This window comes from Diadema setosum, chromosome 2 (genome assembly GCF_964275005.1).
Source record: "Diadema setosum chromosome 2, eeDiaSeto1, whole genome shotgun sequence".
Lineage (NCBI taxonomy): Eukaryota > Metazoa > Echinodermata > Echinoidea > Diadematoida > Diadematidae > Diadema > Diadema setosum.
Genome location: NC_092686.1, coordinates 29,477,568 through 29,590,340, shown reverse-complemented (window position 1 = coordinate 29,590,340; position 112,773 = coordinate 29,477,568). Strand labels below are relative to the sequence as shown.

Here is a 112,773-nt window from a genome sequence, read left to right as displayed (position 1 = left end):
GTCTGGCGACTTTTTGTTGGTTTTGTGATGCAGGGTCACATATGAATAAGTGTCTTTATTTCTAGATTTCTGCCAAATTATATCACCACTGAACGTTTCTAGATGAAATAACAGCTTGATATTTTCAACCACAGTTAGTTTTCTATTTTTTATTTTTCAAATTTGGTGAGTCGGGTGCTATTCCCGAATTTAAAAACACACAAAAATATAAACTCTGATCCCGACATGAATGTGACATGCACACATACATTAACTCTACAAACCTTGACACAGATGATAAAACCATGACTCACAAGGAATGATAAAACCATGACTCACAAGGAAAAAAAAAAAATCTTCAGGCATACAGGGGAAGTTCACAGAATTCACCTAGCTTATACTTTCTTGTTACCATAGAACTACAAACCATGATGTAGATGATAAAACCATGACTTACAAACAAACAATATATGAATACATATGTGTATATCTTCAGCCATGAGGAAATTTCAGAAAATTGACTTAGTTTCTACTTTCTTGTTACAGAAGGCTAACATATTAGTCTAACCAATACAGACACATGAAATTAGGATAGATATTATAATATCCTTTCAAACACAATCACAATCTAAATACACAAATACATATACCGGTACATCATAATCAACTTCACACACTGATGTAAATTATCATCAACGGAATGCAGGTAAAACACAATTTCCTGACAACATATATGACGGAATGTAGAAAAAAAATGATAATTATTCTTCTGTTTCCATAGTTACAATTTCATCCAGTTCTACCATTGACTACTGGTATTGTGCTCTTGGCACACCTAAAAACAGTGAGAAAACAATCCACTTATGTTATTCCACAACTATAACATGCTTCATCTAGGATATGGACTAGTTCCTGAAAAAGCTCTTCAAATGCTGTTTCAATTTTTATGTAACCAAAATCAAATTATCATCTGCCCATGAGACAGTCTGTCTTAGAGGTCCCTGGAGTATGAGCAGTAATGTCCAAAATTTACCGCTAGCTGAATTGCTGCTGTTATCTTGGTTTCTACACTTCTACATGGCATTGACCTATTCTCTCTTTTAGATGTTCAATGTGCAAAGAATATTACACCACACTTTTAACAAAACAACACAAAGATGGATGAAGTATTACATTCTTGCAAATTGAACATCACCTGTCATTGCAGGATAAACCTTGTGCTGTTCATTGAATAGTCTGAATTTGGGTACACTTACATGAAAATTCGGGTGTACAATACAGAAAGACAATTTTCAAATTATTTTGATGGATAACTCATGAAAAAGATGTACACAATGTCAAGACTTCCTCTCAATGTGAAAACGTAAGTCTGCCCACACCTCTCCCAAATCATCAATTGCTTTCTTTTTTTCTTCACTACATGATCATCATCATCCAATGACACAGTTTGCAGTGGTCGATTTCAGAAGTACTTGATACAATTGCCAATCAACCTACAGACCATAACCTGTATAAGATACATCCACTTAATACACACCAAATTAGAGTAGGCCTACCATTCCATTTCGATCAGAATATGATTTGATCTCTTCAAAAACAGGTCATTTTCATTTTGCAAAAGAGAAATAACACATTTGCATTTTGTGAGGTGTTTTCAGAAATGGTAAGAGGAACCACTTCCTCATCTTCATTTCTTGATGTTCACATGCCAAATGTTAAGGATGAAGGGGGGTGAAATTGCCCCCCTCACTTGTTGTCAGCCACCAGCGAGGCAAAGATGCCATTCTCCTTGGCCAGAAGGGCCTCCGGTGTTCCGTATTCCGCCACCTTGCCTTCGTTCAGGACCAGGATGCGGTCCGAGTCCATAATGGTCGACACACGGTGCTGGAGGTAAGAGGAGTACAGAGACATTTACATGACAATGGTAAGGGCTATGAGGGATACATGCCGGGGGATACAACTAGCTATGTGTTTATGTTAAAGGTCCAGTTTACCTTTGGGAACAGTGATTTAAAACATTTTCATGATATGACATTTAATGCATGAGTGTAGGTCTGTTGTGCCACAAAATGTCCTTTCATATAAAATTTGTGCAATAAAGCCTAAAATATAAGGAGATACACATGTATCTGTATTTTTCTCAACAAACCATAACTGTACACGGTTTAGTCTGGAAACATTTTTATTACAAGTATTGTTCACGTTTTGTATATTTAACAATACTTAACATCGACTTTATGGATTCAAATTTTTACATTGGTTGTTTCTATCCCTAACTCACATTTTAGAACCATTTCAAAGCACTAATGCTGGGTTATTGTTTCATCTGCAAATGGCAAATTATGCCTTTAACACAAATGCACACACTGATTAATGACTTATGGTACCGTACAATCCAGTTTATGATATTGACAGTCGGGGTTTGACATCTTCAAACACATTTCATATTCGTTCGAGGCAAGATTCTTCACGTCATTTGATCAAACACAATGTGTAAACTGTCGGGCGATGCTCGAAGTCACAGTGAATATAATGAAAGCGCTTTTTTGATATACACCAGTAATGGTTCTGTATTGCACACCTGCCAACATTTCAAGATGAAATATCTTACTCGTGGATTGCAAAAATCTTATTTTATATGCAAACTGAAGTTAAAAATCTTACTTTCGGTCAAATCTTCAGAAAATACACATGAAAGGTATATCTAAATATTTTTTAAAATCTGTTTTCTCTGACAGAAAAATCTGATTTTGCTATTTTTAACGTAAAAATTCTTACTGAATCTGATAAAATCTTACTAGTTGGCAAGTATGGTATTGTGCTAGACATACAAGAAAGCATGAAATAAACTCACAGCTATAGTTAGCACTGTCCTATCGTGGAACGCTGTAGCCACTACCTGCTGAAGGATGCAATCCTGCCAATAAAGAAATGAGGAAGATGTTGCCATGGCGATTGCTTCTTTCACATCATAAACACCAGTTCACATGTGCTGCTGCAAGGAAATCTCTGCAAATCTGTAAATATCTCCTTATTCCAAGATCCTAACAACACTACGGGATTACATGATTTCCACTTACCTATTAAAAGTAAGAATCACTTTGAGAGAAGTCTACCATAATCAAGACTGCCACTATTATTAAATGAAAATCATCAGCAAAACTGGCAATTTTGGAGAAAAGTTTTTCCAGTTAATCAATAAACCTTCAGATGCTAGGAATTAGTGACAAAACATTTCATTGAAAAAAAAAAGAACGAAATTCAACATTTAGCTTGAAGGAGCTGCCCTTATGCTTGCAACTTCAATTTTTATGTGAATGTTCTAATTCCTCTTACTGCCTACTACTCTAATTTCAGACACTTAAACCATATGAACACAGTAGTCACATTGAGTTCAACTTGCTGACAAGACCAAATGCTGATACAGAAATCGAGCTCACTGTTTCAAAATCGATAGATGCTGTTGCTTCATCCATGACGAGAATTTTTGTCTTTCTCAGGAATGCTCGTCCCAGACAAAATAATTGCCGCTGACCCACGCTGAAATTCTCCCCGCCCTCAGAGACCTCAGAATCTATTCACACAGACAAAGAAGTAACAGACATGGGGCAAAAGAAAATATGAAAACAGAAATGCTCTCATCATGCCAATTTCTCTTTAAAGTGGAATATTCCTACTCAGAATAAATTATTTCGAGTTTTTGAGAAATCACTCAGACTGGCAGAACATCAATCCTTCCCTGATTGTTGTATGAGGGATGCAATATATGCCCGGCAGTAGCTTGGTTAAACCTTCATGAAAGCCATGTGCGGCAGACTTTTTAAACATTAGGAGCCATCATCGCACAGATCCTTCATATCCCCTTGAGCAGAATGAACACAGTTTATGACTGCAGACAGTATCGAGTACATGTATGTCATACAGGTGGAAAAGTCCAGTAAAAGACTGTCAGTACAAACTCTTCCTTGGCAGATTGCTGATCAGTTATCATAAAACCTTGTACACATACAGCATGTCAGTAGTCTCTACAGACTTCACAACACAGAAAATTTCAGGGTCCTGCATTTACATGTACCTCCACAAAATACTACAGACATAATCAATAGGCCTGAGTAAATCAAAAGAGTAACCAAGAGATTGTTTTCATCATTTTGAATTGATATGCCACTAACGTAATCAATATGCCTGTGTAGATTTTGTCACTTGATCTTTGACCCAATGGCCTAAACTTCTCTCACAGAATCTTTTTCTTGTAATACATGTACTGGTCTGCCTATAAAGTTTCATATGAAAAACCTTCATATCAGGTACTGCAGATCAATTAGGGGCTGACGGATGGAGGGATAGACAACCCCAAAACATGATGCATCTGGCAACACATAACGGCAGAGGGAAACATACAAAAATATTGATCAAAGAATGATACAAAGCAAAACTGGCAAGCCATACTTGAGGAAAGAATGTCATTACTCCCTAAATCATACCTCGTAACATAAGGCATGTGTTATAAATATGCCTGAAGGACATTTCAAAGTGACATTTCAGCTGACTGATCTGAGAACCCCCTTTAATACACAAGACACTGACAATTTAAATGAAAGATTCTGATTGGCTGTGAAGGAACTCTCATTTCCCTGTACTTTTTCCCTTTTTGCTTGCTGTTTTCGTTCCTTATCAACCTTGCAATCACCCATTGACTGTCTTTCACTCAGCAGGTTTGCAGATCAGAAACAGCAACTTTATAGATTCATAATCGATTAGCTCTGGACTGCTGAACTCACCTAAACCCTTTTCCAGACCAGTGACGACAGCCTTAAGCTGAGCTATCTCCAGCGCCTGCCATATCTCATCATCACTTTTCTCTCCAAGAGGGTCCAAATTAAATCTGTCCAGTGGAAACAAAAGCAGAGAAAAAAGACTCATTGGATCTTCATCTCATTAACCCATTAAGGATGGGCTGATTTTCCTACAACACACATTGCCAATAGACACCTGCCTGAGTATACTCGGGACTCATCCTCAACGGGTTTAAGCACAGACAGAGAGCATGTCAATAGTGTGTCAAACTGACACAGAGAATCAAGTGAGTTAAGGTTGAATTTGGATTATATGTGACCGTGCTTCAGAAAACGAACAAAAAGTCGCACACACTGATTTTGTGAGAGGACTGAAAATAGGTGAAATGGGTCAACCTAGCCGATCTTGACTTTCTCATATTTTCTGGAAGAGCAAGTCTTCCTCTACATTATGCTAAAATTTGGGATCATAAAACGGGCAGGAAAGTTAATTTTTTTAGCAGTTTATCTCAAACATTTTTTGATAGAATAGTGTGATTAGGTGTGTCTTTAGAGTCTCCTTTTCATTTCTTAAAAACCTTGTACACTCTTCACTTTCAACTGTAATAACTTTTGAAAGGAAAATGCTACTGCTTTGAAAGTTGGCATTAATTATGGACAGAATTTGGTAATAAGGCATGCTTAATTTCAAGTAAATCTGATAATCATTTCATTGTTGTTAATCCGGTGGTTTACATCCTGTTTTTTGTCCCATTCATTGCACAGCCAGCACGGCTTGGTAAAGATTAAGCGCTTGAATAGACTGTACTTCAGAGCCTCTTTTCTCAGTTCACACTTCTCCTTAGTGTGTGCTTTCTTTCCAATATTTAGATATGTTAGGAGAGTCTATCTGATTTGAGTTATGCATCATTTTAAAGCTTAGAGTCTGCTCTTTCAGGATATAATAATTCTTAACTAAAATTTCATGTCTGGCAACTTTCTTGTTTGTTTTGTGATGCAGGGTCACATATTATGACCTGAACATGCAACTCTGTATGTTTTATGCTGTACAGCCAGGAAGGACACAACATGAATGAATGGCACTTACTGCATACTACTTCTGTATGCCTGAAACGGCTAAACACTAAAAATTAATCTAAAAAAAAAAAAAATGGCAGAATGCTAAATATACTTTTCTATTAAACATTTAAAAGTAATATAAGTCTGATATTAAATGGCAAGACTTATTTCTACAAAGAGTAAAGCACACAGTCACTTTTCAACCTTCAATAACTCTCACGCAAATTTGCTTTGAAGAACATGCACTTTCTTGGTCCACAGACATACATGTCTAGACAAGCCATCAAAAGTACCCTCACCCCCTTCCCTCCATTAATTAGCGAGGTCAATGACCACTGGGAATGAAAGCAAGGCTAACCTAATGGTCCCAGTGAAGAGAACCGGGTCCTGGGGAATGATGGCCAGTCGTTTCCTCAGCTCCTTCAGGGGAAGCATTCCAATGTTGATGCCATCAATCAAGATGTTACCTTAGGAGAAAAAAAAAACACACAAAAGAAAAAGCTAAAAGATATTCAAATCTCATTACTACTGACCTCTGGTCCAACCAAAATTCAAATGTAATCTCAAGATACTTCGTATACCATAAATATATGTGACCCGCCACAACCAAAGGATTACGAAGTCACTGACAGCTGAGCTGACTAAAATCGAGTTTGAAATCAGATCATCAAAATGGGTCAAAACGTTTGGATTTCTGTTTTTGGCATAATTTTGCAGTCTAATGTATCATATATCATCTGCTCAAATTTCGAAGCCAAATGATCAAGGAAAGGCAAGAAATTAGCATTTTTCTGAGCAATGATTTTCCGACTTTCAACGGAACAGAAACATGTCTGAAGATTTGGATTTAGCGCCACAGCTAGACTCTGCCTGTAGCAACGAAGTAGTGATCTAATTGGTCAGTGCATGGCATCTTCGTTACTGTTTGGTTGTGCATAGAATGCTGGCGCTAAGCTTGAATGAACTTCAGAGGTTGCTAGGAGATACCTTCTATTGTCAAGAGCTGAACACTGCCTTGCCTCCCCTTGATCATTGAGAACATTGGAAGGAAAATTTTAAAGGCAGTTTTCTCGAAACGCTGATTCCTAACCCAGGGCTCGACACTAACGGTGGCCCGGTGGCCCGGGGCCACCAAAAACGCACGTCGGGCCACCAAAATTTCAGAAATGAAGAATTTGGTGGCCCGATTGGGCCACCAAAAAAGGTCGGATGTTTGCCTTTGGGCCACCAATAATAAAAGTTAGTGTAGAGCCCTGCCTAACCCACTCGACATGCTCTAATAAAATCATTGATATCTCCTCAACCGAATACTTTTATGAGTCATGTTATACAAAAATTAAAGTGGAAGAGTAAGGGAACTCACTTTCTGAAAATTGTCATCCCCTGACTTTCGGATCCTTTTGTTGTAGCAGGTCACATATTGACACATACTCCCGTTAGGGCCCTATTGTTTGTATGTATGTATTATATAAGTAATTGTGTACATATGTACATACACACATACTATAAGGACCCTAATACAGTAGATGCTCTTTTCATTGTAATAACTTTATTACTACACCTCTGCTGGTGGATACATATAGAGAGATATTGAACAAAATATAGCTTTGTTCTAGATTCATAAATGTGACTCATATCTAGTTTTTGAAGATTTTATTCTCTTTTGAAGCAGAATACACTTTCTATTTTTTAGGTAGTTGTTTTGCAGTGATAAGAATTGGAAAAGACAAAGGGAAATCATAGTCAAATACCAAAAACTGTTCAATATATAGCACACTGCATCACTCTGACCAACTACTGTAAAACACAATAATTTTGCAGCATGAAATTTTCGCGTATTGGAGATGACAGCCTTTTTTGCAGCACCAAACTTTCGCAAGTTGCCTCTTACATTCAATGCATATAGTGTAAACAAAAACTTTCACATACATTTTAATTTTGCGAAACTTGGCTCTCACGAAATTTGCGAAACTAATATGCACGCAAACATTCCTCGTCATACAATTTTCTATTCTAAAATTAGCATGTTGTCAATACGTCCTCACAACTCTCAGTCAAAGAGAATTATGGTCTATGGTCACCATCACTGTGTTGGTGTGAACAACCTTGCCTGTAATGACTCCGTCTATTGTTACACAAACCTTCCAGTGACTCACCTTCAAACATGTCGATGATTCTAAACAGAGTGAGGGTGAGTGATGACTTTCCACTGCCCGTCCTACCACAGATGCCGATCTGAGTTGCAAATTTTCACATAGATTTACTGTTATTCAAGCTTCAAATGATGACTCTGCTAGGATTACACTGTAAAAACTTTTTTTCAAATTTACATTAGAACACATAATTGCACCCATTTTCCCCTTTATATATCACACTACTGTAAAAGTGGAAATTTTCGTGGTGTGGAAACTTTCGCGCATTTTGCGCAAACCAGACGCCAGCGCAAAAGTAAAAACACATGAATATTTTTGCATGCCATATGTATGTTCCAGTAGTTAATGTTATGACTCCACAGAATTAAAAACACACGAAATTCATCTTACCCAGCCTAGTGCGAAAAATTACTTTACAGAATTTTACAGAATTACAGAGCTGTCACGGTCTTAACATGACTTCAAGATTTACAAGTTGCAATCATTGACATAAAATAATTACAATGGAGTGCTTGGATTTCAAACATAAGTGAGCAATGAGAGCAAATGACGTACCTACCTACACTTGCATCATTAAAATCTCATTCATATTTGTTCATAATCTGTATGATAAGGAGAAAACTGTACTGAGCTTGTTGCATATAAGGTGCATTGTTGTGTATTTTTCTCAATACTGTATTTCTTTACCCTAAAAATATGTTTGTTCAATGTTTTCACTGTCTGTCATACCCTACGAAAATGTCTATTCCATTAGACAATTGAAGATTAGAGAATGGGTAGCGAGAATCCTGCGATCTCATTGGTCGAGAGCTATGTGTTGATTTTGTACTGGCCGCACACTGAGTCACAGTGGTAAAAATGTTATCGCCCACGTGTAGTAAGAGTACGCACACAAGTGACAGAGGTTCGAGCACTAAGCAAGCGTTTGCACACTCAGTATGAAATGCCTATTGGCTAAAACATCATCAATCTAGTAAATACTTGATGCATGATTTTTGGGGTCTTGTCTATGGCAAGCCAATAGGAAATTCTTCCAGTAAATTTGTCATCGGGATAGAAAAATTGATTTTTGGCAAGAAAATTACCAATTCCATAACACAGATGACGCATATATATTTTCATGCATATAAGTCGGAATAAAGTGTGCATACGGTAACTATGGAATTTAGCCTAAACCCACTCGGCTTCGCCTCATGGTTAAGCATTCCATAGTTACCTTATGCACACAATTCCGACTGACGCATTCAGACCTGTACGTCATTTGTGTATTGATTGACTGATTTATACTGTGATCATATCTGCAATCTCTGTTTCATGGAAACCCACGCACAAATCTATCAATTAATTGTTTTTTTTTTTCTTTTCTTAAACACATCTAGCTTAAAATGAAAACCTCATACCACCGCGTTTGTTTGACTTCAATGTTTTCTCAGCACAGTCAACTTCATTACAGAGTGGAGTTTCCCTTCAACCTTTGCTTTGAGTTTTTGATTTGTTTGGGGGCGTTTTGTCAATATCTTACAAAATGTAGGAGAAAGATTTTAGACAAAGATATTTGTTCTGGTTTGTCTCACTTTACACACCCACCTTCTGGCCAGCCTTGAAGTGGACAGACACCTTGGAAAGGACCGCATCTAAGTCACTGGCATATCGAGCAGAGACGTTCTTGTAAATGATGTTGCCATCTTCTGGCCAATCTTCTCTTGGTATTACAGAACCTACCATTGGCAGCAGATACAAAGAGAGCATACATGCACAAAGATCAATATGGGCAACAATGGGTTATTCTTAAATGAAGTTAATGCAGAAAAATACAATTCCAAAGCAAAGATCATTGATCTCTGACCTTTGGCTTTGAGTGACGTTGTCAAATGACTAATCAGTACATCTACATCTCATTTAATATGATGCCACCGATAGGCTAGATGAAAGAAAATTCATCTATCTTTTTTTCGGTTAAATTAGTAAAATCAAGAAAGTGAGATATGGAATAATTGGACAGAACCCACCCCCCCCCCCTCCCAAACAAAAAAATCTATTATATCTGACACTCTTCAGGATATGAGTGTAATTAACAAAAGGGCAAAAGCTCATATGGCTTACCGTCACTCTCTTCAACATCCACCTCAGCATAATAGACAGCCCTCTCCACAGAATTCATGGCCATCTCCAAGTCTGCCACACCTCGAACCACAAAGTTCAGGGTGCTAGCAGTCTAGGGGCAGGAGGTTAAAGGGGTGGGGGAGGAGGAGGGAAGGGGTAAACGAGTTAAGTCATCACTGCCTGGAAACCAAATTCTGCTGGTTTGGTGATAATTCGTGCATTTTACGGTGATTTCTAACCTTTCATTGGTATTTTTACAACGCAAAATAAAATTGCTCTTTCATTTGAGTCTTATCCTAGTTAAAAGGATGGTATAGTTTGGTTAAGATGGAGAATTCCTATCTCACCTGTTTGTGAGATCATTAGAAACCACTTCAAAAATAATGAAGAGCATACAATTCTAAGAGGAATTAAAAAGTTCATTCGATGAAAATCAGAAATGGCTGATATATCCAAAAACAAAGTACAACAAAGTGATCATACACTATAATAAAGGTGGGTCCCACCTTTTAATTAGGATTGCTTTGTTTTTGGATATCTTAGCCATTTCATAACCAATTTTCATCAAATAAACTTTAAATTACCCTTAGAATCTAATGCTCTTTCATATTTCATAAAAGTTTTCTTATTATCTCACAAAAGAAAGTTGGAAACTTGAATCCCATGTCAACCAAAACTATACATCGTCCCTTCAAATACCATTGTATATTTAGCAACAAGTCTCTACAATGATCATTGAATTGGCACCACAATTTAGAAGATGAAAGTTCATGGTTCTGTCTGAAATAGACTAATTTTTGTATTTTTGTCCCTGATGTGTGTGTGTGTGTGTGAGTGTGAGAGAGTACATGTATGTTGTTTTTTTAAATAACTGGTCCTGTTCTTTTTTTTTTTTTTTTTTTTTACTGCCCAAACAAAGTTTTTTATTACTATTACTTCTTTATTTATTGATTTTTTTTTTTCAACAGTGATGTCGGACAGGTAGATTTAGCAATCTCTGAAAAGTTACTCCCTCAACAGTGATTTTATCTGCCTGGGACTGTTGAACCAGTGCCAAAGTTAAGCATTGGTTGATAACATGTTGACGATATTCACAGTCATTAAATAAAAGGAAATAACATCAAGCAGACTAGCAGTGTGAAAAAGTTGTGCACAGACATATTACCAGATGTATTTTCGACTTACCGACATGGCATATGTAATAGCAAGACCAACAAGACCGGGACCAAAGTTCATCGGATCAGCAGCTGCTGCTGCAAGGCTGGATATACCAGAGATGAACACAATCAGAGCTCCTATCGTGTCCTGTTGCAAATAACCCAGGCACAAGGAGAAGACGTAATGGAATTATGATAGACTTCTGGTTTGCAGACTTACTTGAAACAAAATCATAAAAACTGTGAATACCTTGTATTGCTCTGAATGAAACCTGCAAAGTACATCATGCAAAATGAGAATGGATATGTGACTTACAATAATGTCAGACCTTGAATTCTCATAGTCATAAGATCAATATTTTTGTTCTTTGTTTTTTACATTTAGCTACTGACTTCTCTGAAATCATAATGGTGATATACCCAAACAGTACCAGCTCAGACATACAGTTGTGGGAATAGTACAACTTAGCATTTTTAACTGACTTTGATGTTGCTGCTCTTGCAAATAACCAGGGTTTAATAGGTACCATATGAAGAGCTACCTCCAAAGTCATGGACTTATTCAAATCATAACCATGCCACTTGGGGTTCTCTGGGATCCATTTATCCTGTTTTCATTACAAAATCTAAAGAGACTTGAATGCTTAAAGTACCACCGTCCCATGCCATTGATGACTTTCTGGGAATAAATACACTGACAAAGTAGAAGTTGTCAGGGAATTTCAGTAAACATGTTTTAATAACTAAATAAAATAACTTGTTTAATACTAACAAAGTGAACTTCCAGACTTCAAAACACCTCACATTTACAGTATAATCCACAAATTTTGGTACAGAACAACTTGACACTCAAAATCATTCTCCAATAACCACTGTTCCATACTGTAAAACACAAATATTATTTTCGAGGCATGAATTTTTCCCGAATTGGAGCCGACGGCCTTTTTCGCGAGTTGCCTCTGACATTCAATGCTAAATAGTGTAGATAAGAACTTTCACTTGCATTTTAATTTTGCAAATCTTGGCTCTCGAGAAATTTGCGAAATCAAAATGTAAAAAAACATTCCTTAATTGTTTTACAGTATAAGCACTGAGCAGATTGTCCATGGTTTAACACTCACCAGTCTAACTCCAAGCCACCTCGTGCCGGTTTGCATGTAAATGAGTGCTGTATTGTTGGCTTCAATCTTGGGGAGAATCTCCCTCTGGAACCGATTGCTGAGACTGAGGCAACCAATTTTGTTGAAAGGAAAACAAACAGGAATGCACTGGCTCCGCAAAATATGCTCATTAAACAGTGTGTTTAATTTGTAACGAGGAAATGTCAACTGACGGTTCTATCAAGTAACATTATATATTTCCATTACCCATTTCCGTAAGTCTTACCAACATTTGTGCATTAATCAAAATTTACTCATACATGAACTACCAAAAACTGAATGTTAATATTCACTACAGAACCTGCGATCAAGTGGTTATTCAGCAATCACGAAAGGGACTTACTTGTTTCACTTCAAATACAGCAGTAGCTGAGTTCTAGTTCTAAGCTTAAGTACAATCAATCAACTGACAAGAAATACAAGGCATGCATGTGCCAAAATGTGTCTCACCACTTTGCATAGATGAAATTAATGTTTTTCTAACTCTCAGGAGTTCATTGACCCTGCCTATGACCTTTAACTTTGTTGTGAACTTCAACTCCCCAAGGGACATTTACCAGCCAAGTCTGGTCACAAATGGACATGGATCAAATGTTATGAGCCATAATCGAAACGCGCCGTAAAAACATAACATTGGGCCCTAAAAGTTTGTTGACCCCTGTCTGTGACCTTTGACCTTGTAATGAACTTCACCTCCCCAAGGGACATCTACCATCCAAATTTGGTCACAAATGGACAGATACATCAAAAGTTATGAGCCATAATTGAAATGCGCCCTTAAAAACTTAACATTGGGCTCTAAAGTTCATTGACCCCTTCCTCTGACCTTTGACCTTGAGGTGACCTTCATGTTTGGTGAAATGTGTAACTTTGTATGACCACTCTTCCCTCCAAGTTTGATTGAAATTAAAGTCCTCAGTAGAGAGTTATTCAAGTTTTTGTAGCGTTACGGACGGACAGACGACGGACAGACAGACACCACAGGTGATCCCTTAGTCTCGCCTTACCTCTGGTGGGCTCGACAAAAACTGAACACAGGTACAAAATACTGTCTGAAACATTCAGTGATGCTGTTTGAACATTTTAGTGTTCATATGTTGCTCAGGCAACACAATTTTATGTAAAGTAGCACAAAGGAAAAGAAAATACCCATTACTCTTACCCATAAGCTCTAATAGTTGAGAGACCTCCCAAGGTCTCAGAGAAGTAGGCAAATACCGGTGAACGAGTAATGCTTACCAGTCTCTGCATCTCTCTGGAAGAGTCAAAAAAACAAAAAACAAACATGCACTCCATGAGGCCAAAAAAAAAAGTGTTTGTTTGCCCTTAATTGTCAAAACCCAAGAGGGTCGGCAGGTCGTTTTTTTTTTTTTTTGTTTTTTTTTTTTTTTTATACCCTTTTTACCCATGTAATTTTGTAACTTTGGCAGGGCATCTCGTAATACACTCATCCTTCTGGCAATACGGTAGCTAACTGCGACCAGCAGCCCCATACGCATAGCGTAATGGGGCTGCGGACTGTAGCATTCAGGATCATGACAGGGTAGTATCGCGGACAAATATCAACTTAAAATCGAAAAATTTCTTCAATTTGAAGACTTACCACTAGAGTTGCAGTATTGACAACAGGGTTCGTGCAGCGTTTGGTTCTGCCAATAGTCCTTTTCTGTTTGAATTGATGATTTAATGTGACTCGGTCGAGAGGAACCTGGGAGAGCTACACAGAATTGACGGCCAGCTCATGCACACACATCACATGCGCACAAATTTCAAATCCATCGACTGGATAAGATGTCTGTGTGCGCATGCGCTGGCCGTCAATTCAGTGTAGCTCTCCCAGAAAAAACTGACAAAATAAAACTGGCAAAATATTCAAATGACACGTTTGTCACAAATGTGTTGAATGTTCACCTTCCTTGACTTAGGTTTAATTGGATGAATGAGAGAGCATGTATTCAGCAATTTTAGGACTTTAACTTGGCATTGAGTAATGTTCAAGGTAAGGAGAAAAAGTGCAATTTCTGTACAGTGTATTGAATAGTACATAAATTGTTCCCATTTTCATCTGGCCTTTGACCCTTGACCTTTGACCCTAAAATTCATAACAGAATCATTGTCAGGCAGAACATGCATAAATATGTACTAAGTTTCAAGATAACTTGAGCCACTTCCGAGATATGGAGAAAGAAGTACAGTTCAGCACTTTCACTTGATCTTTCACCTTTTGACCTTTGCCCTTTTTGGCAAAAAAAGAACACTCTTCCCAGAGAATCTTTATTGGGTTTTACATGCATGCACCAAGTTTACAAAGAAAATAATCCTGCAGGCATTGCATAAATATGAGGGATATAGTAAAATTTTGAAGTGTTACCCTTGACCTTTAACCCTGACCTTTGACCCCATGAGCCCTAAATTCCCTAGATAATCACTGCCAGTCAGTACATGCATATATACTATGTTCCATGAAGATACCTTGAACCATTTCCAAGATATGGAGATAAAAGTGAAATTTTAACATTTTTACTTGACCTTTGACCTTTGACCTCATAACCCCCAAACTTTCACCAGAGAATCTTAATTGGGTAATACATGCATACAGTCACATAAGTTTCAAGAAAAAATCTTCAGGCATTACACAGATATGGGGGAAATAGTGAAATTTTGAGCATTTGATCTTGAACTTTTGACCTTTTACCTTGAGCATGTGCACCCAAACGTTGATAGGCACAACTTCACCCCCGAATACACATACATGCCAAGTATCAAGAGGATACCTCAAAAGGTTTTTTAGTTTTACATTGTCCACAAAATTCATTACGGACGGACAGATGGACGGATGGACAGACGGACGGACCGAAGGATGGACAACCCGAAAGCATTATGCCTCCGGCACCACTCCGTGGCGGAGGCATAAAAATGGATTTCTGGCAAAAAGAAACAAACAAAAAAAACCACCAAAAAACAAAAAAAAAAAAAAACAAAACAAAACAAAAAAAAAACTATCCATTGTTCTATACAACACATAATTCACATGTCTTTGCAAATCTTGGCCTGGCACAAAATTCACCAAAGTTTCATTCATGCATAAATTTCTGGCTTTCTAGTATTATCTCCCAAATGTGACCGGCGACAACGGTTTCAGGCAAAAGTCGGGAATTTTGAAAATTCATTTTTTCACTGAATCACATTGCCCATTTCCTAAGCTTTCCATTTATATAAAATACTTGTATTCTTCGACACCATAAGTGGGCATAGAAAGAGAAATAAAATACACTTTTTAAGTTGTTAGCCTGACAAAATTGCGAGAAAACAGGCTTAGAAGATTCACCTCTTTCTCAAAGACAATGTCCAAGCGGCGATGCGGGGAGAATCACCCATCCATACGATGGTGCCAATTGATGTTAAGCTCCGCCTCTAGCAACCACATCGCCTTCTGATTGGCTCACTGAGAGAGTCAAATTTCCCGGGCACCTTCCTCGGAGCTCAGCGTATGGAGCCGAAAAACAATGCGTTTCGCTCGGGTTTGTTTTCCACTACGTCTTTCAAGATGGCGAATACGATAATTACACGTATGGTGTACATGCACATGTGTATGGTGCACGCATTACGCAATGGCATCCACACACCATGACCGTGTGCATGTAACACACTTACTAATCGCGTTTTCACTGTGGTTGATTTGTCTTTATCATTGGCGACCCTTTTGAAGGCGGAAAATTGCTAGTGCTGGCAAGGGTCACGCTTCCTGTTTGTTTTTCTTTGAGACATGCATATGTTGCTTTGTTCGGTGGTGCTAAATAAATTAAAATAAACAAACACGACTCGTTAGTTTTGTATGAACTTGACGTGTAATATTTGAATATAATTTGTCACAGGTGACCGCTCCTTTCCTCTCATCTACCTTCCATTGAGTCAGTCTGCTGTCATAATTTTTACTACATGTACAAGTAGGCAAATTTGAGAATATTTAGTTTTCTTTTCACACGATTATGTTATGCAACATGATTTTGGTTTCACTTCCGTTGTCGAACATTGCGGTAGAATAGTTTGGATAGAAAGCCAAACGAAGAGCACGCACTACAGAGCGAGCGTATATAAACCACTGTACCAAGAACAATGGCGCATGTAATCGTGCACGCGTGGACAAAGCATTCCCCAAACGCTGCAACTGGTGTCTCCGAAAGGCGAATTATGTAAATGTGTGCGATACACCAGCCAATCGCGTGCGAGACCCTGCGCCGTAGCAACGCTGGGGATATTGGCGCGGCGTTCGAACGAAGCTCGAAACTGACGAGTGCGATCCAACATAGGGTGCTTAAAATTCCATTTTCGATAGGAAAAACTTAGTCTTATGCAATGAAATTTAGTGTAGATGTAGAAAACATATCAAAGATTCGATTTCTGCAAAAAACCTAAATCGACAAAAATAATGGTCAAAATCTTTGTACCCCGCATAGGAGGGAATTTGCTCTTGCAACTTTTGCCTGAAACCGTTGTCGCGGGTCACAAATATTGAAGACACTGGAATATACAGTCCCTTTAACCAATGGTTAAAGTAACATATCTGACGTACCTCTTGAAGGTGCTGTCATTCTCATGGCTTTATTATAATGCCCAAATCAAAATATAGAATGACATACAAAGAATAGAGTCACATGATTTTTTACAAGGTATTGCAAATACAGTTAAACTCGCGTAAGTCAATCTTCTCGGGACTGAGCAAAACACATCGACTTAGGCGATTTTCGACTTGTGCGTAAGTCAAAAAAAATTGACTTACAGTTTCACCACAGGTACATTATATGTTTAATGTACATGTATGTTGTCTACTCTGGAGCCGAGAGCTGTAATGGAGCGGTGTGCCGCAGCACGGGTCGCCCAGCAGGGCCGCGGCTAACTTTGCATGGACAGTGCATTAGTATTGGCACAGGTCCGATTACTTTACACCCTTGTTAAACCTTGGGGAAGTGAATATGAACAATATTTGAGCAGTGATTGATTCCAGTTTACCATACCGTGGCTTGAAATGTGTGTAGAGGTGCAATTCTGATTTACCCGTGCCCGTAACTTTCCCCCTACTTTCCGCTTTGAAAACTCAGCAGCTTCATCCATTATACCACTCCACTGCACAGCGCTGCAAATGCCAAGCTACATGTACACTGCAAGCTCAATACTGTACATGTAAATGAACGCATGTGTACTGTACGAACGCTGTACGTATGTAGCGCGACAGGTGACAGGGCTGTACCAGCAGACCTCCAAATACGAAGAGAGTTAAACGATCCCATGCGATAGCTTTGAATTTTGATTTTAGATCATTTTTTTTGTCACCTCAAACTCATCTGACAAACAAAATAATGATGAGTAGAGAAAGAAATAAAGAAGAGAAAAATGAACACAAATAACAGATTCTGAAAGAAAGATGTTGAATCACTCAATCACTGAGCAGAGTAAACTCACCTGGCGGTCCTAATGAAGAGTTTCATGACAACAATGTAGATGATGGTCAGAGGCAGTACAGCCACCAGAAAGAACCAGGAGACGATGGCATTGACAATGATGCCTGAGATTGCCATTAAGATGAACCTCAGAATCTGGACTATCAGGGCACCCATACGCTGCTCAGAGCAAGAATGACAGGAAAGAACAGTGATGAAGGGGCGGATCCAGGAATTTCGTAAAGGGAGAGCGCTGACAAAGATGGTTTCTTTAAAAATAAAATAAAAGATAGAAGGGGGGCACGTGTTCACTTTTTCTTTGTTTTTAGTTGAACACAAAAAAAATAAAGGGAGGGCCCACACAACGCACCCCCCCCCCCCCCCCGATCTGCCACCAGTGATGGGTCATCAGTTGAAACAGACCGTGTTTATTACAGACACACACACACACACACAGACACACACAAAATATTAATAATGCAGCTTATGCAGTAACTTGACTTATTGCACTCTGATATAAAAGGCATCAGTGGTATTGCTCATCATTTCTCTTAGTATAGTATTGTGTTGCCAAGTTTAGGCCCTGTCACATCTTTCTGGGCAAGCTACGCTGTGAGTTAGCTCAGTCAGTAGCACATCTGCCTCACAATCCAAAGGACCTCGTTTGATTTCCCCTCTAGTAAGAGGCAAAACACTCTGTCCCTCGGATAAGACATAAAATGGAGGTTCCATGTGTGAGAGAGTCACAATTCACGCATTATTTATTCATTGCAAAGAGCAGGGTGTTAACCAGGTGAGGTGGTCCCGCCATACATCCAACTGGACCCCATGGAAGACCAGCTATTGCAGCTGAATATGAGCTATCTAGCCATCTTTCTGTTGGAAATGAAACAAGGAAAAGTAGAAATTACGCGGTGCGTAATATATGTCCCCGCCGGAAGTAGCATTTAGTAGCAAAATGTACAATATAGGTAAAAAGATCAAGGTCAAAGGTCAAAGAAGTCAAAGGTCAAAATTCTATGTAGAAGTTTTGAAGCCCTCACCTAGTGCCATCACATAAAGCAAACGGAATCGAAATCGGGTTAGAAATGGCGAAGGAGTAGCATTTTGTAGCCAATGTACAATATAGGTAAAAAATCAAGGTCAAAGGTCAAAGAAGTCAAAGGACAAAATTCTGTGTAGAAGTTTTGAAGCCCTCACCTAGTGCCATCACATAAAGCAAACGGAATCGAAATCGGGTTAGAAATGGCGAAGGAGTAGCATTTAATAGCAAAATGTACAATACAGGTCAAAAATCAAGGTCAGAGGTCAAAGAAGTCAAAGGTCAAAATTCTGTGTAGAAGTTTTGAAGCCCTCACCAAGTGCCATCACTTAAAGCAAACGGAATTGAAATCGGGTTACAAATGGCGAAGGAGTAGCATTTTGTAGCAAAATGTACAATTTAGGTCAAAAATCAAGGTCAAAGGTCAAAGAAGTCAAAGGTCAAAATTCTGTGTAGAAGTTTTGAAGCCCTCACCTAGTGCCATCATATAAAGCAAACGGAATCGAAATCGGGTTAGAAATGGCGAAGGAGTAGCATTTTGTAGCCAATGTACAATATAGGCAAAAAATCAAGATCAAAGGTCAAAGAAGTCAAAGGTCAAAATTCTGTGTAGAAGTTTTGAAGCCCTCACCTAGTGCCATCATATAAAGCAAACGGAATCAAAATCGGGTTAGAAATGGCGAAGGAGTAGCATTTTGAAGCAAAATGTACAATATAGGTCAAAGGTCAAGGTCAAAGGTCACAACTGAAATTCTTTATAGAAGTTTCAAAGCTCCCATGTAGTGCTATCATATAAAGCAAACAGAATCAAAATCGGGTTAGAAATGGCGAAGGAGTAGCATTTTGAACATTTTGATCACACACGGACGCACGGACGGACGGACGGACGGACACACGGACGCACGGACGGACACACGGACACACGGACACACACACGTACGGAGCCCGTTTCATAGTCCCCTGCTCGAACTCGTTCGGCGGGGACAACAAACAGACAAACGTGGGCTTGTCGGGTGAAAGGATTTCCAGCATGCAGGACAATGTCTGCAGGCAGAAGGACAAGGATTTGGTCAAGTTTCACATGCATCATACCTGCTGGATGCTTGCTACTTACACTGTACGTTCTACTTGTGTGTAATCCTTGTAAGCTGCAAGTATAGTATAGTCCACTCCACACCTGCAGAACTGACCGGTTACACAGATGTTGGCAGTATCAACACCGTTTCTTGCCAGTGAAACGCCTGCATTTATGCTGATAGAATGCCCGCAGATGACATGGGTGTCCAGTTTCTAGGCACAGATCCAAGGGCTACCTACGTACTGCAAGCGGGTTAACTGTCTGTATTTAAACTTGAGGCAGCCATGGGCCTCCTACTGGTGGTGTGTGTGGACCTCTGCTGGTAATCCCCTGTAATTTACCTGGAACAAGTTTTGAGCATGCTCAAAACTGGGATCTGGGAAAATTGGACTTGCTTGGGCATCTCCTGGCGACTATGGGCGAGATGTGCAGACCATCTGCAGGGACCTCTGGGTAGCAAAAATTGTGACCCGCAAGTCACAAGCAAGGCTTTGCCTGGAAAGGTGTGACAGGCCCTTGAGCATGGTCATAACTTGTTCCAGGTGAGTCACAGGGATTTCTCACCGAGGTCCATGCAGAACACCAGCAAAAGGCTCGTAGCGGCAACAGCCCGCAGACAACATAACTCCCACGCAGGTAATGCACAGTTGTAACGTAGGTACTGTGCAGTGCCCATACTGTATGTCGCTCGTAACAAGAACAAAGTAAAACGTACGTAGCATGCGTCCAGCAAGCAAGACGCAAGCGAAATTCGCCCAAATCCTTGTTCGCTTACAGAAAATTGTCCTGTGTGCTGGAAAATCCCTACATGCAACAAGTCGCGTAGCTTAATTGCCACAAAAGGTGTGACAGGGCCTTATCTAGTACCAAAGGAACCAGCATAGTAAGGTGCTTAATTATAACTCAGACAGTTATAACAGCAAGAGATATCAAACCATTATTGAGAGATTATCACTGACCTCGTCCAGGACTTGAATATCAGACGCAAATCTATTCAAGATTCGTCCAATGGGTGTGATGTCAAAGAACCTGGTGCCAGAAAATAATGCAGACAGTAAGTGAAGACAGGCATTCTCTCACTTTAGCTACGTACTCCACAATGATAATGTGCATCAACATAACACTGTTATACACATACAAAGTGTGTCATTATAAAAGTCTTTTAATCTTTTAATTTTAGGACAAAAAAACAATGGAGAGTTTCTTTTACAAAAGAGAAGACATGATGGGGAAAATATGGGTGCAAGTGACAGTCAAAGGAAGGAGAAAAAATGAAGAAAAGGAAAGAAAAAGAGGAAAAGAGAAGAGAAAAAAGGAACTGGAGAAGAAGCCTTATAAAAAAGTGTGTCATATACTACCTATCAGATTCACTGGAATTTATAACTGTTCATTATTCATCATGATATCAATATCAAGATAGGAGGAAGCCAGCTGTATGTTAAATGCATTGTGCTACTATTATTCCTCTCAGCATACAAATGTGTCTTTCTGACAAAATAAGGCATACAAGTGACTGATTAAAACTAGAAGTGTCGATACAGCTATTGGTATCATTGTGCTATAGCATTATTCTCCCAACAGGTCTATGGTACATCGTAACAATGTGAAATACAACTTTCACATGATAGACAAGAAATTGGCTTGTTGGAAAGTTTGATGGCACAACCCAAGTACGTGGTGAGTGGTCATTCCTCGACCCAAGTTTCACTTGACCTGTGACCTTGTACCCCTGTCAATAACTTTATCTACATGATCACGAAAAAACTTGGATAGATATATGTATATATACAAACTTGAATGTTATATACCAATCTTCATAACAACACTTTAAAAGATTGGAAGAAATGTGAAAATTTTTAGCACACAATACATGTAATTTATATTTTTGACAAGTTTAGTATCTCTCATTTCTTATTTTTCCTTTCTTTTCCTTTTGGTGTCCTTCTCCCCTGCGCTTAGAAGCATGGCATTAAGCATGCTACAAATACAATTTATTATCACTATTTTATAGGCATAAAGACAACGAAGCAGTGTTGTTTTGCCAAGTTTGTACTGTTTACAAAGGTTGCTTCCACAGATAATTCAGGGTATAAAAGTATACATCACTCTAAAAGTCTTCTGTCTAATCTCTTCCCCCCCCCCCCCCCCCCCCACATTTCTGTCATTCACAAATTGTTTTGCTGTGGAAACAGCCCTTTACACAAATTCTTCTGAACAACCCCAGAATTGTTCTGGCCATGGGTGAACTTAACAATACTCTACCCTTAGTTACCTTAAAGGAGCGTGGCTAATCCTCTCCAGCATGAGTTTGTGCATGGTGCGTGAAGCAAAAAGTAGCCCGATAATATTTATGGTGGTCCAAATTGTATCCAGCACAAAGTTCGCCGCATTTAAGCCAGCATAGCCACCAAGGTATTTGTCCACAATTTCCTGGGCCTCCTCCTGCACAGTGCACAATAATTTGGTGAAGGCAACAAAGGTATTTTAATGTTCCACATTCCTCATGATCCCCTAGGAAACTGTGGTGCCTAAAGATTACATAAGGTTTATGCCATAGCAGCTGAGGATTGATTTCCACTTAACCCGTTCCTTCCGCAATTCTTTGAGTGTCTTAAATGCCCCAAAACAAGATTCTTTTTGCCCGTTGACAGAGAATGGACAGGTTGGTAATCCGCCTGAGTGAAAGCAGTCAAGCGGTACATGTATCCCCTTTCCACGGTCAAGATGAACTACATGTGCCATCAAACAATGAAAATATCAATCGAGTGTAAGGTATGAATAGAGCGTGCACTGATGTGCTCACAGACTCTTTTGTTATACACAAAACTGGGTACTTGAATGGGATGATTGGGGTCAGCAAACACAGAAATGTACTTGAGCTCAGTTTCAATCGCTATGTACATGTTCATACGAGTTTTGATAGCAAAGCAGGCGTGAACTCAATCAGAAAAAAGGTGATATGTCATGATATACACATTTTTCCAACAGAAAGATAATATATGGTGATAGAGTGAACTCTTATCTTTTTATCAAACCCATTTTTCTGGGTATTACAACACAAAGAAACATGAATTTAGGTCTCAATTTAAAGTAGGCACTCTTATCTCCATCTTGCATATATCAGTTGCTCCCACTGGAACCTGGTATACCAGGTTCCCGTAAGGAACGAGTTTTAAAAAAAATAACAAGGAAAAGTAGAAATTACGCGGTACGTAATATATGTCCCCGCCGGAAGTAGCATTTTGTAACAAAATGTACAATATAGGTAAAAAAATCAAGGTCAAAGGTCGAAATTCTGTGTAGAAGTTTTGAAGCCCTCACCTAGTGCCATCACATAAAGCAAACAGAATCGAAATCGGGTTAGAAATGGCGAAGGAGTAGCATTTTGTAGCCAATGTACAATATACGTCAAAAATCAAGGTCAGAGGTCAAAGAAGTCAAAAGTCAAAATTCTGTGTAGAAGTTTTGAAGCCCTCACCTAGTGCCATCACATAAAGCAAACAGAAGTGAAATTGGGTTAGAAATGGCGAAGGAGTAGCATTTTGTAGCAAAATGTACAATACAGGTAAAAAATCAAAGTCAAAGGTCAAAGAAGTCAAAGGTCAAAATTCTGTGTGGAAGTTTTGAAGCCCTCACCTAGTGCCATCACATAAAGCAAACGGAATCGAAATCGGGTTAGAAATGGCGAAGGAGTAGCATTTTGTAGCCAATGTACAATATAGGTCAAAAATCAAGGTCAAAGGTCAAAGAAGTGAAAGGTCAAAATTCTGTGTAGCAGTTTTGAAGCCCTCACCTAGTGCCATCACATAAAGCAAACAGAATCGAAATCGGGTTAGAAATGGCGAAGGAGTAGCATTTTGTAGCCAATGTACAATATAGGTCAAAAATCAAGGTCAAAGGTCAAAGAAGTGAAAGGTCAAAATTCTGTGTGGAAGTTTTGAAGCCCTCACCTAGTGCCATCACACAAAGCAAACGGAATTGAAATCGGGTTAGAAATGGCGAAGGAGTAGCATTTTGAAGCAAAATGTACAATATAGGTCAAAGGTCAAGGTCAAAGGTCACAACTGAAATTCTGTGTAGAAGTTTCAAAGCTCCCATGTAGTGCTATCATATAAAGCAAACAGAATCAAAATTGGCTCATAAATGACAGAGAAGTAGCAAATTGAACATTTTGATCACACACGGACGCACAGACGGACGGACGGACGGACGGACGGACACACGGACACACACACGTACGGAGCCCGTTTCATAGTCCCCTGCTCGAACTCGTTCGGCGGGGACAATTAGCATTACCAAATCATGGTCTAGCTGTCCAACACAGTGAATCACCTGCTTACAAAACACGTTATCATGCATGGCGAACTATGCAATATGCCAAAGAGCAACATGATTGTATATACAGTTCGACCTCGATTATACGGCCTCCTTTTTTCCGGAAATCTCTATTATCCGGACACATTAACGCAGTGAAGGACTTTCATCCAAAAAATTGAGAAAAAAAAAGTGACTTTAACATCTTTTTATGGATCTATTTCACTAATTTCATAAGATGTGTATGATTGTAGGTTTCTCAATATCTAATAAGGTAAACCATGTATGATTTTCACATAAAAATGCAGGGTACGGTACCTGCCTAGCTGCCAGTGCATTGGGACGGCAGTTTGGACAGCAGCTATACATTAACATTGTGTCTCCCATATTTGGCCAATTCGCCGGTCCCGACATGGCCAGATAATCGAGGTCGAACTGTACAATGCACAATGGATAAATCTTATAAACTTGCTGTTTTGGTCATTACCTGCTGATTGCTGTTGTTTCTGTGCCAACTTTGGAGAGATCAAGCAAGGTCTTAGACACAAAGCGCAGGACAAATAAATGATTTTGCAGAGCTATCATGGCCATTGCAATACAAGAACCTACAAGTATCTGGTCTGCACACAGCACATTTGTAACATCACACAATGGTAGCGCTACCTCATGCAATATGTACTCAGCCACTGTATATTAAGCAATCTTTACGGCATATCTTAAAAAAACAAAAAAACAAAGAAACAAACTAGAAATGTCACTATGGCGACTAGCACGCCTCCGCCATACAGCATGATTCGCCTAATAGGTCTACAGTACATCCGCTGCACTATGCCACCTGGTCCGGCAGCGTATTGATCCAGATCCAGATCCAGATCCAGATCCAGATCCAGGCAATGTGCAATGACGGTTTCACATAATTGGCAAAATATTAGAATGACATGTTTGTCACAAATGTGTTCAATGTTCACTTTCTTGAACTAGGTTTAATTGGATGAATGGCTATATTTTCTATGAGAGCATGTGTTTGGGGATTTGAGGACTTTTACTTGACTTTCGACCCTTTTATAAGTTTATGCATCGAGTAATTTTCAAGATATGAAGAAAAACTGTAATTTCAGTATTAGATAGCAAATTGTTAGCATTCTAACATGGCCTTTTACCCTTGACCTTTGACATTATGACCCTTAAATTCCAAAGAGAATCACTGTCAGGCAGAACATGCATAGATATATATTCATGATGATACCTTGAGTCACTTCCTCGATATGGAGGAAAAGGTGAAATTCAGTACTTTTATTTGATCTTAGATCTCTTGACCGTTGACTTTTTGGGCAAAAAAAAAAAGAAAGAAACTTCCCAGAAAATCTCTATCGGGTAATTATACATATATACACCAAGTTAAAAAAAAAAATCCTGCAGGCATTGCATAGATATATGAGGGGAAAAAGTGATATTTAGAAGAGTTGACCTTGACCTTTGACCCTTGACCTTTGACCCCCATATTCCCTAAATAATCACTGTCAGTCATGACATGCATATGTATTATGTTCCATGAAGATACCCTTAACGACTTTAGAGGTATGAAGGGAAAAAAAGTGAAATTTTAACATTTTCACTTGACCTTTTATCCTTGACCTCTGATCCTTGACCTTTGACCTCTTGATGCAAAACTCTAACCAGAGAATCTTTATTCGGTAGCAAATGTATACAGTAAATTTCAAGAAAATACCATCAGTCATTGCATAGATATGGGGAAAATAGTGAAATTTTTAGCATGTGACCTTGACCTTTCACCTTGAGCACTTGCACCCAAAAGCACAACTTCACCCCCTCATACACATACATGCTAAGTTTTGTTACGATACCTCAGACGATTTTTCAGTTACGCTGCCACAAAATTTATGGACAGAAGGAAGGACGGACGGATGGACGGACACAAGGATGTACAACCCGAAAACATAATGCCTCTGGCTCCACTTCATGATGGAGGAATTAAAAAAGACAACAACTAATGTGACATACTTTTATTGAAATGTAGCTGTCCTGCACGCAGCATATTTTAACATCACATAATGGTAGCTCTACCTCATGCAATACTCGGCTATTGTATAGCAAACTTTATGGCATGTCTAACATAATACTAATGTGACACTATTTTTCATATTAGTTTTATTTGCAACTTTGACATAACAGCGTTCCACACACACAAGCAATAATTCTTCACATTAGACGATCAATTATTTTCAAAATCCTAAGGTGGAGCTTGTTATTGATAATAACACACACAGCCAAAAACGTTAGGAAATATGCAATATCAGGTAGAAATACAAATGAAAATTGTTGTCAAATTCAGTAGAGTGATTAAAGTTTTGGTCAGAATAAAATCATCCCTCATCCTTTTTCTTTTTCCTTGTTTTGTCATTAAAGTTCGGATACAACGTATACAGATTTGTGGCTTCATACAAACTGGCAAATACTGGACACCAGCAAGCAACCTACTGAAAGGAAGTCTAGGTTCTTATTTTGTCATGACGATCATGAATTGATTTCTAATTGATCCAAGACTCTCACCTTGGTAATGTTGGTCTTGTTGTTAGCAGCATCGGACCAGGCGGAGAGCCAGAAGTCAGTGCCTGCTTTGGCTGCAGCCTGTGCTACTGCAAAAAGGATGACAAAGAAGAAGGTGAAGGGACCGCAGATTTTGACGAAGAACCAGTAGCACTTGAAGGAGACGGAGCCAGTGATTCGCTCTTCCTTCTCTATGATCTTTCCACCTCCGTCGCTCTTTCCCTTTTCAGCCTCTGCAACGGAACATCACAATATAAACTTTCATCCACCACAGTATCACTATTATTTAGAAAACATTTTGAATGTTCTCAAGTATTAATTAATCATCACTTTTACATTTCACTCACTGCTCTTGACAATCAATCATTTCGTGAGGCTTAAAAATCGTAGCATCCCTTTAGCTCCTCATAATCTGGAAGATCTTTTACAAGGTGTCACAAATGTACCCACTAGTAGTTATGTATAAGTACTGTATGCATGGTTGTTTTAATGTGTATGTACACAGGTTGACCAGATTAATGGAGAACATTCTATGTGGTATAGATATAGTACATACAGGCAGGCTGACCAGATCAGTGGAGAATTTTCTAGGTGGTATACAATGTAGCTATACAGTACATGCATGTAACAGGAAAACATTACAGCTCACTCAATCTAGAATGATTTCACCCATTCCAGAATGTTCTAGGAAGTGCTTACATGTTTGGCTGAGTGAGGCACTGTCCCTGTAGTCCAATGTGATTGGTAGTTAATTTTGGCAATGATGTTATGCACATATTGTAGGCAGTGAGTCATCCAGGATTCCTGGAACTTAGACTTGCTAGTATGTTCAGGTATGTGGCCCCAGGTTGGAGAGAGTTACAGAATATGCTAGAAAGGGGTGAATGGATATAAAAGCCGGATAAATTCTGCAGTAGGCAGAGTACCCAACACCTCTGCTCTGAGAGTTACGTCACTTCTGACTCTGAAGCGACTTGTTATAGTCAGTCCTGTGTTACCTGCTGACCTGTTATGTTTGTGGAGATAAGGCCTGGGAGACATTTTGCCTGCAGATAATTCATTTGCCTACATTGGAGATAGACTCCATTTCAATGTCAATGGACATTGCTACGGAAAAGCTGTGACGGGCTGGATTCCTAGCTGAACATTATTGAGCGAATCGTCATTCAACGCATTGACTGGATGTGGTCGTCGTAACGTTGGATTCTGCACATTTCGCTGTGGACATTATACCGTGGATCTATAACGTGGATATACCGTGGACCTATAACGTGGACATATATCCTGGATTTATACCATGGAGTATTGTAACCTGCGCCTCTGGATTTACATCAGAGGTATCATTCATCGGTGCATCAAACATCGTATTTGGACATCACCAGGGGACTATATGAACATTGTGATTAAGATTATGCTGTAATGCATGTAAGTGATTCCATTACCGATTTGTAATAGTTCTTTTAGTGATCATTATTGTACTGATGTGAAACTGATTACCAGTCTGTCCCACAATATCACTGTTAATAAACCGCCTGAACATTAGATGATGGTTTCTTTTGTGCGATCATTCTCAGAGTGATTTTGGTCGTAACAAAGGTCTTGCACATATTAGTGCTTATGTGCAAGAAACTTACAGAGGGAAGTTCACAGCTCTTATGATTGGAAAGTTTTTGGAACTTTTCATATTATATGGATGTCTATGTTAAGTACTATGGTGCTGGCACACTCAATGAGTGTGCATTTTCATCTGTTCTTTTCTTCTTCTTTTTTTTTCACTTTTATGATTACTGTTTATGTTGATGTTGTTTAGTGACATATTTCGTTTTGAGTGATCCATGTATTACAAGCCTGGCTTTTCCAGTGAATCACTGTTTCCCTCCTTTTGTCAACCTTTCAAAAGTATGCATTGATGTTAGTAGTTATTCTACTTTGTTGTACACACTGTATCTTATCATAATTATACTTTAAAAAGATGGTACAGTATTGGTGGAGATGAAAATTGGGCTTGTAACTTTTTGTGAGATACCAAGAAAACACTTATGATATAGTACAGAGCATACATTTTAAGAGGAATTCAAAGTTTATTTGATGAAAATCAGGTTTGGAATGACTGAAACATCCAAAAACAAAGTGATCAAAATAAAGTGTGGGTCCCACACTTCATTAGAATCGCTTTTTATTAGGATATCTCAGCCATTTCAAAACCAATTTTCATCAATAAACACTGAATTCCTCATAGAATTACATGCTCTTTCATATTTCATAAGAGGTTTCTCATTATCTCACCAAAAAATGTTAGAAACCTCAAATTAGATCTCAACCAAAACTGTACAATCCCTTTAAAATCCATATTGCATTTACTAGGTATTTTCTTTTTCAAACTGACCAAACAATGTGATGGTGTAATGCATACTATGTACATTGTACCGGTACCAGTATTTTGTTGTAGTCTTTGTTGAATGTTGGATGGAAAATGAATGAAACTGAACTGATAAACTCAAATGAACATGAAATCTCTCTCCTTTTGTAAAGTATAGTTCCAACTGAAACAATTGAAAGAAGGTCTTTTTTTTTTTCGTCCAAATGCAATAAACATATTTTCTTGTTATTAGGTAAAAGCACATACAGGGAGATGAAAAACTTATACTGACACTCTCGTAAAATGCCAAAGTACCTCGAAGTTTGACTTTGTTTGTCTGCAACACCTGTTTGACCAGTTTCTGGCGCTCTTTGGCTATTTTTGTCTCATCTTCGGACTCTGGCTCGGACCCAGTGATCTCCTTCACTGTAACGTCCCACAGCTCCATCAGCTCTGGGTCCTTTTCACCAATCTCCTTCATGGTCCCCTTGTGACCGATCAGACCATCCTTCATGTAGATAACCTACCGTGGTAGCCAGGGAGACACACATATTTGACAAATTGATGAGGAGAATGAAGAATGTTGGCTGGTTGTCTGACTGAATACTTTTAAAAATTACGCACGTAAAAAGCACAACTTGGCTTTACATTTATCAAAAGTATAATTATCAATCAAAAGCATTATCAATGAGCATGTTGGTCATCATCATAACAAGTTTCTTATCTGTCACTATCTAGTAATATCATCTTTTAAAAGAAATCATTTATTTCTGGTTTGAGGAATTGTTAAGGTTCTTTCTCTTTATTTCCCTCAAAAATGAATGCTGTTTACCCTAGCATTTGTCATCATCATTATAACTAGAAAAACTCTCGGAGAGTGCAGACCTCCGGCAAGTCAGTAACTCATCTCCATCCATACACGCATGCAGTTTCCCAGTGTAAAAGCATTTTGTGTATGTCATTAGCTTCCAGCTGCGTGGCGCCTTGCCTGAACAGAGCACGTGCATATATATGTAAACCTCAAATATTTGCAGCTAGAACTCCCAAATTCACTGACCTTATACAGCTGTATGTCAAATGATCAAAAAAATCCCTGGATTACTATCAAAATTTAATCATCTGTTCCTTGAGTCACTTTCAACTTTTAATTCAAGTTTCATTCAAACTTGCCCACAACTTTTTAAGTTATTTTGCAAACAGACAAACCAATGTTGATGATCACTTAACCTTCTCCTTAACCTTCTCCTTCCTTGGAAAAGGCATTTAGATACAAATTTGATAAATGAAATGAAAATTAAGGTTATATCCTTATTTCTTGTGCCTGTACCTCAGCTTTGCTGATGTCCTGTCACTTGTTCTGTAATTGCATCATCACAAAGCATTAGCTAGCTTACTGTTAAAGTGAATATTTTTGCGCAACACAAATAATTTTTCGAGTATGATTAATTTCCATTTTGCAGAATCAAGGCATATAATTAGTGGAACATATGACAAACAAAAGAATTCACATTCTTTTAGTTTCACACTTGTTTGTGGTCACCCAAAATTTTCACACTGTGAAATTTCCACTTTTACAGTGTCAGCAATCACCATCATTCTCCATTCTCCATCAATGACAACACTTCCATCTTTGCATGTCACATCCTGCTCACCTGGTCAGCATGCTCCAGGTACTGCACCTGGTGGGTGACCAGGATGACCGTCCGCTGGTTGCCAATGAGGAACTCCATAACGCCATGGTAGAACATGTCGCTGCCAACATGGACATCCAGGGCAGAAAGGGGGTCATCCTGCATGAACAGAATGGGGCAGGGATTTATCAACAGAGGATGTGTAATGTCCAGAGATGTCCAACAGGAATGTGTGATGTCCTGAGCATGACCTCTGATCTCTACTTCTAGCTGGCAAATTTTTCAGCTAGTGACTGTTTGGCCCATAGACTATTATACAAATAACGACTGCTACAGAGGGAGATGGTAAAATTATTTGCACCGAGGTGATTTCTCAACAGTGCTATGTCCCGAGACGAAGTCGAGGGACATGGCACTGTTGAGAAATCACCGAGGTGAAATAGTTTTATCATGGCCCGAAAGAAAACAGTCAATATTTGTTTTATATCCCTCTCAAGCATTTTACTAGAGTGATGACAAGGTTCCCTTTGGGAAAAATGTGCAGGTTTAACGTTAAATCTAACCTTAGGCCGTGGCAGTGCAGCAGCAGTGCGTGCAGCGCGTAGCGAATGACACCGCTGCGCTGTATGTTTAGGCCACTGTGTATTAAACCGTTGTTGATTCCTACGCAAGAGCTACACTGCTACAGCGTGCAAAACTCCGAAAGATCAAGGAGGTCCAGGACTAGAAGTAGGCCTAAAGCGGCTTCGTTACCCAGATCATCTTCAAAATCGGTTTTAGTTCATTCCTAATTTGTACCTGATATGTTGTCCTTCTGCTGTGATCATTCCTCCGTTACTTGAAGCAGTCACTATGTCAATTGAGTTGAACTGCATTGATCACACACACCATCGCACCACAGATTTCTGTAATTCCGCCGTTGCGCACCGCGCTAGCACTAGCTAGCTACAAGCCCCAGGACTGTCGCTAGCTAAAGTATCGCTTACGTGCACTGCATACATTCTAAAGTGAGAAATGTAGATATCAATCACACGATCACGATTGAGTGCAGATCATGGATTCCCAAAAGTACTATATCACGCTGGCCAGTAACTCTTTGCACTGCATCCAGCTGCTCATAGCTAGCTAGTAAAACTACACCATTTTGTGCTCTGTATAATCCCATGGCAAGAAACTTTACATGAGGGATATAAAAAGTAATACTTTGTATGCCTTTACCAGTGCTGATCCCTAAGCCACTTTTTGGTTCATGTCATTGAAACAGTTTTTGAACTAGAGAAGCACTCTGAGAGCGCAGACCTCCGCTAAGCATGCAGCTCATTTCCACCATTGATCTTGTTCTTCCATAGAGATATCAGTGATTTCCACCCATACGTACTTATAGCGTTGTGTGCTGAAAAAGCCGCCAGATTTCCCAATATAGAATCCTTTGTTACGTCATAAACCCTCAGCTGCACCGCACGCCTCGCCCTTGCAGAAACTAGACCACGCACTTTAGTGCGCGCATGCAAACCTCAAATATGCGCAGCCTGAACTCCCAGGTTCATTGACCCTACCAGCAAAAATATCAAAAATCCTTCATAAATTCCCCCAAAATTCTCGGATCACTACCAAAAGTTAATTGTTTGTTACTTGTGTCATTCTCAACCTTTCCTGCAAGTTTCATCCCAATCCGTTCACTACTTTTTGAGTTATTTTGCACACAGACAAACTAACAAACGAACCAATGGTAACGAAAACATAACATCCTCCCTTGGCGGAGATAATAATTATTAATGAATCTCCGATATCAGTGAAAAAGAATGACTTCTCCTTCCAAGGCTCTCTCAGTAAAGATATGTCCCTCTCAAGTTTTCTCTAGCTGACATGTTACAAACATCAACATTGGCCAGAGTATTCAAGAATGTCCAGTGATGTAGTCTATACAAGATTTTAGAGCATATACAGGCATACATTGTGCATTGAAAACCAGCATCCCATGCAGGACAAGACATACATTATTATACACCACCTATTTAGAATGTAGCTATCCGATTGGTCGATTGCCCATCATGTGACATTTAGTGCAAAAAGTTCCAACACACGCTCTGGCTGTCATTCGTGCAATTTTGTTTGAGCAAAATGGATAGTGCATGGCTGACATCATATGCAATATGGTAGGCATTGCATGTGAAATATACACATTATTCAGGGCATTAGAGTGTATAGTGCCATGATATGTCCGATCGATGTACAATAAAACTTGAAGCAGCATATTAAGGAAAAATTGTATTTCTTCGCTATTGATTGCACCCGCCATTAAAGTACCACATGGACACAACACATTACTGTCAGCGCAAATCTGACAGTATTGCAGCACTTGTAAAGAACCCTCTTCAGGACAGAGACAGAGATATATTAGTGAATTGAGAGATACTGACCAGTATGACAATGTTGTTGAAGCTGTACATGGCTCGGGCCACACTGACCCTCTGCTTCTGGCCTCCACTGAGGTTAATGCCCTTCTCACCAATCTCCGTCTCATCGCCAGCTGGAAGGATGTCAATATCTGGCTGCAAGCAGCATGCCTTGATCACCCTTTCATACCTGATGGGTGGAGACATTCACACATGACTAATGAGCACAAACAAATAAAAGTAAACACACATATATACATATGCACCCCCATCCCCTACCCCCACACATGCATAATATGCAGAGTTATGAAAGGGAGCAGCACTACAGTGACTTCTATCATGTGCATAAACCAGGACAATCACACCATCACACCTTCTGCCACATTTTCTACAACTTTGCTCAAAGGAAAATTATCTTAACAACATCAACATTAAATGCAGTTAAATCTCTCATGACCTTCTGCAAAATACTGTGGTGGACGGGCTGATTTCGCTACAACATGCATTTCCCATAGACACTCAGGACTCGTCCTCAAAGGGTTAGGAATGAAGTCTCCTACTTATCTGTGTGACTCTCGTGGGGAAAGAAGTAGAGAGCAACTAAAAGGTCCTAAAACTATGATTCTGAGTCTTAGATATACCTTCAAAGGAAAGGCAGGGTTATCTCTTTCTTTCTGCAGTATTCATTATATCATTTTTTTTTTTTTTTTTGACTATCAATACGATCTTGATAAAATTTTAAAATGTGACAATGGTATACGATAATGGAAAAACTGCAGAATCCTCTACTAAACCTAATGCTCATTACCGTACTTCAAAACTGTGTACGCTTTGGATACTCAAGCACTCCTTACAATAGTATTAATATGGGATCAAAATGATCAGACCAACAACATCAATCAACTAAACAATGACATAAATAACATTTCTTCATTCTATTGTAAATATCTTCCTACAAATTCTGAACATGGTGGAAATAAGGTGAGGAAAAAGACAGCACGTACTGCATCACTGACCTGTCTGGTATGTATTGATTGCCAAAGAGGATATTTTCTTTCAGGGTTGCATTGACCAGCCAGGCCCTCTGAGCTGCATAGGCAATAGTGCTCAAATCCCTGAGGAGGAATATGATAGAACACAAGCCGACATTCCAATAATAATCACATAAAATCTTCAATGTGATAACTGGGGATTCATCAAATTAACAACTTAAAAATTTTCTAAGGGAGTATTTGAATTCATAGTTTGGGTGATTTCTAATATCCTAGGGTGTCATTGAAATCAAAATGTCATAGAATTTATAGTTAAGATAATTTCCAAAGGGTTTCTCATTAAATTTAGAATTTGGATATTTTCTATGGGAGTCACTGATTCTATAATTTCCATTAAAGATGATATTTAAGGGTGTCATGAATACAGAGTTTGTGTTTAATTTCCAAAGGTGTCATCATAAATACAAATCTAGATAATTTCTAAGAGTCTTGACACTACAATTAGGAGAATTTTTACAGAATGTTACTATATCTATAATTTTTACAATTTCTCAGGGTGTCATTAAATTTTCAGTTTAAATAATTCATAAGAGCATCATCAAGTTTACAACTTGGACCATTAAAAGGTGTCGCTAAATTAACAATCTGGATAATTTCTAAGGTTGTCATTGAATTTACAATTTAGTCTGGGGCAGAAACTGACCTGTTCCACTTGACCTCACCACTAAGAGTGGTCATTTCTCCGAGAATGGCAGACAGTAGAGACGACTTCCCTGACCCTACTTGACCGACGATCATTGTCAACTGACCTATGACAGATGGCATTGGTGGATTGATGTAAGGTGAGAAGCAGAAACAGCATTTACTGTGAAAGTGGATATTTTTGCGCAACTAATTTTTTTGGCTCAGCTGGTTAACCCGTTGAGGACGAGTCCCGAGTATACTCGGGCAGGTGTCTATGGGAAATGCGTGTTGTAGCAAAATCAGTCCGTCTTCAACGGGTTAAGAAGAGTTTTGCATGTTTTTGATTCCGCGGAATTAAGACATCAACTACTGGAACATATGGTAAGCAAAAATATTCGCATGCTTTTATTTTTGTGCTAGCTTCTGGTTGTGCGAAATGCGTGGAAAAATTTCAACACCGCAAAAATGTCCACTTTTACAGTATTCAGAGGTGATGATTAGCATTATAGCATTATAGCATTTATCACATTAGCACAATAATTCAAATCCTGTAAAGCCAACCAGTGAGATATCCCTCTAGCAAAGCAGATTTTATCACACTACAGTTAATTGAGACAATATTATTTATGCACTGAATGCGATATGTGTAAATTGACATACATTGTAAATATGCCCATCCCTACATACCATTTGTGACCGTGCATCACAAAACGAACAAAAAGTTGCACACACTGATTTTGCGTGAGGACTGAAAATAAGTGAAATGGGTCAACCTAGCCAATCTTGACTTTTTCATATTTTCTGAAAGAGCAAGTCTTCTTTCACATTATGCTAAAATTTGGGATCATTAAACGGGCGGGAAAGTGTGTTTATTAGCAGTTTATCTCTAACATTTTTGGTAGAATAGTGTGATTAGGTGTGTCTTTTGAGTCCCTTTTTCATTTCTGAAAAACCTTGTACACACTCTTCACTTTCAACTCTACTAACTTTTGAAAGGATAGTGCTACTACTTTGAAAGATGGCATTAATTATGGACAGAATGTGTTAATGAGGCATGCTTGATTTCATTTTAATCTGATAATCCCTTCATTGTTGTTACTCAAGTGGTTTATTTCCTGGTTTTTTTTTTTTTTTTTGTCCAATTCACAGCCAGCACGGTTTGGTAAAGATTAAGCGTTCGAATAAACACTGTAATTCAGAGCCTCTTTTCTCAGTTCACACTTTTCCTGAGTTTGTGCTTTCTTTCCAATAATCAGGTTAGGTTAGGAGAGTCCATTTGATTTGAGTTATACATCATTTTAAAGCTTAAAGTCTGCTCTTTCAGAATACGGTCTTAACTAAAAATTAATGTCTGGCGACTTTTTGTTTGTTTTGTGGTGCAGGGTCACATTTGACAGTGTATGCTAAATGTATCTACACTGCCCCCCTCCTCCAATCATACAATATTTCACCATGCTTTGCTGGACCTCCAACACATTATATTCACATGGAAATAATTTGGATCACAACTGGGAGATGATGATCATGTCATTTTAGGCAATTTTGGTGTAACACTGGATATCAAAATGTGATGATAGCTATTGCAGTAGTGATTACAACATTCATTTGGACAGTGTAGCACAATTTAATAATCAGTACACAATCTGATGTTTTGAAATTTAGATACACATAATGGAACCTCACCTTGATTTCTGCACTCTAAGCTTGAACACTATAATAATCTTCTAACTATGTCAGCAACTACATGGGGCCTCCAATATGGGATTGTACCATCAAAAATAATACAGATGTATATCAGACGATATAAGTTTCTACCTGTGGGAATCTCCAGATTGATGTCTGACAGAATTGGAGTGAAGGAATCTTGGTCCCACATGAAATATCCATCAGTAACCTGAAGTTTGTCGAGAACACAGTATGATAGATGTAGGCATGCCATCAGAGTATGAATGCTAGGAGATATATGTATAGCCTTTCCAACATGTCATAGTTTATGAAGGGAGCCTTCTGGGACTATTTCCCTTTTGAATGAACACTGTCCAAAAATTGCTGTGATGCAGGAAGTATACTACAGTGAACTAAAACATACACATACATAGCTACAGTAACTATCAAAGATTGAGCCGGTAGTATGACAAGGCTTGACGGACAGTGTGAAATGAATACTTTCTTCTCCATCTGCAACTGTTTGCCTTCGCCTCAAGTACTTTTTAATTTATATGAATACATATAACAAGAAAATATCTTTGTTGGAGCATTGAACATTAATGTTGTTATCATGCAGAATATGTCAGGCATAAGGTAGGGTGTAAGTACATGTACATCCGGTTTGGCTATGTCTGAAATGCGCATTAGAGCTATGGTGTAGCTTGCAATAAAGTTTTAAACTCATTAGACTCTCATCCTTGTTGATGAGACCTCGTTTTGTATTTTGTTCTGTTCTGTTTTTCATACAGACTTAGTAGTAATCAATCTTTAGCTAAAGGCACCTCAATTTATGGTAGAAAATATTGTCAAATCATCATCCAGTTTATTTGTGTGGTGGTGGTGATAAAAGCACTGATGCATGGATAATAGCATTTATTTTTTACTTTTCAGGGTCATCTTTGACATGCTTAACTGGAAATTTTACTTGATTCTTTTAACTTAAAGTGTAAAGTTAGAAATTAAAAGGTAATTGTTAATTGCTGAGTAAACTGATTTGCTTGAAACATATTAGCACAAAGGCCTAATGTTTACTCAAATGGAATACATCAATGAGGTTTACACGTACATCTGTAAGTTTGACAGCTAAGTCAGAAAGTTTAGTCAGAAGAATATGAGATTTGGTGGTGAGAGAAGATACATTTTGAGTATTTTTCCATCAAAAACCAGGACAAAAAGAATGAAAAAACTAGAAATGTCGCTACGGCGACTGGTGTATGCCTCCGACATAATACATGGTTCTCCTAATAGGTCTATAGTACAATGTCTTGACAATGTGTGATGACAGTTTCACACAATTGGCAAAATATTAAAATGACAGGTTTGCCACAAATGTGCTGAATGTTCACTTTCCTAGAACTAGGTTCAATTGGATGAATGATTAAAACGTCAGAGTGCAGGTATTTGGGGGAACTGATGATTTTCACTTGACTTTTGACCCTTTTACAAGTTTATGCATTGAGTAATTTTCAAGGTATTGAGAAAAAGTATAATTTCAGTATCAAATGGTAAACTAGTATTATCGAAACCTGGCCTTTGACCCCACAGTTCCAAAGAGAATCACTGTTAGGTAGAACATGCATAAATATGTAAGTTTCATGACAATACCTTGAGTTATTTTTGAGATATGGAGGAAAAAGTGCAATTTAGCACTTTCACTTGACCTTTGACCTTTTGACCTTTGACCTTTTGGCAAGAAACTTCCCACAGAATATATATTGGGTTATACATGCATACATCAAGTTTTAAAAAAATCCTTCAGGCATTGCATAAATATAAGGAAAGTAGTTATATTTTGAGGAGTTGACCTTGACCTTTGACCCCTGACCTTTGACCCATGACCCCCAACTTCCCTAGATAATCACTGCCCATCAGTACAAGCATATATACTAAGTTCCATGAAGATACCTTGAACCATTTGCGAGATATGGAGAAAAACATGAAATTTCAATTTTTTTTTTCACAAAATAACCTGTGACCCTAAAATCCACACAAAGTATCATCCCCCAAGGATATACCCTCATACCAAGTTTGATGCAAAACCACCACACGGTTCTTGAGATATCGACAAAAACAAAACGGGACGGACGGACGGACGTACGGACGGACGGACGTACGGACGGACGGACGGACAGACAGACGACCCGAAAACATAATGCCTCCGGCCACTTCGTTGGCGGAGGCATAAAAAAGATTAAAGCATTGAACAGAAAAACAAGGCAAGTGCCATAATGTGTCTCGCCCATTGGTGTACAAGAAATTGTACGCGAATGGGATATAACAGATAAAAAAAAAGAGATATAAAAGGGTAAAAATTTATGGCAAAAAAGAAATGTGCCATAGAAATTAACATTGGGCCCTTAAAGTTCGTTGACCCCTGCTTGTGACCTTTGACCTTGTGGTGATCATCCACTCCCCAAGGGACATCTACCATCCAAGTTTGGTCACAAACGGACCTATGGATCAAAAGTTATGACCCATAATAGAAACGCGCCATAAAAACTTAACATTGGGCTCTAAAAGTTTGTTGACCCATGCTTGTGACCATTGACCTTGTGGTGATCATCCACTCCCCAAGGGACATCTACCATCCAAGTTTAGTCACAAATGGAGTTATGGATCAAAAGTTATGATATAACAGATAAAACAAGGAAAAGTAGAATTTACGCGGTGCGTAATATATGTCCCCGCCGGAAGTAGCATTTTGTAGCAAAATGTACAATATAGGTCAAAAATCAAGGTCAAAGGTCAAAGAAATCAAAGGTCAAAATTCTGTGAAGAAGTTTTGAAGCCCTCACCTGCTGCCATCACATAAAGCAAACGGAATCGAAATCGGGTTAGAAATGGCGAAGGAGTAGCATTTTGTAGCCATTGTACAATATAGGTCAAAAATCAAGGTCAAAGGTCAAATAAGTCATAGGTCAAAATTCTGTGTAGAAGTTTTGAAGCCCTCACCTAGTGCCATCACATAAAGCAAACGGAATCGAAATCGGGTTAGAATTGGCGAAGGAGTAGCATTTTGTAGCAAAATGTACAATACAGGTCAAAAATCAAGGTCAAAGGTCAAAGAAGTCAAAGGTCAAAATTCTGTGAAGAAGTTATGAAGCCCTTACCTATTGCCATCACATAAAGCAAACAGAATCAAAATCGGGTTAGAAATGGTGAAGGAGTAGCATTTTGTAGCCAATGTACAATATAGGTCAAAAATCAAGGTCAAAGGTCAAAGAAGTCAAAGGTCAAAATTCTGTGTAGCTAGTTTTGAAGCCCTCACCTAGTGCCATCACATAAAGCAAACGGAATCGAAATCGGGTTAGAAATGGCGAAGGAGGAGCATTTTGTAGCAAAATGTACAATACAGGTCAAAAAATCAAGGTCAAAGGTCAAAGAAGTCAAAGGTCAAAATTCTGTGTAGAAGTTTTGAAGCCCTCAACTAGTGCCATCACATAAAGCAAACGGAATCGAAATCGGGTTACAAATGGCGAAGGAATAGCATTTTGTAGCAAAATGTACAATATAGGTCAAGGTCAAAGGTCACAACTGAAATTCTGTGTAGAAGTTTCAAAGCTCCCACATAGTGCTATCATATAAAGCAAACAGAATCAAAATTGGCTCATAAATGACAGAGAAGTAGCAAATTGAAGATTTTGATCACACATGGACGCACACACGGACGCACATCCACACGGACGGACACACACACGGACGCACACACGTACGGAGCCCGTTTCATAGTCCCCTGCTCGAACTCGTTCGGCAGGGACAAAAAGAGATATAAAAGGGTAAAAATTTATGGCAAAAAAGAAACACGCCATTTTGTTGCAATTAATGTAATGCCAGTGGAAGCCAAATTTCTGTCTGACATAGACCAATAAAGAAATGAATGAATGAATGAATGAATGAATAAAAACTTATCATAAAATGGGTTCAAGAATGTAGCCAATTGGAAGCGCTGAAATGAGTCACGTGTGCTTGTATTAATTTCTCACTAACATGCTCGGTCGGACGTCACAACATTTACACTAGCAGTGCGCACTCAATCAGTTGTTACAAGTGCGTCGCGCGCTACTATACGCGCTGTCAATCCTGTAAACAACTTCTAGTTCGGGATGCCGGCCGGCCTTTCTTGTGTGCATAACATGTGTGGTGTACGTATACTCTTATACGTACAGTATGTGTGGGATTTCGGAGTGCGACGTGTGTGTGAATGTTTGGGACGAACATCTTCGGACATCTTGATCCAAAAAGGTACGTGAAAAATGCTGTTAGTTTTTGACCCATTTTATAAAACAAATGATGCACAGGATTATTTCGTGGCGTTAGTGGAGATGCAGCTCACTCTCGGGTATTTACAATGTAGTGCAACATGCACTCGGCTTCACCTCGTGCATGTTTCACAATTGTAAATACCCTCGAGTGCGCTACGCCTCCACTAACGCACTCTATCCTGTGCATCATTTGTATAACACTGACCCCTGCTTGTGAGCTTTGACCTTGAGGTGACCTTCATATATGGTAAAATGTGACACTTTGTATGACCCCTCTTCTCTCGAAGTGTGATTGCAATTGAAGCCCAGAGTAAAGAGTTATTGAAGTTTTTGTAGCGTTACGGACGGACGACAGACGGACGGACAACGGACGACGGACGGACAGACGCCGCAGGCGATCCCTTAGTCTCCCCTCACCTCCAGTAGGCTCGACAAAAAACCTGAGGCTGATACGTATAACAAGTTTCTGGAAATAGACTTAAAGGGGAAAAAGTGCTTAGTGAAAGAGAATATCTCAACAGAAATAACAAATTTGGTTAAATTTTCACTTGTCCTCCCTCACCTACCAGTCAATAGTTACAAACTCAATATTCTGCCCCTAGATACAATAAATGTATATTTGGATATTTAAGATTCTGAACTAAGTCAGATCATAAAAATCTATGTTAAATGGTAATCAAATGAAAGAGCAGTGATATCCCTCATAGATGTTCCGCACTGTGGATATGGTCAACTTCCATGGTAAATGGTAAAATAATACCTCCAGGAACATCCTGATATAACTGGGTATGACGAACAGCTTGAATTATACTCTTAACAGGTAAGATAAACAATTTTGAGTTTTTCCAGTCTTCTCAATTTAGTACTGTTTGGCCTCAATTGTACATTGTTCAAAATTCTGACCCATATATACACATATTTCTTGATGCATTTCTATTCATTTTGTAGGAAAAGCAAAATTCAACAAAATGCCTAAACCTTTTGTTGCAGACCAGACACAAGAGAGATTAAGATGAGCAAGACAACATGAAATATTAATATAATATGGACTGGCCTTGAGGGGGATAAGACATTTATTGCCTGAACTAGAATTGTATTGCCCGAGTCGAAGACGAGGGCAATCAAATTCTAGTGAGGGCAATTAATGTCGTATCCCCCGAAAGTAGACAGTCCATATCATTATTATTACCCATTTCAGGCATCTTGAGCAGTTCAATAAATCATTACAATGTAAACTTTGTACAACTTCCCAATTCACGGCAACAATTTTCCACTCGGCGCCAGGTAGAGCTCAACACCACATGGCACACTACATCCCTATACACAGGCTAGCTCACGGTACGTGGCGCGCGTATAACAGCGAACTCACACAGTAACAGCGATCATCCTTTAGTTTTACGTGTTAACCTATGGGATTTTGCCCTTCGTCGCAAAACCACTCCGCGAGAAAACTGTCATCAACAGCAAATTTTCCTCACTGGGAGCTCAAGTGCCCGGATGCTATATTCCCCTCATTTTTAACACGCAAATCCCATAGGCGTTTGTCAAAGCGGGGAATATGGAAAATTTGCTCCTCTTCTCCCTGCTGGCGCGTAATCCTGCGCGTAGTACGAGGGAGATACAATTTTGTAGAACTACAGCTCAGATGTCTGATATGGGTGATAATGATTCTTCTTTATGAAAGTTTTCTAACTGATATTACATACATGTATATTTCAATTTCGATTTTAATTCATGCTTAGAATATATAACCATGAAATGCGATCTTTCATAGTTTCAAATGAAAACAGTGGATTCAGTCTTGGTCTTCATTCCAATCTGTTCCTTAAAGGAGACCTCCGGATGATTTTCAGATTTTTACATTTGAACAACTATAAATTAGTTATACTGAGGACAAAATTTCAGAATTTGTGATAACTGGGATGAAGAATAAGAATATTTTCAAAATTTAGGACAAATTGCAATGAACAAGGATGATGACATGGCAGAGTCACCGTAAGAATGCATGAGTTGGGGCTCGAGGAAGCAGAACAAAAGAAGAAGGCATGCATAGATTATACACAGGTGAAGTCGCAAGCAAGCGGTATTGTAATGGAATTACACTGCTACATTTCTGAAATATGTGAACCTAGCTCCTATGTCATCATCCTTGTTCAGTGTAATTTGTTTAAGGTTTCTAAAAGTATTGTTTCTCTGCTCAAGAACCACAATAAATTCCACAAATCTATACATGGAGTTGTTGATTTATGTACTGCATGATGTGAAATTATGAAAATCGTCTGTCATGTCCCTTTAAGTTTGGGTGGCCCAATGTTTCTATACAGCATACCTTCAGCATGACATCCAGGCCGAGTGGATCCTCTCTTGGTTGGATTGGCGAGTGCCTGAACTCATTGCTGACATGGGTGAACGGGTCCATGCTGGATGCATCTTCCCAATCGCTCTCCCAATCACTCAGCAGCCCCTGCCTGTCACTGTACACGTCCCTCTCACGGGACTTCATGCCCTTGCCTTTGGGTTCAATGACATCTGTCTGGGGGACCTTTAAAATTACATACAGGACAAAGGGGAAAATTTGTACTTTCTTCTTCTCAAAAGCGTAAATCTTCTACAATTCTAAGCTTTTTTATGTGTCCACTTCTTTCCAAACTCTCAAACTGATATATTTCTCTGATTTTCTTTTTTTTTCTTTTTTTTTTTAATAAAGCAACTTAATATTCTTATGAGATTTCTCTTTAATTCTCAGTGAAACCTATATCATCACAAACACTATTGAATAACTCACAGGTCTTCTGCTCTCAGGGCTCAATGCTAACTTTTTTCTCGATGTGGCCAGTTTGGGACACAAAAATCTTTGAATATGAAATTTTGGTGGCACATGAAAGATATGTAGTGACCAAAAATAATAAGAAATATAAAAATCTCATTTCGAGCAAAAAAAAAAAAAAAAAAAAAAAAAAATCAGTGCCCCAATATCAATTTTAGTGGCCGTAGGGACACCGGGCCACCGCAATTGTTGAGCCCTAAGTTCTAGATAAATAGTCTATAATAAGGTGATGTAGAAAGACAAGATAGATTACCTTGGAGTTGACTTGACTTGAAGCCTCATGGAAGAAAAAATTAAACATCCCCGAGTCTAATGCTCACCTAAGCAGCACATTTTGTCTTCATGGCACTCCAGGGGAGGCCGATACTTGAAGAAACTTGAGATTCAGGGAGTATTACAGGACCTTGAGCAGCACTTTCTTTTAGGTTCTCACCCTATAGGGGTGCCCCTAGGTTCACCACCAAAATTTGTACAAACTATGATCCCCTCCATTACCCTAAAGTTTAGTTCAAATTCAGTCATTACCGTAGTTTTCAAGAAGACAGACATGTTCATAAATATATGCATGAGAGACGATGGGCAACCCATGGGGGATACTGGACAGTGAACAATGAGATTTCACTTCAGCCATGTGGCTCAGGCAAGCTTAAAAATGTGAATTACTATTAACCTCTGTGCTACTGACATCCTGGCTGGGCATCCATGTGACCTCCCGGTCATCTCCTTCCTTTTTTCTTCCACCATCCTTGTCCTCTAGCTCAGCCGCCATGAAGTAGGCTGTCAGACGCCGCGTGCTGACCACGGCATTGACCTGGGCCCCGAAGATTAGCGGCAAGAGAATGAGGGGCATGGTCATCTGGTTGAAGACCGTGAGGGCAGTAAACGTGATGTCAGGCGTCAACGCCTTGCCCTCTATTGTCGTGTACAGACCATAGGACTGGAATTGGTGGGGAGGCAACAAACAAACAAACAAACAATGAAATGTCACGACATTTAAAGAACATAAAATTACTACTGATTGGTCCAGTCAGTGTCAGTGAACTGCTCTCCATTGCAGTGTGTGTCTATTGTAGGACAAGGGAAATGGAAATGCAGCAGAAATGATGAATATCACAGCATTGCACAATGAACATGAAATAATCCACACATGTCTGCTTTGTAGAGTGTTGACAAAGCACAGAACAGACATACATCATTCCAATCACATATCAACATACAGTCCAATCTCTCTTATCGGGACATGTCACGACTGGGGCTCATTACCACAAGGGATTTGGCCGGATATGGGAGACTCGATGTTTAACGCACACAGAGAGTTTGCTCGTAAGTGAACGATCACCTGTACTGTGCACTGATTTTAATAATGAAAGGTTTCCTGTCCATGTTCTTGCTGTAATTTAGGGGTAGCAAATGTCTGAATGAATGTTACTGAAATGGAAATTTGATGTGAATGTATGCTATGTTGGGAAAAAAACTGTACACTCCATATATTTTGCAAATCGGGAATTTCCAACGATTTCGGGGATGGTTAAATTCGCAATCGTAGAGTCCTGTACTGAACGGAGAAGTGTACACGCATACAGTGTAGGTCACATTCACATCAGAATCAGAGTCAATATTTTCGCATGTCATTAATTTCACGAATAGCACCTGACTTGCAAAATTCGCGAAAATAAAAACTTCACAAAATATTTGGCGTATACAGTATATAATTCATGTGAGTTTGTGTACAAAGTGTCTGAATTTGAAGTTCCCCTTTTCTTCGTAATTATCAGATTGGAAAAAAAAAGAAGTCATGGCGAGACTGCATCCCAATAATAGGGGAATCCGGATAAAGGGAGGCCAGATAAGCAAGGTCAGACTGTGCTGGTCAATAAGTGTTGCACATTGTGCCAACTTTATTTGCTAGCGATAAGGGCAATGTTAAGCTGCATCCTAACTTTGTGAGCAAAAAAATATATATATATATATATATTGTGGAATTTCAATCAATACTGTCATCATTTTTCTAAATTGTGATCACAAATTCTATACGTGTGCAATTTTGCATGTTTGGCACATTTCCAAAAAGTGCATTTGTGTCTGTTTAATTCTGAATTTTGTTGAATAATGCAAACTGTGTGTCAGGATTTTGAAGAAGAATGAAGCATGTAATATGAAGAATAACTGAGCATGTGTGCATAAAATAATGATGTTTTAAACTTCAGAACAAAACATCAGCAAATTTGTTTCTATTCTTACACATCATAAAGCTTTTTCTCCAATAGCCAAATATTGCATGAGATAGTGCTATTATGTGATGCATTATCAAGGGCGGATCCAGGTTTTAAAAAGGGGGGAGGGGTCCCAGGGGCGGATGTAGCTTTTTTCCAAGGAGGGGGTTTCAGGGGCTGAGCTCCATATTGCGAGGGAGCGTAGCGACCAAGCCCCTAGCGAGAGAAGCGAGCGAGGAGGGAAGGGTGTGGGAGGGGGGTATCCCCCTCCTACAGTAGGGAGATTTTTCATTTTTAGGGTTGCCAGCTTGCGATTTTAAGCATACGTTGTACTTGCATGCTCTATTTTTTTTTTTCCAAATAATTGGAGGGGGGGGGCCTGCAGCCCCATCCTTGCCCCAAGCGCGTCAGAACACTTCTGTTCTTTTGTTTTGTTTTGTTTTTGCGGGGGGGGCAAAATCTCGACGGGGGGGCACATTCATGTGACAGTGTGAGATCCTCGGTGAAAGGGCAAAGCGACCGAGCGGGGAGAGGGTGTGGAAGGGGGGAATACTCCCTCCCACGGTTATGAAGGGACTTTTTGTAAAAACGGAGTACAAAAGTCGCGTTTATAGAGCATTTATGTCAAATTTCTAGGGAATTAAACATGGTAAAAAAAATCACAGCGAAGGACTATGATCATAAATTATGCAAACTATTCATTTTACTATAAGTACATTGTACAAACAGAGCGAGAGAGCCACTCTCACTTTGCCGTTTGTCTGAAATGTATTCATTAAAAGCTAATACGCAATTGCATTGTTCGAGCAATAAAAATTATTCTTGTATTACTAGAAAGCATGAAAGAAAAGGAAAAATGTAGGGTTTACTAAAGGTACATAAGTAAATATTAGTGTATAGATATAATAATGTATATTGTTGGTGTATTATAACTTGCATTTTCAGTTATGAAATTGAACTTTTAGAAAAGAAAAGTGCCTTTATTGTTCATTTTGGTCTTAAAATAATTGATTAATCATTTGATGTTTGTTTGTGTGTTTTTTCTTTTTTTTTTACTTTGCAGCCCAAGGGGGGAGGGGTTTAAACCCCCACCCCCCCCCCCACCCCCATTTGGTGGTATTTGAAAGTGTTTTAAGATCATGAATTTTATACAATTTCTAAAAGAAAAAACGTTGTTTCTTTATATTTTTCAAGACATAAATTGACCAAAATTAACATCAGACTCAGACTAGTTTACATCAGGCATGACAGCCCATATTTCATAAAAACATTTTTAGTAAAAAAGAAACCAACACATTTTACAATAGATCTAAAGATTAAGATGTACAAAAAAAGGATATTTTAAAAATTAGGCTAGTGAGCCATTTCCTTCTTTTTTCTTTTTTTGCAATTAGTTAGGGCTGTACATGGGTCGGGGGTATAATCAATACACACAGGATCTCTACTGAATTCATGTCTCTAATTAATAGATGGAGGGTCTGAAAGGCAATCAATAAACACCCCTGCGTTTATTTAAGTTTCACAGTATTTTAGGCACGAAGGAGACGACGACTGACGAGTGTTTGTTCTTCAGTGAAAAGCAGATCACAGTCACTGCAGAGCCCGTTGAATAAGTAGTGGGGGCATGCATCCCCGTCGCGGCAAACATTATTTGCCTATGTAGATTACTAGTGCTTTGGTATTGTCTAGAATGATGAGTTCCCCGACCCGGGAGTTTTCTCTTGCTGACAGCGCTGCTGCTGGAGGCAGGAGAGAAACTTCGAACCACCCAACAAAATAATTCATACCCTGCAGAGCATAGCGTCCTCATGAGCATGTTGAACAAAAGGGATGTGCATTGCGGAATCGCGTTCGGGCGAGATGCTGACGGACCCCGTGATCCCCCCCTCCACCCCCCGATCTGCCCTGATTATGCATGGCACATAACTTTTTGTATCTGTTTAACCTGCCTTTTTTGTGTTTGAATTTCTTTAATCTAAAAAAAAAAAAAAGATTACAAATGTGGCATGGCATATTAAGTGATGGCAGAACACAAGTTACAACTTCATTACAGAATGCAGCATGGTCTGTGAGATTAATCAGTTCATCAGATATTGAGTCGCTCACTGGCAAATCCTAGCCTATAGCCTATTAGCCTGTTGGCTTATTTCAATTCCTTTTTGAAGAACTTGGATTACAAATAATATACTGTCACATATTTTCTCGTCCCTCTTGTCCTGAGACACTTACAGAGTAGATTTGATTTTATTTATATCATTTCTGCATCTACATGTATTTCTCTATACTTTTCTATATTTCCATATCCTTTTCACGCATCCCATCATTTTTTTCAATGAATTCTGTCAAGGATCACTGGATCTGTTTTGCCTTTCTGTCCCTTGTATTGTCTTCCTGTTATGTTAGTCTTGTCTTGTTCTGTTCTGTCTATGAGTCCCCCTTTATTAGTTTCATCGTCCCAGTCTTGTTTTATGTTTATTCGCCCGAGTATGTGTGTCTGTTCAGGGAGGTGTTACAGAGATGGAGTGGCAACTCTTCTTAATTAATGCAAACACATGTTTGGGTTCAAGGCGTTACAATGGGATGTCTAGCATTCCACTACGCTTTGAAGTCATGCTCGGCACCGCTCTAGTTGCAAGACGAAGTTCGGAGACGAAGAACGCATTTCTTCTTTCGTTGAATTACAAGCTTTATTTCACTGTAAAATTTTAAATGAATTACTCAAATTGATTTAGAATAGTTTAGGAAAGAATTCAATATTCTAAACATGTATTTCTAGTTTCTTCGTAATGGGCAAACCAAAATGAAATGTGACCCTGCACCTCAAAACAAACAAAAAGTCCCCAGACATGAAATTTTAGTTAAGACCATATTCTGAAAGAGCAGACCTTAAGCTTAAAAATGATGTATAACTCAAATCAAATGGACTCTTCTAACCTATCTAGATATTGGAAAGAAAGCACAAACTCCGGAAAAGTGTGAACTGAGAAAAGAGGCTCTGAAGTACAGTGTCTATTCAAGCGCTTAATCTTTACCAAACCGTGCTGGCTGTGCGATGAATGGGACAAAAAACAGGAAGTAAACCACCAGAGTAACAACAATGAAGGGATTATCAGATTAAACTTAGATTTAGCATGCCTCATTAACACATTCTGTCCATAATTAATGCCAACTTTCAAAGCAGTAGCACTATCCTTTAAAAAGTTATTAGAGTTGAAAGTGAAGAGTATGGACAAGGTTTTTCAGAAATGAAAAAGGGATTTTAACGACACACCTAATCACACTATTCTACCAAAAATGTTCGAGATAAACTGCTAAAAAACACACTTTCCTGCCCGTTTAATGATACCAAATTTTAGCATACTGTAAAAGAAGACCCGCTCTTTCAGAAAATATGAAAAAGTCAAGTTCGGCTAGGTTGACCCATTGCACTTATTTTCAGTCCTCACACAAAATCAGTGTGTGCGACTTTATGTTCGTTTTGAGGTGCACGGTCACAAATGAAAATTAGGCCCTCTTAAAAACCTAACATTTTTCTATAATGCGCAGCTTTCCGCATGTTAGCTTTTCTATCTTTTAATCTGGTATATTTTGATCTTTCAAATAAAGTACTCCGCTAAAGCGTGTTCCAGTGTGCTTTTAAACTATTTGCCGTTAAAATTGTCAGTTTTACACTGCATTTTGATTTGCTGCTCCAATTCAAGGTACACAAATTCATTGTTGCCATCACATTGAAAGAGAGAGCGAATTGCAGTTGGGGCAAGTATTTCTAGATGTGAGAGCGCTAGTCCCGATTATTGATGCTCTCTTTTGTCAAAGCAGATGGGTAGTTGAACGCATAACTTCTCGGCGGTGCCGCGCATGACTTCAAAGGAGAGCAGTAGTTGTCTCTCCTTCACTAGCACCTCCCTGGTCTGTTTGATACTCTATTATCTTCTTAGTGGGCTTCCAGACTTTTTTTTTTTTGACTTTATTCCCAGTCTTTCTTCCCCTTTTTGCATCAGTTCAATTTCTATTGACATTCTGTACTTGAGGGGCCCACATTCTACAAGCATTGTCTTTTTAGTGGGTCCCTCCATTTTTCTATGTTATACGTTTTATATCGTCTTTATCACTTCAGTCAATTTTCATTACAATGTATTTCTTATCCCAAGGTTCCTCGATTATATTTTTCACAATTTACTTTGTTTTGACCATGCAACCTTATTCTCTGTTACCAAAGAAAGTGAAATGTTTATGTTCTTTTCGAAAAATGAAATAAAGCATGAATTGAATGGAATTGAAATCAATACATCTTATAGTCTCACACATGATTCCTGGCATGTGTGCTGATCAAGCAATTTTAAGATAATGATTTTTGATACATGTAGTTGTGTTGGCCTACAGGCTACACCCAGACATTACTGCTTCACTTCTGTAAGATAGGGTAGCCTACTCATCAGCAAATACAGTATTCACTATTCTACTCTACCTTCCTGCATGGCATCAAATATCATAACACGAAGCAATAAAGTCGCAAGTAATAAAGCAAGTTGAGCTATTCAAACATATTTGAGGGGTCAAAGGTCATATACAGCAACCCATTTCACAACTATTAAAAAGTTTAAAGCAAAACAATAACAAATATTACCCATCCACTGTATATGACAAATAATGCCTCTATTCCATAGACTAAGTATATGTGCTATTTGTCAAACTCACCAGGTGTCCAGTGATAAAACCATTAATAAGTTCAATGAAGGTATTATTAACATACTGATACTTAAATGCATACTATACATTTTGAACTCAAGTCTTTGCCACAATTCCAGATTTTCACAAGAATCTCATATTAAACTTAATGTTCAGCCCTAAACATTAAAAAACCTGCAAATACTAAAAGTGGCAATACACTAGAATTTGAAAGTGCTACATAGCTAGCAGTGTTATATAAAAAGCACAAAGCAATGTTTGTATTCAATTATTCATTTATTCCATTTTCTTTTGGCAGGGTAGCCCTTTCATCTCATGAGCTGTGTTCAGACGAGGGCAGTTTTGGTCGGAGTAACTTCGGAGGAAGGGTCGGAGGAAGCTTGGTCGGAGTAACTTCGGAGGAAAGGTCGGAGTAGTGCCCGTCTGAACAAGGTCGTGGTAACTTCCTCCGGTCGGAGGAACTTACCACGACCTCATCCTCCGACCAAGATACTCCTGAGTTTTCTCAGGAGTATCTCGCTACCACGGAGTAAATTGCCCGTGCGGACAAGCCCTCGGGCGCGCAGCCCTCGGAGCATCTCTGAACTTACTACCTAGTAAAACTTCCGGGATCAAATCGCAATGTTGATATTTTGCGAGTACACGTGCGCGTGCAGAACAATTCTAACCTAGTCGACTGCGACGGAGAAGCTAGCGCTCAGATATTCTCATCAACAAGAATGGAGAAGATAAATGCCGCTGGTTTAAAAAAAAAAAAAAATGGTATGGTTGACGTGCACTGCGTTACCACTTCTGGAAGTTACACCGACACTCCACGGTGATCCCCACGAAGGCCGTGGTAAATTGGTCGGAGTTTCTTCCCACGACCGTCATGTGGAGACAGGCTCGTGGTAAGAAAAGCATAAATTTGAATTCTAATTGCTGCGCAATAAAATTTTACTCCGATTAGAAATACGTCTAAACATGGCTATTAGTATAAGTATATGTTAAGACAAAGAAAGTTTTGAAAGATGAAACATTTTGAAACTATATGCAACTTTAAATGCCTCCCTCTTACAAGTTTGATAGCATGAGCCTTTGAATTACAAACGCTTTGGGATCATAAGGGTGACTTACGACTAGCATCACCAGAATAGGGCCAATGTCAGCAATGAGATCTGTTAAAAAGAAGTGAAGTGAGAGACATTTCACCTTATTAAGTACATTCATAACTTTAATTGTAGACACCATGAGTGCCCTCACCCATTTTGTATACCGGTAATTAGGAATGATGCTACGTACTTCATTAAGTGATTGCACAGTAAACCTCACCTAAGTCGACCATGCACAAGTCGAAAACTCGGCCAAGTCAAAGCTCCAGAAAAGTCCCAATTTTCTCTTTATTACTTCTTAAAATAATCTTTCAAGAGTCAAAATTTACAAGAAAATTTTTTTTTGAAGAAAAAGAAAGAAAAAAAAAAAACCCTCACAATCAGCTATGGCACCGATGCGACTGGTGAGCACATACATGTACTTTACACTTCACCTCAGCCCCATCAGGTCCAACACTGATCTGTAGTGAATAATGTGAGTACATGGTTTCTGCTAACACAAATTCGCTGTCATACGCTTAGGTGAGGTTGACTGCATTTACAAACAATTTCATTTCATTCCTGATTTAGTGTGAGAGTGACTTTGATACTCCTTGCTCTTAATTTGTGTTATTAAACTAGAATCTGCCCCATGATCAACTCATGAACAATAACATTTTAAAATAAAAAATATACATATATCCTCATTGCCAATGTTCCAATTCGCATCTGGTCTTGTACACAGAAAATATGAATTTGTTGAACCCAATACTGTGTAGAGCTGCTCCTTTTTCCAAACAGGAACTATAGCAAAAGGCCCAGAGTACACATGGTCAACTCAACACAAACTCAATCCAGGCTCTCTGAAGAAATAAGTACTAACTTTGGTGACATTCAGGTTCCCATAGATACAAGATATAATGTAAAATACTTGAATAGTAGTATATACACATATATACCCTATATACTATATACTATATACATGACGTATCTGAGAATTTACTTTGATGCAAAGTTGTATTAGATGGCAAATATCGCAAGAAGAAAACTGGTGATAACTAGAACATTGCATTGCAAGTTCTCGCCCATGGCTTGGAAAAATATGAGTGCAAGCATTGTGTAATGCATTTGAACACCTTTGTATTAATTGCTAATATTCTATTATCACACATTAAATACCACAAAGTATCAGAAATGAATGTGAAACAGGATATGAACAAAATAAGACTTGAAAGAGAAGTCATAATGCTTCTTTGCACCTAAAGGCCCTTAAAAAACCCACAAAATTATTTCTGCTCTCCCTTGATTGTGATCATTTGTGTTTACGACCAAATCTGACACCAAGCATTTTGAAAATTATTCAAGTATGCAGCAAACAAACCACTTGCAGGTCCTTATTCTGCATGACTTCCAGTTTATTTTTGGTAACTTTGATAACTAAGATAATTCTACTATTTTTTTGGTGCGTTTGCTGCCTAAACTACATGCATGCACCCCACCAATGAAAGAATGCAGTGTTGTGTATCAGCATTTCTGTAACAAGAATCAAAAGACTACTGGGTAACAATACTGTCATTGATTTCATTACTTTGAAATTATTAAAACTCAACCAATAAAACATACAATGTTCATCAAACAGCGGATGAAAGTGAACTACTCACACAGGACACCGCCCCAGAGATTCTTGATTATCATCTGCACGATCTCGCTGGCCCTGGCTCCCCCGATGGCTGACAGGAAGATGTCCTCCCAGGCGTAGAGCTTGATAAGCTTGATTCCCTGCAGCATCTCATTGGTCTGCTTCAGGCGACTGTCGGCAAACATCTGCAAAGACGTGGATTTCGGGAACGAAGCATGCTCAGCATAAATGTGTACTTGCAGGGCATTACAAAAGATATAATTCTTGAACCTGCTGAAATGGCATTTGGGTCGGGGTTCCATACCGATAACACCCAGGCAGGTGGGTTTGTAATGCAAGTGTCACAGGCTTGGACAGGTTGTCTTCCACCTTGACAATACATGTTCCCTATTAAGAGGAAGACAGCCATCTTGGCACATAAGCAGGATCTGAACACTTGGGCTTTGTATACAATGTCCTATCATATCCCTCACAAATTATTTCTTGTCCTCTGATTAATTGAGGGCATAGAAAGTGACAAAACATATATTTCCACCATGAAAATCCGTACAAGTTCAACTATTTCCCTACGGTAATAGTAAAAGAACTATATCACACTGCCATGGCAAAATTTGCTATTAAAGCACACGTGCACCATTCTTGTCACAAACGTGTATTTTAGTGCATGAGACATCATATCACAGTACAGTTTCCACCAAACACACAGCATCTACACTTCGCAACACAAAGGGCATTGCAAAGTCAATGCATACACTACCGCATTGTAATTTTGTGAGTTAATAAAAAAGAAGATATTTCTAGATCGGTCAACCACAACTTAACTTTGTTGTTACTCTTAGAATTCATTGGGAGGGATATTAAACAAAATACTAGGCCATTGTTTGAGGTTCAGGTCAAATTGCGCGTCTTTGGTGACTTCAGCAGCACTAATTTCTTCGGGTTGTGCCCCTCAGAAAAGAGTACTATTGGAGTCACCTCATACACACAATTTCACACAGAACCTGTTAGGTATGGTATAATTGTACTGCCACTTCTCACTTATACTTTCAATGAATTTCAAATTTTTATTTCCACTTCCAAACAGATTGACATCCTAACACCAAAGAGATGCTCCCTGTCAAGTTTGATGAAAACCTGTCATGGGGCTACCACAAAGAAGCTGAAGGTGTAAAAGTTTGTGCATGCTGTATTATGTATGCTGTACAATTCACAATAGCTCACTTGAGCCTTTGGCTCAGGTGGGCTAGGATTAACAACAAACATACCATTTTATTCCTTTGGTACTGGCCCAACTTCCTGGCAATCAGCGTCTGAATCGGCACGGAGATAATGAAGACAGTAGAGCCAACGAGAGCTGCCGACCCAAGGTTAAAGTACAGTATCACAAGGTAACCAATCAGCTGCATGATCAAATTTGAAGAAGGATGAACATAAATGAGATAATTTTAGAAAAATGGAAATACCCCTTCTTAACCTCACAGTACTCATTTGATGCTGAAATAAATCTCAGTCACTGGACTCGTTTCAGTGAAAGACGGCATGTGAGCACTATTCTTTGCTAATTATTTTCTGACAATCAGCATTTCATACGATTATACTTTGCATCTGAAATCAGTGTGGTTTTGCAGATTTAATACACTTCCGGTGACATAACAGGCGCCTTTGAATGTTTCTACAGATGAATGGCGCTATATAAATGCTGTTTCATTATCATCATCATCAACATAACTTTTAAATCAATATTCTAGTTTTAAAACACAAAGTCTGGCCAAAAAAGTGACATTGTCGGTTACAAGCAAATAAAAGATGAAAAAAGGTTGTTTCCACAGTTCTTATAAAGCACATAAAATGTCACTAGAATCTACATGCATCATGTCCAATCAAGTTTGCTGTGTAGTATGTAAATGTTCTTTGATTGAAGAGGGGAAGATGAACTACTATGAAGACGATGAATTTAAATAAATAACACTGTCATAAATGATTTAATTTGGAGCCAACTCAACCCAATTACAACTTGATATTCCAAAGCTTCATTATTCCAAATGTTTGTTTAAATGGAAAATGAAATAAGGTTCATTATTCAGAAGGTTCATTCATCCGACAATAAAATAAGGTTTGTTATTTCCAAGGTTTACTAACATTAATCAAACTAGAAATGTTGCTATGGCGACTGATATGCCTCCACTATCATGTATGATTCTCTTTATAGGTCTACATAGTATGTTTTGACAATGTGTGATAACAAATTCACATGATTGACAAAATACTGAAAGACAGGTTTGTCACAAATGTGTTGAATGCTCACTTTCCCTGAACTAGGTTTAATTTTATAGATGAATGGCTATATTGTCTGAGAGTGCAGGTATTTGGGGATGTGACAATTTTTACTTCAATTTTGAACCTTTTGAAATGGAGGCAAAAAAACTGTAATAAGGTTCGCTGTTCATTCTCAGATTATTATTTCATTTTTCGGATTAATGACACTTACGAATAACAAACTTGATTTCATTTTCAAATAAAGGAACCTTCAGAGTAATGAATCTCATTTCATATTTGGATCAATGAACTTCAGAATAATGACCCTCTGGAATAATGCCACAAAGTATGTATGGTTTCACAAACCCTATGTCATCTTTGGATCAACAAAACATCTAGGTTTGGGGAATTTGTGTGTTTTGGAATAACAAACCTTATTTCAATATCATATCTAGATTAATGAACCGTCATAACAACAAACATTACTCCTCAACTCAACATGTTTTACAGGGCAGATATAGCATGATAATTTTATGTTTGTCAACAGTTGTTTAAATGATAAACTTTTCACTTGCATATCACGAGATCTGCATCAAACTCCATTTTCCCTTTCAATAAAAAAAAAAAAAAACCAAACAAATGCAAATCTTTGACACATAATATGATTGATTCTATTTTCGTCTCTTCAACATTCCTGTTGTTGCTTAATTCTTGCCAGCCCAGGCCTGTAACATTTCTAAATCAAATACTGTATACGCTGTTATTTTTGCGTACAGATATTTTCGCGAATGAGGAGGTCACGGACATTTTCGCGAGATGTTGTTTTCGCGAATTGACAGACAGGCCTAAATAAGCGCACTACTACCCTAGCGTATGGTGACATTTTCATGTGTTGTTAAATTTGTGGTCCAACTGAGATTCACTAAATTTGTGAAAATTAAACCCTTGCAAAAATAACAGCTTATACAGTAAAAGTGTCTAAGTGATAAGTAAACTTTATTTTCCTCTTAGTTGCAAAGAAAGATACTTCTACCCCCTACCATGCCAAATCCAAACCATTTCAATACACTTAGTAAAAACAAAATCATAATGTGAAACTGAGTCAAACACTCTCAAAATCTACTGCTATTAAATATGTACCAATATTGTGTACAAACCAATGGAAAATCCTATCATCTACGGTATTAATTGTACAGTGTATAGTTGTTCCAATATTCCTGTAAATTCTGTGTATCCCACCTTATACATGTGTAATATTTTATTCAACTTGTTTTCTTTTCACTATAAAAGCATTGGAAGAATTTTGGAATCTACATTTAGAAGTGTAATTGGTGTGATTTTTAATGGGCATCTTAAATGCCAAGAGGATCTTTACCATCTTTTTCTATTGATGTACACCTAAATAATTCTCTTCACACACACACACACATACACATGAACCCAAACACATGCACACATGCAACACTTACCACATAAGGAATAGACCACACATGCTGGATCCATTGCAATGCATTGAATATGTTGTCCGCGTCAACTGACATGAGATTGGTGACTTTTCCCATCGTCATTGAGCCACCACTAATTGAGAAGCTGGAAAGGCGCAGTGACTTGCTATACACAGCTGTCTGGAAGATAAACAAAATGTTTCTGTGACTTTAACATTCAGTGACATCATAGTCTGTTTAACGTATTAACAAACATATAAAATATACAGGTTCTTAGACATCCTTATGAAAAGTGATCCAATGCATAACAAAACCACCACCAAGTCACCAGACTTGAATTGTCAGTTACACGTAAGTGCAGATTCTGAAAGAGCAGACTCTAAGCTTTAAAATGACAAACAAAGCAAAGCAAATGGACTTTCGTAAGGATTGACTTTTGGGCAGATTCTGAATGAACAAGGAAAAGTAGAAATTACGCGGTGCGTAACATATGTCCCCGCCGGAAGTAGCATTTTGTAACAAAATGTGCAATATAGGTAAAAAATCAAGGTCAAAGGTCAAAGAAGTCAAAGGTCAAAATTCTGTGTAGAAGTTTTGAAGCCCTCACCTAGTGCCATCACATAAAGCAAATGGAATCGAAATTGGGTTAGAAATGGCGAAGGAGTAGCATTTTGTAGCCAATGTACAATATAGGTCAAAAATCAAGGTCAAAGGTCAAAGAAGACAAAGGTCAAAATTCTGTGTAGAAGTTTTGAAGCCCTCACCTAGTGCTATCACATAAAGCAAACGGAATCGAAATCGGGTTAGAAATGGCGAAGGAGTAGCATTCTGTAGCAAAATGCACAATATAGGTCAAAAATCAAGGTCAAAGGTCAAAGAAGTCAAAGGTCAAAATTCTGTGTAGAAGTTTTGAAGCCCTCAACTAGTGCCATCATATAAAGCAAACAGAATTGAAATCGGGTTAAAAATGGCGAAGGAGTAGCATTTCGTAGCAAAATGTACAATATAGGTCAAAAATCAAGGTTAAAGGTCAAAGAAGTCAAAGGTCAAAATTCTGTGTAGAAGTTTTGAAGCCCTCACCTAGTGCCATCACATAAAGCAAACGGAATCAAAATCGGGTTAAAATGGCGAAGGAGTAGCATTTTGTAGCAAAATGTACAATATAGGTCAAAAAAATCAAGGTCAAAGGTCAAAGAAGTCAAAGGTCAAAATTCTGTGTAGAAGTTTTGAAGCCCTCACCTAGTGCCATCACATAAAGCAAACGGAATCGAAATCGCGTTAGAAATGGCGAAGGAGTAGCATTTTGTAGCAAAATGTACAATATAGGTCAAAGGTCAAGGTCAAAGGTCACAACTGAAATTCTGTGTAGAAGTTTCAAAGCTCCCATGTAGTGCTATCATATAAAGCAAACAGAATCAAAATTGGCTCATAAATGACAGAGAAGTAGCAAATTGAAGATTTTGATCACACACAGACGCACACACGGACACACGGACGGACGGACGGACACACGGACACACACACGTACGGAGCCCGTTTCATAGTCCCCTGCTCGAACTCGTTCGGCGGGGACAAATAAACTTTATGGTTATAACTCATTACAATGGACTTTCCTATTTAAGTATCAAAAAATCAATGGAAAGAAAGTACATCCTCTGGAAAAGTGTTTGTTGAGAAAAGTATCTAAGTTTGCAGTTGAGGGTCTTCTGTAAAAGTGGATACTTTCGCGTGAGTGATTTTACACGCTCATCAACATACAGCAAGCAAAAATATTCTTGTGCTTTTATTTTTGTGCTGCTATCTGGTTGTACAAATGCACAAAAAGTCAAACCTCACAAACATTTCCATTTTTACAGTATTCAAGTGTGTAATGTCAGCCCATGGTGCTCTGTGCAATGAATGGCACAAAAAAAAAAAAAAAAATGGGACAAGGAACTCATAACGATCAAAATGAAGGGATTAACAGAGTTACGGTAGCTGAAACTCTGCACACTGATAAAGCTTATTCCATTCCTTTTTATTAAGTACTATTAATTTTACATGTAGTACCATAATCTTTTCAAAAGTTATCATGTATACATGTGTAAAGGCCGGGTTTATAAGAAACAAATAGGGATCTCTTAAAAGACATACAAGATGTAACCCTCCTCCACCTCCCCATCCCCCTCCAACTTCCCCTTCGTGGTCATACCTCAAATTTGTGGAAAGTTGTTGAGAACACACTGCAGTACTGCCAGTACTCTGCCTATGAGGTAAAATTCATTGACCTTTTGACCTTTGACATGTTTGGATTTTATATTTATTATATAACATACATATATACATTCCAACTTGACAAGCATCATTAGGTGATCTAACTGTAGTGTGAGTTTCACGGTCATAGCTTAAAGCTGTCGAAAGTTGATACTGTAAAACGAGGAATGTTCGCGTGCATTTTAATTTCGCGAATTTCGCGAGCACGAAGATTCGCGAAATTAAAATGCACGTGAACGTTCTTTTATACACTATATGCATTGAATGCCAGTGGCAGTTCGCAAAAATTTCATGCCGCCAAAAAGGCCGTCGGCTCCAATTCGCGAAAAATTAATGCGGCAAATATATCACGTTTTACAGTAGTACAATACGGTGAGTACAGTGCTTATCAGTCAGACCTCACCCATACACATGATCGAAATTGACCAGCATTTTTTGGTAAGTAATGCACCTGTGGTGTGAGTTTAGTGGTGATAGCGCACAAAGTTGTGGAATGGAATTGAGAGAATACCAAATTGCTGATTTCATTGCTGCGTCCAATGGAAGAGATGCCTATGTCTCACTTCCACTACATGTGAAGAGGCCAGACCCCTCCCCCTTCCCAAAAAAAAACAAAAACAAACACACACACACACACACACACACACACACACACAAACAAACAAAAACGAAACACCAATGGTCTTTTTTTTTATTTGTAGAATAGTGTGATCACTGATTACTTAATATCTTATAAGCCCCTTTTCAATTCTTATAATTCCTTTGCATACTCTTTCAAGTCTAATAATGTTTGAAAGGTGGTGCTACTGCTTTGAAAGTTGGAATAGAATGTGTATCCAATAAATACTGGTATGCACAACTTCAGCTTATTCCCATTAGCCCATCATTGTGGATGCTATGTAGCTCCATGTTATCATGTTTCACATCCTGGTTTTAGTCCAATTCATTGAACAGAGCACAGCCTGGTGAGATAGAGCACTTTAAGTAGACCCTAAACTTCAGAGCTTCTGTTCTCAATGAACACTCTCCCTGAATATTGTACTTTCTATTATTTAGATAGATTAGAGGTGTCCATTTTTATTGAGTTCTACATCATTTTAAAGCTTAAGAGTCTTATTTTTTTTCTTCTCAGAATAAGCCCTCAACTAAATCAATATCTGCCAATTTTGGGATGGTTTTGTGATGCAGGGTCACTTATGTTTAAAATCAAGTCTACAATAGCATCACAGAACATCTGTAAACTTACAGCTTCCAGGGGCCTTAGGCAAGCCCTGATCCCCAGCTGTAGAGGATGTCGCACTTAGAGCTTGTGACGTGCACTCCTTTGACATAGTGTACTGTGTGTATGATCGTGCAATCAAGAGCCTCCAGTTTGCAAGGGATCCAGGCTAGAAAACCTCCCACTTAACCCATTGAGGACAAGCTGATTTTGCTTTAACAGACATTTCCCATAGGCACCTGCCTGGATGCGTATGCTAGTTACTGGTCTTCAGTGGGTTAAGAGGTGCTTGAGGTTGGAGCCACTGGGATTATTTGTGCTTAGTTTCATGCAAGCTGCTTGTTTTTTGAGGGGTCACGGATGCAATGATGTGGACTTGCCTACAGTAGTTGTCCTGCCCTAGTCGCAAGGTGCAGCTACAGGAAACACGCTTTGCATTTTAATGTCCCTTTACAGAGCCTAGAGCCAGTGTGAAGGTGTCCAGCATGACCAGGCTGATTTACTTTTGGAGTAACAATGAAATTGACATATACACAGCTCCAACTGTCAGAAAGTGTATTGTTTATAAACAGTGTCTGTAGGTGTAAAATGCTTCAGGACTGTGTGACTGCTGTTAACCAGTAGGGAAAACTGACCTGGATTGCTGCTTTGGCATGGGCTGCTTCCATAATGACATACTGAAAGTGATGCTGGTTGCATAGGCACTGGATGAGGGTCAGGATGAAGAGCAGAGTGGCCAGCACAAATCCATTCGTGAAGAATGTGTACCAGGAGACATACTTGGTGGTTGGCTGGAGGGGATGGCAACATCCACAGCAAATAGCATACAGTCAAAATACATTTTCTGAGTACCTCTCATGTATAGTTCAGTAACTGAGTTTGATTTCCCTCTGAGCGCATCTCACATGGTATTACTGGATTAACGTGTAATAAGGGCAACTGTTCAGAAAGTCATTCATCATAGTATCCAATGACTTTACAAATGTCTTATAACAGCTCAGTACTGCAATCATTAAATGTTTGAAAAGAGTGAATGAATAGGGTCCATTTAAATCCATTTACAACATAACTCAAGCCCTAGAACCTGTGAGCTACACATTCTGTCCTATCCTTCTGGACTATGAACAAAAATATAGAATTGTCAGGATGATGCCCACTTTTGTTGCTGCTAAACTACTTGATTACCCACGATTACACAATACATGTATTGCAGAGTACTGTGTTCTAAAGACAATACTGTGATACATGTACGACAGAATCTTGTGCACACTATTCCAATGCAAAGTGTAAATATTTTCAAAGAGCCAAGTACTGCCCATTTTCAAAACATGACCATTACATCAGTCACTGCAATATCTATATAGCAGTGCTAAAAGCCCAGGCAGTCGGCTGCAAAACTCTCACAGGTGGGCTTTGATGTCTTCCTAAAACAAAAATAAACATGAAAGGTCACCATGGTGACTGACATGCCTCTGCTATTTTGCATTATTCTCCAAATAGGTTTACAGAACAGCTTGCCTATGTGAGAAAATGGTTGCATATGACCGCCAAATTATAACTACCTGTATTTTCATGACAATACTTCTCAAAAATTTCAAAAATACAAACTACAAATGTCACTATGGCTTGTGCCCTCTAAAGTTGATAGGCACAGCTTTATTCACTCATACATAGAAGTGCCAAGGTTCATTTGATACCTCAAATGGTGCTTAAGTTAAGTATGCTGTCCATAAAATTGATTATGAATGGACAGACAGATGGAAGGAGTGACCGACGGTTCTAGGAACAGTACCCCCTGGAAAACCACCCTCCGGATAACTACCACCCGGATAATTACCCCCCAGGAAAATTCCCCCCTAGGGCAACTACCCCCCGGACAGCTACCCTCCAAGGGCAATTACCCTCCAGGGTAATTACCCCCTAGGACAACTACCCCCCGGACAACTACCCTCCTAGGGCAATCACCCCCCAGGGCTATTCCCCCTTAGGAAAACTACCCCCTGGATAACTACCCCTCGGATAACTACCCCTGGATAACTACCCCCTCGGATAACTACCCCCTGGATAACTACCCCCCGGAGATTTACCCCCTGGGTAACTACCCCTCGGAGAACTACCCTCTGGATAACTACCCCCCGGAGTACTACCCCCTGGGTAACTACCCCCCGGAGAACTACCCCCTGGGTAACTACCCCCCGGATAACTACCCCCCGGATAACTACCCCCCCCCCCCCCCCCCCCCCCCCCGGATAACTACCCCCGGATAATTACCCCCCGGATAATTACCCTCCGGATAACTACCCCCCAGATGATTACCACCAGTGTAATTATTCCCAGGTTAACTACTCCTTCCTTCGATAACTAGACCCCATATAACTTCCACCCGATAACTACCCCCTCCGATAACTTCCCGTGAATTATTACCCCGGATAAGTAGGCCTATAACTCCCCCTCCCCTATATAACTATCAAAAGGAAAATTAACCCCAGGACAGTGCACCAATCAATTACCCCCTGGATAACTACCTCCCGGGTCATAGCCCCCCCCCCCCCCCCAACTTTTACTTTTGATAAAAAGAATATTATTACTACAAGAAACGAAGTTCTTTGTATCATTTGCCAGGAATCACGGAGATGCCATACTGATACTTCATCTTATGAAAACAACATCTTAAGGATTTACGATATGTATCGTTTGCATTTAGGACGATTATACAAGCTTAATTCCTCCCTTCTGTATTTTGACTCTAAGTTCATCAAAAACGAAACTGTCCCTGCATATCCTACCCGGTAATCCAGTAAATGTCAATGCCTTTAAACAAAACTATTTTCGCTAAATCTGTATTTTCTTTTACTAAATTTCGGATTTCTCTTGATAGTAGCATAAAAGAAGTTTTAAGTTTGAATGCCTTTACCATTGAACTAAAAACATTTTGAAGAAATGTTACACTTCACTTTTAGCATTTGTTTTTTAACCACAATCGTCTATCGTTTACCACAGCTCCATGTAACACTTCTTTACTTTGAGGAGCTTATATCTCATGCCTCACGTGCCCTGGTTTTGACCCATCATCTTCCTCTTCCCTCTCGCTTTTCCCTGTCCATGTACCGTGAGGGTAGGCTATTCCTGTCATTCATTACTCACCTTTCCTCTTTCTCTCATTACAAGGGATTTATCTCGTGTGTGTTCATGTGCAGTGCACTCCCGTTAGGACGAAATGCCCAGGACCGACAGTTTGTTGTTTGTTTGTTTTGTTTGTTTGTTTTTTTAAAGCGAAATATCGTTGTAATAATATGCAATGTATAACGAAAAAGAAGGAAACCACGCATAAAAATAAATTTCTGTTTGTTGAATCCTCATCATACGTTGGAAAGCTATGTGAAATGGGAGAGTACTTTTTTAATTTCGTTTAAATATTACATCTTAAAAAGAGCATAAAGTTGTTTGTGTTGTCACACATGTGTAGAAAATGACGGTGTAGGATTTGGTTACAGTTCGATATTCCAAAGGTTATTTTTTTATTATTTTTTTTATTATTAACTACGTTACTCCGAAGGCTCCTTATTCCGAAGTTTTGTCATTCCCGGGATTCCGATGGTTTGTTTATCTGAAGGTTCGCATTTCCGAAGGATCATTATTCCGAAAGTTCATAATATAAGTTAAAATAATATATTGTTCATTTTCCGAAGGTTCGTTGATCTGAAAATGAAATGAGGTTCGTCATTCTGAAGGTTAACTATAAATCAAAAAAAAAAAAAAAAAAATGAGAAAGGTTCACTATTCAGAAAGTTCGTTGTTCCGAAGGCTTTTTCATCCGAAATGAAATAAGGTTCGTTATTCCGAAGAAATTTTATTAATGAAAAAAAAAATAGACAGGTTAGTTATTTCGAAGATTTATCTATCTTAAGACGATTATAAGGATTGCAATTCTTAAGTTTTGTTAGTGTACTCACCTTTTTCCACCATGGATTAACGATTCTTTTTGTAATGTTCCGATTAACGAACGTTTTGAATTCCTATCATTTTCGGACTAACGAACCGTATAAGAATAAGAACCATATTTCATCATGGGATTAACGAAAATTTGGAATAACGCCAAAATGTGCTTAATATTTCATTTCCGAACTATTACGGACATTTAGTTGTATCAAAATCTGTGTGTTTTGTATCAAAGGACTTCGGAACAATGAAACACACCTTATCTGAATTCAGATTATTGTATTACAATAACGCAAGTTCCCCTCGGAAACTGTGCGTGATACACGGAGTGAACATACAATGATGTGAAGCGTTCGCTCATGCATGCAGAGACGCTATAAAAATGCTTGTTCCGCTACGCATTTTCGAATGCGATCCGCATTTCGTTGTAAAGGAGCACATTTCTTTTGTTTTCCTTTGTCAGTGGCGCTCAGAAAAGACTGCGTGGTAACGAAAATTTTGTTATAACCGTCTTCGTTATAAGCGAATTTTGTACCATAGACTTTAATGGCGATAATTTTGGGACCAGAAGTTTTGCTTCGTTATAACGAAATTTCGTTATAACCGTGTTCGTTGTAACGGGAGTTCACTGTATCTTTATTTGTGTACTTCGTCTCTGTCTTAATTTGCTTTCTTTGCATTGTTTCATCAATTTTGTAACTATTTTACTGTTATACCGTTAACACTCATTTCAGAATTGCCCTACTGCATCATTGGGCATTAACAACTAGTACTTATCAAGGATGTGGGAAGAGATTGTCACCTCCTTGGTATGATCACCGCGGAGCATAATACCTCCCTTGACAATTACTCCTTATTAAAATTAGGCTCCAACCAATCACCCCTTTTACAGCTGTAACTCTCCCCCAGAAAATTACGTCTCTCATTTTTATTTTCGAACAACGTTTGCTATTTGAATAGGAAAAAAACAAACCAACAAAACAAACATTTTTTCATATCGTCTGGTTTTAGTCGAGACCTAACTTCAGGTTTTAAACATCTTTTGGGTGAGATGATTAGAAACCCCTTACGAAATATCAAAGAGCATGTTATTCCAAGAAGGGTTCAAATTTTTGTGAAAAAAAAAATACTCTTGAAATGGCCGGGATAAAACAGAGCAGCCCTATAATGCAAAAAGGATTCTGTCAACTACAACTCTCTATGATCTATTCAAAAAGAGGGTGCAGGACAAAAGACTTCGTTAACAACTAGGGGTGTTTTGTAAAAAAAAAAAAAATATATATATATATATATATATATATCGTTAAACTCGTAATATTTTACTCTTTCTAATCAGACTAACTTATATTTGAACTTGATTTCAGTGTCGAGAACATTTAATTTGAAAACTAGCACAATTCTACTTGTATGTAAAACAAGCTGTACTCTTATGACAGATTAGGGCACCGTTTGATAAAAGTTGCCAGTTATGACATCTTGTTAGTCTCTAATAATTTCAATAAAACCATGGGTTCTGCTTGATTGATAAGCTCGAGTCACTGACTTGTTACCATGGACCTGCTTTGATCGACCTACAACGATTGGTGATTGTGTGGAACTGACCGCTTATCAGGACTGATAACTTTTATAAAACCGTGCCCGGATCCTATCAGAAATTATGGCTTTAATCGAAGGGTCCCTCGCTAATGTTAAGGGAATATGAATTGTAGTGCAATCAACTCTCCTTTCCTTATGTTTATCGTCTAATGTGTTATAACGGTAGAAAATGGCAAGCCAAAAGAGTAAATGATGACAGTGTAAGAGAAAGGTGCATCTTCTGATATGGTGTTATGAACTTATGGAAAAATTACAACGGGTGGTAACTTTCGGGGCGGGGGGGGGGGGGGGGGGGGGGTTCGGGGTATGGTTAAGGGGTGGGGGGGTAGTAATCCGGTTGGTAGTTATCCTGGGGGTAGTTATCCTGGGAGTTATTATCCGGGTGGTAGTTATCCGGGGGGTAGTTATCCGGGGAGTTGTTATCCGGGTGGTAGTTATCCAGGGGGTAGTTATCCGGGGGGTAGTTACCCAGGGGTAGTTATCCGGGGGGTAGTTATCCAGGGGGTAGTTATCCGGGGGGTAGTTATCCAGGGGGTAGCTATCCGGGTGGTAGTTATCTGGGGGGTAGTTATCCGGGGGGTAGTCATCCAGGGGGTAGTTACCAAGGGGGTAATTATCTGGGGGGTAGATGTCCTAGGGGTAATTGCCATTGGGGGTAGTTGCCCTAGGAGGGTAGATGACCGGGTGGTAGTTGTCCTAGGGGGTAATGGCCCTGGAGGGTGATTGCCCTAGGAGGGTAGTTGTCAGGGGGGTAGTTGCCCTAAGGGGGAATAGACCTGGTGGGTAATTATCCGGGTGGTAGTTATCCGGAGGGTGGTTGCCCAGGGGGTAAGTGCCCGGATACGGTGACCGACTACCCAAAAACATAACGCCTTCAGTGACACTTCATGGCAATGGCAACCAGAATTGTTGCTATGGCAACTGGTATGCCTCCACCCAATATGCATGGTTCTCCAAACATGTCTATACATCTTGACAATGTGTGATGAAAGTTTCGCATAATTGGCAAATTATTAAAATGACATGTTTGTCAGAAATGTGCCAAGTGTTCGCTTTCCTTGAACTAGGTATAATCGGATGCATGGCTATATTGCTTAAGAGGGCAGTTATTTGGGGAATTTAGGATTTTTACTTGACCTTTGACCCTTTTATAGGTCTAAATGCATTGAGTAATTGCCAAGGTATGGCAAAAAGGTGTAATTTTAGCTAGCATTTTAACCTGGCCTTTGACCCTTGACCTTTCACCCCATGACCCTAAAATTCCCTATAGAATCTCTGTCAGGCAGTACATGCATAAATTTGTACTACGTTTCATGATACCTTGAGCCACTTCCAACATATGGAGAAAGAAGAGAAATTCAGAATTTTCACCTGATCTTTGACCTTTTGACCTCTGACCTTTCAGCCAAAAACTATCCCAGATAGTTTCTAGTGGGTAATACATGTATACACTAATTAGGTTTCAAGAAAATACCTTTTGGCATTGCGTAAATACAAGGAAAGTATTGACATTTTGAGGACTAGACCTTGGCCTTTGGACCTTAATTGAGTTGACCATTGAACCCATGACCTCATAATTCCAGAAATGACCACTGTCAGGTAGTACATTATGCATATGTACTATTAAAGTTCCATGAAGATACCATGAACCATTTCTGAAGAATATGGAGAAAAAAGTGAAATTTTAGCATTTTCACTTCATCTCTAATGTTTGACCATTGACCTCACAGCCCAAAACTATCTCTAGAGAATTTTTTTTTTTTAAGGCAATGCATGGACACAAAAATTTTCAAGAAAATAAATTCAGGCACTGCATAGACATCCATGAGGGAAATACTGAAATTTTGAGGATTTGACCTTGACCCGCATGCACCCAAGAGGTGATGGGCACAACATAGTATGTGTATCCATGCCAAGTTTCATTCAGTAATCACAAACAATTTTTTTTTTGTTACGCTGTCCACAAAATTTATTACAGATGGAAGGATGGCGGAAGAACAGATGAACAACCCGAAATCATAATGTCCCCAGCGACACTCCAGCGGAAGCATAAAATGAAATTGTATTGCATCCATACATGTAACTGGGCCTCAAGAATTCTCTGTATGATCCAAACTGGGCTGCAAATAAAACAACAACAACAGCAACAATTGAGAAGTGCGGATTTACAGCATACCTCACCATCCCCGGAGGTCGGGTAGACCAGCTCTGTGGCATAATCAATCGCTCCAGAGAGGATATATGGCAAAACAAATGACAATGTGTCTGCAATGAACCTGAAGACGGCTGCACAGATAAGACCAGGATATAAGGACTTGATGTACACCCAGTATAGGTTGACTGGCTTACCAGTGGCTCTGGCACAAGCCTACAGAAAAATGGAAATTAATCACAAAGGTTTGAGATGTCACAGTCAATGCTTACGATAAATGGTTGAATTGAACTACATGTATTATATCAACAAACATGACTTTATAATTGGTAGTGACTTAACCCTATAAAGCCCAAGCTATTTTGACCCTTCCCAGGCCCAAAGGGAGGGGGGCACATTGTGCCCCTCCCCCATATAACTTTTTTATTGTGTGATGTATTATCGTCATATTTGGCACATGGGTAGAGCAACTCATACTCTACATGACTGCGCATTTGAAATTTTTCAAGGTCACCCATAGAATGCGCTATTTACCAAAATATAAAGAAGTACATAGGAAATATGCTGAAAACACCATTTTTGTGTATAATCTCTTTATCCCAGTATACATGTCTTATTATAGATCAATCACTTTCATATTTGCCACAAATGTTGTACAAGTCGAATCTCATTATTTGTTATAGTTGAAGTTTCCCAAGGTCCCCACATGGGGGCGCTATCCATAAAAACATAAAGAAATACATTATGAGACCTGTGATGCATTGTTTGGGATAGGTACGTGTATAGTCACATTTCACATTTCATATTTCCATAATATTGGAATTATTAAGTTTGCAGATTGAAAATATGATAAACAAATGATAAATTACAGGCATAACTTGGGTGAATGTTACGGCACATTTTGGTAAATTAACGAAATGTGCAGAGTTACCAAAATGTGCTGTAATAAGGTGCACTATCGGCACATTTTGGTAAGATTTTTTTTTTAAAACCAAAATGTGCAATTTACCATAATGTGCCGTAACAGGTGAAGGAATCACAATGACACAAAACAAAGGGGCAATCTTTGGAAAATGTTGTGGTTTTCAATTATCTCTATTAGGGCCTATATCTATTGTTTTATATCTTTGTCACATAAAAAAAGGAAATAATAGGAAAAACATTTCAGGGCCATAATTACTTCACATTTTGCTTCTTCAGTAAATTTCAGCCAAGAAATGTCCATTTCACACACTATAATATTGCTAATTGAAATTGAAACAGAAAAAAATATGCAAAACCTCAACGGGTTAAATGTGATCACAAATGACCAATTAAAATTTCAGCTGATTTTATTTGGTATACAAAACATTGGCAGTCAAGCTCATTGGGTCAAATCATGGACCTGAGATCACTGTGGGGAAAATATCAATACCAACTGAACTGTCAATTAACTTCAGTATTAAAACTTACCTCTTCTTTGGCCAGCGCTTGAATAAACTTGCCAGCATTGTAGCGTACTGTGTGGGTTTCTGTCAGTGAGCCTAGGTCCCTGAGCTCCAAACGGTGGTCATAGCCAGCGTAGAAGAGGGGGTTGAGCCACCAGTAGAAGATGCTGGATGGGATGTTGGTGTAGCCCTCATAGAAATGCATGTTGGGATCACGGAGGTCTTTTGGAAACGCTCCTGGTGCAGAACAGCATTTAACCACCTTATGGATACAAAGAAAGTCCATCATCCATGACACGAGGAATAACCTTGAACATTTATTTTGACAGTTCCACATGATGCTCACATTCCAATATACAATATGTATAAACATCTGTATGTTTGACAGAATCAAGATGATATACTGTATGAATCTTCTTCATGATACAAATAACCTAGAGTAATGTCGCTTAAAGGTGACTGGTATGCCTCCGCTATATGACACATTATCCTCCAATTAGATATTCTACAGTGCATTTTGATAATTTGAGACAACAGTTCATATGATGTGGTAGTATATGGAAGCAGGAGGCCTGGGGGACATCTTGCACTCACCCAATTACCGTACTGCAATTTCACCCTCCATTTCACCCATTGCACAAAGAACATAGTAAAAATTGGGAGATCTTGGATACCGTACCTCCAGGAGGGCATGGTGTCCATTATCACACTGACAGTAATACAATATATCTGCCAAGTTTATAGGAAATTTCAGACCATGCATTTTCTAGAGAAGTTCTATCAAATTGTAAGAATTGGCCCCCAAGTTCGTCCCATCCCCAAGGGGGGCCACCATTGGATCTGCTACATTGTATGTAAACAAACTTGAACAGGGCCCTGTTGCAAAAATAACCTGAGAAAAACTCGGGTTAGATGAGGGTGCCTACCTGAGTTTCATGGTTAGTCAATTTCTCTGGTTAAAAAAACTAAGGTTACAGTTTATCGGCTTTCTTTTATTCAAATAAACTTGGATGAGGATAAAATGCGGAAGTGCTAGTGATTTTCTCAGTTTTACGCTCCGCGCGCAGCTAGCGATCACCGCTACGCGCTGTCTAACTGCACGATGTACAATGTACTGTAGAGAGTACATGACAGTATCGTGCTACAAGCTTCCCGATAGCCAATCTGGTTCTAATAAGTTTTCGGAAATAAAATATGAGTTATAGGGATTTATCTGTGATTCTGGTGCAATACGGCATTATGGAAGCTGAGATATCGACATGGATACGAAAGTGCAAACGTCCTACACACATCTACAGGCACAGTAAGTACCTGTATATAGATCTAACTCAACTGTTACGGCTACATCAAACGTTAGTAGAATCCTAACCCCGCGCTGCCGCGGGGCGCTCCTTCACACAGATATACTGTAACGTTAGCTTCGTTCGGGCTGGTCCATAGAGCTACAGCTCTATGGGCTGGTCATAGTTTGTACCTAATGCAATGGTTACATCTAGTCTAGGCAGTATGTTACATGGGTCTACAGCTACTTGCAGTAGGTCTACCTCTAATACTGTTGAATCTACCTCTTTGGTGCTACCTTCATTCACGTATCTAGGGCTCTAAAGTCGGGCCTTTTCAATGGTAGAACTAAATTGTTCTAGAGTCTAACGTTATATCTAATTCTAGTATACGTCTAAAAGTGTCTAATGAGTACAGAAGTAAGAACCTAGTACACAGTACAGTAGTACCGTAACTGGATCTAACGTTAGATCGATTAGTACATTGTAACGGTGATACTATAGATAGAACTAATTTACAACAAGGAAAAGTAGAAATTACGCGGTGCGTAATATATGTCCCCGCCGGAAGTAGCATTTTGTAGCAAAATGTACAATATAGGTAAAAAATCAAGGTCAAAGGTCAAAGAAGTCAAAGGTCAAAATTCTGTGTAGAAGTTTTGAAGCCCTCACCTAGTGCCATCACATAAAGCAAACGGAATCGAAATCGGGTTAGAAATGGCGAAGGAGTAGCATTTTGTAGCCAAATGTACAATATAAGTCAAAAATCAAGGTCAAAGGTCAAAGAAGTCAAAGGTCAAAATTCTGTGCAGAGGCTTTGAAGCCCTCACCTAGTGCCATCACATTAAGCAAACGGAATCGAAATCGGGTTAGAAATGGCGAAGGAGTAGCATTTTGTAGCAAAATGTACAATACAGGTCAGAAATCAAGGTCAAAGGTCAAAGGTCAAAGAAGTCAAAGGTCAAAATTCTGTGTAGAAGTTTTGAAGCCCTCACCTAGTGCCATCACATTAAGCAAACGGAATCGAAATCGGGTTAGAAATGGCGAAGGAGTAGCATTTTGTAGCCAATGTACAATATAGGTCAAAAATCAAGGTCAAAGGTCAAAGAAGTCAAAGGTCAAAATTCTGTGTAGAAGTTCTGAAGCCCTCACCTAGTGTCATCACATAAAGCAAATGGAATCGAAATCGGGTTAGAAATGGCGAAGGAGTAGCATTTTGTAGCAAATGTACAATACAGGTCAAAAATCAAGGTCAAAGGTCAAAGAAGTCAAAGGTCAAAATTCTATGAAGTAGTTTTGAAGCCCTCACCTAGAGCCATCACATAAAGTAAACGGAATTGAAATTGGGGTAGAAATGGCGAAGGAGTAGCATTTTGTAGCCAATGTACAATATACATCAGAAATCAAGGTCAAAGGTCAAAGAAGTCAAAGGTCAAAATTCTGTGAAGAAGTTTGGAAGCTCTCACCTAGTGCCATCACATAAAGCAAACGGAATCGAAATCGGATTAGAAATGGCGAAGGAGTAGCATTTTGTAGCAAAATGTACAATATAGGTCAAAAATCAAGGTCAAAGGTCAAAGAAGTCAAAGGTCAAAATTCTGTGTAGAAGTTTGGAAGCCCTCACCTAGTGCCATCACATAAAGCAAACGGAATCGAAATCGGGTTAGAAATGGCGAAGGAGTAGCATTTTGTAGCAAAATGTACAATATAGGTCAAAGGTCAAGGTCAAAGGTCACAACTGAAATCCTGTGTAGAAGTTTCAAAGCTCCCATGTAGTGCTATCATATAAAGCAAACAGAATCAAAATTGACTCATAAATGACAGAGAAGTAGCAAATTGAACATTTTGATCACACACGGACGCACACACAGACGGACGGACAGACGGACGGACGCACAGACACACACACGTACGGAGCCCGTTTCATAGTCCCCTGCTCGAACTCGTTCGGCGGGGACAATTAGAGAACTACTAGATCTAGTAGAGTCTACTAGCTGTTCTACTGCGTTTCCGACTCCTGCACCGATATCTTCCCAGAAATGAATGAACAAACAGTGCGCAGCAGTTCTCATAGTCCAATTCCTAGAGTTGTTTCCAGAATGGCAGCCTTGGTAGCGCTAAGTGGGGCTAACCAGAGAAATTTTGATTTAACCTTTGGTCAGACAGCTAAGGTTAAATAATCTGAGTTTCTTGAACATTAACCTGAGAAAAAAACTATGGTTAAGCTTTATGCAATAGAAAAACTCTGGTTAAAAATTCTTAACCAGAGTTTCTGGATTTAACCATGAAAAAAACTCTGGTTAAGGCTTTATGCAACAGGGCCCAGGTGAAAGCACTTTCATGAATGAAGATTGTAATTATTCAGAATATTTCTGGTTTTATGGAACACAACTTCTTTCAGATTCTCTAATTTTGGGGTGCTGGGCCCCTTAGGAACCGCAAGTAGGACATGGTGCCCATTTGTGCACATATGTGAAATGAAACTTTCAGAAATTGGAGCCATATCAGCCTTTTATGGCAGCATACCACCAACACTAAATACATTTTACTCTAAAATATCTTGGTTTCTTGCAAAATGTGAGAAAGCTTCATGCATCAGCATGCCAAAATTTCTGGATTTATAGTTATTACATTCTGGCATACCTGCAAAACTTCTTGCACAAGTTTGATAACAAGGCAAGTGCCAAATTGTGTCTCGCCCATTCGCGTACAAGGAATTAATATTTCTTATAACTCCCAGAAGTTAATTGACCTGCTTATGACCTTTGACCTTGTGGTGACCTTCAACACCCCAAGGGACATTTACCATCCAAGTTCAGTCACAAACGGACAAAGGGATCAAAAGAAATGAGCCATAATCGAAATGTGCCATAAAAACATAACATTGGGCCCTAAAAGTTTGTTGACCCCTGTCTGTGACCTTTGACCTTGTGACGACCTTCATCTCCCCAAGGGACATCTTCCATCCAAGTTTGGTCACAAACGGACAAAGGGATCAAAAGTTATGAGCCATAAACGAAATGCGCCCTAAAAACTTAACATTGGGCCCTAAAAGTGCGTTGACCCGTCTGTGACCTTTGACCTTGTGGTTACCTTCAACTTCCCAAGAGACATCTACCATCACCCAAGTTTGATTGCCATTGTAGCAACATGTGCTGAGTTACGTGTGATAAGAGAGTCTTGCAAGTAAACTTTAACGTATGACCTCAAATGACCTTTGACCTTATCATGTGACCTCTTACGGCACCATAACATGAAGGTACCCCCAGTGCATCCATCACCCAAGTTTGATTGCCATTGTAGCAACATGTGTCGAGTTACATGTGATAAGAGAGTCTTGCAAGTAAACTTTAACGTATGACCTCACATGACTTTTGACCTTATCCTGTGACCTCCAACGGCACCATAACATGAAGGTACCCCAAGTGCATCTATGACCCAAGTTAGGTTGTAATCCAAGCAACTTATGTGAAGTTATTTGTCAAAAGAGAGTCTTGCAGGTAAACTTTAACATAGAAAAGAGAGTCTTGCACATACTCTTTAATATGACCTAAAATGACCTTTGACATCATCACATGACCTCCGACAACACCATAACATGAAGATACCCCTAGTGCTTCTATCACCCAAGTTTGGCTGCCATTGCTGTAACAGTTGCCAAGTTATGCATCATAAGAGAGTCTTGCAGGTAAACTTTAAAGGGTGTGTACAGTTCTGGTCGAGGTGAGGATTTAGCTTTTAACGTTTTGCGAGATATTCAGAAACCACTCTATGAGATGTCAAAGAGCATGAAATTCTAAGGGGTATCAAAAGTTTATTCGATGAAAATCGGTTTTGAAATGGCTGAGATATCCAAAAACAAGGTGAAACAAAGAGATCCTAATAAAGTTGTGGCATGTCGCCTTTTATTATTAGCACTTTTTTGGATGTCTTGGCCATTTGAAAACCAATTTTCATCAAATAAACGTTGAATCCTTCGTAAAATAACATGCTCTTTCATATTTCATAAAAGGCTTTTCATTATCTCACTTAGGAATGTTCAAAACATGAATCCCCACCTCAACCAGTACTGTACAGTCCCTTTAACATTTGTGACGGACGACGGACGGACGACGGACGGACGACATTTGGATCCCTTAGTCTCGCCTTCACCTCCGGTGGGCGAGACAAAAATGATAATAATGAACTTCCACCATTTTCATTTGACCGTTGCATAATCCCATGGCTAACATTATTCCTACAGAATCATGGTAATGCTTGAACCTGTAGGCCTACATATATATCAGGAAAATCGTTACAACATTGAAATATTGCCAAGGTATGGAGATAATGGTGTAATTTCAGCATCAGATACTGTATAAGCTGTTATTTTCGAGAGGGTTTGATTTTCGCGAATTTTGCAAATCACAGTTGGATCGCGAATTTAACAACAAACGAAAATGCCTCCATGTGCTTTGTTAATAGAGCACATGGTACATGTAAGCGTCAGGGTCGAATCGCGGAGATAACATCTCGCGAAAATGTGTATGACCTCGTCAATCACGAAAATATCTGTACGCGAAAATAACAGCGTATACAGTAGTATGATTCAGCTTCCTTTTGTCTGACCATTGACCCCATGACTCAAAACTTCCTAAGAAAATCAATTTCAGGAATTACATGCATGTACTTATTTTCATGAAGTACATTAAAAGCCAATTTTTGGATATAGAGCAAGAATTGAAGTTTTAGCATTTTCTCTCTTTTTTTTTTTCTTTTTTTTTTGACCTTTGACTTCAAGGAGCAAAACTTTCCCTACAAGAGAATATTTGTCTGGTATTACTACATGTTTACACTAAGTTTCACAAGAGTACATTTGTACTTTCTGGTCTTGCAGCAATGCAGGGAAAGAGTGAAATTTTGTCAATTGACCTTGAGCACATGAACTCACAATTTGATATATGTCTGATCCCGAATACCATTACCACATCGCCAGGTAAAGTCATGTACTGAAAATGATGACTGTATCAAAATACATGATTTTTTTACTCTGCGCTACTACCACCATTGTGTTCAAGCAAATGACTGTCAATCTATCTCTGCCCTCTGCCAGCTTCCACCACCAGTTGACATTATCAGCTGACATTACGGTATGACCTTTCACTGTAACCATGACCTTTCACTGTTATCCTGTTCATGCAAGTAATAGTAATCTTTTCCCCTGTACACTGGCTAATGACATGCCTGGATACTCATGGTAATAGTTGGAAATGACAATTTTTGGCACAAGTAGAGTGACCCTAGTTCTTGACTACCAGGTATTCATAAGCGTATTCCATAGGAGTATTCGCTTATCTGTGGAGGATTTGAAACTACCCAATATAATTATAGATATTCTTTCGTGTCTAACCTCCAAAAATTATAAGTAATCGGTTGGGACAACACAAATATCAACAAATGTAAACAAAGGAATTAATTAAATAATCGATTATGTTCTTTTATTATTAAAACAATAAAATATCAGATTCTCCAGTGGATTTCTAAACCTGAACTTGAAATTATATATGTTTGTAAACAATGACAAAAAAAAAATGAGTACTTGATAATTGAATTGAGATTCAAAAATAAATCTAATAAAAATAAGAGACCACGTTTTACACTCTCTGAGAACTTCAATATACACTCATCTAATTAAAATCTAACGTAGATCACTTTACACTGTAGGAATGCTCTAATAATAACCCCTAAAAATAAGGCAATTGAATGTTAATATTTTACAATGGAAAATATTATTAAATAGATCTATATACGAACGGGTGGTCAGGGGAGATCAGGCTCTGATGAGAAATTAATGCCCTTGGAATAACTACGTTGCAGGTAGGAGACAGTGCACGGTGATAAACGGTAGCGATCCGGTAACGATGCAACAGGTAGCGATGTAACAGTAGAAATAGCGATAGCGATGTAACAGTAGAAATAGCGATAGCGATGTAACAGTTCTAGGAGATGAGAAACCAAGGAAAACAAGGTAGTGATGAAGGAGCCCTCAGAAAGAGTCAGGAAACGAGGAGATGAGATTAGGTCTAGATGAGATGAGATGAGATGATATGAGATGAGGTGAGATGAGATGTTGCAGAAGAGATGAGATGAGATGAGATGAGATATTGCAGAAGAGATGAGATGAGATGAGATGAGATGTTGCAGAAGAGATGAGATGTTGCCAGACAGATCAAAGAAATCGCGTGATGATGAACAACAAAGTCCGAAATGAAAGTGTCTCTGAAGGAAAAATCGGTGGCAAGCTCTCTTCGTAATAAATAAAAATATCGGGAAATAATAGGATCATCTCCTGACTTGTGAATTGTCTAGTAAGTAAGTCGGCAAGTGAGTAAGTATCTATCTACCAAATATATCTCTTAAAATGTCTGCAAGACATTGCGTTGGTAGAATCCCACGTCTTAGCAACGAGACAACAATGCTAAAAAATGAGCACGACGCGCTCAGAAAATGCACAAAGAGGCGCGCCTCAAATAGCGCAGCGCTCATTATCACTCAATAATAATAGAATACGCACTTATTTACAGGCACATACATGTACGTAATAGTCAATACATTAAATGTACGTAGACTGTGGCTAAGAAGTAGGTCACAATAAGAACATGCTACATATCTATTAGATTGCTATCTATTACTTCTCTTCATGGCACATCATATTATCAGTACTGGACTTAAAACTTAAAGCTGAAAGCTAGCTGAAGACTGCAAATTTACCCAAGGTTCAGTGACATTTGACCTGAAGGATTCTAAAGCATCTTTAGATGATAGATATTGTACATACATCTATGCATTATACTTACCACAACTTGTATTTCAACCATACAAACAAGTGTGACCAGCACCATAGAAGCAATATTTAGATCCCATCGCAGCAGCTCCAGTGTGACCTCCTTGTCGTAGTAAAAGGTCACAAATCGCGCACACTCTGCTGCAAGGAGCAGCATCCAGTACAGGCACTGTGGGACAATCATGGCTGGCACATTCCAGTACTCCATGTGGTGGTAGTAGACTGCTGCCAAGATGGACGCCACGAATGCTGCAGCGGGAGTGGTGTAGAGCCGCGGCATTGTGTTCTCTTCAGATAATGTCATGAGGTCAGTAAGAATGCCCTCCCCTAGCTTCGCTAGGCAAACCATCATGTACAGCAGGTAGACAAACCACCTGACTACATGGCCCGGATAGCGTAGGATGTAATCGTGTTTCGTCGTCGTCCTCGCATTGCAACATCGCACAAAGACCAGCACCAAGCTGGCGATGACGATGAATGCCGCATGGATGCAAGTGGCCACGAGATCTGTAAAACATGCATTGTGGATAGTATGCAGTAGATCCCATGAAAATGGGTACAGCTTGTCCTGTGTCGTGTTCACACCGCAGAACCAGTCAAAGTGATTTGCCGGAGCCCCCTCCATTGCACTGATGTATTGAGATAATGTTCAGTCTGTTCGACATTCACCCTGCTGGATTGTAACAATGAAAGAGTCAGAAAAGTATGTAATATTAATCACAAACAGTAATCCTACAGTATTTGGGGTCATATGAATACAAATAGTAATCCCCGCAATAGATTATAGTTTGTATCAAAACTTTAAGGTATTTAAAGGGGAGGATCCAGGAATTCTGTAAAGATTTCTAAAAATAAAGAGGGGGGCATGCCCAGTGCGCCATCCTCTGGATCTGCCACTGATTTATGCCTATTATATCTCTTTATCAGTGCCATAAGAAAACCACGATTATATTTTGTTCAAAGTATAACAAAAGAAAAAGTAATCCTGGAATCAGATGCTTTCTAAGTGTAACTGCAATTTGTACAAACTGCCTATAGATGTATCTTCTTTTAACAAGTCCTAAAAACTAAGCGTTATTGGAGTATTTTTCATATTCTGATAAAAGAAATCCTCTCTACCACAGCTATGTTTAAACCTTTCTCTAAGTCATGTGGTTCTCCTATTTATGGACATTCATGTATCTTCATGCAGCCCCCACTGAAACAATATTTCACATGCTCACACAAAAAGCCAGCACAATATACTAGAAATGTTGCTATGGCAACTGGTATGCCTCCGCCATAATGCATGGTTCTCCAAATAGGCCTAGAGTATGTCTTGAACAATGTGAGATGAGAGTTTCATATAATTGGCCGAAAATTAAAATGACATGTCTGTCACAAATGTGTTGAGCATTTACTAGGTTTCACGAAAATACATTCAGGCATTGCATATGGGAGAAATAATAAAATCTTGCAAATTTGACCATAACCTTTGACCCTTGACCTTTGACCAAATAACCCCCATATTCCCAAGAGAATTAATGTCATGCTGATACTTGCATATAAATGTATTATGTTTCATGAAGATATCATTCCAGAGATTTGGGAAAAGAGTGAAATTTCAGCATTTTCACTTGGCCTTTCATTTGACCTTAGACCCCATGGCCCAAAACTTTCAATAGAGATTGTTTATCTGGTCATGTATGCATAAATACACTTTGTTTGAAGAAAATACCTTCAGGCATTACAGAGATATAGGGGAAATAGTAAAAAAATTCTGAACTTGACCATGACCTTTGACATTTGACCTCTGACCTCGGGCATGTGCAACCAAAAGTTCACTGGCACATTTTTGTCCACTTATACTTACAGGGACCTGTATGCCAAGTTTCGTTTGAATACCTCATGCAATTCTAAGTTACGCTGTCCATAAAATTGATTATGGAGAGACGGAAGGACGGACAGACAACCTTAAAACATAATGCCTCCAGCAACACTTCGTGGCAGAGGCATAAAAAGCATACAATGTACAGTACAAAACAGAAATACAAACTAGTGTCATTTGACTGTTGCACACAGGTGAGTGTGATGCCTCCCCTTCTCACTAAAATTGCTGCACCTGTCATAAAATGTGACTTTGCATTACAAAACAAAACACACAAAAAAGTCACACACTCAGAGTTTACTTGAGGACTCAAAATAGGTGAAATGGGTCAACTTGATAATTTCTGGAGAGCAATTCTTTTTTTTTATATCATTCTAAAGTTTGAGATTATGAAATGAATGGGAAATTGTGTTTTTAGCCACTTTTCTAGAACACTTCTTCGTAGAATAGTGTGACTTAAGTTGGTATGTCTTAGAGACCCCCTTTCAGTTCTTACAAATCATTTTCACACTGTTCACTTTCAACTCTATATTAATTTTTGAAAGGATGATGTTACTGGTTTGAAAGTTAATTCATCATGGATAGAATGTGGTAGCAGCATGCTCAATTCAAAGTGGATGGCAAGTAACTGATCAGTGGGAATCAGTGGGAATGCTGGGGGATGATTGTTACAATCCTTGTGGGATTCATTTAAGAGTACATTATATATTTATTGTTGTGTGAAAATTGTTTGCTTCAGAATGGTCTCATGTTCAAGTAATGTGCAGTTTAATGTTTCCAGGTTAGCAAGAATGTACAATGAAAGGGCGATCGTTAACAGCCAGTTAACGATCGCCCCGTCACTGTACAGGCATGCTAACCTTGAAACATTAAACTTGAATTTGAGACCATTCTGAAGCAAATAATTTTCACACAACAATAGATATATGTACAGTCAAACCTGTCTATAGCGGCCACCCAAGGGATACGGAAAAAGTGGCCGTTATAGACAGGTGGCCGCTATAGACAGGTAATCCAACTTTGTGTGCATTGCCTACATGTACATGTATCATCGTTGTATATACATGTACATTTATGTGTGTACGTATGCACACGTGTGTATCATGCATAGAACAATGCCGGTGTTTATGAAATTGTTGCACAGTACACTACATGTAGCATGTGCACAGTCATGAATTAGTGCATTATTGTGACTGAATAAGTGATGAATGCAACGGTGGCGATCACTGAATGTTGCCCAGAAATGACTGGCACGGCTAAAAAGCAGAAAAATACCCTGAATTATCGGCTCGGCTACGGCTCCATCGGGTTTTTGGCCGCTATAGACAGGTTAAAATCTACCGCGGGAAACAAAATTTGTGGCCGCTGGCCGCGTTAGACAGGTGGCCGCTATACACAGGGTCTTTAACATGGCTTTTCTCTCGGGGGGATTTTTCAGTGGCCGCTATAGACAGGTGGCCGCTATAGAGAGGTGGCCGCTAAGGCAGGTTTGACTGTACTCTTAAATGAATCCCACAAGGATTGGAACAATCATCCCCCAGCATTCCCACTGATTCTCACTGATCAGTTACTAGTCATCCCCTTTAAGTTTGCTGTGATAATCCCTTCATTGTTGGTGCTTTGAAATTGTTTTTTTTTTTTTATCCTTTTTTTTTGGGGGGGGGGGGTCAGATTCACTGCACAGAGCATGGGTTATATGTTGCTTGAAGGTTTGCATGGTTTATGGGAGAGAAAGGTTTGCAGTAGCACCATGTGTATACACAATCCTTGTAGCTAGGGATCGTGGTGTGACAAGGATAATTGTGAAGCCTAGAAAGAGGAGAGTTGAGGAGGGAAGTAATATAGGGAGAATGTAAGAAGGCAAACAGTGACAAGTGAGGGGCAGCAGAGAGCTGGAGGTTGAAGTTGCACTAGTGGAGACAAGAGAAGAGGAGAGAGAGTCGTAAGGGAGAATAAATATAGTGAAAATCAAGTGAAAGGTTCAGAGATCGCTGGGAGGAGAAAGATGAAGTAGAAGGGAGGGGGAGAGGAAGAAGTTGAAGGTTGGAAATCATTTCTATAAACTACTAGAAATGTCGCTTTGGCGACTGGTATGCCTCCGCCATAATGCATGATTTTCCCAATAGGTCTAGATAGTACATGTGGACAATGTGTGATTACATTTTCACAAAATTGGCAAAATATTGAAATGACAAGTTTGTCACAAATGTGTTGAATGTTCACCTTCCTTGACCTAGGTTTAATTAGATGAATAGGAGAGCATGTATCTAGGGATTTAAGGACTTTAACTCGACTTTGACCCATTCATACATTTAGGCATTGAGTAATTTTCAAGGTACAGGTGTGGAGAAAAAGTGCAATTTCTGAATTGAATAGTAAATTGTTACCATTTTCATCTGGCCCTTGACCCTAAAATTCATAAGATAATCACTTTCAAGTAGAACATGCATAATATGTACTAAGTTTCAAGACAACTTGAGCCACTTCCGAGATATGGAGGAAAAAGTTAGTTCAGCACTTTCACTTGATCTTTGACCTTTTGACCTTTGAGGCAAAAAAAGAAGAAAAAAAAAAACTTTCCAGAGAATTTCTATTAGGTTACACATGTATGCATACACCAAGTGTAAAAAAAAATAACCCTGCTGGCATTGCATGATAGGAGGGAAATAGTAAAATTTTGAAGTGTTGCACTTGACCTTTGACCCCTGACCTTTGACCCCATGAACCCTACATTCTCTAGATAATCACTGCCAGTCAGTACATGTATATACTATGTTCCATGAAGATACCTTGAACAATTTTCCAATTTACAGAGAAAAAAAAGGTTTTAATACTTTTACTCAACCTTTTGACCTTTGACCTTTGACCTCATGACCCAAACTTTCACCAGAGAATCTAAATTGGGTAATACATGTATAATCTTAGCTTCAAGAAAATATCTTCAGGCATTGCATAGATATGGTGGAAATAGTGAAATTTTATGTATTTGACCTTGACCTTTTGACCTTTGACCTTGAGCACGTGCACCCAAAAGTTGATAGGCACAACTTCACTCCCTAATAGACACACATGCCAAGTTTCATTAGGATACCTCAACAGCTTTTGTCCACAAAATTCATTACGGACGGACGGAAAGACAGACGGACGGACGGACGGACGGACGGACGGAAGGACGGACGGACGGACGGACAACCCGAAAACATAATGCCTCTGGCACCACTTCGTGGCGGAGGCATAAGAATAACTGACACTTGAAGAACTTGACTGGCAGATTGACTGTCCTTTGTCAGAAGTGCAGCGTAACCTGGGAGGAGGTGACGTGTGGAGGATGCGGTCCTAGGTGGAGATCGTCGGCAGAAGCGGGCAGAGCGCCGACTGTTTGAATGCAATGTTTGCGTTGCGGCCATTGAGATCACATGGCTTGGTAAGATTAAGTGCTTGAATAGACCATATACTTCAGAGCCTCTTTTCTCAGTACACACTTTTCCAGAGTCTATTCAAATTATATACCCATTGGATATTCCGAGCACATGGAAAGTTGTGAAAAAATTGCACTTTTAGTCAAAGTTCAACCTGTGACCTAAGACTTTATAACCTCCAGGGGCTTTGCTAAAAATCTAATCAGAGCATCTCTGGACACCTTGGCCCGAATTCACGAAGGTGGTACAAATGAAACCATGGTTTAAACCATGGACAAAAACCATGGAGCGCCAAGTGTCGATTGGAATATTTCGTTACGAAATCAGTATTTCATCGATGAAATGATTATTTTGTATTTAAAGAAATGACAACATTTTGTAACTAAATGAACATTTCGTCCACGAAATGATAATTTCGTTAACAAAACGGTCATTTTGTCGACGAAATATTCCATGCGACACTTGGCCCTCCATGGTTTTTGTCCATGGTTTAAACCATGGTTTTATTTGTACCACCTTCGTGAATTCGGGCCCTTATGTTGTATGCCTGGGCTGGGTATAAAGAAAATTCATCAGGCAATTTCCCTAAGATGAATTATAAATTGCAATAGCCTTTAAAGGGACTGTACAGTACTGGTTGAGGTGGGGATTCATGTTTTGCACATTCCTAAGTGAGATGATGAGAAACCTCTCATGAAATATGAAAGAGCCTGTAATTTTATGAAGGGTTCAACATTTATTTGATGAAAATTGGTTTTCAAATGGCTGAGATATCCAAACAAGGCAAGTGCCAAATTGTGTCTCGCCCATTCGCGTACAAGGAATTAATATTTTTTATAACTCCCAGAAGTTAATTGACCTGCTTACGACCTTTGACCTTGTGGTGACCTTCAACACCCCAAGGGACATTTGGTCACAAACGGACAATGGGATCAAAAGTAATGAGCCATAATCGAAACGTGCCATAAAAACATAACATTGGGCCCTAAAAATTTGTTAACCCCTTTCTGTGACCTTTGACCATGTGATGACCTTTAACTCCCCAAGGGACATCTACCATCCAAGTTTGGTCACAAACGGACATAGGGATCAAAAGTTATGAGCCACAATCAAAACGCGCCCTAAAAACATAACATTGGGCCCTAAAAGTTTGTTGACCCCTGTCTCTGACCTTTGACCTTGTGACGACCTTCACCTCCCCAAGGGACATCTTCCACCCAAGTTTGGTCACAAACGGACAAAGGGATCAAAAGTTATGAGCCATAAACGAAATGCGCCCTAAAAACTTAACATTGGGTCCTAAAAGTTCGTTGACCCGTCTGTGACCTTTGACCTTGTGGTTACCTTCAACTTCCCAAGAGACATCTACCATCACCCAAGTTTGATTGCCATTGTAGCAACATGTGCTGAGTTACGTGTGATAAGAGAGTCTTGCAAGTAAACTTTAACGTATAACCTCAAATGACCTTTGACCTTATCATGTGACCTCTTACAGCACCATAACATGAAGGTACCCCCAGTGCATCCATCACCCAAGTTTGATTGCCATTGTAGCAACATGTGTCGAGTTACGTGTGATAAGAGAGTCTTGCAAGTAAACTTTAACGTATGACCTCAAATGACCTTTGACCTTATCCTGTGACCTCCAACGGCACCATAACATGAAGGTACCCCCAGTGCATCTATGAGCGTGTTTATACAGAGAAGCAAAATACGCGCTCATGCGGGCTCATGCTGGCTCATGCCGGCTCATGCGAGAGGACCTCTCGAATTTTGCTCTGTATAAACACGGCGTATGCCGGCATACGCCACCAAATGCAGGCTCATGCGAGAGGTTCCGTCCGCCACCTTTTGAGGTGGCCGATGCGAGAGGAGCCTCGCGTATTTTGCTGTGTGTTTATACAGACGACCGAAATTCGAGAGGTAACCGGAAAGCGCGTATTTTAATATCTGTCATGATCGAACCACGTCTTCTCCTTCTTACTGAAAAACTGGATTTCAATTGATCATTTGGCCGGGTGGTTGTCAAGAGGAACGTTACAAGAATGACCTTCAAGCTTGGTAGTCCTGATGACTTTACCGCTGCCATCTTGATTTTTTTAATTTTTTCCTATCATGCAATAAACTGCACTGCGAACATGACCTATGCTTGACCCCAAAATTCGAGAGGTCCGGTTTAGCTGAGGTCCGCTCGCATCGGCTCGCATCGGCTCGCATGAGCTGGTATTTTGACTTCTGTATAAACACGAGAAATAAGCGCTCATGCGGGAGGTAAAATACCGGCTCATGCGCGCCGATGCGAGAGGCTCCTGTATAAACACGCACTACGACCCAAGTTAGGTTGTAATCCAAGCAACTTATGTGAAGTTATTTGTCAAAAGAGAGTCTTGCAGGTAAACTTTAACATAGAAGAGTCTTGCACATACTCTTTAATATATGACCTCAAATGACCTTTGACATCATCACATGACCTCCGACAACACCATAACATGAAGATACCCCTAGTGCTTCTATCACCCAAGTTTGGCTGCCTATTGCTGTAACAGTTGCCAAGTTATGCATCATAAGAGAGTCTTGCAGGTAAACTTAAACATTTGTGACGGACGACGGACGGACGACATTTGGATCCCTTAGTCTCGCCTTCACCTCTGGTGGGCGAGACAAAAAGTGATAGTAAAGGCGACATGCCACAACTTTATTAGGATCTCTTTGTTTCACCTTGTTTTTGGATATCTCGGCCATTTCAAAACCGATTTTCATCAAATAAACTTTTGATACAATACCCCATGGAATTGCATGCTCTTTGACATCTCATACAGTGGTTTGTGAATATCTTGCAAAACATTAAAAGCTAAATCCTCACCTCAACCAGAACTGTACACACCCTTTAAGATGTCAGAGATAGTTTGTAAGGATGGCTGCACAGACACCCAACATTCCCAAAACATAATGCCTCCACCACAAGATAAACCATAACTGGGCCTCATTTCAAAAAAGATGATAAGATAGCAACTCTTGCTGGAATGGCAACTTCCAACAGCAACAGCCAATCAGGAAGCTGGATTCTTGTCATTACTATGACAATTGTCATTCCAGCAAGAGTTGCTATCATATCAACTTTTTAAGAAATGGGGCCCTGGACTGTCCCTCTGTTTCAAATGTTTCAGCAGTTACCTCCTAATCCTTTCTGAGCTGAAAATACTGAATGATTACTGACCCATGAAGGTAATGTCTGCAAAACCCAACCAAAAGAATGCTGCTGTTGTCAAACTTCTTGAGGGATTATCTAAAGAAGAGCACAATTGCTTGTGCTCCTTAAATCTCTTCATCTTTCTATTCACAATGTATTTAATAGACTTTGCATTCCTCTCTCACAGTGCTTTTTTTGAGCCTCCAATCTGAGTAGACATAAAGCAACAGCTTACATTCAGTTCAGGCATTACCACCAGTGGACCTCTGTGCATACACGAGTCACACACACACACTCACACACACACACACACACACACACACACACACACACACACACACACAAAACTTTCACTTTTCAGATTGCAAAATAAATAAGTGCTTGACTTGCCACTTTCAGAAGGCAGGGGAAACTAATATGTGAGTAATGAGTCCAGGAAATGTGGCCCTTTTATCCAAAAAAAAAAAAAAAATTGTGGAATTCTCTCTATATTTTCCTGATGTGATATCAGAAACTGAAGCAGTCTTCTAATCCGCAATAGTGGCACTGAAACCTTAAAAATTTGTAACTTTTGAACAGATTGTCAAATTTTCCTCAAACTTTCACTTATGAAATGTGTTCTATCAACATTGCTGCATTCACTCAAGCCACATGAATATGAAGGTGAACTGTATATACAATGTCCTAGAGCTCTTTAAGTTTCCTGTCCTACATTAGACCTTAATAGTTTAACAACATGATGATATTCTGTTCATTCTTATAAAAAAAAAATAGATTCTAGAATCTAGACATGAAATCCACAGTAGGACTTAGGTTTACTGTCAACTAATTAAAGAAGAAATCTGCTCCAAAAGTTGTTCAATTTTTTAAGACAAAAATGTCCCTGTAGAACTGAGCAAAATTGATCAAAATCGGATTTTTAAAAAAAATAAGGAAGTTTAATACGACATTCTGATTTTTTTTTCACAAAATGCTTCATGACCAGCTGTTAATTCAAATCAGCAAGTTATGATGTCATGCCCTCTAGTTCTTATTATTTCATATACCGGGTATAGAAATGTCACCAATCTTATATTTCACATGCATAAATATAAAAACTTGCGTTAAAACCATCAAAAATAGAGAAAAAAAAAAACAATGTTACCTCTGCTATAATTTGGTAAGGATGCTTTTACCCGTTGGGCCTATTAGCTAGAAATAACAATTTTTCTAAATTTTATAGGATATGGAACATGAATGAACAATTGTGAGGGCATGATATTTTTATTATCAACTTCCACATTTGAAAATTCAAAAGGACTGCATGGGTCAAGAAATGTTTTCTGAACATGTTGAAATTCAAATGTATCTTTCTTATTTCTTATCCGAGTTATGTCATTTTAGGAACATTCTGTTGGGATTTTCTTTTCTCTTTCTTTTAAGTTCATTTTGGGGATGAATCTCTTTATATTCATCAGGGAAATAACTTAGGCCTATTGAAGCACTGGGTGGTTGATATGGTCAGTGGACTTTTTTGGCATTTCTTCCTCTTCTTCAAAATACTCCTCAACATATTCCATCTGGAACCATACGAGGAGGAAGGGAGTGCCATATATTGCTCTGTTACATGTACTAGTCCTTGTTGCCCAAATCTGGAATCTTGCATGGTTATGGATACTGTAAGGTAGCTGTCTAATATGTGTAGACCGATTCAGGTTCGTTGAGGGCAGCAGACAAGTTGCGGTTACAGGGTGAAGCCATTAGCTCAAGCTGCGGTGTCCCTGCCTACCCCTGGGCAACAGACACAGCTCAGCAGAGAGCTAGTGTTTATTTTATACTGGCCGCATGCTGAGTCACAGTGGTAAACATGTTTATCGCGTTGACTTGTAGCGGGAGTACGCGCACTTGTAACAAAGATTCGCGCATTAAGCAAGCATTCGCACACTCAGTACGAGACGCCTATTGGCTAAAACAACCATGCATCAGTTTTTCATTCCGTGCGCGTGCATCATTTGCTAATGTAGGGAGGGGGGTGGGGGAGTGGAGGGGGGGTAGGCGTGAACACCGCAGTAATGGCGCTGCCCATGCCGATAGAGGGCCATAATACACAAATCGCCTCTTAGAATCAGTCTATAGGGGCCATAATACACAAATCGCCTCTTAGAATCAGTCTATAGGTGCCTACGTACTTTGAATTTGCAGGCAAATAAAATCTGAAAAAAAATGTGATGCATTTATTGTGAAATAATTAAGATCTCAAACTGGCTTCTCCCTGTAAGCTTCATGCATTATGTGAATACATTTTTCACCAGTCTATTTGGTTGAGAATAGAGTCTGCAACTTTTAATGTTTTTGAGACAGATAAATAACATTAACATGCAGGTGCCGTACAAATGCTGTGGATCATCATCATCACTATACACAGCCCAGTCGCTGTAAAAACGTAACGTCAAGTCGGCTATGGTTCTACATCATCACCATCGATCAAAAAGTTATCATCATGAGATGATAACTTGTTATCATAATTTATCATCACAAGGCAAGTGCCAAATTGTGTCTCGCCCATTCGCGTACAAGGAATTAATATTTTTTAATAACTCCCAGAAGTTAATTGACCTGCTTATGACCTTTGACCTTGTTGTGACCTTCAACACCCCAAGGGACATTTACCATCCAAGTTTGGTCACAAACGGACAAAGGGATCAAAAGTAATGAGCTATAATCGAAATGCGCCATAAAAACTTAACATTGGGCCCTAAAAGTTTGTTGACCCTTTTTGTGACCTTTGACCTTGTGATGACCTTTAACTCCCCAAGGGACATCTACCGTCTAAGTTTGGTCACAAACGGACATAGGGATCAAAAGTTATGAGCCACAATCAAAACGCGCCCTAAAAACATAACATTGGGCCCTAAAAGTTTGTTGACCCCTGTATGTGACCTTTGACCTTGTGACGACCTTCACCTCCCCAAGGGACATCTTTCATCCAAGTTTGGTCACAAACAGACAAAGGGATCAAAAGTTATGAGCCATAAACGAAATGCGCCCTAAAAACTTAACATTGGGCCCTAAAAGTTCGTTGACCCCTGTCTGTGACCTTTGACCTTGTGGTAACCTTCAACTTCCCAAGAGACATCTACCATCACCCAAGTTTGATTGCCATTGTAGCAACATGTGCTGAGTTACGTGTGATAATACACTTAAGAGAGTCTTGCAAGTAAACTTTAACATGTGACCTAAAACGACCTTTGACCTTATCATGTGACCTCTTACGGCACCATAACATGAAGGTACCCCCATAGTGCATCCATCACCCAAGTTTGATTGCCATTGTAGCAACATATGTGTCGAGTTACGTGTAAGAGAGTCTTGCAAGTAAACTTTAACGTATGACCTCAAATGACCTTTGACCTTATCCTGTGACCTCCAACGGCACCATAACATGAAGGTACCCCCAGTGCATCTATGACCCAAGTTAGATTGTAATCCAAGCAACTTATGTGAAGTTATTTGTCAAAAGAGAGTCTTGCAGGTAAACTTTAACAGATTAGAAGAGTCTTGCACATACTCTTTAATATATATGACCTCAAATGACCTTTGACATCATCACATGACCTCCGACAACACCATAACATGAAGATACCCCTAGTGCTTCTATCACCCAAGTTTGGCTGCCATTGCTGTAACAGTTGCCAAGTTATGCATAAGAGAGTCTTGCAGGTAAACTTTAAAATTTGTGACGGACGACGAACGGACGACGGACGGACGATGGACGGACGACGGACGGACGACGGACGGACGACGGACGGACGCCATTTGGATCCCTTAGTCTCGCCTTCACCTCCGGTGGGCGAGACAATAACTTGAGATGTTTAACTTCAATTGTTATCATAACTTGCTATCATCATGAGATGATAACATCACCATAATCATCGATCAAAGTCATCAACAAGAGAGAATGGATCAAATCGAAAACTGTGTTCTGTTTGATGGGGGTGCAAACAAGTTCCTCAGCTTCATGCTTCAAAACGTTACGAGGATCTAGTCCAGTGGCGGATCCAGGGAGGACCGCAACCGGCGCACGCCCCCCCCCCCCTTTATTTTTTGTTGAAACAAAAGAAATAAAAAGAAAAAATGTGGGAGGTGTGCGTGTGCGCCCCCTTTAATTTTGTAAACGCGCCCCGCCCTCTTTATGGAATTCCTGAATCCGCCCCTATAGTCGATCTACAGTACTAGGGCCTCTACAGTAAACAAGCATTCAACTTATTTTTATTTTTTTTATTTTTTCTAAATTTAAGTTCTATTAGACCTAGGGCCTACGGACATTGCGGTACCGGTACTCTCCCCAGCGTCTGTTTCACACGAGTGTGGGGTCAGAACTATACTTAAAGGACAAGTTCACCTATAGTAGAACACGTACATCATTGAAAGTTTGAGGAAAATCGGACAATCCGTTCAAAAGTTATGAATTTTTGAAGTTTTTGTGCAATCACCGCTGGATGAGAAGACTACTGCAGTGTATAATGTCACATGCGTACAACAATCCAATAAGGAAAATATAAAGAGAATTTCACAAAATTTCATCTTTTGAAAATTACACATTTCCTTGACTCGTTACTGACATGTTATGGGTAATATTATTCCCATTGCCTTTAGAAAGGGGCAAGTCAAGTGCTCTTTTATTATGCGAAAAAAGTGAAAATATGTTCAATTTTCTTTACATTTTCTTTATACGGTTGTACTCATATGACATCACGAGCCTTAGTAGTCTCCTCATCCAGCAGTTCCAACACAAGAGTTTTAAAAATTCATCTTTTGCATCGATTGTCCAATTTTCCTCAAACTTTCACTGATGTGTTCTACTAATATTGCTGCATTCTCTCAGTCCTTATGTTAATGAAGGTGAACTTGTCCTTTAACTATAACAGATCGAGCTATAGGGCTGCATGGGCCTTGAATATCTAGATAGCTGATAGATCTCAAGTAGAAGTCGGTTGTCTATATTTCTTGTCAGATGGGCGTCAATAAAGTACCCTGTACTTACACCTTTTAGTAGCAGCGTGCACCGTACGTAGTACCAGAAGACACCAGCTTCCGTCTTTCAATAACATACTATAGTACTACAGCATCCGAGCAGAACCGAGCGAGGAACGTGTTTCAAGTTGGTTTCTTGGAGCGCGCGAGGGAGCAAAAGCAGCACAGTCAGATCGGTCTGTATCTGAATATTGTCGTCGGGGATAATAATTGTTCCGCAGAGACTATAGACCTATCTGGCTTCACGGAATCCCCTCCCTACTCTACGGAGATCTGAGCAGTCAAGATAAAAACAAAACAAAAAAAAAGAAAAAAAAATCCAACTGTTAAACTCCTCCAGATAGACGGATTTTCTGTCTACACAACCAGCAGCATCAAGCACGTGGAATGATAGTTGTAGGCCAAAGATCGCCGTATCGGATCGTACCGCCTTGATGGGCCCCAGACAGGAGACGGAGAGACAACAATCTGGGTCCCATTTCATAAAAGATGTTAGGATAGCAACTCTTGCTGGAATGGCAACTTCCCACAGCAATCAGCCAATCAGGAAGCTGGATTCTTGTCGTTACCATGACAATTGCCATTCCAGCAAGAGTTGCTATCGTATCAACCTTTTATGAAATGGGGCCCTGAGCAGACGCCGGTAGTTTCGTTTCATTCCAAAACTCGTGGATTGTTATCGCGCGCTGATCACTACACATCGAGGACATCCCAGGGAGGTGTGGCCTTTTCAAAGAACATGATTGCATTCACGCTGAACATTATCAGCACTAACAGCTCGTGGGCGTGGAAAGTGGTAATCCCTCGCCACCTCTCACCAGGGAGGTGGCATATCACTATGTACAGTGGCGTATCGCGGGGGGGGGGGGGGGGCCACCGGCCCCCTTTTTGTTATAACAAAAGAAATAAAAAGACAAAAATGGGGAAGCGTGTGCCCCCCTTTAATTTCGTAATGACGCCTCCCCTTTAAAGGGACTGTACAGTAGGCCTACTGGTTGAGGTGGGGATTCATGTTTTGAACATTCCTAAATGAGAAAATGAGAAATCTAGTCTTATAAATTATGAAAGAGCATGTAATTTTAAGAAGGATTCAACGTTTATGTGATGAAAATTGGTCTTCAAATGGCTGAGATATCCAAAAAAAAAGTAGTAATGATAATAAAAGGCGACATGCCACACCTTTTATTAGCATCTCTTTGTTTCACCTTGCTTTTGGATATCTCAGCCATGTCAAAACCGATTTTCATCAAATAAACTTTTGATACCCCTTAGAAATGCATGCTCTTTTACATTTCATAGAGTGGTTTCTGAATATCTCGCAAAACGTTGAAAGCTAAATTCTCACCTCAACCAGAACTATAGGGCCTACACATAACGGAATTCCTGGATCCGTCCCTGCACTCGATCGAAAAAAAAAATAATAATAATAATAACATCTGCCTAGAGTTAGGTTCAAGGAGCTGGAGCCCGTAGGAACCTATGGGTACGATACTGTACAGCAGTGAGGATATTTTTTCCTCTCTCCCTCTCTCTCTCTCTCTCTCTCTAAAGATCTCCCTCTCTTGTTTAGTTCTGATCGACGGAGAACAAATAGGTCCTACTAGTATAGTCACATGGGGTAAAACTACCCTCCTGATTGGCTCAAGCTCTTTGATACAGCCTTATTACAGGTTTATTCAGTCGTTTGATATTCAGGCAGCTACAGCCAGGAGTTTTCAAGGGTGGAGGACCAAGGAGGTAGGAGTACTAGAGGAGAGCTCGCCTAGTACCTCCTTGGGTAGCCTTTTGTCAAGGCCCTCTCGCTGTAATGGGCGAGCGAAGCGAGCCCAGCCGAGCGCGCCAGCGCAACCCCACTAAGCTGGGCTCTCTTCACCATACAGCGAGAGGGCCTTGACAAAAGGCTACTCCTTGGGAGGACGGTGCGTAGGTCAGGAAAAGTACGTACCTTAAGATTACTGGGCCCAATCTGACCCCCCCCCCCCCCTCCCATTTTAAGCAAAAAGAAGAAGGGAAAAAAATGAAGATTTAGGGCGATGTAAATGGTTTAAAATGTCATTGTAACCGTCATCTCTTTATCTCCGTCATCTCCGTCTTCATCATACAGAATTCCCCCGGGGGGGGGGGGGGGGAATTGGGGCTGTTACAGGCCTGTTCCACCTGTGGTCCGGATGGCTTGTATCTGTCTTGACCAAGCGAGTAGCTATAGCTACTCGTACAGGGTGACTAAAAAAAAAAAAAAAGTTTACCTTAACAAAAAAACAAAAAATGTCGCTATGGCGACTGGTATGCCTCCACCATAATGCATGGTTCTCACAATAGGTCTACACCTTGACAATTTGTGACGACAGTTTCACATAATTGGCAAAATATAAAAATTACATGTTTGTCACAAATGTGTTGATTTTTTTTTTTTTTACTTTCCTTGAACTAGGTTTAATTGGATGAACGGCTATTGTCTAAGAGAGCAGGTATATTTGGGGATTTGAGGAATTTCACTTGACTTTCGACCCTTTTATATGTTTATGCATCGAGTAATTTTCAAGGTATGGGCTAAAAGTGTAATTTCAGCATTAGAAAATGAAGAGTTTGTTCGCAAAAAGCAATAAGTCCATTTTTGAAGATTTTGAAGTATACGGTCTCTGTCATAAAGTACAAAATACACCTTTTAAATGATATATTGGTCACTACATATAAAGGTACATTTTACAAGTTATGGTCAAAAGAAGCAAAAAAATTCTTATTATTCTCTTTATTTTTCTTGACCTTTAATCGCAAATACCTGTATCTCCATTTGGCAAATACAGACTTATCGGTTTTTGCGAACAAACTCTTCAAATTTCAAGATTTGACCCTGGCCTTTGATCCTTGAGCTTTGACCCTATGACCCTAAATTCCCAAGAGAATCACTGTCGGGTAGTACATGCATCATATTCTAAGCTTCGGACCATGATGATACCTTGACCACTTACGAGAAATGGAGGAAGAACTGAAATTTAGCATTTTAGCTTCACCTTTGACCTTATATGGCAAAACCTTTTCGCAGCAAATCTCCAAGTAATACATGTATAAACTCAGTTTCAAGAAAAATTGCATTGATATGAGGAAATACAGTATAGTGAAATTTGAGAAGTTGACCTTGACCTTTGACCCTATGACCCTAAAATTCCCAAGATAATCGCTGCCAGTCATTACAGTACATTCAATTCAATTTAATTCAATCTTTATTTCCGATTCAATATACAGTATAGATAAAAATACATGTAAATATGAGCACATTGTGCAAAGGTGCAGAAATACAAACAAAAACAATGAAAACATTGACAAAACAGGAAAGTATTATGAAAAAAAATAAGGAAAACAGATAGAATATAGGTACAATAAAAACAAAAACTCATTGACACTGTGTATGTGGTTAACCAGAAAATGGTATGCGCGTAGAAAGCCAGAATATAGGCTTGTTATGTTGCACATACCCCGTAATATAAGATTGCACATACCCCGTAATATAATCGTTATAAAAACTAACTCGAATGCTATTATGATAACATTATGTACCTAAAATCAATAAAAGCAATGGATATACTTTCTACAACATACAAATAAAAAGAAGACTAAATCCATATCCAAAAATCAATACTTACTAATCAACATCTTCTTATACTGTCTTTTAAAAGTATTATTAAATTGCACATTAAGTTTGCTCAAATCTAGCGTGTTCCAAAGAACAGGACCAGTATGACGTAACGAGTATTTACATTTGTCAGTTAAAAAACGCCATCGATGAAAATGAGTTGAGGATCTCGTATAATAATTATGTACATCAGAGTTCAAAGAAAACATATTTTGTATATAAGGCGAAAGAGTTTTTGCATGATAACGTTGCATAAAAGAACATATTTGCATTTTATTTACATCTTGCAATTTAAGGGTGTATAATAATTTAAAAAGTTTAGATGTTGGAGCTCTATAATCTGATTTTGTACAAATTCGAATTGCTTTCTTTTGAAGTAAGAGAAGTCTTTGTGTTTGGCAAGAATACGTATTTCCCCAGATAGAATTACAGTAAGATAAAACGGATAAAATATAAGCATTATAAAGAGTGAACAATATGTAACCTGGCACATCATATTTCAGTCGATTTAAGATGCCAATAAAACGAGAAATTTTTGTACAAACAAAATCAATATGATCATTCCAACTCAACTTACTATTCAGTACAATACCTAAAAAATTTACAGATTCATAAAATTTCAAACGAGTTTCACCAATTTTCAAAATTATATCGTCAGTATTATATTGTACATTTCCGCGTTTGAAAAATACACATTGCGTTTTACTTATATTTAAAGTAAGCATATTGCACTTGAACCAGTTATGTACTAATTGAAAGAGACTTTTTATTTACAGATTCAGTCAAAACGTTAATATCATTATGTGAGGCAAGAAGTGAGGTGTCGTCTGCATATAAAATGAAATGAGATTCATGGCAAGAGCTTACAATGTCATTTATATAAATTAAAAACAGTAAAGGTCCAAGAATGGATCCTTGTGGCACACCCGTTTCAATATTCTTAAGAGACGAGCTAAAAGAATCATACACAGTAAATTGTTCTCTTCCATATAAATAAGATCTAAACCAATTAAAACACACACCTCTAACACCATAATATTGTAATTTTTGTAATAAAATTTTGTGAGAAAGACAGTCGAAGGCTTTAGAGAGATCCATAAATACTGCTAAAACATTTTTACCACCATTTATTTCTTGAATTATTCTGTCCTGTATTTCTATGACTGCCATATCTGTAGACAAGTTTTGCCGAAATCCATATTGACTTTCATATAATAAATCATGCTGGAGCAGAAAACCATAAAAACGAGTAAAAACTATTTTTTCTAATATTTTTGAAAAACAAGGCAGAATAGATATCGGACGGCAATTTGTAAATATTTTGGGATCATCTTTTTTAAAAACAGGTATAACTTTTGATACTTTCATTTTAGATGGTACAATACCAGTACTTAACGAAGAGTTACATAATACATATACAAAAAAGGTTCAACAATAAAAGGCAAAACATACATACATAAAGGCAATACATACATAATGTACCAAGTTTTAATGGAGATTATACCTTGAACCATTGCCGAGATACATGAGGAATAAGAGAAATTTCAACATAATTATTCACTTGGCCTTTGACCTTTGACCTCAAAGCCTGAAATTCTCTAGAGAATCTTTTTTTTTTTTGGTAGTATACATGTATACACTAAGTTTCAAGAAAATACCTTCAGACATTGCAGGAAATAGTGAACTTTTGAACATTGACCTTGACCTCGGACCTTGAGCATGTGCACCCAAAAGTTGATAAGGCACAACTTAACCCACTTATACATGATACATGACAAGTTTCATTAGGATACCACAGTGTTTTAGTTACGCTGTCCACAAAATTGATTACGGACGGACGGACAGACGGACGGACGGACCGAAGGAAGGACGGACAACCCAAAAGCATAATGCTTCCGGCGTTACTTCGTTGCGGAGGCGTATAAAAATCAGCCATAAATGAAAATTAATGTTATCATGTTTTGAGTTTATCATTCGTTATCATTTTGGTGTGGTATGTGTTCACGCATTATTATTGTTATTATTTTATTTGGCAGAAAACATACAATACAAAATCAATTTCAAAACTCAAAATAATCAATCGATACAATAACACAAAAATACTTAACACTGGATGTGCCTGATAAGGCTGCCAGGCATTGGGCAAAGTTAACAGTCCGCGGACCGCCGCCTATTATAGCCTATATCCCTTCCAGGCGCATCCAGTGTTGTGGCATTGATTATCACAATAGAATATTCATAACTAATACCTTTTAAAAATCTCTTGCATAAAAATACAAACTATGTAAGAATCAGATCACAATTTACAAACTCATGATCCCACAGACAAAAGGGTGACACAGTTACAAAACAGATCCCTTTACACTCCCAACCTTCCCATCCTGTTCATTCAAATGAACAGGGTGAATTTGCATGAGTGCTAAAGTCAACTTGTGCAAGAATGTGACATTGCAAATCATTTACTATTATAACTTTGTCAAAATGTATACCATTAATTAAAAATGGAATATCATAGGTTTTCCCGGCCATTCTCCATTGCTTTGTCATTTAATTTCATATTAGAAGCATTCATTTTCGTCAAATTTGCTCTGGCGTCAAAATACAGTCATTCAAAATCGCTTTTTCCTCCTTCAGTATTGACCACAGAGTATTATACTCTTACATTGACTAATTAGACAACCTATTTCCAATTGCGCATTTCCGACAATGGTTATTCAACTTCATCTCCACCTGTCGCCAGCTCTTTCCGAGTTGTTCAAGTTCGGATATGGGCAAACAAGTTCATAATCTGAGAAATTCAAATTAGACCTGTGCAAATATATTGTGTAAATATATCATAAATTTGTACTACGTTTTAAACGAAATGTTGAAAAATATTTAAATGTGAATCATTATAATACACGACGATTCAAATAAGTTAGTATATTTAAAAGATGAAGATCAGAAAGCTGTGTGGTGATCATAATTAAGATAAAGATGTCAAATAACGATTTCAAACACAATAATGATCTTAGTGAAAATGAAAACGTTAATTAGAGATAAAGACAGCCATGAGATGACATGACGAAATTATGATTTTATATTGAAGTTTACATAACAATATGTTAAGCAAAAGAAAACAATATGGGTGTTCGTTCAATTCAACAGATGCTGATTATGATGATGAAATGTAAGATATAAATCAAAAGTCACATTCAATGACTAGCTGGACACAATGACTGTTTGCCTATTTTATAAGTATGCGTGCATTACGAAATAGAATGCTCAATGTTGTGAAAATATTGCTTAAAAATGAAATTGAAAGTGCGCTTTTACGTGCTTATCGAGATCATCGCACTAATATGAATGCACAAACTTGTAAATCCATGCCCAGACACGAAATCAAATGCTCACAGCCGGACATAAACTTGAGACCACTAATTTGGTTGCCAAAAAACGAAATTGGCCGGCAAAATATATAATGTATTACTGTATACATGTATACGCCAATCATTGTTAGAAGCTACAAGCGCCGCCTACAAGCTGCCGCAGTTCTCGTCGGATTTGCGTTCATTCGCCGTAGATGGAGTACTCGTGGTCTAATATCAGAGACCGAGATAGAGTCCCTTTATGTACTCTCATCATAGAAAGGGCCATTGAAGGTGATTGATTATCTGTGGTACGAGGAAGTTCATTCCAAAATGTTTCTATTCAATGTGTGTTAAGTGTTATCAAGCCGCTGGACGTATAAACATAGCCTCCCCAATACATCTCGTAGATTTATCTCTGTCTTTTTTAGATGGATTCTTGCTACCCCTCCATTTGCCGTGGCTGACTGCTAATTAACGTAACTTCTACAATGATAATAATGATGATAGTAATAATAATAACATGAATAATAATAATAATGACAATGATAATAATAATAATAATAACAATAACATGAATGATAATGATGATAATATTAATAATGACATGAATGATAACTAAGATAATATATCAATGATAATAATAGGGCCTAATGATAATAACAATCATCATCATCATCATCATGATAATAATAATGAACACACAAAATCACACAAAAACGCTATAGAATATGTTTGTGAAGTGCTTGACTTCATATACAGTCAAACCTGTCTATAGCGGCCACCCAAGGGAGACTGGAAAAGTGACCGTTATAGACAGGTGGCCGCTATAGACGGGTAATCCATCTTTGTGTGCATTGCTTACATGTACATATAAATGTATGTGTGTACGTATGCACACGTGCGTTTCATGCAATTAATCATGCCAGTGTATATGAAATTGTTGCACAGTAGTATGTGTACTATCGTGAAGGAAGCTTAACACTATAGTGCATTATTATGACTGAATGAGGGATGAATGCAGCGGTGGCGATTACTGAACCTTGCCCGCACGGCTACAAAGCAGAAAAACACTAAATTATCGGCTCGGCTTATTCACGGCTCCATTAGGTTTTTGGCCGCTATAGACAGGTTAAAATCTACCGCGGGAAACAAAATTTGTGGCCGCTGGCCGCGTTAGACAGGTGGTCGCTATACACAGGGTATTTAACACTGCTTTTCTCTCGGGGGGATTTTTCAGTGGCCGCTATAGACAGGTGGTCGCTATAGACAGGTGGCCGCTAAGGCAGGTTTGACTGTATATCGATTAGTGTAAATAAACGATACACTTGCATTTTTTTATTCATTTCATTCCATTTTATTTCACATCAGTGACGAACGTTCAGGTTGAATTTGAAGAAATCCCACTGGAACTATAATAGCCGAGAGATGTTTTCCATAAGTCCATCAGGAAACGTAATGTTAGTATAAATACCACATTACACAATGAAACTTGTTTGATGACAATAATGACAATAATAGCAGGCCTAATAATAATAGTAGTAATAATAATAATGATTATAATAATAATAATAACAGTAATTACAATAACTATCATTATAACAACAGCGATGACAATGATAATAGTAATGATTATAATAATGATAATAATAACAACAATAATTACAATAACTATTATCATAACAACAGCGATAATAATAATCATAATAATAATAATAATAATAATAATGATGATGATAATAATAATAACAATGATTACAAAAACTATTATTGTTATTATTACTGATGTTATTATCATTGTTATTATTATCATTCTTATTATAATGATTCATTATCATTAATACAATTTCAGGGAATATATCAGTCTTTGAACACTTGACCCCAAAACTATCATCAAAAAGATTATTATTAATCATAGCACACAAGACTGTAGGCCTATATGGTATAGGTTTATGCATGCATTTTAGAATTTGCGTCTTTCATGATTTTTTTTTTCAATCCACTTATTCAATTGTCATTTATTTCCATCGAACGAAAAATTGGAACAAAATTAAAAGAATACATTACACATTTTTGGATTTTCCATTTCGTAAGAAAAACGTGATATAAGGATAAAAGTAATAATTGAAGAGTTTGTTTGCAAAAACCGATAAGTCCATTTTTGAAGATTTTGAAGTACGGTCTCTGTCATAAAGTACAAAATAATACCTTTTAAATGATACATTGGTCACTACATGTAAAGGTATATTTTTGAAGTCATGGTCAAAAGAAGCAAAAATTTTCTTATTGTTCTCTTTATTTTTCTTGACCTTTAATCGCAAATATCTCCATTTGACAAATACGGACTTATCGGTTTTTGCAAACAAACTCTTCAATTCTATCCATACTTGCATGTTATTTCCCAATATAAGAATCGTTTGTTCACGTCATCAGCTTCTATATTGACCCTTTTCCCAAAATATTAAAAATCCTTCAGAAAACCACAACAATTCCAGAATCGCTATTATGATACCAAATAATTTCCTTGTGTCATTGTCAACTTTTCCTGTATAAGTTTCATCCGAATCCGATCACAATTTTGAGTCATTTTACAAATAGACAAACAAACAAACAAACGATGACGAAAAAAAAAAAATCCTTCCTCCGCCCCTTAACGCTCCTGAAATCTCATCCTACGGTGCTGGCAGCTTCGCGAATGACAGCAGAAGGCACCCGGAATGCTTCATAATTTCACAGTGTATGCTGTCGGCAAATCATCCTGATTGTCCTCGCTCATGATTTTACCGCTCCAGGTGTAATCCTAGATGTGTCCTGTGCCGTCATGGCTACAATTAGCATACTAGTATTCCGGAGTATTTCGCGCTCTTCCAGAGTGATTCCTATACAATTATAGGACACTCCTAGGAATGTCTGCAGTCAGTCCTCAGAGATTCCTAGGAATGTCCCAGGACAAGCCGATTCGCACACTTTTTCCGCATCTGACGTGACGCGGACGTGGACGTCAGACCTTGGCAGAGGTATACCCAAAGAGGTTCTATATAGAACCTCTTTGGGTATACCCTTCCTCCTACTCCCCCCTCCCCCCCCCCCCCCCCGCGGGAAAATTCATGAGGACCATACTAGGGATGGTGTTATGAGTCTTTCATAATGTTACTTAGTATTTCCTCCTCCCCCCCCCCCCCCCCAACCTCTCGAATCTCGGAAGTACAAGTAACGTGAAAGATCTCTCACCTGACGGTAAGATATTGCCTTTATAGTCCTAATCCCAGTCGCTCGGCCGGAGGGACCGGAGGTCTTGCGTGAATTTCGATATACCAGTACACACACATGTTTAAATGCCCATGGGCTATACCAAGATCAAGATCAGGGGAAACTCTGCTTTACGGTTTTGTTGGCATTACATTCAGTTCAGTGAATAAATTCTTCACACTTTTAGTGATGCTGAGAGACAGTTAATACAACGTTTTTAACAATCAATACCAACGCTGGCAACAGCTACGAGATGTTCCCTAATTCTAACCTCTTCGTATGGCCTTGTCTGTGAACATTTTAGGAGATCACGTACAGGAACATTATGAACTCTACTTCGACTGATGCTGCATCATTTCCCATTCTTCATACACTCAGCAGTTCATTTATGAAACAAAAAATGGAATGGAAATGAATGATTTTATATCATATCATATCATATCATATCATATCATATCATATCATATCATATCATATCATATCATATCATATCATATTGTACTTTATTATATTATATTATATCATACCATATTATATTATATTATATTATATTATATTATATTATATTATATTATATTATATTATATTATATTATATTATATTATATTATATTATATTATATTATATATTATAATTATAATTATTATACGTCAATTGTGCCATTTCCATGTGAATGTATGTTATATATATTATGTAAGTCCTATAACTAGCTGTTATTGTCATTTTCTATTTTTGGATGAATAAGCAATAATAAAATAATAATAATAATAATAACAATAACGATAAAAATGATGATGATAATAGTTATATTCAAATCTGATTGCTCGGTAAACGTACTGTGATTTCCAGAAATTTCGGCACAAATTAAATATGATCACATGTAAACATCACATTTTAACAGCAGTTTTGTTAATTGTCGTTTATCTTTCGCACAGTCTAATGTATATAAAGTATGCTTATGATAATATAGTTCCTGATTTATTCTGTGTTATGTTTTATTGGAAGAAAAATGAGAATGAAAATAAATGAACTGAATTGAATTGAATAGTCGTTTTTGAGTGCTTTTAGATTTCCCTGCAATTATACCGCATCGCATGAAAGAAGAAAAAAAATAGAGTTTCATCTTTTTCTCCCAACATTACATCAGCTAGACTTCCAGTAAAATTTTGAACAGCAAATCCGTTTTGAATTTCTTCGTTTTTCCTCACCAATGTCGTTCCCATTTTTTTTTTCCTTCTTCTTCTTGTTTTTCGACTTAAATATTGTAGCCAATTTTTCGACCTGTGTGTGAGGTCGACTTTACGCAAGGTTCCCTGCTACCAGGCAGGGAGGTGGATAGCCCTGCTGCTCCTGCATGCAATCATTGTACTGGTGGTTTTTTGTCGACTGCAGAGGGCTTCGCACTTGTCGTTGGGCTGATCGTCGAGCAGAGTGCATGGCTACTGAATACTGTATGTATAAGTATGTAGGGCATCGGTGGTAGCTTCACCTGTTCTGAAACGCCGTGTTCCAGCTCCTTCGCGTCGATCCAGCGTGAGTTGGCATAAATTCTAGACCTCTACAATATATTCTAGCTGCTCGTTTTAGCAAAGATCCTAAAAGTAGGATCTTTGGTTTTAGCTATAGGCCTAGCAACTGATAACTCTTCTTGAGCTTCACACGCTGTCGACGTCGTCGGACGGTAGCATTTCTGCTTTGCTGGCTCCTCACTCCTCAGATCAGAGCTCAGGAAGGCTGGTCGTTTGCATGGCCTTGCCCTTTTGATCAACAAGACGTGAACAAAATGGCGTGATTTATGTGAGTAGTCTACTGATATTGTGCTACAAGTACAGTGCTCTAACTTTACGCTGTAACATTCCAACAATCATTATTGTCCAGAGCCAGAGGAGCCGGAGTCATTTATCACTTTTAAATACTTTTCGACTGTCCTCCTCCGTAGACTTCTCACTGTTAGTGTACCGTAACTAGATCTAGCTGGTGGTACGGTCCGGTAATGTTAGGAAGAGGAGGGGATTCCGTGAAGTCAGATGTAGTACTCACTATAGTAGTAGTCCCATGTCCCAGGGGAATACAGTAAAGTTTTAATAGTTCTAGACTATATCACCGACCCGACAACAAAAATACGGACCGATCTTTCGTTCTTAAAAAATCAAAGATCACAATCATTCATAACCAATAACTGCCTTCTCTGCCCCTAACTAAAGTCATAAACTCCAGTCCATGGTCCAGGCCAATTCCCATTAGATTTCTATGCTCTTGCCCTACTCGTGCGAATAGTAGTACACAAAAAAAAAAAATATTGAAGAAGATGCAGAGGGGCTAATAAAGAAGTTCTGTATACTTTATGCCCAACACCAAGGTAAATTATTGTAGGCTTCCTAGACCCCGTTTACAGTGCGGGGCCGGGCTCGGCCGCGGCTCGGCCGCGGCCGAGTCCGGCCTCAATTGCACGGCCGAGCCTCGCAATTTTGTCCGTTTACACTGCTGGGCTCGGCCGCGCTTTTGATTCAAACCTTATATTTTGTCGTAGTGGCGCTCTGCTTGTAAACAAACGCAGTTTGGTATTGTCTGGTTTTCAGACCCTTTGCCAAATGAATTCAGTGGCGACGAAGTCGCCGTTCGGGCAAAGGCCTTTGCCGAAGGAAAAAAAATCCTTTGCAGGACAAAACCACCTTAAACTATACTAGTTTTCAACGTTGAGGGGGTTAATATCCTGAATAGCGAAAGATACAGACAGAGGGTTTGGAAGCCAGACTAAAACTGGCCGCGCAATTGGCCGCGCATTTGGCCCAGTTTGCATTTACACCAAGAAAAGGCCAGGCTCGGCCGCGGCTTGGCCGCGGCCGAGACCACCTCCAGAGTGAGGCCAAATGCGAGGCCAATTTTGGCCTCGCATTTGGCCTTTTGCGCGTTTACACTGAAGCGGGGCTGGACTTGGCCGCGGCCGAGCCGCGGCCGAGCCTCGCACTGTAAACGGGGTCCTACAAACTTCAGCACAGCCATAGACAGACTAAGAATCAATGTTACCCTTACTTAACCCTGACCCTAAACTCTAACACTCTAACTGTAAAATGAGGAATGTTCGCTTGCATTTTGATTTTTGCAAAATAAAATGCATGCCAAAGTTCTAATGTCTGCACTATATGCATTGAATTCCAGTGGCAATTCGCGAAAATTTTATGCCAAGAAAAAGGCTGTTGGTTCCAATTTGCAAAAATTTCATGCTGCGAATATAATCATGTTTTACAGTAGCCCTAAACTCCAGTCCTATTAATCCCTGAAGAATATTGAAAGGCTTGAATTGAGCTGGTCCGAGCCTGCGAATGTAAACATACAGAATTGCACGGCCGAGTACAGCAATTGAGGCCATGCTCAGCCTGCGCTCGGCCCAGCCTCGACCCAGCCCGTCACTGTAAACAAGGTCTGTGACATTGATCATCACTTTGGTACTCATCATCAGGATATCCCCTGCAGGCTTGTGAATGCCTCTCTTGTGGTATGTTTAATTTTGGACATAACACGCTGAAATACTGCACCCTTCCTTCAAGAGCAGTCTTGAAGGCATTTTGAGTTTCTAGCAACACAAACCAAATCTACACGGATAGTGAAACCTGCATTTGTATAAAAAAACAACAGCAGTGATGACAAATAACTGCAACAATCTTCTCACTCAGAGGTTAACACATACAATAAGTTGCAATTGTTACAGCATAAAAAAAAAAAAAGAAGTACCAGCAAACTCAAGCTTGTTTGTTAGTAATTGATATCCTGTGTTGGCTTGACATGAAATTAAACACCTCAGTACTTGATATAAAAACCAACTTTTCATAAATTCCATCTCGGTTTTATGGCTACCAGGATCTACCGTAGATCAGATGCCTTGTATTTTACATAGGACTGCTTATTTCTTTAATACTGCCTAATTTAATATTCCCAACTTCTTTGTGTTAGTGAGCTTCAATACTGCTACACACATGTATGTTGACCCTTTCTTTTGGCTAAAGGTGCTTTGACTCAATCTCTCTCCCTTCTTCTGTATTTTTTTTCCCATCAAGTTCCGGACTATGATGCAATAAGTATTCATTTCTACACGTTTCTGTGTTCTGCACATGCAGTGGTTTACCTTCTCCACTTTGCGCTTTAGTGTTTGCCTTTGTGCTTTTATTCCCTCCGGCAAACTAATACAAGGATACACGTGTACATCACTGGTTTCTTTCTTTCGCTGGTCAGCATGCATAAATTTTTTGCCAATACCCCAGCATGTTGTTTCTACGGTCCATCTTCTCAGATCCAACCGTCAATCTAGTATCTGTTCTTATAGTGTATGTCTTCAACTTTTGTCTCTACACTGTATCTCTTGTGCATGCTACCTTTCCTCTGCACCCATCTCTGTGGTTAGATAGACCCTCATTCAACCCTGTAACTGCTCAGATGTGGACAAACATGTACTTCACACACTTGATTTACTACGTAAAGGTGATAGGAGCTCAGCTGTGTGCCCTTTGGTCCATGTGCCACTCGGGCATGAGTCAACATTTTTTTTGCATCCATAGACGTGTGTGTGTGGGGGGGGGGGGGGATGGGGGTGGGGGTTGGTGGTGAGGATCAGGAGGGAGGAAGTGATTGGAAGAGCATTCTAGTGGGTTCATAGAGCAGTCTGCAGCCTCTTTCATTTGCTACACTTTTTTTTTTCAGCAAGATCAAAAGCCAATAAGCATTTGCATTATGTCAAGTACTCTTTATAATGGTTTACTCTGATGTTGTCTAAGATTATGGCTTGCACTTGTACATTTTATGTAGTGGCATCTACCAGTGATGATACATCATAACATTTATTCATGTAGTTCCGTCATGAACACAAATGGCATGTAGGGGGATTTTCTTTAAATGCCGGCTGACACTTACAAAGTCTACCAAATCTGTCTCCTTCCATGGAGTCCAATTCTCTTTTTTCTTTTTCTTTTTTTGCAAGTTAGATTATTACCTGAAGAGTGTCATATTGTTTCAGTATTCTATCCACAAGCGCTATGAGAAATACATATTTACACATATTTGTGCACTCTTTATAAGGACAAGTTATAATACCAGTGAAAGTTGAAGAAAATCAGACAGTGCCCGCAAAGTTTCTGTGCAGTTCTGCTGGATGAGAAGACTTCTGAAGTTTGTGATGTCACATACTTGGAACGATAAGGAAAATATTTAAAGAGAATTCCAAAAAAATGTAATGAAAAAAAAGTGCACATTCCCTTGCAACTTGTTACTGACATGTGATAATGGTACAAGTGTAATATTATTCATTTTGCCTTCTGAAAGAGGCAAGTCAAGTGCTCCTTTAATATGCTTGAAAAGTGAAAATATGTTAAATTCTCATTGTATATTTTCTCTATAAATATCCACTTCACGCATGTGACATCACAAGCTGTATCTCTTCCAGTGATGGCAGCAATGAAACTATAAAGATTCATAACTTTTGATAGGATAGTCCAATTTCCCCCACACTTTCACTGTCGGTGGATTCTACTAATAATGCTGCATTCACTCAATCCACATGCATGATATCAAGGTGAACTTGTCCTTTAATATTCAAGTTTTTGTTGCAAGGTTTCTGCCACAAAATTTAATCTGATGTGCTCATTTCAAATAGTTGCTAACTACAGCTACTTGATCAGTGATTATACATTGACTGCATGGAGCAGTAGGAAACTGTGTTGTGTGCAAAATAATCTTTGATTATGAACAAGCCTTCCCTAATCTGCAGCAGTAGCTGGTAAATGCAAATTGTTTAGACTCAAACTGAAAAGGAAAAAAAAGCTGTATTACAAAAGAGGTGTAGAAATTACGAATTTTTCAGGTTTAACCTGAATGAAAAATCTGATTGTATTACAAATGTGTACCATGGCACAAAACTCCCTTTAATATAGGATTTAATTCATCTGCTTAGTATTAGTGTACTTAGATTTTTACAATGGCCACTTTATAGCCATCTAATTCCTTATTGAGACTCCTTACAGCCAGAAGGCTTCATAAGTCTTGCGTGATGCAGCAACAACTTACTACTAATAAATACCAAACCAGATGCATACATTAAGTACAAATAAAAGGGCAGGTGAATCAAACAGATAATTATTTGACCAAGTACTATAATTTATGAAAAATATGCGAAGATTTCATTACATTAGGATCTCAGCCTTATCTCAGGCTATATAACAACTTCCTTGCATTGTTGGGAAGTGGTGACATCAAGGAGAATGAATTATGCAAAGATGATTTACAGTTTTATAGAGGGATACTAAATGTTTGTGTGAGGATGCAAACTGCAAGTCACAGTACTTAGCCTGGGCTGTTTAGGACAAGAGAGAATAATTCAAGTTTAATCAGTGTCATGTTTCACATTGTCGTGATGTTCAGTCTTCGAGAATAACGACACAAAGTCATTGTGTGTTTTTTGTTTTGTTTTGTTTTGTTTTTTACTTCTTTTTTTTTTTCTGGGTTTGCATGAAATAATGGGTAATGTCCAATCCCTAGACACTTGTAAGCATACATTTAATTGAATGTACCATTGTATCTTCTGTTCCAAAGCAAAAGTGGCATTTAATTCATTGTTTAAGGTAAAAGAAAAACATCATTTTGTGTTACAAGTGTGAACATATTTTGAACATAGTCCATGTTTCCAATTCTGTATCAGTGACATAGAAAAGGAATAAAAAAAAAATATCCCCAAATGGATGATACTTTCATTTGAAAAACAGAAGAAGAGGAAGAAAGATTTGCTCTGCTTGTAAAGCTACTGTACTTGCATGCTTCACTGATTTTCTGACTGTCCCTTCTGCATATAATGTGATAAAAAGGGGATTTGTGTAAATGCAGAATCCTAATCAGTCTGTGTAAGAAGATTTCGTCAGACACCAGCAGTGACAAAACAACCAATGTGGTCAACTCACTGAGCTGTGAATAGGAGACAATCTCAAAATGTTTACTGGTATATCTACATGTACCTCCACTCTCTCTATGGGGATAAAGAGTACAATCTTCCCCTTCGTGCCTGGACCCACTTTAGAGGTTTCTTGTACTTCTTGTAGCTAAACTTTTTTTTTTTTTTTTTTTTTTTTGGCGTGACACAAAAGATTAATTGTACAGTAGTGGTGTGGTGGTGGTGGCTTTGCTTGATCTGCAATGACAGTGCTTCACAAGAATTAGAGGAATAGTAAAGGAATGACAGGAAAAAAAAATGCTGCAGTGGAAATATCAAGATTAGGCAAATATTGTAAGAGTGGAAATTTTTTGCAGTGTTGACATTTTTGCTCTTTTTGCACAACCAGAAACTAGGTTGAAAATAAAAGCATGTGAATGTTTTTGCTTGCTATGACCCCGTTTACAGTGTGGGGCTGGGCCGAGCCGCAGCCGAGCCCAGCCTCAATTGCGGGGCCGAGCCCCGCAATTTTGTCCGTTTACACTGCCAGGCTTGGCCGTGCTTTTAATTCAAACCTTTCAATATTTTGTCGTAGTGGCGCTCTGCTTGTAAACAAACGCAATTTGGTATAGTCTGGTTTTCAGACCCTTTGCCAACTGGATTCTGTGGCGATGAAGTCGCCGTTCGGGCAAAGGCCTTTGCCGAAGGAAAAATCCTTTGCAGGACAAAACCACCTTAAACTACACTGTATACTAATTTTCGACGTTGAGGGGGTTAATATCGTGAATAGCGAAATAGTAAGGGCAGAGGGTCTGGAAGCCAGACTAAAATTGGCCGCACATTTGGCCCAGTTTGCGTTTGTACTGAGGAGAGGCCGGCCGAGCCGCGACCGAGACCAACTCCAGAACGTGGCCAAATGCACGGCCAATTTTGGCCCCGCATTTGGCCTTTTGCGTGTTTACACTGAAATGAAGGCGGGCTCGGCCGCGGCCGAGCCTCGCACTGTAAATGGGGTCATTATGTACCACTATACAACATCTTGATTCCGCAGAATTAAAAAACATGAAATTCATCTTACTCAGCCAAGTGCAAAAAATTACTCACTTGAAAATGTCCACTTAAACAGTTGTGGTGTGATGAAGGATGAATAACAAATCTCTCCCCCCCCCCCCAAAAAAAAAAATAATAGTAATAAAAAAATAATGCATTTCGTGGGTAGTTGAAGGGACTGATAGGAATAGAAAAGCGTGCTGTTTTAAATCAGGTTTTCATTTCAAATGTACCAGTACGAGTGCTCAATTTAGTGAAGTTTAAAGCCACTGTATTTTAAGCATGAGCCTGGATTGTTTTGTTGCACACTCATTATGCATTTTGTGTTCTTTGTTTCACCATTGAGTATATGTTTTAAGTGTATCAAGTTCAGAAGAGTCCTAGTGACACACCACACTGCACAATAACAAACTTGTTCTGTGCAAAATCATTTACGCTGACAATGAAGCCTGTTGAATATTTGATGATTTTTTTAGAATTTTGAAAACAAAATACAAATACTACCATGAGTGGAAATACCAAATTAGTCAAAACTCAGTAGAAGGAAGGTCCTGTGAAAACAAGAAGAAGGAAGAAGAGAGGGGAAAAAAAACACCCTGTCCCTTGTAAAATCAGGAAACTGTACTTGTGTCGCCATAACTACAGGGATGCAAGAAATTTAAGTGTGTCCTGTGTTTATTGTACATTGTGAATGTTGTATTAAAACAGTGTGGCAGAATAGCATTACGATCGTACACGAAAGTACATTCATGACATACATGCTGCACACATCTGTACACTGGGTGCTTTACAATTAATTTTCTGTGAATGATGATGGTTACATCGTGCATTCAATGAGCTGTCAATAATGTTTAGATCAGGGCAAATTTTTACCAAATTTTCACTAAGCTTAACGCTTGTTTATATAATGATGTAAGGTTTTTTGTTTGTCCCCCCCCCCCTTTTTTGCTTTCTGCAGAAACACAGATTGTGGTACTTTGATCTGCTATGGAATCAGCTGTGGCTATACTACTCTAATGCTGTGGAGTTCTACCCATTAATCAGAGGCCAAGGTTAGTGTTTTGGCTCTAGAAATGCTGGCAGTCATTTCTTTCTCTGTGTTCTCCCTTCTGAGGAGAGCAATGAGTACAATGGAGCAGACGTATATATACCTGGTAATATGGTCTACGTACACCATAGTATCACTTTGTAATATGGACAAGTGTACTGGATAAATTATGCAGGTCATCAGGTGATAGATTAGAAGGCCATCTATGAACATAACCATTTGTTTAATGCTTGAAAACGAAAGGGATACATATTGAATACTGCCTGCTGTTGATGCTTAACTAACGTGTGTTTTTATTCGTAGTCTCTGTCTGCAGAAAAGATGTATTTGTTAGTGGCTGCATGCATTTCACATGTCAATTGTGTAAACTTGGTCTTTGGACTCTTTATACTTTGTTGGAGTATGCAGTGTGAAGTGTTCATTTCACCCACTAATATTCCTCTGTGCTGATTAGAATGTAGTAATTGACAAAACCTTATAACCTTATAATATGTGTATATTATTATAAACAGCATATCACAAATGCATAAAACAACAACAACAACAAAACACACACACACAAACACACTCTACAATGATGTTACTTTGTGGTATGCTACCACCAGGGCCATGAAGTGTTTTCTAATAGGGGTAGGGGCTAAGGGATAACCCCTCCCCCTCCCCCCCCCCCCCTCATTATTACTTGGCTGAATGCCACAAAGAACAACACAGCAACCCCGAAAGAAATGTTTTAAAATGCATTGGTTTTTATGGCAGATGATGAGTAATAGCCAAGTCATTGTATTTACAGAGACTATAAGTTTAGGTGTTATGCTTATGGAGGATGGAGAAGAAGGGGATGTGAAACATCAGACTTAAAGGGAAAACATACTTCTCAAATGTCTGCAGAACTGTAGATTTTTGTTCTAAACTGTATGACATGTTAGCTTTTTAAGAAATGTGTGAAATAATGCTGTGATAACACAATTTCAGTTAGGTAATGACAAAAATATGAAATATTAGCTAAAAGGTTTACCTGAAGTACTGCTGTCTCAGAGCATATCCTGTTGTAGTTGCTACATATTTTTGGGGTTTTTATGATTGATTATCAATGATAGCCAAGAAGGCCACAGCAGTATCCACTGATATTTGCTGCTCTACTTCCCACTACAGAATGGCGAGAACATTTCAAAAATAAAAGTTGTATGCATATGATTGAACTTATTTTACCTATCCATTGAAGTTTGATTTCAAGATACTCCAACACAGGTCATTATCCTTGCAAGTTGTGTCAGCCAGACAAGTTTCTTGGTAGACTCTTTTGATCTAGATCGCAAACATTCAAAGTGGTGGAAGATGAATTTTGAGCCCTGCTGAGAACTATGTTTTGGCTTTTAAATCATGCATTTATGTACATAATGTATACAATAAATTGTTCATTTGGCATGAAATGAGGATGTGTTGTTGCAATGATCGATCAACCATGTAGTGTCCTTTGGACTCTAAAAAGACTTGTGTTTGTTCATGGAAAGGAGAATCACATGATTTACAGCTCTGGTAGGAAGGAATTGTCAAATGCTGATAATAGAGCTTCCTGCAATAACTCCAGGTAAGACTTGTGGGCAAAAACAACAAACTGTATTTAATTAGCACTATCACAATATTGCAGTTGGGCAATTCCGCAGTTAGGTGGACATGACATGGATAAAAGAAATGTGCCTCTTTATCTTACCCTTTAATGTAGGTATCAACTAATGCAATGGATGTTCACCAATCATTAGGGTCTTTCAAATTCAGTAGATTTTATTTTTCGTATTCATTGATTTTGTGAGATCTAAAACCATCATTTAAAATGTACATGTGGGACTGGGGATGCTGAAATTCACTTAAATGCAAATTACAGTGGGTTCCTTTGAAATTTTTTCCTCAAAGTTTTGCTAAAGGGTAAAAGATGAATACATTTAAATACTCCAGAAGTCATGTGACATTTTGTCAATTACAAAAGGGTGAAATGACCTGCGGAATTACTCCGGACAAATGTAACGTTACCAACCGTAACGTTACTAACCATGCTTTTGGGGGTCTAGCTAAAAAATCATTGGTCGAACTGCTAAAAAAATTTGCATGAACATTTGTCATGATGCAATAATTGAAATTAATGCAACACTTTGTTTGAAGTAACTTGAATTTTTGCACACTTTTTGTTACAAGACATTGATTTTTTTGTCATGTCCTTTTTTCGTAACGTTACTAACCAGCCTTTTAAGTTGCTATAGCAATTCTAATATTTCTTGGATTGTGTTCATTCTTTTCTGTATCATAAACCTGGCAAGGATGAACATGTTTTTGACATAATTTTGACTT

General features: G+C 38.8%; 1 protein-coding gene across 1 annotated transcript; it reads right to left on the bottom strand.

The window, feature by feature from the left end:
* Window positions 1–1,725: 1,725 nt before the first annotated feature.
* On the bottom strand, window positions 1,726–78,331 carry LOC140246257 (ATP-binding cassette sub-family C member 9-like). The gene is made up of 31 exons (XM_072325716.1): window positions 77,720–78,331; window positions 69,629–69,865; window positions 68,201–68,392; window positions 61,125–61,280; window positions 57,042–57,197; window positions 54,582–54,716; window positions 53,339–53,501; window positions 51,724–51,764; window positions 44,376–44,642; window positions 43,208–43,420; window positions 36,725–36,803; window positions 34,929–35,034; window positions 34,250–34,348; window positions 33,258–33,423; window positions 30,859–30,996; window positions 29,522–29,729; window positions 26,851–27,080; window positions 22,238–22,407; window positions 20,925–20,994; window positions 17,868–18,025; window positions 13,570–13,662; window positions 12,369–12,471; window positions 11,276–11,395; window positions 10,091–10,202; window positions 9,575–9,705; window positions 7,991–8,069; window positions 6,193–6,301; window positions 4,761–4,864; window positions 3,420–3,553; window positions 2,834–2,896; window positions 1,726–1,863 (listed from the first exon to the last, which is right to left on the bottom strand). The coding sequence occupies exons 1-31, from the start codon at window positions 78,329–78,331 to the stop codon at window positions 1,726–1,728; spliced, it is 4,782 nt and encodes a 1,593-aa protein (XP_072181817.1).
* Between the last annotated feature and the right edge of the window lie 34,442 nt (window positions 78,332–112,773).

Excerpts from the sequence above, each read along its gene's own strand:
- LOC140246257 (XM_072325716.1), bottom strand. The coding sequence starts at position 78,331 with ATGGAGGGGGCTCCGGCAAATCACTTTGACTGGTTCTGCGGTGTGAAC. Across the intron at positions 53,502-54,581 it reads AGTACCAAAGGAATAAAATG|ATGTTTGCCGACAGTCGCCT; the intron begins GTATGTTTGTTG and ends ACGTCTTTGCAG. Across the intron at positions 2,897-3,419 it reads CATCTATCGATTTTGAAACA|GATTGCATCCTTCAGCAGGT; the intron begins GTGAGCTCGATT and ends CTTTATTGGCAG.